The sequence below is a fragment of the Pararge aegeria genome, chromosome 2, assembly GCF_905163445.1.
Source record: "Pararge aegeria chromosome 2, ilParAegt1.1, whole genome shotgun sequence".
NCBI classification, from domain to species: domain Eukaryota; kingdom Metazoa; phylum Arthropoda; class Insecta; order Lepidoptera; family Nymphalidae; genus Pararge; species Pararge aegeria.
In genome coordinates this window covers 17,772,450-17,894,345 of record NC_053181.1, presented here as the reverse complement: position 1 = coordinate 17,894,345, position 121,896 = coordinate 17,772,450, and the positions used below count along the sequence as shown (strand labels likewise).

At 35.0% G+C, this 121,896-nt stretch overlaps 9 protein-coding genes across 12 annotated transcripts; 4 read left to right on the top strand and 5 right to left on the bottom strand.

Annotated features, from left to right (window-relative positions):
• Positions 1-4,051: 4,051 nt before the first annotated feature.
• On the bottom strand, positions 4,052-17,696 carry LOC120635054 (FERM domain-containing protein 5). 2 transcript variants are annotated; one of them, XM_039905967.1, is made up of 13 exons: positions 17,635-17,696; positions 17,429-17,519; positions 16,096-16,200; positions 15,294-15,336; positions 14,981-15,157; positions 13,424-13,524; positions 12,030-12,170; positions 11,009-11,161; positions 9,953-10,041; positions 8,627-8,762; positions 6,890-6,971; positions 5,931-6,101; positions 4,052-4,910 (listed from the first exon to the last, which is right to left on the bottom strand). In XM_039905967.1, the coding sequence occupies exons 2-13, from the start codon at positions 17,516-17,518 to the stop codon at positions 4,567-4,569; spliced, it is 1,632 nt and encodes a 543-aa protein (XP_039761901.1). In that variant the 5' UTR covers position 17,519; positions 17,635-17,696; the 3' UTR covers positions 4,052-4,566. The 2 variants fall into 2 exon arrangements, with proteins under 2 accessions (XP_039761901.1, XP_039761895.1); XM_039905961.1 differs by having other exon boundaries at positions 17,429-17,696.
• A 1,124-nt stretch (positions 17,697-18,820) lies between these two features.
• LOC120632564 (elongation factor 1-alpha) lies at positions 18,821-21,135 on the top strand. 2 transcript variants are annotated; one of them, XM_039902456.1, is made up of 2 exons: positions 18,821-18,923; positions 19,556-21,134. In XM_039902456.1, exon 2 carries the CDS (start codon positions 19,567-19,569, stop codon positions 20,956-20,958), a length of 1,392 nt encoding a protein of 463 aa, XP_039758390.1. In that variant the 5' UTR covers positions 18,821-18,923; positions 19,556-19,566; the 3' UTR covers positions 20,959-21,134. The 2 variants fall into 2 exon arrangements, with proteins under 2 accessions (XP_039758390.1, XP_039758399.1); XM_039902465.1 differs by having other exon boundaries at positions 18,878-19,000; positions 19,556-21,135.
• Positions 21,136-21,763: 628 nt separating this feature from the next.
• Positions 21,764-24,880, top strand: LOC120632581 (uncharacterized serine-rich protein C215.13-like). Its single transcript, XM_039902493.1, has 2 exons — positions 21,764-22,125; positions 23,481-24,880. The coding sequence occupies exons 1-2, from the start codon at positions 21,936-21,938 to the stop codon at positions 24,359-24,361; spliced, it is 1,071 nt and encodes a 356-aa protein (XP_039758427.1). The 5' UTR covers positions 21,764-21,935; the 3' UTR covers positions 24,362-24,880.
• LOC120632576 (protein ALP1-like) lies at positions 22,127-24,761 on the bottom strand. Its single transcript, XM_039902477.1, has 2 exons — positions 24,454-24,761; positions 22,127-23,354 (listed from the first exon to the last, which is right to left on the bottom strand). The coding sequence occupies exons 1-2, from the start codon at positions 24,732-24,734 to the stop codon at positions 22,478-22,480; spliced, it is 1,158 nt and encodes a 385-aa protein (XP_039758411.1). The 5' UTR covers positions 24,735-24,761; the 3' UTR covers positions 22,127-22,477.
• A 3,848-nt stretch (positions 24,881-28,728) lies between the features above and the next one.
• LOC120631243 (adenylate kinase isoenzyme 6 homolog) lies at positions 28,729-30,323 on the top strand. Its single transcript, XM_039900726.1, has 4 exons — positions 28,729-28,771; positions 28,851-29,002; positions 29,118-29,263; positions 30,093-30,323. Exons 1-4 carry the CDS (start codon positions 28,729-28,731, stop codon positions 30,280-30,282), a joined length of 531 nt encoding a protein of 176 aa, XP_039756660.1. The 3' UTR covers positions 30,283-30,323.
• Positions 30,324-31,022: 699 nt separating this feature from the next.
• Positions 31,023-41,685, bottom strand: LOC120632109 (protein disulfide-isomerase A3). Its single transcript, XM_039901906.1, has 9 exons — positions 41,441-41,685; positions 41,153-41,361; positions 40,377-40,605; positions 36,686-36,793; positions 35,378-35,510; positions 34,426-34,586; positions 32,861-33,092; positions 32,121-32,258; positions 31,023-31,601 (listed from the first exon to the last, which is right to left on the bottom strand). The coding sequence occupies exons 1-9, from the start codon at positions 41,587-41,589 to the stop codon at positions 31,497-31,499; spliced, it is 1,464 nt and encodes a 487-aa protein (XP_039757840.1). The 5' UTR covers positions 41,590-41,685; the 3' UTR covers positions 31,023-31,496.
• Positions 41,686-41,999: 314 nt separating this feature from the next.
• On the top strand, positions 42,000-97,704 carry LOC120629958 (glucose-6-phosphate 1-epimerase). Its single transcript, XM_039899057.1, has 8 exons — positions 42,000-42,073; positions 43,864-43,915; positions 86,864-86,922; positions 87,758-87,914; positions 89,625-89,805; positions 90,496-90,652; positions 91,249-91,400; positions 95,749-97,704. Exons 1-8 carry the CDS (start codon positions 42,007-42,009, stop codon positions 95,755-95,757), a joined length of 834 nt encoding a protein of 277 aa, XP_039754991.1. The 5' UTR covers positions 42,000-42,006; the 3' UTR covers positions 95,758-97,704.
• Positions 97,705-100,913: 3,209 nt separating this feature from the next.
• Positions 100,914-105,216, bottom strand: LOC120631283 (28S ribosomal protein S31, mitochondrial). Of its 2 annotated transcripts, none has more exons than XM_039900773.1 (6): positions 105,139-105,216; positions 104,605-104,885; positions 103,516-103,639; positions 102,498-102,677; positions 101,591-101,811; positions 100,914-101,211 (listed from the first exon to the last, which is right to left on the bottom strand). In XM_039900773.1, coding segments are annotated over exons 1-6 (1,080 nt in total). In that variant the 5' UTR covers positions 105,141-105,216; the 3' UTR covers positions 100,914-100,939. The 2 variants fall into 2 exon arrangements, with proteins under 2 accessions (XP_039756707.1, XP_039756703.1); XM_039900769.1 differs by lacking the exon at positions 105,139-105,216 and adding an exon at positions 104,960-105,092.
• A 5,605-nt stretch (positions 105,217-110,821) lies between these two features.
• LOC120635044 lies at positions 110,822-120,175 on the bottom strand. Its single transcript, XM_039905952.1, has 6 exons — positions 119,878-120,175; positions 119,574-119,782; positions 118,865-119,308; positions 118,722-118,778; positions 113,037-113,158; positions 110,822-111,689 (listed from the first exon to the last, which is right to left on the bottom strand). The coding sequence occupies exons 2-6, from the start codon at positions 119,698-119,700 to the stop codon at positions 111,426-111,428; spliced, it is 1,014 nt and encodes a 337-aa protein (XP_039761886.1). The 5' UTR covers positions 119,701-119,782; positions 119,878-120,175; the 3' UTR covers positions 110,822-111,425.
• Positions 120,176-121,896: the final 1,721 nt, after the last annotated feature.

Genomic DNA, 121,896 nt, shown 5'->3' with positions numbered 1-121,896 from the left:
GTCGAATCGTCAAATAAAAAGTTTCACTTTCAACAACTCTGTAGCATTATGCTCGTGGTATAAGAATACCTAAGTAAAGATACGATTTGGCGGGATAATGCAGCTGAATATGATGATGATGTTAATATGAGAATGATTTTATTACAAACGTTCTTTAAACATTCAAACATAACAAAAAAAAATATTGTACGTGTTTTTTACCTAAGTTCTAAGTAATCTCGGAAATAACTCGCGATTCACAACATACGTTCCCTTAAAACTCTAATTTTGTTTAGATTAACAATAAATGCTCCGAATTGAGGTATATTATCTTACGATTATAAAACCAAGTTTTTTTTTTTTTTTTTATACATATAACTCATATATATGTTAGCCAGAAATGCGAAATGCGTTCAAATTGTTACAAGACTGTACATTATAAAGTATTTTTTTCTTACCTGTCTTCTCCCTTTGCTAATATTTAGCGTAAAGCATTTTTTAAATTAAAATACAATGAGACAGAAATACAAAACTTCTTACTGGTCCTTACTCGTCGTATTCCATTTAAAAAAAAAATTGCCTTACACTAAAAAGTAATGGATTTACATTATAAAGCAAGTCGGTAAAAATTGAGTATGGATTTTATATTTCTTTCGTGAAGTGCCAAAGTCACCACGAAAAGCAGTCACCCCGATTCGGGATATAAACTTTCAAATATAGAGGATTTAAAAAGGACAAAACTATATTTCCTGGCAAAAAACTGGAACACAAACTATATGTAGCTGGAAGGGTATTTTGCGCATTTTGGAAGATTTTGGATGATGGTCTTAAGAATAACGAACTTTTTTTGAGACTTATTCTTAAAAAAAGTTCTGTTACTGTTAGATCATGGTTCAGTATTTGTTAACTTAAAACTGAAGGTTTAGTATCCTGTACTAAACGTGCTTTGGTCTGAAATAAGGCTTAGACCAAAGCCCGTTTAGTACCCTGTAACCTTCAGTTTTAAGTTAACAAATACTGAACCATGATCTAAATTTAACAGAACTTATTTAAGTTCGCATCAACAATGCTCAAAATAGGTTAATAAAGAAAGCTAAGGGACTAAACTTTCTTTCAAACTTTACAGCTCAGCCGTTGAATGAAAGTGTTCCTTGTCAACTGTTAAATCGTGTATTAAATGCCTAACTGACAGACTTCAGAAGGTTTCTTGCTAGTGAATGGTTACACTCTTTCCACCACAGACTGTGTTGAAAATTGAAAACCTTGGTATGAAAAAAATGGCAAAATGTATTTAATATGAATATGCCGCAGAAAGCCCAAATCTTTATTGTAAACTATATTTAAACAAATACCCATTTTTTTTAGTATGTACTCCGTTTAGCTAGGTGTTCCAGTTATTTGTTATTTGCCTCCAAAAATACTAGTGATTACAGAATAAAAGTCAAAATTACACTCTATATTAATAATTAGAAGAACTAGATTTATGTACAAACTGACTAGGTAGAAAGCGTCTTAGGCTAACATGTTAGTAACCACATCTTATTAAGGCGTTTGTGCTCATTCGGTTTTACAATTGAAAATATGAATGAGAGAGACAAAACGGGAAGCCTTGTTTTGGAATTTAGTACATTCTTCGAGGTACTAGAAGAATAAGGAGAATATACTAAACTGATAAATTAAAATTCGATCGAATTTCAATCTTTATTTTTGACAAATGGTTATTATTTTTCAATATTATTTGATGTACTGAATCTATAAAATAAAGTAATCGCATTTATTTATTCTAATTCATTGTTTGATTGTATTTAAGATACTGTTATTTAAAAATCTGAAAAGATAGATAAGGATGGCAACACTCTTAGGAGTCAGTTTTGATTTATGTAAAACCGAATTAGCACATATAACTAGTAGTGCTTAGAATTTATTTAACATTTTATTAAAATTTCAAAACCAAGGAAAACAAATATCATATTTATAACAATAATAAATAATTCTCAGTTCAATTCCTTTTTCGAATAAACATATTCTCACGAAATACAAAAGCCCATGAAATCTTATCGCGATTCAGATATCGATTTTTGTGACAAATATCAAAGATTATTTTGTTTTTACTAGCGATAGTCTAACTTTTTTCTTTTAAATTTACACGGAGAGTTATAAACGCAGAAAACTAACTGTTTTGTAATATTTTTTCTAATTATTGCAAATTAGTACTTATTTTATTTAAAGAAAAAACAATATATACGCCCTTTTAAAGAGAATAAGCACAACTGACTACAAATAAAATATTAAAAATGTCACAAAATAAAATATTAAAAATATCAAAAAATAAAATATTGAAATGTCAAAGCGTAACCAATTAAAATTGAGATTCATTGAAAACAATAAACACATACAATACTACGAGTTTTAAAACATACATCGACAATATTCGTTAGCACAGAGTACGATTGTAGCCACAAAGTACAACACAAGACAATCCTTGTTGCTTTACGTTAAGATTTAAATTACAATAACAAGAGACTCATTCTATCTCACTTATTACAGTGGACGCCACCACGCTTATGTAACGACCAATGAAAATGTTTCACGCATGAATTTGAGTCCTTTATTATTGGCTAAAATATTGTCGTCATGTATTGGATAAAAATGGTAGTATAGTACTTACACATAGTTTTTCTACTCTACTTTAAGTATATTTAAGTTATTGTACTAAGATTATTTTGTACATTTTTTCAAGGACAATATTTTAAGTACATATATGTATAACATTTCAGTTTAACAAACGACTGCAAATGGTGTGCATACCTGTACACTAATAAAAAAAAAGTATTAATTACAGTTAACTCAGCGAATACAGGTATAAAATAAATGCACCTGCCTTTAAACCGTTCATCCCACCTGTATTTCTTTATCTAATAACGACCATTGTCATTTGTATGGAATTGTGCGAAATATAAGACCTTATAAAAAATTAATGGTATCACTACCCTATCTGTGCTCGCCTTAAGAAAATTGAATAAGAAAAAATATAATCAGAAAAATATGTGCGTTATAGAGAATTGGGTACATGTTTTTTATGCACAAAATACAATGTGAAAAAAATTACTAAACGAGAATATTTAAATAAATTACAAGTATTAGAGTTTTTTTTACAAAAGGATTAAACCTGTATGTGGATTTCATAAATGAATAAATTATAGAACACCCTATATTACACTTTAAACTTGTACCCAATTACTTTGCAAGCTTAAAAACTAATTGTACGTAAAAAGCGCGGACATAAAATATATCTTTACAATAAATAAAGATATGTTACTATTTAATAAATATAAATATCAATAAATGCTATTATACTAAATGCAAATTGGAGAAAATCCTTAAAACGTGTCCAAAAGTTTGACACTTCAGAATTGACGCTATATATTTTACGTTACACAATATTGTTATGTAAAAGCTTTACTACATTCAATCGCTTAGTTAACAATAACTTTCTGGTAAAAAATATTAATTGTTTCTTAAACAGATCTCAATACTATTCAAGTAAGAATAAATGGTCACTGGTAATTTAGTACTGGATGAGTTGAGTAATAAATGTCATATGGTAATAACACTTAAGCAAAATAATAGTATAAATAAAAAAAATTTAATATCACAATACTGTACATTAACCCAAATTACATTATGGGCAAAACCATGGCTTAGCGTGGTCGCTTACTATGGAATGACCGATAAAGTCGCTCAGAAAGCGTTGGAGAGAGCTATGCTCAGAGTACGGGCGGAGCACACGTCTCGGAGAACCAATAGACGTTGAGCCCCAAGGTGCTAGATCGGCGACCCAGTATCGCAGTACCCTAAGGTCGCTGGACGCCGTTGGTCACAGCACGTAGACTGTACAAGAACCATCTCCAGCGTTGATATCCATCGGTTGTGACGACCACAATGATTGTATAAATAAAGTATAGCTAATAAAAAAATATATATTTTTCATAACTTTTTTACCACACCATCTATATACATACATGGTGTTTAAAAAAAAATTCAATTAACACATTTAGGTACAGTTGGCAACTAAAAATATAATAAATTAACACATGGCACATACCAAACTATTCTTATTTGAATAGCATTGCATACATCATAACAGTTCCAACGAGATTCAACAATACAAGTCAGAGGACTCGTTCGGTTTCGTGAATAAAACTTGTTACGAAAAAACTACAACGCTAGTTGTATTGCTTACCAGTTTTATATTACACATATTTAAGTGTCATCGAGACTTTTTTAAAGGACGTAGTTTAGTAGAAAGGACACAACCCACTCAAAGCAGCGTTTGAGCTGACATTTTGATAATTTTATCTAGTAAAAAGATACCGGATTGAAAAACACTTGCCTTGCCCACAGGACCATTTTTGATACAAACAATTCATTTAATTAGGGTTTAAGTCGTTTCTGCTGAAAAAAGTCCAATTAGTCTTAAAGCTCACTCTACGAAGAAACATTTTTTATTCACAAAACCGATACACAGTAACAATATAGGCCCAATAACGCACCTATTTATCACGAATCAACTTTGCGTCGGTCCAATCAGAAAAGTTCGATGACCTTCCTCTTGATGTACTCCTTCAGGGGCGTGTAGTAATGATGACGTAGGGAGACCAACTCCGGTTTGCGTTTCAGTTGCCGCAGTACCGGCCAGTCGGTTTCGAAGAGGAGTAACGCGGCTAGAGCGAGAGAGAGCCATACGAACAAGAAGGAGGGCACGAACGCTCTAAGCAGGCTAAAGGGGCGCGGAGGGGGTTGCAAGGCGGGCGGGCGCCAGTCGTCCGCGACGTGCGACGTCTGCGAAACGTATGTCACGTGTGTGGTCGCCGCGGACTCTGTCGACGAATGCTCGAAGGGGTCCCGCGCACTGTACTCCGGACACGCGGCTGAGGAAAAGACGAATTTTAATCTACGACACGCGTCAGACACGATCTTCAGTTAGTGTTGTTCTTTCGTAAACCCTTAGCCCTCCCTATTTGAATGCCCGCAAACGTGGAGTCGCTTGCGGGCATTTAAATAGGGAGGGCTAAGGGTTAATTATAACGTCATACAAAAATTGGTATTATGCCACTAGTTATAGAGTCGCAAATTCTGCAAACGAAAAGACAAAAAGACTTCAAAAATTCTCGGTTTTTGAACTTTTTTTTTTTATCATCGCGTATCTAGCAGATTTGTTCTAAAAATTTCCTGACCATTAGTGGGGTCCGGCGAAACCAGTGAGTTTTTTATATGTTGTCTATGAGAAAGAAATGTTTGGAAACCTCCAGCACTACCAGAATGGGCAGGAGACAATTATCTCCCCGGGGAAAGGATAAAAAAAATTGATCTTCTGAGACAGCTTTATCAACTTTCAAAGCACTGGCGCATAAGTGGAAATTGTATCCAAATAATATATGTGTAATGATAACTTCCGATCGTCATTTCAGTCAATCTCGTCTTCAAGTCTCGCGAAAAGCTTCGAGCAACATCTTAAGATTAAGAAGCTTTCGCTTGGTTGTTGGATCAAGGGTCGGACACAGAAGGCAGTAGTCCTTGAAACGGCGCGTAATGTGAGGAGGTTCCTCACTCTGGAGCCCTGACCGCCGGTTGCTTGGGCATTCAAAAGCCCCGAAAGCGGAGGGTGGATGTTTTTTCTTATAATTTTTAATCGTGTTTTATATTTTTTTAAGCATTGTTTTTATTAGAAAAAAAAAATGATAATCAATAAATGATAGAGAAATCAAAAACGGGGGTACACTTCTCCTATTCCATGTTCCAGTGCTTTAACAGGTGGACATGTTAATTATATCCCTTGACAGGGGATAACCGGGGATATAGGGGATATAACCGCGGGATATAAATTTTGACTTCCGCCTGTGCTAGCCCAGTGTGACATTGGCAGCCTGAGGTTTGTGATGATAACACACCTGAGGGTTTTGGCTCCTCGGTGACAGCTCTGAGATGGTCGCAGCAGGCCAGAGCTATGTCCACGGTCGGGCCACTGAGTAGACAACCGCCATCGCAGACCTCGTGGTCCGGAACTGTGCCACTTTCCTCCAGCGGTGCACTGTGAGTTGATCTAGGAAGACTACTGTAACCTGAAATAGCCAAACAATTAGAAAAAAAAAACTTGTGTATTTACGCACGCAAGTTTCATAACTTTTCACGTGCGTAAATACGCGTACTGCGTACGTGCGAGCAAGATAGTTGTCGTTAATCACATTTTTTTACGCACCGCGCATAATTATTTTTTCAAACATTTTCCATAGGACCACAAATTGTGAATCTAAGCCATCCTCGAATCCCCTTGAACTCATACAAAAAAATTCATCAAAATCGGTCTAGCCGTCTAGGAGTCCAACACAACGTCTAGGAGAGCAAATCCTTTTGTAAAGAAATCCTCTGTAATCCTACAAATTAAAAACCTGTATATATCTTATCTTATCTTTATATATATATTTCTTGTGTGCGTGTGCATGTCACTGAACTCCTCCTAGACGGCTGGACAGATTTGAATGAACTTTTTGGTATACGTTTGGGTGGCACCCTAGATGGTTTAGATTCACAAATTAGCACGACAGATGGCGCTGGGGACCGCTAGTATAATATATATTTCTTGTGTGCGTGTGTATGTCACTGAACTCCTCCTAAACGGCTGGACCGATTTAAATGAATTTTTTGGTATGCGTTTGGGTGGCACTGTGGATGGTTTAGATTCACAAATCAGCCCGACACATGGCGTTGGGGTCCGCTAGTTATGTATTTTAACGAAGATTGACAAAATAAATATTCAATTATATCCGACATGTCGGATTACAGTGGGCATCGAATTCGACAGGGGCCGGTTTCCCGGGGTCCACCTTACTTAACCAAAATGTAAATTTACCAAAATCTCCAGTCATCGGCGTTGATGGTGTAGCGGGAACACTTGACGCCTTTCTCTTACCGCCTGTACTGGATCCCTCTTCCTGCAAAAATAAATTATAAAAGCTTAGCCCTTAGACCCGAGCGGCAACTCTTTGAAGCTATTAATTGTAAAAATAAAAAACGATTAATTGTAATTAATTGTAAACGACGGCTTATTGGCGCAGTGGGCAGCAACCCTGCTTTCTGTGTCCAAGGCCGTGGGTTCGATTCCCACGACTGGAAAATGTTTGTACGATAAACATAAATGTTTTGAACCCTCATAGCTTTAGTTTTAAGTTGACGAATTTAGTTATCTCCATAAACTTACTTCTATTTTATATTTTACATGTAATGTACGCATCAAAAGTGCCATATATGTGCATATTTGAATAAAGAAATATTTGACTTTGGCTTTGACTTTGGTTTTCAATGTTTTTCATTGTCTTGGTGTTTATATGTATATTTTAAGTATTTATGTATATTATTCATAAAACTATTCATCAGTCATCTGAGCACTCATAATACACTACTTTGCTGCTAGATGGCGATGTGTGTATTGGCGGAGTTTATTTATTTATTTATTACAACGCGATTGTATCGCACCAAAAAATATATAACTATAATAATATACTCACAGATATTGTAGAAAAAGAATAATGTAATATAAATTGTATGCTCTGTTAATTAAAGGGAAGCACAAAAAAAATGGTACAAAAAAGTCGTCCTGTATTTGTTGCAATTTGACGGCCGAGTGGCAGCGACCCTGCTTTCTGAGTCCAAGGTCGTGGGTTCGATTCCCACAACTGGAAAATGTTTGTGTGATGTACATGTATGTTTTTCAGTGTCTGGGTGTTTATCTGTATATTAAAAGTATTTATGTGTTTTATATTCATAAAAAAAATATTCATCAGCTATCTCAGTACCCATAACATAAGCTACGCTTACTTTGGGGCTAGATGGCGATGTGTGTATTGTCGTAGTATATGTCTTTATTTAATGAAAGGTATAACTTAATTCCACTGCGCATATTGTTATAGTTATGTCAAACTTAAAATGTCTTTTTTTTTAATCGACAGGCCAAGCAGATGGCCCACCTGATAGTAGGTGGAAACCATCGCATATAAAAATACCAACACTTCGCAGGGCATGCGAGTGGCACTTCCTGCAACGTGTCCTGTGTCCATGACCTGAGGCGAAGCTATTAAGCCTCCGACCGATTTAGCTTAAGGGCTATGTCTCGCAATTCAATATTCATTTATACTTTTTGAAACGTCAAGTTCATTATAAAAGCTTATATCTTTTGTAAATATTATTTTTAGTAGCAGGATTTTTTTTTGTAAATATTTAGCGCATTTATATTTATTTACCTTTTGTTTTGTTCATTTTGTTTTTTCCTGTATGTGCAATAATGACTTCTCATATATCTATCTATCTATTTTGATTAAATATTATAACTATTCATACATCATATATAAACTAGCACCAAAAAACATATTTTGCGCATATATATTTATTTACCTTTTGTTTTGTTATTTTTTTTTTCCTGTATGTGCAATAAAGACCTCCCATCTATCTATCTATTTTGATTAAATATTATTACTATTCATACTAAACTAGCACCAAAAAAAATTAGCTACTTCAAAAACATTACTGAAAGTATGTTACCTAAGCTTACTTAAAAAAAAAACATGTGTCAGTTCATTAAATATGGTCAAACCTGTGAATCCCTAGGCTTCAAAAGTCCATCTCTCTCCAATATCTCCCGCTCCGTCCTGCCGACGTACTTGAACTTAGTACCCCAAGAGAACAACCCGCCGCCCGAGTACACGCACGCGTCCGACGATGAGGGTAACCTGAAAAACACCACTAGTTTATATCCCGGCTCCACTTGATGCCACCGTAGGTACCAGCGTTGGTCAGCCATAGGCATGATGACTAATTTTGAAAACAGTTTTTCTGTATCCAAAAAGATCTTATTTTTAGAGAAATTATAGGTTTAATGGATATAAATTATATATTTTTTGTTATATGTCCCACAAAACGCTCGCCGAGTGTCATGGTCGCACTCGTGACGTCATAGGCAAATGAGAACTTTAGTAATTCCTTGTTCAATGGCTAAAGATTATTGATCTTGGTATCATACACAAAAAAAAGTAGCAACTGATAGTTTAAACTGACAAAATATTTGATTTACGCACTACGCAGAAGTTTTCGAAGTTATAGCTGTACATTATTGTAAATACCAATCTCACTTCAAATATAAATCATTAGATACACAGAATTAAGAAAATACAAAATCCTCATTCGGACGTTATTAAATGCATTATGTCCAAATAAAATGAAAACGCCCCGCGCACATCTCAGTTCAAACCCGCGAAATGTTGCTAAATCACAAACTTTTTCCCATATTTTTTAATTTGATGGTAAACGTTTAGAACATTAGAGGTAAAATATTTACTAGACTAACCGCCTCTTCGGGAAACACTAGTAGGGTGGAGTGGTTTTTGATGCTTCAATATTAGTCGTGTACGTGGTTTCTGTACATTCTTAATTCTGTGAAAATGATGCCCATTGGCATAAGCCTTCACGTGCGAGATAACTTTAAGATTTTCGTGGCTAATCAACATTTCTTAAATATAGTTCAACGGGTAGATACCACGATAATATTAACGTTTATATATGAATATTACCGTGGTATGTACCTCGTTGAAATATATATAAGAGATAACTTTATGAATGAATGAATGAATACACTTTGATTGTAAACCAAAGAAAAAAGTAGTTACAGAGATATATAAATACATATCAAGAGAGTACAATTTGGTGGCCTTATCGCTACATAGCGATTTCTTCCAGGCAACCAATGGCGTAAAAGGAAAAAACAAAGAAAAGAGGTAGGTGGTGCAATAAATAAGATTATGTTTACTAGTTTTAACTAGTAAAAACAGTTAAAACTAGTAAACATAATCTTATTTATTACATAAACAGACTTAAGAAGTCTGATTAGGAAGATGCTACGAGCCTTAGAGACAGTTGTACGTACGTGTAAAAAAGCATCTGCTCTATCGCGCAACACCACACGTGCCGGCACGCAGCTCCGCTCGGACATTTGAAGCCAACTGTGTGCTTTTTCTGTAAAGCAAAATAGAATAACATTAATATTTATTATTAATGAGGAGATCCATAGATAAACGAGTCGCGAAGCTAAAGAGGTAGCTCGGAGAACAGTTCAACGTTGTGTTAAAAAAAAGTGTGTGTATAGGCAATGGTTTTCCACTTGCTCCACTTACCATCAAGTGGTCCATCTGGTACGTACGTCAAAAATAAAGATTTCATTGCCATGGGAAAAACATTATACCCGCTGGAAAATGATAATTATAAATGTTTTTGTGAACAGGGTTGGGGTATCTACAATAACTTCATCAATATCCTATTACAGTCCAATGCTGAACTAAAAAGTCTCCCAAATCGAAGTTTTGCCCGTAATCACCATGCTGGAAGACAGATTGGTGATCACAGTAGACAGTTGTAGTAGCACAGAGGATCTTGCTGCCCGTTCTATATACATATATATTAGGATAATCCAAAAAAATTTTTTTTATAGTTCAATTTTTTTCGTTCGTGTTCTACAAAGATTTAAACAGCGATTTATAAGTCAATCAGTCGTTTGAAAGGTACAAAAATCAGAAGAAGCAAAAAAAATATTTTCCCACGTTATTCTTACGGGAAAAAAAAATGCGATGAGGACAATCTTAATATTAATATTAAGGGCTCATCTTTTCACAGAATTATTTTTACACCCAAAAGTTACTTTTGAGCCTGTTTGGAAAAAAAACGAAAGAAAAATTTTTGGATCACCCTAATATATATATACTCGTATACAGTGGCGTGCACTTCATAGACGCATAAAAGCACTGCCTACCCTGAAATTGATATATAACTCGTAAAGTAGGAGAAATTTTGCCGTTTCATGCAATTTTCCTGCTGTATGCATACCCTGGTTAGAAACCCAGTGCACGCCACTGCTCGTATATACACTCTTTCAGTCGCCTCGTATGACACCAGCGGAAAGAGCAGAGGTGGTGGTTCAATAACTTACTTCAGGGTAATTTAAATGGACTATAAACATGCGTCCCTCGAAATTGATCTTATGCACTTCGGACCATTTGAAGTGATGAGTCTTGCGGCTGCCTTGAAACGTCAGTATGCCACTGTGGTTGATACCGAGGTATAGTTGGTTACTTCTGTGATCCTAGAACGATAAATATATAAAATAGAAAATAGAATCTTTGGAATCCTGTCATATCAATATAAACATTACTATTAACCCTTTAGCTGCAAACTAACGGGCATGGGTCATGTCTCAAAATGAAAAGTGTTTAGACCGTAGTCCATCTAGCTGGACAAGTGCTAACTTGTATACTTTTCACTGTAATAATATATAATATAATAATTATTGTTTACTGTTTAATAAAACATAGGTACAAGTTACATTACAGCTGCACAATAGGTAACTTATATTATTGTTATAATTTACACGGATATACAGAAATCACCTGTCCCTAAGCTAAACCTGTGTTATAGGCGACAGTGCTCTTCTTATAAATATGAAAGATATGAATTCGCATTTAATAATAGAATTACGAAATACTGTTCTATACTGTTATACTTCTCAGGCTTTAGACGTACATTATGTACTGTCTCTGAGACTTATATGTGAAACCGAAAACCTATTAGTTTTTGAGTAAACCACTGGCATAGTTTTTACTGAAAGAAATCAGATACAACCCTGACATAACATGCAAAATTAAAATCATTCGACTCCTATCTATACCTAATAGATAGGAGTCTCACCTCGCGTAGCGTAGGTATTATGCGCGTGCCGATCTTTTACCTTCAATAGGGTTGTCATAAGTAAACACCTAGAATGTTTTGAATTCGTTTGTATGCAAAAATAAATATGCTTCTTTTGATTTAATATTTCTACAGGTTGATTCCTTATGAAATATACTTATGCATCCTTCAACATTATTTCGTCATTCGGTTACACGTTGTATAAGCAAAATCATCTATCAACCGATCCCTTACAATAAACTTATAATTCATAAATGAGAACTCACTTTAACAGGATGCGGGTCCACACCATAGGTATCAAGCTGGCAGGCGATTTTGAGAAATGTCTGCTCAGCCTCCTGTGTGGTCATACCCTTAACACCTCCCGTACCCCCCGGCGTCCCTTCCACGGGCTCTCTGTGCAACTCCTGTGAAATAAAATCAAGGGAAGATGGTTTCTAAAAAGTTTTAAAATGTTAATATCATCGTCATATCAACCTATTACCGGCCTTCTACAGGTTACGGCTCCCACAATGAGAAAGGGTTAAAGCCGTAGTTAACACAACGCTAGCCTAGTGCGGATTGGACTCCACACGCCTTTGAAAACATTATGGAGAACTCTTAGACATGCTGGTTTCGTTACGATGTTTTCCTTCCCTGCTGAAGCAAGTGATATTTGAATTGCTTAGAACGCACATAACTTAGAAAAGTTAAGAGATGTATGCTGGGATTCGAACTCGGCTCCCCGAAAGTGAAGTACTACCCACTGGGCTATCACCGCAAACATTAATATAATGTGAATAAAATGCAAGAAAGTTCAATTATTTATATTAGTTTATTTTTCTTCTACAAATTAGCCACACCGTAACGGTACACTAAATAGCTTAGCGGCACGTTTTTGACAGTACGGTGTTAACTAGCCACGGCCGAAGCCTCCTACCAAACAAAAAAAGTTTCCTATATTTTCTGCATTTAGATGAAGGGATTTCAAGTTATATTTGTTACAGAAAATCTCCCTGAAACACTGTTATTTTGTAATGGAAGGACTTTATCGTCCTGGTACGATGCCGCGTCGAGCACACGAATTGATATTTGACATAAGAAAAATATTTGTAACAGTTAACAGTTTTGTAACGGTTTTATTGTAATTTTTAAAATACATTGCCTCTTACTCTCTAAAGCAAATAGTATATGCAGTTGTGAAAAATATAATGCAAAACAGTTTATATGTGTTTCCTATATAAACTATTTTGCATTATATTTTTATTTGTACTTTGATTAAGGTATTTATAGTTTATATTATAAAAAAATAAATCGAAAAGAAAATCTTCCTGAGACAGTGGTGTGAACTTTGATCTTGTTATTTCGAGGTCGCAGGTTAAACCCCAGGCAGGGTTAATTTAGAAGTTTATGATTTCTGAATTTTACCTCTCCACTTATAAGAAGTTGAGGGTACGAAGCCGTGAAGAAAGCGATCAGAGACATTGGATTTAATTTAATTGCCATAACAAATAACAATAACAGGTTAGCCCGCTACCACCTTAAGACTGAATAACTGCCAATGCTTTTTATATTGGTGTCTATCAAATAAAAAAATATTTTTTTTTATATTTAATTTATATCCCTCCAAGTGTAGGTGAAAAAAACGAATTAAAATTAATTAATATATTAACAATATTACCTGTATTCTCGATTCGATTGCATCGGTTTGTCTCAATAAAAGCCTCATCTCTGTCACATAGTTCCCCACATGTATGCTCGGGTCATAGTCACCAAGCTCAACTAAGAAAATAAAGAAAGAAATAAATAAATATAGTACGACAATACACACATCGCCATCTAGTCCCAAAGTAAGCGTAGCTTGTGTTATGGGTACTAAAATGACTGATTAATAATTTTATGAACAATTTACATAAATACTTAAAAAATACAGATAAACACCCAGACACTGAAAAAAAATCATGTTCATCACAAAATTTTCCAGTTGTGGGAATCGAACCCACGGTCTTGGTCTCAGAAAGCAGGGTCGCTGCCCACTGCGCCAATTGGCCATCAAGTAATAACCATAGAAGAGATAAGAAAATATTTTGCAAAATTTCCATGCAAAACTGGTTTAATGTACCAATACACATTATTCATATCCATACTTATAGTATAAATGCGAAAGTGTGTTTGTGCATTTGTTTGTTTGACCTTCCTTTACGTCCAAACTAAGCAACCACTTGATTTTTGGCATAGAGTTAATTGAAGGATGGAGTAACATACAACAATATTTGATGTATTTGAACACCAAATATCGTTAATCCTCTATGTAGTCCCAGTGACGCAATAAATTTAAATTGCACAATATCTTTTTTGTGTAATTGTAATTTAGAACAATGGATCTTTAAAATCTTATGTATATATATTTCTGGTGTGCATGTTTATGTGACCGAACTCCTCCTAAACGGCTGGACCGATTTGAAAGAATTTTTTGGTATGGGTGGCACCCTGGGTGATTTAGATTCACAAATCAGCCCGAAAGATGGCGATCCGCTAGTACATCTATATAATTAAGTATCAAAAATACAGTGGTATTATTAATTTATCGATGTTCTCATCCAATGCAACTATATAAAAGTTGCACAACATTTCTTATGAGTGACTCACAAGTTCAATGAGTTATAATTAATCTATTGCATAATATTATTATGGAAATCAAATAGTCGTATGATTATTTACTTAAATTTACATATTTTTAATTACAAAACACCCAAGTTCTGTCCCACCAGGGCGCTTACTACCATAGCTTAAAGCAGTATTATTTTGATATGATTGGCATTTAGTTTTGTAAATTTATTTTTTAATCGTCAATGTATGTCTAATTAAATGCAATGGTAGAAAGCCCAAGCATAAGCACTTTTAGTAGCAGTAGAGCTTTTTGTCTGGGTCAGTACTACCACAATGTTTATTTCTGCCGCAAAGATTATAAAGAAATAAATATGGGTGCTTGACACCTATGCTACTTGAATAAAGATATTTTTGACTATGCCTCAGGGCGGCACAAAGCAGGTTTCCTTGCATCCTCTGCAAAGTTTTGCTCTGTTTATAAGCATTGCATGTTTTGAAGTAAAATATTTGAATAAACTAGTGGTGAGAATTTTGAATACAGGAGAAAAGGGGGACATTGGGTTTTTCTCAAAACCGAACATAAACGCAGATGAAGTCAGCAGCATTAGCTAGTGTGTAAGATACTTACTTTGTATAATAAGTGCACCAAGCATAGCAGCTTCATTGGACGTGCAATATAATCTCCCATGTAGAAGATCTCTTTTCAACTGCAGGTATATCTGGAATCTTGTCACATCCTCCTTTAGCAACAGGGGATTTGGTGGATAAAACTTGACTCGGAAGCTAAACAGTATTGGTGATGCATCTGTAATAACAGAACAAACATAATTCAAACATTTATTTATTAATACAAATCATCATATCAACATGTGTGTAACCACTCCTATCACAGCTTCACCAATCAATATAAATAAGTATAGTAAAATAAAAATAATATTTACCTTTTACTTGTTTCAATATTAACTTGGCTAAATGTAACCAATGCTGAAAATGTAAAAAGGTTGTGTTAAATATTTATTTTATTAAGCATTATTTAATGAATGTATAATTGAATGCATGAATACTTTTATTGTACACAAGAAGAAAAAAAAACAAATACAATAAAAGAGAAGGTACAATATGGAGGCCTCATCACTATGTAGTGTTGTCATCTCTAATTTAAGATATTGCTTGTATGTATGCTTCACCTCACATCACTGCACTTCATACATACATACATAAATACACTGCCTACCATTTAAACATATTCTCATATTTTTTATTTTGGATATTGGAGTATTTTAGTACCTAGGTACCAAGTACCAAGTATAATTGTTTTTATTATAAGTACACCTAAGTATACCTACTTTTGTACTGATACCCCTATTATTTGTTTTGTCAGTCCAGGCATATAGGGCCTTAAGAGGCAAGACTTTAAAATATGTCATTTTTCAAAGCTATATCTTTACTACCTTACTAATGTGTGTGAGAACTCAAAAATATTATTTTGCCATCGATTGAAATTATTACATGTACAATTTATTAATATGTATTTGTTTGTATGTATGTATTTAATATAAATACACCTACCATTCTTTTTTACTAATCCTGAGGTTGCTTGGCAGGAATAGCTACTAAGCAATAAAGCCTTTCGTATTCTACTTCTTAAAATTACTTATTTTCATGTTAATGCCCTAAGTTTTGATGATATACAAATAAATCATACAAAAGAAATATGAAGAGAATATCTGAGCAAGTACTTACCCTCTGACCTCCTGCATCAACATAGCGCAGCCCAAAATAATCTGTCTCAGTGAGATTCAATTGTTGACATACATGTTCCAAAAGAAATTTACCTTTATAGCTGGGCTGGAAAAAATAGAAAAGTAAAAATCAGTAATGTAACATTATTAAAAGCACTTTAATGCCAGGCTTGAACTATCTTGAACAGTTACTGGTTTGGCCAATTGGTTAGCTGACCCATTGAACACACTCCACATACAAACCTATGCAATTAATATAGGTGAAACTGTAACTGATATGGTCTAGTGGTTCAACATATTCCACTACTGATTGTGAGTTCCAGGTTAAGATTTCCTTATTGGATCAAGAACTGTCAGGTTTTTTCTGGCAATGTGTCGCTGTCCCCCCCTCACTAGGCAATGTGTCGCTGTCAACGACAGTAGCTGGATACGAGCAGCACAAAATCGTAGATTGTGAGATCCCCAAAAAGAGATCTATGTCTAGTGTCTACAGGTAAACACCCCTCTCATTACATCCTCCAGCTCTAGTTAGGTAATTGTCAGCGTCAAATTGTCATAGACCTTAGAAACCATGGTAAGCCAATTATCCTGATTATTACTAACATGTAAGAATACTTAAATCCCACTAGCCAACATTGGAGCAGTGTAGTCTGCTCTAGACTTCTCTCGTAAGCATAAGGTTAATATACTGTTAATGATAATTATGATAGAACTGTTCCTGTCAAGTTATGTGAACATGAAAATGTTAAGAATCAGGTTCTGTAGTGATGTTGCTTTTTATTTTAGTTTTTTTCCACCTCAGTACAGTTTGTACATGGGTAGTTTGTATTGTTGTTGTGTGACTTTATTACTCATTAATATTTTATTGTGTAGATAAACACTTGTTACTATAACAAAATTGAATTAACTTGATAGTGAATTTCGAGGATGTCACACATTTAAGCATATACATGAGGAAGAATTAATATATAACAAGGAGAAAAGAAAGAAAAAGAGCTATATATTTGTATATCTTATACAAAGTGTCCATGCATATAAAGCACTGTATATTGTCAATATATGTCCGGTGTACACACAGGTTGTGTTATGAAATCATTAAGTATTTCTTGACTGAAAAAGTATCCATAAATGCTTCATAAATAATAAACATAGCACAGAACAAAACCTTATAAGCAAAAGTTGTAAGACTTAATAATGACAAACCAAGCAATCTGTAGCGAAAATTATATTTAAACTGTGAGATCATGTTGAAGTAGAAATTTAAAAAATCATACTGAGTATTAAAATCAATTTCTGTTGATAGGGCTCATATGGTGTAAATTATATATACTCACATGGAATTCACATTCTAATATTTCTGTATCTTCTAGTAACCGTACAGTGCATTTATAAACGATATTGCTATCGCCTCTACTTTTAAACATGCTGAAAACACTGAATAATGTATTTCGGTCTTCGATTGCTTACTAACTTTCTGAGACTATGTTAGCTAAACATTTTAAAAGGACTCAAATTGGATTTGAAATGAATCATTCATTACGATTTCTCCCTTTTTTGCTATATTATAGCAGAACGAAAGCCGACGTTTTAATTTTTTCCTTATTTTCGTCGAAATTTGACAATTTGAAAACACAAATTAAAGAGTTAGGTCAGAGACAACAGAACAGAATGGTTTTTGAAAATCCATTCGTGAATTTATCACTCATTCTTCCTTTGGAGTAATCAAATACTCTATGTTAGAATGGTAAAGTAATAAATCCAAAGATGATACATACCACCACACCATACCAAAATCATTCGGTCTCAATTTATAGATCGATTTGAGTCATGCGCAATAGTCTTTTGATAGATAAAGTTCACTTTTAATACGTAATGCAGGTAACTCTTGCGGTTTTTTCAACTTTAGATTGATAAGTTAAATTTATAAATAATTCAATAAATTAATTAATTATAATAAAATACTCATTTAATTAGTAGCAACATAAGGTTTTCGAACGCAAATCAGGTTATGACGTTAGACAACTGCAGGTGTTGTCAACGTTAAAAATAAAACGTTTGTGTAAGGAAATTTGCTTTCCTCGTCTTTCCTTAAATGATTTTTGATACTTTCTGTACCTTTGATTTTATAAATACTACAAAATACAGATGAGGCCCATCTTTAAAATGTAGAAAGTTTTATATATAGCCACCTTACGTGGACTAAGCTAGTAATATTAAAAAAAGGACAAAGCCACAATGCCCGTATAGAAGCTGGCTCAGGTTAGCCAGCTTCTATACGGGCATCAATCTTCTATTAGGGACTATGGTTATATTTAACCCATAACCCTTATCGGTTTCTACATGACATCGTACTGGAACGCTAAATTGTGTAGCGGCAAGTCTTTGACGGTAGTATGGTAGTTAGCCACAGCCAAAGAAAGACTTTGGCTGTGGCTAACTACCAGACCAGACCAGATCAGAGTAAATTCCGAATTATTGATTCTCAAATATATATCTACCATACCAAATACCTCCGACAAAAACCATGGCACTCACCGCTGCGCTAAGAATGTCGTCAAAACCTGACTACTTATAAACCAATCGCTTTATCGTTTGCTTTTAAGAGTGAAATTTAGTAACAAGCTATTATTTTGGTATTACAAACCAACTCCAACTTTATTTATTTGTATAGATTGACGTCTATTAAGATAGAAATACAGGGTAATTTAAAATAGAATATCGCCACACTATTTACCGGAAGTGACTATGAACCTTTTCTTCCAGGCGAAAGAAAAACCATTTCTCGTCCATTCTGTTGGAGTCTTTCTCGGATAATACACGCTATCCGTGGTGAGTGTCAAGAGGAATTAAGTGAAGTGCCAAATCCCCAAGTGAATTAGATTTCCTTTCTAAACTAAGAAAATAGTGTTAGTATTAAGAATTGTTTTCACCATTTTTAAATATTTCCATCGCCTAGGATTCTTTGCCGGAAATATGGTGTAAATTTGACCATAAGTCTTTGTTTCATCTTAGTTTTTGCTAATTGAAGTTTTATAAAAGTGCAATCAATTAGTATTCATTTGTTAGCATTACAACCGGCGTGTGATTCTGCTTCGATCTTTGATTTTCTACTTGCTTACGCGTCATACATTACCGGCACATGTCACCACGTGGTAGTGATTCCCCATATTGATGAACCTAAATGTTCTTTACGTGTACATTTTTTGCTATGAATATCAGTAATCTAATAATATCTCTTATATATTTCTTGTGTATCAATGATTTATTTTACCGTGCTCGTAATGGCCGACATCCATTGTGAAATGTCATTATAGGGCGAGGCGGCCATGCGGCAGCCATATTGCCGGTAACATAAATTCGCGCATGAGACAACGACCTTGTGGAAGTGCAACAGAAATCCTGCTGTTTTGTTCGGTCATAACAATCATTATTCTAATCGGTTGTTTTTTTTTCTTTTCTAGACTAACCAAAAATGGGCAAGGAAAAGATTCACATTAACATTGTCGTCATCGGACACGTTGACTCCGGCAAGTCCACCACCACAGGACATTTGATTTACAAATGTGGTGGTATCGACAAACGTACCATCGAGAAGTTCGAGAAGGAGGCCCAGGAAATGGGTAAGGGTTCCTTCAAATATGCCTGGGTGTTGGACAAACTGAAGGCTGAGCGCGAACGTGGTATCACCATCGACATCGCTCTGTGGAAGTTCGAGACTGCCAAGTACTACGTCACCATCATCGACGCTCCCGGACACAGAGATTTCATCAAGAACATGATCACAGGAACCTCTCAGGCCGATTGTGCCGTGCTTATCGTCGCCGCCGGTACTGGTGAGTTCGAAGCCGGTATTTCAAAGAACGGCCAGACCCGCGAGCACGCTCTGCTCGCTTTCACCCTTGGGGTCAAGCAGCTTATTGTGGGCGTCAACAAAATGGACTCCACCGAGCCCCCATACTGTGAACCCCGTTTCGAGGAAATCAAGAAGGAAGTGTCCTCCTACATCAAGAAAATCGGCTATAACCCAGCTGCCGTCGCTTTCGTACCCATTTCTGGTTGGCACGGAGACAACATGTTGGAGCCGTCCACCAAGATGCCCTGGTTCAAGGGATGGCAAGTTGAGCGTAAGGAGGGTAAGGCTGAAGGCAAATGCCTCATTGAAGCATTGGACGCTATCTTGCCCCCAGCACGTCCCACTGACAAGGCCCTGCGACTTCCCCTTCAGGACGTCTACAAAATCGGTGGTATTGGTACAGTGCCAGTAGGCAGAGTAGAAACTGGTGTCCTTAAGCCTGGTACCATTGTTGTGTTCGCTCCCGCTAACATCACCACTGAAGTTAAGTCTGTAGAGATGCACCACGAAGCCCTCTCCGAGGCTGTGCCCGGAGACAATGTTGGTTTCAACGTCAAGAACGTTTCAGTCAAGGAATTGCGTCGTGGTTATGTTGCTGGTGACTCCAAGAACAACCCACCTAAGGGAGCTGCTGATTTCACAGCACAAGTCATTGTTCTCAACCATCCTGGTCAAATCTCAAACGGTTACACACCTGTATTGGATTGCCACACAGCCCACATTGCCTGCAAATTCGCTGAAATCAAAGAGAAAGTAGACCGTCGTTCTGGTAAATCCACTGAAGACAATCCCAAATCAATCAAATCTGGTGACGCCGCCATTGTCAACCTTGTCCCCTCCAAACCTCTGTGTGTCGAAGCCTTCCAGGAGTTCCCACCTCTTGGTCGTTTTGCCGTGCGTGACATGAGGCAGACAGTTGCTGTAGGTGTCATCAAGGGTGTCAACTTCAAGGAAGCTGGTGGTGGCAAGGTCACTAAAGCTGCCGAGAAGGCCACTAAGGGCAAAAAGTAGCTAGTGCTGTTAACAGCTAAATTCTTTATTCAACTGCGATACTTCATTCACCGAAAGGTGTTCAGAAGGAAAAAAGGGCTACAAACTCATTCCTTTTCTATATTTTTTACATGGCTTATACTGTAACATTATTTTATAATTTATAAGGTTATACATATATCTAAATATTTTGTTATGACTACAACTAAAATGTAAATTCATAGAATAAAAGGTAGCCTCCAGTAATAATAAACATGGTTTTATTTATGTTTGTTATTTTTTATTTAATGCACAACCTTATCTGTAGTAATTAAATTCTTAAAAACTTGAATATTTAGAAATAATAACTGGCTTTTATTAAAGTCAAACATTCAGAAAAATTTCATTAAAATTGGTAGATGAAAAATGTGTTTAATTGCATTATCAAACTAAAATGTCCTACTTTGAGAATTTACTTCGTACTTACTCAATGTTGGGGTTAGGCTCTATTTAATTAATTAAACTGTATGCCTGCAAATATAGACAAATCTTTCATCATATTTTATAGCAAGAAGTGATTTGTGATCTGAGGGTGGAATAGCGGTGGGTGTCTACTAAGTTCCATAGGTAAACAAACTAATTTCCTGTAAGTCATTGTACTGTACTGTTTGCCAGTTATAGATAGGTTAACCCTCTATTCTTACTTTTTAGGCAGGTGCTCTCAAAAACAACGTTATGATTATTTTAGTACCTATGTAGTACATAGTAAAACTGCCTACATTATTTAATTGCTGCTAAACAAGAGTACTTCAGTAATGCTTAGTGTGGTTTTACAGTGACGCTTTCGCCAGCGCAGTTGGTAAGCGTCGCGGGCCACGAGCTTTGCGTCTCATGGATCATTACATAGTCACGCGGATGGCCCGCGTTGACGGCAATTCAGCCGCGCTTTTCAACCGCGTGCGGGCGAGGAGTCATTGTGTTCAGTGTGCGTTGCACAGTCTCGCCGGTCGGACGCGCGCATGCGTACCGTCGTCGCCAAAATGAATGCGAATTATATCGATACGGGTCGATTGATTGAAGAAGTTCGCTTTCGACCGTTGCTGTGGGATCCATCGAACGAATTATACAAAAACAAAGACGCAAAAAATAAGGCTTGGGAAGAAGTTGGAGAAGCAATCTTTGGAGAAAATTACATAAAGAAAGACAAAGGTATGTTTATAAAATTTGTATTTTTATCAATTACATTTATAATATAAAATTTATATTATGTTGGTATAAAAGTCGTCGTTAAACATATGTAGGGTAAGATTTCAATCGATATGTAGGGTAAGATAAGGTAAATTGATCAATTTTACTTGTTGGAGCACTATCTTTATGGATTTAAAAATAAGATTGTGGATTTTTGATGATTTGAACACTCTTCAACGGTTTACTTGCAGAAAAAACACATTAGATTAGTCATAAATGACTATGAATCATCACTATAGTCTATACTTGAAAGGACGACAATGAATTCAATTCCACTAATAAGTTCTTTCAAATAGGTACTAGGTAGGTACCTCTAGAATATTTGTCTGTCTTGCCACGAAACACTGCCAGCAGGCGATATAAAGTAATCGGCAAACACTTCGCGTAGTGTGTTTCCTGTTCTAGAAACTGGCTGAAGATTCATGTCAATCAAACCACTAATGCTTAATAAGTCATTTCCATTGTAGCCGTCTCGCACTCTGATAAAATTGTGTAATACGCAACAAGCTTTAACTATAGTTTTTGCGTTGGAGAAGCTCACGTTCATTGGAGTGTGAAACACTCTAAACTTGTTTGATAATATTCCAAATGTACATTCTATGTACCTTCTGGCACGGCTTAGACGGTAATTGAATATCTTCTGTTTGTGGCTCATATCATTTCGAAGATAAGGTTTCATCACATAGTTCGATATGCCAAATGCACCATCACCAATTATTATATGAGGTGCCACAATATTAGATCCTTGCAGGTACTTTGGAGCCGGTAACCTTAAATTATTTCTTTCTAACTGTTGAAATAGTACACTGTTTTGGAATATGGTGGAATCAGAGTTTTTCCCACAAGAACCAATGTTGACATAAGTAAAGCAATAGTTGGCATCGCACATTGCCAGAAGGACAATAGAATAAAAATGTTTGTAATTGTAAAACATTGACCCTCCACCTGCGGGATTAACTATGCGTATATGTTTACCATCTATTGCCCCACAACAGTTAGGAAAGTTTGCATACATCTCAAACTCTGCACTAATACGTTGCCACATTTGCGTTGTCGGTTGAGGAATGCATTCTTCGCGTAGTTTTTCCCATATCTCACAGCAAACTTCCTTGACGATTTTGCTTATAGTAGTAACGCCCATTCTGTATGTGACATGTAGATCGGAGTAAGTGTTCCCAGTAGCTAAGAATCTGAAAAAAATATATATAATTATTAGAACTAGTAGAAAGTTCCAAGTAGGAAAGGATTCATAAAAAGTACAAGTGAGAAGGCGTGATACACAAAATATTATTTTTGCCAATTTTTTTTTGTTTCAGATAAGCTTTTACGTCAAAGATGGAAATCTGCAAGAGATGGATATTTCAAAACCAAAGCTAATATGAAAAAAGCACCATCTGGTAGCGGGGCAAAAACCGTTACAAAATACATTTATTTCAAAGAATTAAACTTTCTTGATCGTATCACTGAAAACGAAGTTTCAGAATCTATGTACAACATTAATGAACAATCAAGTTCATCTGAAACAATAGCTCACGTAGTAAATAACGACGAAATTTCTGGCTCTTCTCAAAACAGTTCTACTCCGGTGGCTGACCAAGATAAACCAACATGGACTCGGAAGAGGAAACATGAACGGGTACAAGAGAACTCCGCGTTTGAGAAAAAGTTGGTAGATTTGTTAGACAAAAATATGCCAGACATAAGCTCTGACGATTTGTCATTTTTTAATTCTCTAGGTCCAATACTAAAATCTTTTAACAGTTATAAAAAACTATTATTTCGTTCCAAAGTATTGCAAATCGCCATGGATCTCTCCGCGCCAACTTCAAGTGGCACTACGTCGACGTCCAACATCTTGTCACCAGAACATAACTCAAATTCTACTACAACATCAACAACCAATCATTCTAATGATACTACTACGCAACGAGGTTATCAATCAGCAAGTCAATATTACACCGTCATGTCACCAGAAAATGATTCTAATTCTTCTGTAATGTGTGCAACCAATTCATCATATTTTTCAAACCAAACGCTACCAGTCAACGAATCAATGTCTAGTACCACCACTCAGCAAGGCTATCAAACAGCAAATCAATATGATCCTCATTCAACAGTCAATAATTCTGTTCAGCAAAGCTGTGAAGAAATACAGCACTTTCCAAATATTGCATCAGAAAACGACAATTTCTATTAATTACATTTCAACGAGTTTTGTTTTTTTGATTGTTTAAATTTTCTAAATAAAGTAATTACTAAAAATTAAATAGTATTTTTCATGCCACTTACCTTAAGGTAATCGCCAACTTTTCAACTGGTTCTATAGGTGCTCGACGTAAACTTGATCTTTTTAAATTATGTTCTATCTTGCAGAGTAATTCATTAAATGTTGTTATAGACAGACGAAAATGTTTAAAGAACTTGTCACTATGTTCTCTTAAATCCGCAAACGATGTAGAGAACGCGCCTCTCAGCAATCTAGTGGCATTGTAAGGATGTACTTGTATACGTCGTCGTCGTTGCCTTTTTTTCCATAAGTAATATAGTATAATAAATACGAGAAGTCTCATCACGACTGTATGAGCCGGCAAACCGATCACGACTGTACGAGGCGGCTAACCGCGCGACTAGCTTTAAACTAGTTTTATAGTTTCGAGCGGGTCATCCGCGCGCTTACCACCCGCGCGGACAGTAAGCGTCACTGTAAAACCACACTTATATTTTATAGTAAAGCTAATTCTTTGAAAAGGGCTCTTGCCTCTGGACCCCACGTTCCCAAAGTCTCTACTCCAAAAGGTACAATAATTAAGCTGCTATCCAGGTTTTCATATTTACGCCTCTTGGCCTGCTCGGCACTGGTAGCAGCCGCACCTACCATTGACAAGGTGGCCTGGTACCAATTTAAATTTGTTTTTATTTGAGTTTAAAGGAAAGTAAGACAAACTGGTATGGAATATGAAATGAAACTAAGATATTATCAGTGATATCGGCAGAGCTTCTTCACTACAGAATCTGCCTTCCTAACACTACCTACTGAGAGGGATCAAAAGTGCATTTAAAACTAATTAAAAGTAAAGCCTACATTTCCTGACTACTGACCTATTCTGAGTCCAAGGTTGTGGGTTCAATTTCCACAACTGGAAAATGTTTGTGTGATGAACATGAATGTTTTTCAGTGTCTGGGTGTTTATCTGTATATTATAAGTATTTATGTGTATTATATTAATAAAAAAATATTCATCAGCTATCTCAGTACCCATAACACAAGCTACGCTTACTTTGGGGCTAGATGGCAATGTGTGTATTGTCATAGTATATTTATTCATTAAATGTCTTTAAATAAATTAATTATGGTTTTGTCTGAAATGCCACACATATCTTGATTACTAATACTGGAAATGAACATAACATTTAATTTAAAATGAAAATCAAAGTCATGCTTTCTTTCATTGTCAAAAGACAGCTTTTGTAATCAATAAAAGTGGATGATTGCTAAGGGAACTACCCTTAACAATCATCCACTTTTATTTATATTTTTTCACTAGGAAGGTAACTATGTAGTAGAATGAAATTCTAATAAATAACAATAAATATCACTTTTATTAATGAGATAAAAGCAGTCATTAAATCAACAAAACTAACTGGATAAGTATAACATAAGTAACTAATTACATAATTGTATTCATACAATTTTTCTTATATACTACTAAGTTCCCATAGATTCTTTCATGGCCTCTTCTTGGTCCAGGATCATGTTGGCCCATTCTTCAGATTTCAGGTGTCGCTGTCTTCTAGCATATGGGGCATAATATAACTTATTGATAACAACAACACCAGACGTGACTGAAATAGCCATTAGCACTTTGACCATGGGACTGGACGTTTTAAACCAGTTTTTTAGGATCCCCATTTTTATTACGAAACGGGTTTTTCTGTGTTATCAACTGCTAGTTCTTTTTTCTTTCTTGGGAAATGCTGGTCAAATAGTGGCCGCCAAACGTAGACTCCACCAAAGACACCTAGTATAGTCACGAAAATAACTTGACCTCTTGTTATTCCATGGGGTTTACGTATTTTCATATTCTTCGACAGTATTTATATAGATATCCTACTGTTTTCAACATACGCTAAAAAAATATTTTTTATTTATAACCTAAAAAACGGAACCGTTTACCGTTCATTATGTCATTAACTTTTAGTGATGTGTGTCAGAAACCCAGATTTCCGATTTCAAACAGAAAGATCGTAATTTTAAAGAATTTAACAACCGATTAAATATTTTATATTTATAATATTTTTGACGACTTTAGTGAATGCCTTGGTCTTTTAAACACAGATTCTCGCCAGGGGCAATTTGGTGATTTGTAATTTCTGAATTTGTATACAATCGCATCGAAATCGCGCGGGTCTTATTTATACGAGTTATAAGTAATCGTTCAGACATTACCGTGCGGTTAATAAAGCCATGCGGTTACTGCAACCCAACCGCCAGAAAATAGAATCGCGCTGCTCCCGCTCGTTACTATTGCTATAGAGTCCTTACTTCGCGTTCAGGTGCGTTGCGGACATCATGCAGTTAGCACGTCACAGCTCGTGAGTTTGCCATGGATCGTTTAAACTATTTGTTGATGAAGTGGAGAAGAGACCTGCAATATGGAATCTTCAGTGTGAAGATTACTCAAATAAAGTAATCAAGAACCGAGCTTTTTAATTTTTTGCGTACATTCTTACATTGGGATACAACGTTAAAAACTAACCATGTACTAATAGGTCACTTGATATTGGATGCACCCAACACCGCCTTTTTCTTTTCTTTTTTTACGGAGCAACCACAGTAAAAACACTTTTTCGACGTCCTCCACTTTCAAAATGACATTATCCCCGCATAATAACCGCCGGTGTCTGAATAGCATCACAATTTTGCTGGTTCAAACCGCGCGATTCGCAAACGCATGGTGCGCATGTCTGTACTAGCGCTAAGAGTTTCAGTATGACGCCGCTTGGAAACTGAAAAAGAAAAAGAAACACTTTATTGCACGCAAAACGAAATAATAAGAATAAGAAATAAATTAAAAATGTAGGCATACAAAGCAGCTTTATTGCTGCAACCATTCTCTTACAGGCAATCTTTGAAGGACAGAACCTGTGGGAAGAGAGCAAGTGCTTTAAGCGTACCTACTAAAAATATATATAGTCAAAAGTAAATACATAAAAATACCAAAATTTATATATTATTTATACATACATAAAAACATAAATACCCAAGTTCAAATTACATCGATGACACTTAAATATATACTGATTAGAGTTATCGGTTTAATTTAACTACCATACTCATAATAAGTCAGCCCGCTCCAATAAGACTGCATTATCACTTACCATCAAGTGAAAATGCCGTCAACGCTAACCTGTAATGAATGCAATAAAAGTTTGCATTTCTATCGTGTTATTAAGTCTCACGGTCCTGCTGCGTTGCGTTTAGGATTCATAATAACCTCCAATGATATTCACTAGATCTTTGCCAAATTATGGCAGAACTAAATAACCGATCATAATAAAGAATTATTAATGTAAATATTCAACAAGCTTAAAATATATTCTTGTAATATATATGTGTGCAGCTTAATATGTTTTACTCATTGAAAAAATAATTTACATGTTTTGCCAGGCATCAGTGAACTTACAAATACTATAGTAACTTAAATCAATGCCTGGCACTTTTTTCTTAGTTAGCTTTGACGTGTCAAAATAGTTTTTAATCTTACTTGACAATCTATTGTCAAGTGTATGGAGGGTAGAGGTAAGGAGGATCATCTGTGTATATGAAAAAGTGTCGTCAAAATGTATTAAATTAGGATGGCGCCACATTTGCATCAAGGTAACTCTTAAAAGAAGCGCCAAACCAAATATTGTTAGAGTAGGCTTGAAAAATAAACAAGGAAGTAAGGTTATATTTACCACAATATATCAGCCAGGTATTTAATAGTCTACAGATTCTTGTTTTTTGTACAACGTAAGTTGTTGAAATTCTCAATAATTAACTACTTTAGTCGATAATGACATTAAATTTTTTAACTCGGCATACTTCAATTCATCTACGATTGCTACATTCATACCATACCCTGTGCATCCACCAGCGCCATTGTGGAGGATTTTTGAACTGTTATTTAGCGCATACATCTGGACACTTTTTCAACTTTTCTCCCATATAAGATGACTCTCCTTACCTCTACCCTCCATAGTCAAGTCTTAAAAGCTATTAAATCCAATCTATAATCCTTCGAAATATATATTAGACTCTAGTCTATAATAACCTCTAGGATAATATACATAAGACTCTAGTCTAATATATATTTCGAAGGATTATAGGAATTTTAAGATCCGTATTTTAAAAGTCCGTGGTGACGTCTAGATTAAAATTTTTATCTGTGATTTTTATTGTCTATATTCTGAGAATTAAAAATCTGTCATCTAGAAAGAAAACAAGTCCAGTGTGCCAGTGTGGATTGAAATCAAAGTTTAAAATAACCTAGAATACAACTAATTTTTGTAAAGTAGTAAAAAATGACAGCAAAACATAGAAATTTGCCAAATATACTAATAACGGGTAAAATTTATACTATTTCCTGCACATATTGTAGGTTTCATTTCAATCTTTCATAAAATAAAACTGATTTGTCACCTAGGCACTCCGGGCGTAGGTAAATCAACTATTTCCAAATTGCTATCTGAAAGAATTAAATATCCATGGAGAGAAGTTTCAAAACTTGCTGAAGAGTACAGTTGCTTAGATGAGTATGATCCAGAATATCAGTGCCCTTTTCTAAATGAAGATAAGGTAATCCTGACTAACATGATAAATTAGAAAGTTCTTATTATTTTGAAATAAATACATTGTTTGAAAACATGTTAATTCTTTTGGATGTACAACCATTTTTTTATATTAATTTCAGTTATTGGATATCATGGAAGGCATGATGGCAAAGGGCGGCAACATTGTTGACTATCATGGCTGCGAGTTTTTCCCTGAGAGGTGGTTTGACGGTGTGTTTGTTATAAGAGCAAATAATACTACATTATATGACAGATTGTCAGCCAGGTATTTAATAGTCTACAGATTCTTGTTTTTTTTGCATCAAAAATGAGTAGAAACACCAAAAAACACCCAGTTGCATCAAAAAGTGGGTGATTAAATTATTCGAGAGATATCATAAAACTGGTAAAAAAGACAGTGCTATGATTTTCTCTGTTATTTTTTAAATTCAAGGCAAAATTACCTGGATGGTTAGGTGATGAATTTTTACTACTATTTATATTATATGTTATTATTTTTGTAGTAATACAACTACTTAATGTTATTACTCGGTAAAAAAATCTGAGATATTAAAATTTATTTACAAATTAATTTAATTTATGTTATTTTCAATTGACTTTCCGTGGCTATAATTATTCCTTCTTTTCCTTCCAGCAATTTGCTGTAACTTCCTTCTTCCCCTACCTTTGCCCGTCAATTATTTTCTGTTGTTATAAGTCTGGTTAGGTAAGGTTGCATGTGGCAGATTGCTTGCAGCCTTTGCAAGCCTGTAATTTTTTTAACCAACTTATGTATTATCTGTATTCCTTAATGTTTTGATAGTAAAGTATTTCTACTACATTAATTTTCCTGTAAAAACATCAGTTGCATAGAAAAATTGTAAGTTCACAATTTAGTATTAAACCCCTCATAGCTCTAATACGTTAGCCCACTACAATCTTAGTTTGTATGATCACTGACTATTATGTGAGAGTGTTGTCAAGGGCTAAACTCTAGTGTAATAAAAAAATCTGTAATAAAAAAGTGGCTAACCTAATGGCAGAATTTGGTTACAATTTCGAATGTAATACAATCCTGGTGAAAGTAACTAATGTTAACTAATGTAATCTTTCAGAGGATACACTGGAAAAAAATTAGAGGACAACATACAGTGTGAAATATTTGAGACATTGTTGGAGGAGGCCCAATCTTCATACAAACCAGAAATAGTCCAAGAGCTGCAGAACAACACTGAGGAGCAATTGCACAGTAATGTGGAAGGAATTGTACAGTGGATAGAGAGGTGGAAGGAAGACAATATATAAATTTTACTGTACAAATTAAATTCGTATTTATTTATCGTGATATTTCCATTATTAAGTTTATTTTTGATAATAAAGGTTGATTAATTTCTATACTAGATTTTATACCCAGCTTCCTCTAAATTTGGGGTTTATAAATTCTGAAGATTCTCGGGTCTGGTCTTTCGGGAGGCTTCAGCTGTTGCTAGTTACAACTCTACCGGCAAAGACTAAGCCGTTCAATGTTCCAGAGCGATGCATACAAATAGATCAGGAGTAATAGAACGCTGTATACATATACCCGTAACAGGTTAGCCTGCTGCAACATGCAGATAGTTTTACAAAAATCTCTCAACTGATGTTGCAAGTCTTAGAGTAGAGCCATCTTTTTCATACTGTATACTGTGGAAAAAGGATGTCAGTTTTATGACTTTAATGAACCTATTATATAGATAACAAATGCTGGACCTCTTTTTTGCCGTTCACCGAAAGTGAGATAAGTAGGCATTTGACTCTAAGATGTATTAAGACTGCTAGCTACCGGTTTAAGACCACAAGGGGAATTCGTGTTCACCTCCTAAACCCTTGTATCATCACTAGCTTATAAGTCTACTGCTGAAAAAAGGGTTCAATTTCAATGAATATAAGATCCATTTTACTCCGATGTTCAAGTATTGCCATACTCGAAAACGACAGCTTGATCGCGAGCGAACAAATCTTGTGCTTCTGGTTATACAAAGAATGGATAGAAAAATCAAACGCACTTTTATTATAAATAATTCCTAATTTATTAAGTGTTACACTGACAAAATAAGAAATGCAAATAAGAATTACTGTATTTAATTCACTGTTAGAATCGGTTTTCTGATTCCGCTTCATTATTTAGGGTCTATGAAAAACCTTGGTTGGTGAATATTAATTAATATAATGTTAATACACAAATTATACATACAATATCATCTCACTCTCATACAACAATGACTACCACCCAAATTTAAATGATAAATCTCAGTAACTCACTCATAAACAAATGGAATGACACCAAGAAAAGCTTTTTTATCAGCATCGTTTGAAATACATTGATGATAGGTATTCCAAAACGTTACTAAAATGTTCCTTACGCTCTTAGACTACATTGTAGTATTATAACAAAATAGATTTTAATATGTGCGAGTGAACTCTTGCACACCACATACATTCATCTCATGCACACACAGATCTTTCATGGATAGTATTGTCTACAATTCATCCTTCAGTGCATTGCCTTTCTTGTCAAAGCCTTTGAGGTCGCTGGAGGCGTTTTCGGATACATATTTGATGAAGTCTTCAACAGCACGGCCGCCCTGTAAAGAACGAAATTATTGCAATTATAAGACGTGTTGCTATGAGTTCCGGTACGATGTCACGTTGAATATAACTGCTATTAGCTCGCTACCATCTTAGACTGCATCATCACTTACCACCAGGTGAGATTGCAGTCAAGGGTCAACTCTAGTGATACAAAAAAAAATGAGCCGTTTTTTGAGTTTTTAACTTAGGGGGATGGGACCTGTCCAGTAACGCCACTGACTAAATGCTTAGACAAACACTTTAGGCTGCGTTCAGATTAGGTATCGTGTGTTATTTACGCAATAAGATTTAAATTCCTCGCGATCGGTAAACAACGCAGCGACGGCCGCACAAAAATTTTCGAGTAACCTTACCGCCGCCTCATTAAAATCCTACGAGTTCTTCCGTTGAAACGATGGTAATGTAAACATATGAACGTCTAAAAACCTACAACTTACAAAAAAACCGTTAACTCTTTTGTATTCGAGTTAAAAATACATAACCGTTACATTGTAATTGCTCAAGTTACTTACATTGTATCTGACAGGTTTCTTATTTGTGTCCTTGGGTTTCCAGTAGATGGTGGGGAAGCCAGACACTTCGTAGAGGGATTTGGGCCAGTCGTTTGTGGTGGCATCCATCTTAATGATATCAACCTCCTCGTCCTTCAGCTGTAATCCAAAGAGATGTATATATTTTAGATATATGTACATATAAGAACAGGAATGGACTATTATTTTTAAGTTTACCTTCTTATGCATTGAGATTGAAATGTTGAGGTCGCAACATTAAAAACAATATATATTACCAAGCCGGACCCGCGTTTATCATAGGTATGTAGCTGTACCGCTATTAATATATTTTAATTAAAATTTCTGGGATTTAAAACTATTCTTTATAAGTTCAGGCTGCAATCTATCTCTGTACTAAATTACGTTAAGATTGACTCAACAGTTGAGCCAAACATAGGTAATATGTACTAAAAAACAAATTCTATTCTGAATCCCATTCATTTTGCAAGCTGAAATACTATGCAGGCAAGAAATATATTAAATTTTGCATAAAAAATCACCCTCAATCCTTGTAGGATTGTGTGCAATAAATTTGCGGTAATTTGCAGTACCTATTTAGTAGCTTTCGTTAGAAATCTACTGAAAAAAATACAGAATGCATTGATAAAACTTGAAATGTTTCGGGTTTTGACTTTAACTGTCCATTTTTTGCACTTGTGTCATAATGAACTATAGAAATATAACGGCGAACTGTTACACACCTTCTCACCAAGCTCCTCCCACACCGGAGTAAGTTTCTGGCAATGTCCACACCAAGGTGCATAGAACTCGACGAGAGCATCTCTGCCGCTGTCAGTCACCAGTTCCTTGAAGTTCTTGCCCACAGCAACCTTAACTGGTCCATCGTTCTTCTCTGGTAGAGGTTCAGACTTAATGAACGGCTCTAGTTTCCCATCTAGAAGGTCCTTGGCGAAAGCAATCACGTTTTCTATGCTGTAATAAAAAAAAAAAGTAAAACTATTATTAGAAGAATATCAAGGGATATATAAACGATGATAATGTTTTATCAATTTGCAGCCAGTTTGCTATCCGGGGGATTTCAAATGAGAGATGTCACAGAACAGTCTGCATAGTGCCCATACAGCTGGTTCAGTGATTTACCTCATTCACTTAAAAATATGTAGGGTACATATAAAAGGTTGCCTCTGATATATACTTATATATATGTATTATATAAATTATTGAGAGAATAGAGAATTAAAAAAAAAGTTATGTAGTCTTATGCCCTGTCTTATTATGGCGTGCACAGGGTTCGAGCAGGTTATGCATAAAAAGGAATATGGCACAGAATTGAAAAATCCCTCCCCTTTATAAGTTATACAAAAATTTTAGGGTGCAGGGCTTTTGTGCATATATTAAGTGCACGCTACTGCTTTTGCCCTAAGTTAAAAAAATATAAAATAATAAATTTAGGAGAGGCCATATGTACAGTGTTATTGTACTACTTTTAAATTAGATTTAAGAAATTTTGGGGGAAGCCAATCTATACATGTATTGATCTATATTAGAACTTTCAGGTTAAGTATGGATGTTTTTTTTCAAGTATGTTCTTTTCTAATTTGTGTGTTTTATATTTGTATTTGTATTTGTATTTGTATGACCTTTCACTACTAGCCCAACGTCTTTAAACATCTTTAAAGCAAGTAATATTTTAATAACTTAAATTAAAACCACAGCCCATTGACAGATAACATTGAATCTATAATGTATTGATGTATAGTTCTTTAATAATCTGTTTTTAATAAAAACTGGATTCAAGAATGTGTTTCAAGCAATAAAAATAACTGAAGCATGAATACCTATATTGTTTGGTTGATAAGGAAAAAAACAATTGTGTTGCGTTTCCACAGCAATGATAAGCTGGTAACAAATGATAGTAAGACTGTGCTTATTAGACATAAAATAAGGCATAAGCCGATCTAATGTTATTTAGAACAAAGTTTATAATATATACTAATATTCAAATTCAAATTCAAAATGTTTTATTCATGTAGACCTTATCACAGGCACTTATGAAGAGTTCATACTTTTAACATGTTACACTAATGTTAGTGATGGTGATAACTGGATTCGTTAACTTAAAACTAAAGCTAGGAGGGTTTCAAACGCGGTCTGGTCTAAGAAGAGATTAGAAATTTATGACATGGGAACCTTTATTAAAACCTTATATAGAAGATACTTCCGAATGTCATTACTGGTTATTACTATACAAACAAAAAAAGCTTTAGTTTTACGTTCACGTCTAAAATATATTCTGATATATTACCTGAATTCTTTGCTCATGACGAATTTGTTTCCATCGATATCCTTGCCGGCAACTACGGGTTTGTCGCCCTTCGCAAAGTCGATGCCGTAGTCGTTGAGCTCATGGACGAAGTCGTCTTTGTCGCTGATAGCGAACGTCACTTCGGACATCTCTTTGGCAACCTGTTAAATAATATAACTTTGTAGTTAATCTGTGTCCGAACTGAAGATAGTGACAAGTGGTTGCGCAGGTGTCGTTCGAATAGCGAATATCAGCCTGGTTTTGTAACATGACATCAATTTTACGATTGGAATAAATATATATAGAATATAATACAGAAACCACGTACACTGCTAATATTAAAGCATAAAATTATATTTTGTATTATTTCCCGAACAGGCGGTAACGTCACATCAATCCATTTAACAGCCGTCAGTATTTATTTTATCTGTAATGTTCTAAACCTTTCTCATAAAGTGTGAAAATGAGAAGGAAGGAAACAGCGATATGAGAAGCATTTTCATTGTTTTTGGACACAATGCAGTTCATTCTATAATGGTTGAATGAAGGTTCTGTATGTTTTTAATTCTATGCCCTGAGCATACAATGCAATCATAAGATTGTTTGTAGATTCAAACACCCTTAATTTAAAGTAAAATGTATTTGCAATTTGACTTTGCGTTTAAGGTACGATTCGCCGAAACATGAGTTTAAAAATAAGAATTTGCGAGTAGTACAAAATCAGAACTTGCAACTTTAAAACCACATAAGGCATAAGGTACACTTTACTCTACGATTGCTAGCGAATAAATGTTATAACTTGCGTTTAAAACTTATTTTTTTATTTTATTTTGCTCCTTCTTTATATTTAATACGATTGTACGTAATGCTTGATTTCTTTTATCGGTTAATTAGAAACAGTTATAATAGAGATGTGTCTAAAAAGTTAAAAAGAAAAAGAAAAATTAAATACCTTCAACATACGGTTCCTCCAGTAGTTGGTGCCCTTGGGATTCTTCACGTAGTCCACATCGTAGTATGCGACGACCAGCGGGTTGCTGAAGTCGTTGATGTTCTCCTTCTGACGCAGACCGACCAGGCCGTGGCTAAAAAGGTTACAGTAATTTAGGCACATATTATAAAATAATCATTTATTCAGGCTAAAACTAATCGATACAATAATTACATGAATGCCCTAACCTCTGTTGAAGGAAAACGTGTGTTACAGAGTGAAGGTCCTTCCAGTTGTAACAAGGGGTGCTTATTTACAATACAACCTTAATAATGTAAAAACTTATAACTCAAATTAATTATGATCGAATATCCACCAGTACGTGACCAGTAAAAATACTTATAATATACAAGTAAACACCCAGAAACTGAAAAACATTCATGTTCATCACACAAACATTTTCCAGCTGTGGGAATCGAACCCACAAACATGGACTCAGAAAGCATGGTCGCTGCACACTGCGTCAATCGGCCGTCTATAGGCTGGTTGGGTTTGGTAGCGCGCTCTTAGAAAGGTGTATGGAAAGGACGCTTTCTGGCCGATGACACTATAGACATACATAGGTTAAGTATTTCTAATTCCGGAAAAAGAGCAGAGTACCGAGAGAGATAAACGAACTTTTGTAACCCACGTACCGGCTTAAGATCTTGACGAAACCAGTAATAAAAAATATAAAAATGTCTGTTTCGCTGAAGTGTTCTCTTAAGAGTAGAATTACTACCTCTGTGTCAGAAGACTCCGCTCTTCAATAACAATTAAAATAAACTTAACAAATTAATAGTAACATACAGTAGTATCCCAGTGGTTAGGATTTCGGCTTCACTTTCGCGAGGTCGAGTTCGAATCCCAGGACGAACCTCTAAGTGGCTTAAACAGTGAAGAAAAACATCGTGTGGAAACCTGCATACCTGAGAGTTCTCCATAATGTTCTCAAAGGTGTGTGGAGTCCACCAATCTACACTGGGCCAGCGTGGTGGACAACGGCCTTAACCCTTCCCAATGTTGTATGAGACCCGTGCCCTGTAGTAGGCCGGTAAAATGATAATGACGAAAATATTGTATAAAATAAAATATCTTCCGTTGCGAGGCTATGACTGTGACTAATTACGACCCTTCCGACAAAGACGTGCCACTGCTAAGCGATTTAGCGTTCAGGTATGATGCCACGTAGAAATCGTTAGGGTTTAATATAAATTCCATAATCCTAATAGCTTAGCCCGCTACCATTTTAGGGCCACCTTGTAGTGGAGTAATAAACAGATCACTCACTAGTTATCCTTGATGAAGGCCTTGAGCGAACCCTCGCCGTTGTAAACGATGGACGAATCTTCAAATTTGTTGTGCGTACGCTTGGGGCGGTAGAGAACGACGTTATTTCTGTTGACAAAGATCAATAGAAAATTTATTATGCGCACTCAAAATAAACATCACAAATACGCAATCGGACAGTAATTAAAAAAAAAACTAAAATGTATTTATATAGAATGTCCCTTACGTTAAACGATTGTCCAATATTTTTTTAATGATAATAAAATTTGAAATCAACAAATTAAACTTAAACATAATTCTATTTTTAAATTACAATACATAATTAAAATAAAAAAAAATTATTGTATATTTGCGGATCATTCCCAAGGAAACAACACAAAGAAAACATTTCTGACAATATTCTTTCCATTCCTTTTATCTAAATAAAACTGTTGGAGAGAATAGAAAGATGATACATAGTACCTATTAAAAACTAAATGATCCACACCAAAGTGAATCGGAGAAGTTAGAGATCCGCTATGTAAGACGATTCGCTTCGCTATTTCGTCTTGCCAAGTTTAACCGTTTTTCTTATTTCGTTGAACATTAATTAATATTTTATTTGGAGTACATACGTATTTGTAAAATGCGGTATGTAGTCACCACCAATCATTTTCGATTCATTTCCATTATTTAGAAGATTTAGACTCTATTCACTCGATCACTTTATTTGAACATATGTATATAATTATGACGGTCACGCAGTTTGACGTGACCTATTACGCGGCATTTAAAAAAAATCATGAAGTTTAATCTATCAATTTACATTACACATCAGAACTCATAATATTTTATAACAAATCCAACATAATTCTAAATCTATGTTTTGTTAACTTGGGACATAATGGCATCAAACTATTTGAATTCGTGGCTAGAATTGGGCAGAATAGTAAACATAATAGATGTAATCTTAATAACATCATCATCCAATCAACAATATTATAATTTTTTACTTATAAATTGTGATAGGATTTAAATTGAACTACCGTTATAATTTCCACTTGTTTGTTATTTTTTTAATTTAATCTTATTTTTGAACGAGACGATCGGTTGTCATTCTCCGATTGGTTAACGCCGCTAGACGCATAACGGCGGCAACCAATCAAATTAATTGGATCCTACCTGGACGGCTGTGAGTTTTGGCGGGGGATTGGGTTTTTTCTTCTTGGCGGGTTGGTTGGATCGTTCTCTGGGGGGTCAGGGAGTGAAATGCGAGATTGTCAACAATAAGTTCATCTTGTCCTAGTTTATAAAGTAATTTAATAAAGTGATATTTGTATGGTTATGTATATTTGGATCTTTTCGAGGCCTCATCGCTATCCTACTACAGTTCTAATACTTGTAACTAATAATTCCTTACACGAGTATAAATTAGTTATAGGTACTTACAGTTAATTTCTATACACAGCTTTCATGTATGAAAGGAAAATGACGTTTATATTACAATTACACATAAATTACATACATATTTTGTAGAATATTCGTGATTCTCCATAATTATTGTCCTGCACATCACATATCGCAATAACAAATATTAAAATAGATATAACAATTTCCTTTGTACATAAAACAAGCTATATTGTTTAATTTACAAAGGAAATTGTTATATCTTGTTTGACGTGTTTTCCATCTGTAATATTATTCAACTGAAGTTTTTTAATTCAAAGTGTTTATTATTTGTACACTTATAGAAATTACTGAACTGATAAGTAATATTGTGTTATTGTGAATAAAAGTTGAAGGCGCGTTCAGTAACTTTTTCTACTGGATTTTTTTTTAGGTTCGATGCGCTGACACGCGACATGCTAATGTCGAAAAACGGGCTTATATACATTTATATTATTATATATACTATGGACTTTTGTCGGCCGTCCCTATTCATTTATTTATCAGACAGCAAAGATCCATTAATTAAAATTACATTAGTGTTTCTAAATTATGTGCTATTAGGGATTGCGTGATCAGGAGTTTCCTATTATCGGAACCTTTTTATTAAATATGGCAAGAAGAATCACTTCAAAATAGTACACTTTAGATAACAGAGCGCGAATGTGAATATGCCTAAAAACATATTGATAACATAAAACTATATTTTCTTTATAGCGATAATGTCTGACTATCGTTTAATAATATTTAATAGCAGTAAATTGCTGCAATACTAAACAATTTCAAGCCAAACGAGGCCTATCCGCATCCGTGAATGGCGTAACTAATGTTTTTATATACAAAACATTTATGTGTTTAACTTAAATATTCATTGATTGACTGATATTTATGAAAATACTAGTTACTATTGCGAGGTTAAATTAATGAACCTTCTATAATCTCGCTACCGCTCGTAAGGTGCGTCAAAGCTAAGACAAGACCAAACCAAGCCCCGTTGCGTAAGATTTTTTTACCAATCACATGTCCGGTTTTTGCAACCATCTTGCTATTGGTCGAAAGTGGGATGCATTGGACGCGTTAGTAAGGGCAACGCTTTACACAAATCAAATTTATATAATGTGACATTACACTTAAGAATGTTACGTACACACTAATAATATTTTTAAAGTAATGTTTGTTCATATAAATACGAGGGTATTTATGCAGTCGCTATAGTCGTTCTGTGAATGAAACTGCAAGATTATATTGATATATCGTAATTTTAGATGTTGTTGTAAATTTATCTATAATTGTTTGTTTTTAAAATGATTGTGGACAGCACATTTGGACAGGGGTACCCAGAACTCCGAATATAAATATTGAAAGCCATATTTATAAAAAAAATGTTGAGATTACTATTACTGATATATGCAAGAAATGTATTTTATGTTTTTGTGTATGCAAATATCGTGCATATATGTATAATTCATATATAAATTATTTGAGGATTTCATATATAAATGGATATCTTTAAAATGGTATAATATTTCCAAGTCTTCCAATGTTAGACAAAACAATAACTAATTACAATTGTGCAAACATTAAAAATGTTACTTAACTCTGTAACTGGGCATTTCACATGTTATACCAGCTGTATTTATTTAACAAATATGTAAGTAACCAGTACCAATTGAACACATTTGCTGCTAGGTATAACATTTTACAGGAAGTTACAACACTTCAGTAATCAGCAAATCATGCCAATTCAGTTACATTAATATAGGCTGCATTATCCTTACAAATGTATTCCCCTTTTGACTCCCTGGATAATGGTTCATTTGTTATTTTTCTTAAAAACAATGTCTAATTCTAACTAGACTTTGATTTTTATGAAAACCTTATATACATATATATATGTATAATTTGTTTTTCTTGTAAAGGATTCATCGTATTCACAGCCATTTTCAGACAAAAAAACACAAATTCAGTAGTACCAAAATGTATTGTCTAGTCTTTATAAAAATTTTTGAGCCAAAAAGAATTGAACAGAGAAGTTTTTGGTCTCGTCAATATTTTTTAGGTAAAAACAGAGCTGCCCCTATCACACAACTTAGTCAATAGTCTTTTATGTATGCTTACTTGACTAAGCTGTGGTGTTTAGTTAGGGCTTTAGTCTAGCTTTCGTAGAGATCAATCCCTGAGACACATCTTTAACTAGTGCCCTGTAGTGTCCCAGTAAACAGTAAAAATGATGATGATGATGACAATTTTGATGATGAATACTTACTTGTATCCAGCCTTCTTCAACACTTCCTCAGTAGACGAGTGCCCAAAGGTGATTTCTTCCCTCATCTTGTCCGCAGTCTTTAGGAATTCACCCTTGAGGTCTGTCTCTTTCTCAAAGAAGCCGATGACTACAACTTCATCCTTTGCAAGCATCGCCTCATAACTGGCCAGAGTGAGAAGTTCCCTGGAGCTCGGACCAACTTGGGCGCGCATGAATTTTACAATGCCATCTGGAGAAAGTTATTTTTATTGAGAATTAAGGACTGTGTAAGAGAGCTTTTTATTATAATACAGTCTATACAAATAGATTAAAGTGTCTTTTAGTGATAATGAAATAATAATAATGTTTGTGAGTAACAGGCAGATGTTATACAGAATGTTTATTTAATATTAAATAATTGTTTTAAAATATGTTCTGCATATCCAAAGATTGCACAGGGCAGAAACACACACACACTATAAAATAAATTTAAACATAAATTTGTTCTGCAAATCCAAAGATTATAAGTTTGTCAACAAATCAACAAGTACATATGTTTGATAAAAAAAGTTTTCAAAAATCAAAGTATCAATTTTACTATTAATGGCACATATTATTATCAGAATACCATGATAGAAGTTTTAGGGAAGCATATATATCTTTTAATAAGATCTACTGATCAAAATAAATCACTAATGTGTAATCCAAATGTTGATGTCCTGGATAAAGGTTAAGCTTTTAAGGACTTTATTAGCAGCACATGGCTAGCATTGATGTTTAATTATTAAGTTACTTACTTGATTCTCTAGGACCATTGTATTCTTGTGAAAGTTCTCCTTTCCGGAATATTTTAAGTGTTGGGTATCCAGACACTGAGTACTTCTCACAGGTGCCTTTACCCCCCTCAGTACAGTCCACTTTGGCCAACGCCACGGGTGGGTCATCATCTTTTAAAACACCGGCAGCAACCGCGTATTCCGGTTTTATTCTCTTGCAATGGCCACACCTTGCGAGAAGACATTGATATGCATTACACTTTTAATTTAAAGTACATAAAAAGGTTGTTCACCTCAAATTTAACTCACCATGGAGCGTAAAACATGACAAGAGCCGTATCATGTTGGGCTATGGCACTACTGAAGTCTGAATCTGTAAGCTCTAGGACATCTTCCTCTGTGGCTTTACATACATAAATAACAGCTAAATATAAAAATAATTTAAGTGATCCTAGCATTTTGAAACTATCACTGGGATATTACTTTAACCGTGCGCTATTCTTCGCCGACTTCGTGAAGCTATAGAACGGGACAAGGACCGGAAAAATACACGTATCAACCGCAATTGACGTTAACCGAGAACAGCGTTGGCTGTTTCTGATTGGTTGTGTACGGATACGTTCATTTTAAATTTCCCATCTAGCGTTACGCTTCACAGAACAGGTATATTATTTGATTATTCTGCAAAATTCTTCGCAATTGTATTTTAAATATTTTTGTAGCACTTTTTGTATAGTTAAAAAATATGAACCGGTAACTTTGGAAATATATTCGCCAGTTACCGATTAATTGGCACAACACTATAGATGTCAAACACTCCAAGCTTTGTTTCGTTTGTCAATGGTTTGTCAGTTGGTTTCGCTGTCAATTGGAAAATGGCAGCGACGAGTGTTGTCGTTCTCGACAGAGGCAACAATACAACTTGTACCGTAAATCTTTTCGGTAAGTTTAATTTCAAAATAATTTACGTAAACTACTATCATTTCAAAAGATGCAACCCTTAGCTTTGCGTAAAGTTTATGATATATTCGAAAAAAGCCGCATAACCTGTAAAAGTTTTTTTGTTATTATTTTTGTATAGATGCGCGGAACTTTTAAAATAGTTAAATATTGCGAAAATCACGCTGTTTCAACTTTAAATGCAATTATGATGGCATGATTTGTGAGATTTAATTCGTTATCTAAATTTTGGTGATCGTGTCGAATATAATAGGAGGTATTATAAGTACAAGTTTTTTTTTTCAATGAATAGACTAAGAAGTTGTCTGACTATGCGGCGACCTTGGCTATTGGATTGTAGGAAGTAAACTGTATACTTGCTTCTAAATTGTAAGTGGTTATTTGATGTACTCACAAAAAATGTTCATAAGCTGTCTAGCAACATTAATAAATAATTAGGAGGCGATTTGTATTAACATTGCAAAGAATGAACTTCATTACCCAGAGTCTGCTTCCAACCTTTACAAATTTATACAAAATATATTTTTTATTCTACGAAAACTTATCCCTGGACTGCAGACCCACCTGGTATTAATTAATGATACAGTGGAAGATTTTAGGTGGGCTAACCTGTCAGGGATATAGCAATTAAATTAAACCTTAACCCCTCTTCATTGTTATGCTACATCATACTGAGCTAAATTGCTTGAACCACATTGTGGGTCGGTAACTAGTCAAGGCTAAAGCCTTCCACCAGACCAGATCAGAGAACATCTAGAAATCATTAATTTCCAAAGTGACCCTTCCTTATTATAATCAAACCAAGGATCTACCACTTGTTAGACCACAGCTACAGCATTGTGGTCTTCAAAGATAAGTTTGTATGTATTTGTACTCTTATTTTTACTATTGGTTCAGATTTCTTGGTGTTACAAATAGTAGAAAAAATAATATTATTATATCATGTTTGATACCACAAAAATACTAATTAGTCAGTTTTTTATTTATTAAAGAGGTACACTGATTATACTGGCATCCATTGCTAGGTTCTACTTTGAGGTATACATTGTCCTCTTCAAGTACTTATTCAAAGTAATTAAGTACTATTTTAAATAAGTACTTGAACCACCTAAATTCTGGCTATTGGTTTTAATGAAGAAGTACAAAGTTAATCATCAAAAAGTGTATTTGTTTGTAAATTTCTGCTTAAAGTCTTTCTTCTATAATAACCGTATTTTCTATTAATGTTAAAATTTAACACTAATATTATTAAATTAATATGCTCACCAAATATTGATAATTTATTTGCACATAAAGTGCATAAAATCATAGCATAGCATCTGAGTCAGGTCAGAAGGCTGCAAGAATGTTATTCCTGTATAAGCTGTATTAAAATATAGCTTCTTGCCAGCTTCTTCTCAGTAGAATTTGCCTTTTGAACCTGTGGTAGAGTCACTATAAACAGACTTGATGATTCAAAAGTGCTTATAATGTAACCCTACTTAAAATAAATGAATTATGAATTCTAAGTTTAAAATAAAATATAATATGTATAAGAAATATTTAACAGACACCAAAGAAGTATAAAAAAAAATCCAAAAATAATGTATGTGCTAAAATAAAAGGAAATAAAATGAGAAATTGTAGTTATTTTGTATATATAATATATTTTATTGTGATACTTTTTCATACATCATTTCATAATTTTTATGAGTTAAGGTAGAGATTTGGATATTCCGGTAGTACAATAATACATTTCTTTCATTATTTATTAACAACCTTTTTCTTTGCAGGTGCTACAGTGGTATCATGGCGGGTTAACAATCAAGAACAATTATTTGTAAGGTAAGTAACTTTTCTCTATTAAATTGTATAACTTGAATGATAATTATTAAAATTCATTTGCAAAACTGGATCTTTAAATGAATGAGTTTATTATTAAGTAGTATCCATCCACATACATTTTAAATATGGAATTGTGCCTGTTTATTTGTTTTATGTACTGCACTGCACCAAACTAATAAAATTCTGCATATAGGTAGCTTGCATCCCACTGACAGATTTAGGATTCTCTTTATACAGGAAAAACTAATGGTTTCTGTGCGGACTTAAAAAACAATAAAAAACCTGAGAATACGCCGTCACAATACATAATAACATGGAATAAACAACTGTACTGAAGTATAATATTCCATAACTACAAAACTACCCTACTTTATATAACATCATGTAACACTATTCTGCTGATAAAGCTAAAGGTCACGGATAGTTTACATTCATAATCAATTATATGATTTAAACTTCATCTCATCCCAGCTAGTAACTTAACATAACATTTAATCCGGCGGACTAATACCTATGTAGGTCTTTCTTGCTATTTCGATTAGTCTATTCAGAAATTTCGCACGATTTAGTCTGGTTTGGTACTTTATCTAAATCGCGCGAATAAAAGACAAGCAAGAGAATTTACTACGTTCACATCCACTGTATCTTCTTTAAGCGCGATATTAAACAACAAATATCTCTATCCTAGGAGTTCTAAAAGGACTGTAAGACTTTTAAATTTGTACAACGATAGTTTCTGTTTATGGAACTCAAAGTTTTTGATAAATTCATCGAAATAGAATTTTGTTCCATAACTATGTCATTTTTATAACCATACTAATATTATAAATGTGAAAGTGCGTCGGTCGGTCTGTTTGTTTGTTTGTTTGTTTGTTTATTTGTTTGGGAACGGACAAAGGATACTTTTTATCCCAGGAACATAAAGGTTCCTAGGGGATTAATAACAACATTTGTATACAGCTATAAGTTACCTATGTTTAACTGAACCGCTGAAATTATTTTAGCGTAACTTAATACGGGGATAGATTTCATAAAAAAACTATTTTACATGCTGTATTTTTGGCTACAAACGATTCATTTTGAACATCGAAAGAAGTATGTGCTACGTCATTGCGACTTTTATGATAAGAACCTCGAAGTGAAATAGACCAGAAAACCATAGATAAATGATGCTTTTCTAAAAACCTTATACCATGCGATCGATGTCGCGGCCAAAAGCCAGCTATTTATAAAGCTAAACCCAAAACCGGTACGAAACACTACGTGGTTGCTGGACGTGTAGCTAAAGGTTGTTTAAAATGGTTAACAATGACTAGGCATCTTCCAGAAGCTCCATTTCGGACTACATTATCGTTTTTCTTTAAGGCAGCAGTCAAATGTAATATCATTATGTTACACACAGCAGCTAGGTAGATACATTTATCTAGCTAGCTGTGCATCGTAATTTAAAAACGGTAACTATGGATAGAAGAGTGATATTATTTAACGCTCATGCCTCGTTGGTCTAGTGATTAGCATGTTTAACTACGGATCACGAGGTACTTGGTTCGCATCCCGGCCAGGACCAAAATTGTAAGGTATTGTGTTAAAGAATTAAAATTTTCTTTACTCATGTAGGTCTCCAACCACTTATAATGCGTTCATGCAAATGCGAGACATTGAAAGTCAACATTTCGTGAGGATGCTCTGGTGTCGGAGCGAAACGTGCGTAGAGAGTAGAATGCCGAATATTTGATTGGCGTTGAGTATAAAGATTGAAGAAATTATAAATCACACCATACAGATTCTACTGCTTTTCGGGGAATACGGCTAATTAGGTTTAATTTTCATAATAGACTTTTAATCTGTATTATCTGTTTCCCGGAACTTCACGTTGTCAAACAAGACAAAGCAAGATGATAGACTGTGATTACCGGCACGTCTCGTTTCCTCGCATTAGAATATTGATGGGATGTTAATTTTATACATTAGCGGGTACAGACCAAAACGTCACGCGATGAACTAACAACTCCGACGAATGCTTCACTTTTGTCTTCCCATGATGATTACGTTTCAAGTCAGACAATACAACATTTTATGACGATTGTTATTTCTAAGTCGTTCAGCAGCTACTAAATTCAAATTCAAAATTTCTTTATTCATGTAGGCCTATCACAGGCACTTATGAAACGTTCATACATATGTTTACATAATATGCTGCATTGTCGTATTAGGATAACTTTTTCCTGTAATGACAAAAATGTAAGATGGGAATAAATAAATAAATAATTGTAAGGGGATGGTGATAACTTCGTTCGCCAACTTAAACCTAAAGCTACGAGGGTTGCAAACGCGCCCTGGTCTAAGAAGAGCCCACAACAAACTTAGCCGGGTATTTATTTTTTGTTATCACCATCTCCAGCATTGAAGTTTAAAGCTACCTAACGCTCATCTAATCAACCCATTACCGACCACTACAGGCGGTCTCCTCCCACAATAAGAAGGCCTTAAGCCTTAAGGCCGTAGTCAACCAAGCTGGCTCAGTGCGGATTGGTGGACATCTAACTCTCAAAGCTAGTAATTAATCTTATCTAAAATCTTCAGATGGCAAATTGAATTTTGAAGTGTTATCTTTATCAACAAAGGAGTATTAAGAATTGAAAAGGATGGCACTGCTTACTTAATTTAATACATCTGAAGTTTTTAGATTTGGCGTTTTTGTCTTGTAATAATTATGTTGGGATTGTTTCAAATGTTTCTATTAGCTAAGTTCTCTTAAATTGCGTATTTTAATCAATCTAAATTAATATGAACGTATTACAGGCTCACGAATGGGCAGCGATATCTTCTGAGAACATGTAGGGTTTAGGTCGCGCCGTAGTCCATCACGCTGGCCAAGTGCGGTTTGTTAGAGTACTCTCTAGAATAAAGGCTGTCTTTCGATGTTTTCCTTCACCCTTAAAGCACTTAAAGTCACCCTTAAATTGATATTGAATAGCATAAAACGCCGGGGATCGAACTCAGCCTCATCGAAAGGGAGGCTGAATCTTTAACACTAGGCCATCAGAGCTATGTATTTTTTAATTTTAATCAATAGTGGAAATATATCAGCCATACGAAAAGCATTGCTATTATCGTACTTGCCGTCGCGCGGTGTAAAAATCCGCACTCTTCTTGGTGGCTAGTTGAGCAAACTATTAAGTAATCGAAATTGTACATAGATTGTTACACAAATTTTAATAAAAAACTAACCGAGAAACAACTTTTATTGCAAAGTTGTTGATATAATTTTGAGTTAGTAAATGAGATTATAAAAAATCCGACCGTGAATACATCCGTGTAGAAACGAGCGGTTTCCGCTAATGAGTCTGCGGCGCTTATCGAGGGGCTTGGGGCTCCTGGACTTTAGCGCGTGAATCTGTTAAATCCAGCTATATCTATAGTTACTAACTGAGGGTCGATATTCGACCATAATTAATTTAAATTTGAAGTTGGAACATTAGTGTGGCTCCATTATCAGAGAGTATACTTACTTCTTTAATCACATAGTTGGCCAAGGCTACAATGTCAATTCGCCTGTTGTTTTATAGTAGTGTATTAAATCAATGTTTGTTTTCAAACAAAATTAAAAAAGAGTAGGCATGGTAGTGTGTGTGATATGTTTTTTATTGATTTGAATCAATGAATGTTTTAAACATAATTTAAAAAAAAAAATTGAGCATTCTGCTCTCGTTCTCTTTATCCGCGCAGTTTTCGTAACAACGGGTAAAAGTTTTTGCTGCACGTATTTTTAAATAGATAGGCTCTGAAACTACTGGACTGATCTTTATTTATCAATAGAAAATTCAACTATTAAGAAGTAACGTAGGTTATAATTTATTTAAAAAAAATAGGGATCTTCAAATAGGGAATCTTTAAAATTAATTAATTCATTAATAACAATTGTGTAGTACATGATTAAATTACTCATTATTAATACCTACAAAAAAATCCGTAAGGAAATATATCTAACTATCATAGCAATGGCAGCTTTAAGTGGTGGCCAATATAACATTGCGTTACGACCTTTTAGTACATGCGGGTAAAACCGCGGAAGTATTATATATAGCTGGTTAAATCTTGCTGTACATAGACCATTCTTGATTTCATCTTATGCCCCTGCTTCAAACGCCATCTTAATTTATTTATAATATACGTGGATGGTTCCTTTGAAAACAATATTCGATTCTTACACTGTAACTTACATATAAGAATCAAACACTTTATCAAATAACATCATTAATGCAAACATGATTGCAATTAAGTACCTTAAGTCCTCAATTAATGCCGTGCACAGTTTCGGTTGGCACTGATTCGCAATTTCCAACATCAAAAGAACGCATACGAAACGAAGACTCCGGATTTCAAATTTGAATAATGAACTCCTCTGTTATTCCGATGGACTTTGACTCCGTAAAATTGCAATTTTAAACCAAGTATATATACTTCTTAAAGCACTAGATGAATAAACAACGCGCATAAATTAAGGTTTGTTAGTTTCCAAATCGCAACCCTTTGAAAATCTAGGTACGTCGGTTTCAAATTTAACAGTCGGCAGTTTTTCCTATGACGACATTGTATATTTTTTATTTGCCATATTTTATTACGCGACTGTTGTTTTACTTACATCGTTAAGTTAGTAAATATAAATGTATAAATTAATAAGTATTTTACATTACTCTCGGTCGGGTTAATCGGCCTTTGTTTCTAGCATGTTAAGGTCATGTTTATAACACTTATGACCGTTTTGCACTAACAAGGCAATGCGTAAGTAGGTAACACCTAATCAAAGAAGATTCCTAGGCATACATTTACCTTTCACCAATCGATTTTCACTGAGCAACTATAACCTACCTTGTCTATGGTTCTTGCTACACGGTGTGGTATTTTGTCTTTGTATTATCATATTTTTTATTTTTCGTATTGGATATTAAAAAAAATAAAAAATTGTCAGGTGTCAGTTTACGAGTTCCCTAAACCTTACGATCCTCCCAATGTGTGTCGTAACTTTAGACGGCGCTTTACGTCATTAGACATGACAAAAGGTTGTCAAATGTTTTTTTCTCTAGGAATCCCCTAAATCACTAGGCATCCGGTTAAGGTATAGAAGAAAGGAATATATCTAAATTGTAGAATGGGTAGAACGACATGAACGAGCATGTAATTGTAATTGTTCGTGATTTCTAGAACTATAGACTAATACTAATATACTATAGACTATATATAGACTAATACTATAACTAGATATTACCGACGACGACGCGGCGAAGGGTACGGGTTAAGGGAAGCTTGTGTGAAATTGTGCTAAGAGAATTTGGATATTAAAAAATAAATTTTAATTTAAATGGATACAAATATTAAACCGCAGCGAATCATCATCATCATCATGTCCACCCATTATCACCACGCCTGGCTCTGCGGATTGGTGAACTTCACACGCCTTTGAGAACATTGTGGAGAACTGGTTACTGGTTTCCTCAAGATGTTTTCCTTCACCGTTAACAAGCGATACTTTAGTTGCTTAAAACACACATAACTTAACAAAGTTAGAGGTTCGTGCTGGCATTCGAACTCTGGCCAAGTGAAGCCACTAGGCTATTTCCGCCCTATCGAACGATTATCCCCTTATCTTAATACGGATAATCACTATTCGTTCTTTGCCATAGTTGACAAAGATACACCTGTCGTTTGAGAAAATAGCTTTTATAAAACAAGGTGCAATTCCCCAAGAAATAACTCAGTCAACAGTAAAAAAAATAATTCCTATAATTCCTTGGGGTTACTTGTAATGATTGTTCTATCAAATGGCGCAATAAATTAACTGAGGTAATGAGTTCTACTATGTATTTTGAAATTAAATTAAAAAGAATAAAATGCCGAACGATAGCGTTTACGTTTTATGTCACATAAAAGTATATCCCTAGTAAGAATTACTATACTTCAACCTAAAATGATTTTTCATTGTTCTTATTCTTAATGCTAAAAACAGTATCGTCTAAAAATTACAGTTTATTTGACATAATTAGGGACGTCACCTAAAAATAAGTAGTATAATTTTGTGACAAAACAATATTATTATGATACTGCTTTAAGCGCTGGTAGTTGCTTCTTGTACCTTATTGGATGATGTTTATGAACGGAGTCCGGAGTAGGTATAATACATGCGAAGTGGATGCCCATTTTATCAAACAACCCCTTGGTCCTTCTCGTTTTTTCCAATCCTGTAAGTTTATTTTCTTAGCATTAAAATATTAACATCGGCTGTATTTTATATAGAAACATGCCATTCTGTAACCGGTGTTACATATTTTTCTCAAAGAATCACTCTGCTGCGAGTTTACTCCAATACTATTGCAGCAATCCTAAGCAAATTGGTAGCTTTCATCTTATCTACATAATCAGACGAAATCAAATTAATGTAATAAATGAAAGCATATTGAAGGCCGCATGTTTCACTAATAGTAATTTAGGTAGGGGCCGATGATAGTGGATAATCGATCTAACGCAAAATCTTTAATTGGTATTCCAAAATTCAATGTCACTAGATCTTTAAGTGTTGATAAGAATTGCGACATCGTCCACTGTCTTCTACTGAATACAATGGTCGCGACTTTGTCTGTGTATAAGTCAACCAAAAAACATAGACATATGCTGTCGCGGACTTTTTTTTAGCAATTTCAAATGGGAACGACTTTGTCATACATGATTATCGAAACTTTTACCGTTTACGCAGCGGAGGCGGTAGGAAAAAAACCCCGATTTTAAACATTCTCCATTGATGCACCCTTACCCTTATACCTTACCCTACACCCTTTTGGTCTTAGCATGATGATATATAGTTTATAAGCCTTCCTCGATAAATGGGCTATCCAAAACTAAAAGAATTTTTCAAATCGTACCAGTAGTTCCTAAGATCACTGTGTTCAAGTAAACAAACGAAACTCTTCAGCTTTATACATTATATATTAGTATTTAGTATAAGATAAACTTGTCTGATTCGCTTTTCATTATTGTACTGATTTATTTAGCTTAGTGAAGTCTATAGGTAACACTTGGTCGGCTATTTCTTATTGATACTTCATTTGCTAGTCTAATCCAAAATCAGAAGGACACACATGTTAATAAGGTTTTAATCAAATACTTTTTGCCTTCACTTTACTATGAAGCTTATCTTGTCTTTCCAGGCTTCGATTGAGAATTTTTGGATATTTTTTTGGATAAGAAGATAAAATTACTTTTTACAATATACACAAGAAAGTTTAGCTAGTCCATTCTAAGTTATCCTATAGATAATCGCAAATGAGATCTTTCTATTCAATCGCAATTAATTCCGAATCAATTTGGAGTCACGTATTGCACGGATGCAATTTGGAGCGGCGACAAAAACGCGTCTCGACCGCGGGTGCCTAACAAACGAGCGCCTGCTAATGATTCTAGTTATATCTCTAGGGTTGGAAGTCGTTGCTTAATGGTACTTTTTATGACTGTGAATAATTCATTTTCTCTTAAAGGTGAGAATTATTATGATGCCATAGTAGCAAGGCTTAGGGCAATAAGAAGAAGAAGAAACTTTTTATTGCACGTAAACACACAGGAAAAGAAACATAACGTTGACATGCAAAGGCGGCCTTATTGCTGTAAGCAATCTCTTACAGGCAACCTTTGTAGAAAGGACTTACAGCAAGAGAACGGGAAAGTGCCGAGAGTGTTTTTATATAGGTATACATAAATACCAAAAATTTATATTGTATAGGAATACATAGATAATTTTAATAAATAAACGTAATATATAAATATAAAATAAACATAATATATAAAAGTAGATTTTAATACATAATTTACAAACAACAACTTCATATGCCATCACACAAAGAGAGGAAGTGAAGTAGGCCTTCAGACGACTCCACGTATTTCAGAAGGTAGATTGTTCCATAGCATAATTGCCTTAAAGGTGAAAGAATTACCGAAGAACTTCGTTTTACAAAATGTTAGTACCAGATGGTTACCAAGGCGGGATCGAAGGTTGGAATAAGAAGTAGAGTCAGAAATAAAGAGAAAACGATCCCTTAAATAAAAGGGGGATATTTGACTTTAATAGTCACTATAATAGAATAGAATAAGTACAGTAGATGAAGTTCACGACGGAAACGGAATACTAGTTATTGCTATCATTTCTGTCATACACTTGCAAACTCCGGAATAATATACCATTTACGGTATTCACTCAAAGACTATGAGATAAGTTAACAGATTATTTAATAGCCAACAAAGTTCACGAGTGGCGGTAATATCATCATCAGATAAGTCTGCTAGTTAAAGCTTATATTTATATAAAAGTGAAAAAGAATGATTTAATATGAAGTCACTCTTATTCAGCGGACCTAAGTTGAATACTGGAAACATAGTAATAACTCAGAATAATAATTGGGAAAGCCCTAAGTCAATAGGAACGAATGAAAGAAACGAAACAGAAATTATTACAAATTAAATTTAAAAGATGTTGGAAAAAAGTCTGCTTTGGCTGGAGTCTTAAATGTAAGAAATTAATGAGTAACTCCCATAAATAGTTAAGTATTAGGAAAATGTCACGGCGAAGGCATAGGAAGTCTGGAGGAGGAATGAAAATCTTAAGTAGATGGCGTTTTCAATTAGTCGGAATGTTACGAAGATTCGTTCAAACAATTTAATTAATTACACCATTAAATATAGTAGGTACATTAAATTATCTGTTCGATAAAGAATTATTTCGAAGAGATTGAAGCCATGTCTGCTTTGCCATAATTTAGAGTAAAGACTTTAATAAAAACGTCTACAATTACTACATGTTATAGTAAATCTTTTAAAGCCAACTATACTCAAGCGCTTATTCTATAAAAAATGTATAAATCATGGATTTCGTCTTACAATTGTATAATTCATTAGTTCTCTTTATATCACGGCAAAAAAGAAATGTTCAGTTATCTACTTTATTATTGTACATCAAAGATATTATTAATAGTCATTTGTGCGTAGTATAAACGAAGGGATCTGAAAGAGGCTTAAATCTTAAAAGGATTAACAACAATAAAAAACGTGGATCGCATTTCTAAAATAGCAGCCGAAAACAATATAGCTTTGTAAGCAACTTTATTATTAGAATAGATGTCCTTGGAATGTATTGAAGTAAGCATACTTTAGTGTTTCACCAGTCATGGATACCAGCTGAGTCCTGTTTATATAAAACATTCTAATCGTAACACACTCGCAAAAATTAGCGATTTTATTGAAGAGTTTGATTGAAATTACGTCACAATAGTACATTTCTGCATCAGCCAGCATAAGAGGCATCGATGAACGAACTTGTAAGTCTTTAAATACGTAAGTCCAACAATGCCTAGTTGCGGCTAAGGCTAATCTAGTACTTTTCTTAAAGATCTATTCACTTGAACTCATTTTGAAAAGCATAATTACTTTTCTAAAAATCAATGACTAACTACGAACAAACATTCCATTGTTTTTTTTGTTAAAAAAATAACTTTCTATTTGCAAGCCACTTTGAAATTTAAAGTAAACCTTTGATAAGTTACATCCTTGGTTGCCGTTATGTTTAGGAGTAAAACATAGTTCGAATATTTTATTGACAGAGTTTACTGTGTTATTTATTTGGCCGCTAAACCAAGACAGATATGGATTTTTATACACTATTTGGTCACTAATTAAAGGTTGTCAAAATAATGCCCAAATTTCCAAGCATGTTTGAGAAAAAAGCATTTCGGTTGCTGTTAATATTTTAATGCCGTAGAGAAACAGACCTAAGTGCTTGATGAACGATGATTGCGTAGATCTCTGATCAAATTTACCATTAAATCGTATTATAAAATTAAATCACCTAGGAGCTAGCGTATCAGGGCTCGTGTCATTGGCAAAAACTAAGCCGCTTTCCGTTTTAATATTAAACATAGTTGGTGAGCTTTTTGTGCGGATGCCGGAGGGACGTGACGCGCCGCTTGACCCTTTTACGCCGGGATTGCGGCGTGAAATGATTCTGAAGAAACTAATGGATGGATTCGATATGCTTCAGAGTTCGTAATTTTCAACGCAGCGCCTAGTTGGGTGCGAAATATTTTTTGCGCTGCTTACTTGGTTTTATTTCGCGAATCGTTGTTGTGAATTTTAACTGCTGGTTTCTGTTTTGATGAAAACGCTCACAAATAAGTATAATTTTACTTCGTGTGTTTAAATTTTCTATAACAATTATTACGATTAAGTAGTTTATTTTTAATCTTTTTGCTTAAGGTATTAAGAAGACCAATAAATTAAACTAATTTTTCTTTTTTATTTGTAGATTCTACCTCGACAATGGTGCCAATTCTGTTGTCAAATCATTATCTAAACTATAGCAATCTTAAATAAAGCTGGCTCTTTCACTACGATCCCTGTGGAAAAAGATAGCTCTATTTAGCCTCATAAATTTAGTTTACAGTAAAGATTGGTGTGTTACCATATATAAATTGTACGAAATACATTTATTTGGATAAATTTAGCATTCTAATGAGCAAGTTTAAATCCGCAACATTGCTAAGCCACTACCAACAGACACACAATTTATTAGCGCAACGTAGCTAGCGGGTAGCTCGCCCCATCTTGTTTTTGTGGTCGCGTCTGCAGCCCCGAGTCGCCACTTTCTTCCCACCCCCTCCCTCCGATGACAAATGGCCCTCCGCCCGCTAATGCCCAGATAATTTTATGCGGCGATGCAGGGTCGGGATGACCGAGTGATTACTAGCGATGCGAGCTATCTAGTTAACACGAATAACGCAATTTATATCTTCTGCATCCTCATGATTTATTATTTTATCCCTATGCCTATCCCTACTAATATTATAAATGTGAATGTAAGTTTGTTTGTTACGCTGTCAATCAAAAATTACTTTACCGATCCTCATGAAACTATGTGCACATGTTCTTGGAAGTGTTAGAAGTAATATAGGATACTTTTTATCCCGATATTAAGCTCGGTTTCTTTGGGAAAGGGGATGAATGTGTTTGAAATTATAACCGATTTAAATAATTATTTTTGTACTATAGAGGTTATAATATGTGTTTAATTTTGCCCGAACTTTGTGTACATGTGATGAATGTGGTTGGAGATAGAGGATAGAACTCCTCAGCGGACAGCATCAAACCCCTCCTTTAAGGCTTAGCGATACTGAATACTTTAATTGTTTAGAACTACACCTAAAAATACAACACCCACATCAGAAAACAAAATCAAACGCAGACGAAGTCGCGGGTAACAGCTAATAATAATATACTTCTTGCAATATCTTTGAAAATCAAATTCGTTGATTTAATGTGTTACTTTCGATCAAATTACATACTATATCACTTAGCAACATCTTTATGAACGTTTACTTTGAGTTTAAATTCACTATATTGGATTAACTAGGTCGAAATCAGCATGCATGAACACCCTCCGCACTTGTTTAGCGTGGTATACTACAAAAACTGCTCAATCTGAGAGGAGACCCGAGCCCGGTAGTGGGCCGGTAGCGATAACATACGTCGAGCTTGACTCAGCGTGTTTTATCTTCTAATTATTATAAAACTAGAAAGCAAAGTATTGCCATTAATTTCTGGTTTACATACGAGTAAATTACTAAACGAAACTCAATTAACAAACCTTAAAATAGTGCTGTCCTTTTCCATGGCAGGCGTTTTGAAAGGGACAGCACCACTTTTCGATCTGTCAATTTTGTTTAGTTTCGAGATTTACGTAGACACCATAATCGATATTCTAACCAAAACGTTGGAGCTTATTCCGAGAAAGTAATTAGATGAAGATGGTATGAAGTCTCTTTCAGAAAAAGCTGTAGAATTTATACCTCATTTCAGTTTTCGTATATATTGATAATATTGTTTTGCTTCATGCTTCTTAAGTAGTATAGGGAAACATTTTAGCAATTTAAATTGCGATGAATGGAACTGCGCATCGCAGCTTGCCCAGTAATAATATTCGTGTTTCTTTGTTCCTTGATGGACGTGCTCGATTAAGATCTCAGTTTTAAAGAATCGATTATGATAACAGCTAGCAAATTAGCAACTTACAGTACTTAAACCAAGCGTGGACATCTGCTCGTCAATCCAGTATTCTTATTGGCGTCAGATAATGATGGACATACATACCCGATTAAGATTAAGATATAAAATATGGTAAATAGGTCCATTCCACTAGATAATATCGCGTTTCTGGTGTGCCGGTTACGAGTTTAGTGGATACGATTGAGTCTCCTTGCCACTAAAATTGCGATTTATTACTAATGTGCCATACATTAGACAGTTGGTTCCTCGAATCAAATACTCCAGATATTAGGAAACTATTAGGTTTGAGGTGAGCGAGTGATCGAAGTGTAGTCTTCGCTCAAGGTTGAGTTAAGTGGTCAAAATCATGAGTTTACAACTTAGAATAAGGGTGTAAGTCAAGGCGAAAATTTTCTTTATGGGGCATGTATTTTTATTCACAGACTTTTATGGTAATCCGCATTTTGATATTGGCGTTAAATAGATAGGTAGATGAACATGGTTTTGCAAACAAATTCGCCAGAAACAACACAAATGAATAATAAATTTACACAATTTAAATATAGATGGTCTGATCGGTGTATCCGATCAAGATGAAAAAATGGTAATAGCTACTAATTCAGGTCGATATCGCATCACTGGTGCTTTCCGGCACATATTATTCAGTCCATTACCTTCTTCTAGTGAAGCAGATAATTTTGCCAGCAAACAAATTTCTGAACCGAAATTAATTGACAGGACTAGAATATTGTTCTATCTTTTTAAAAGGAAATAGAGATGACAGTTGGCACTACTTTTAGACCTGTATTTTAAGTTTAGCGATTTGTGTACTTACTTACTTTTAATTGACGCCATTCTAGTGTTTAGCTTCAAAATTCTGTTAATTACATTTTCAGAATTTAGAATATTTTTGATAAAGTGTGACAGCTGAAGTGTGCCACTCAACCAGGATGATTGCGTTTATTTTGAAATTTTGAGGCGACTGTTTCTCATAGACGTGTTTTATTTAGACCGTTTTATCCTATTAATAGTTTAAAGGATTACGTAAACGATAAAAAAAACGCTTGGGTATAAATAAGAAAATATAATATAAAAAGAATACCCGGCGAAGATTGCTGTGGACTTTTTAGACCAGGACCCGTTGAAATCAAAGTAGATTTAGTAAAACTATCCTATTAAAAGCCAATTTGACGAAAACAAATTATTGCTTTGAAAATAATGTCATTTTATAATGACAGTGGTTCGACATGGCTATCTTGGGATTATTTAATTAAATCAAATATAGGTAGTTGTTGTAGAAATTTGGCATATCTGACACACGATATGCTAAATTATCGAAAGTATTCATCATCAGAACCAACGAACCAAAAAATACAGCTATTTCGGTAAAAAAAGTTTTGATCTTAGGAAGTCAAACTCGATACCTAGTTTTTTTTTTTTTGTAATAATTGACGGACCAAGCTGACGGGCTTGATGTTAAGTGGAAAACATCGCCTGTAATCATGAGAGCAACACTACGCAGGGCATGCAAGGAACACGTCGTACAAAATACCGCGGTGTGTCCAACAACCCAAGTTGTAGCCTCATATGCCTATCAATACATCGGCAAGCACTTCCTTGATGCTGGAACACTGCAATGCTACTTGGCGATTGAAATAAGCATGGCGATAGTTCTTTTCTGGACGATCTGTCATAAGCTCTATTACTATAAATCATTCGATTACTCGATATATCGCACCTTTATCGGTTACCTCATCGATCGACGCAAGTCAACGGTCCCAAGCTTCACATTATTCACCTCTTCACGGATCGGTGGTCGCTGAAACGGGTTTATCGCGTCATTAGATGGGAAATCATTTCTATCATCAGATTCCTTATTTGGCTTTGTTATGGCGTAATCTGCTTTAATTGCACGGTGCTTACCGTTTCTTCTTGATATCGGATGTAAGTGTAATTAGATTAAGCGAAATATGTCATGTGTAACAAATAGCTGGATAATTAATACGTCGGTGTGGTTGATTAAATAGATAAAAGTAAGGTGTCGTGGGATCTTCCACAGAAAAGAAGTACAAAAGTGTATGTTTTAGGCCTTATTGATAAAGGAGAGTTTATATTACTAACTTGTGATCATCCTCAGTTTATATTTGTTCTATTAATATTGGTTATAAACGATTATTATTAGATGCTACATTTTAGATTACTCTTGAGGGATAAGTCCGCCTTTTTGTGCGAACCTATATTTTATATTTGTATGTCACAATTATAAGTTTCCATAGTGTACAACAAAGGATTTACATACATACATACATACATACATACATGCATGCATACATATATACATACATATACACACATACAGAAGCGAGGCATAGACCATAGACTATGTTGTATGCCTATTTAAATAAGGAAAGTTTGCATTTGACTTGGATAACACTAACCTGTGAATGAAAAAATTAAGATCTTTAAGAAAATTGCAATAATGTAACCCAATATAGCAAAAATTTGCGGGTTTTAAAAAATTAAGGACCAGAAAAAGTTATTTTTAAAAACTACATCCGATTTGAGAAAAAAGATCTGAAAAAATATCTGTAGAACTACACCTTAATATTGAATGCCACACATCTCCAAATAAACTGTTCCTACGGGATGTTTTGAGAACCAAAGTCGCGAGCAACAGCTAGTATAAGATAATTTACAAACTGGTACCCATAACGCCAACAGTAGCGCGCAAAGAAACGTCCGTCGCACCGTCCAAACGCCGACCTCGGAGTCACACATCATTGCCCCTGAATAGCCGCCCGTCATATCTCCTTCCACTAGATAATAGATTTTAGCTCTACGGGAGGGTACCGCTGTTGTTGATGTTTAAATTTGTTTTACAATGTCTGCGCAACGTTGAGACACGTTTCTTTTATATCTCTACAGGTTAGCCCTTGACTGCAATCTCACCTGGTCGAAAGGTGATACAGTCTAATACGGTAGCGGGCTAACCTGTTAGGGAGTATGGCATTAAATTAAACTCACGTTTCTACGCGACATCGTACCGAAACGCAAAATCTTTTAGAGACACGTCTTTAGGCTGGTGACTAGGCACCACACAATAACAGACGTGTTCATCAGTCGCTTTTATTAGGGTTCCGTACACAAAGGGTATAACCGTAAATCCGACGGCCGACTGGCGCAGTGGGCAGCGAACCTGCTTTCTGAGTCCTAGAACGTGGGTTCGATTCCCGCAACTGGAAAATGTTTGTGTGATGAACATGATTGTTTTTCAGTGTCTGGGTGTTTATCTGAAAATATCAGAAGTATTTATGTGTATTATATTCATAAAAATATTCAACAGCTATCTTAGTACCCGTAACACAAGCTACGCTTACTTTAGGGCTAGATATTGTTCTAGTATATTTATTTATAACCGGACCCTGTTACTAAGTCTCCGCTGTCCGTACTCCGTGTCTCAACGTCTGTCACCAAGCTTTATCTCACGAACCGTGATAGAGAGACAGTTGAAATTTTCAAAGGTGATGTACCAATTTCTGTTGGCGCAGTGTGTAGTGCTATTTTCTTATAAGTGGGAGGCCCCGGGTAAGACGGCCAATTTGGGAATTGATAATTTCTAAATCGTCTCTGGTCTAGTTAGAGTCAGGGTCCTCCGCTCTTTCGGGTTGGGTTATTCTATGATATTATTGTTATAGACGTCGTCACAAAAATATCGATGGACATTGCTGCTCGTACGCAGTGCATTATAATTAACCTTTAAGTCCATACTTTTGAAAACAATTAAATCTTTGTAAAACTATTACTCTTAATAATTACAAAACGAGTAAGTCGTGCCACGAAAAAAGTGCGCTAAGTATATAACTCGGCAGATATTTTATATCTTACCTATTTTTTCCTGTGCCCAATAGTCGCGACTTAAAGATCGAAAAGAGACCTAAAATGGTAAGTAAGGTTGCCGCTCAGTGCATTTCCATTTTTTTTTTTTTCTTTTTTTTTTTTTTAATTTTCGGTAAATATTTACTAACTCTACAGGTTAGGACTTCGGCTACACTTACAGGGGGCCGAATCCGAATCCCAGCGCGCACCTCTTACTTTCTATGTTATGTTGTATTTCTAAGTTATGTGAGTTCCAAGCAATTAAAATGTCATTTGCTTCAACGGTGAATGAAAACTGTTGTTATGATGCAGTGAAGTTCAAGAATTACATATCACTATCATGATTTTGGTCCACCAACCTGCAATGGGCCAGCGTGGTGAACTACGGCCTTAACCCCTTCTCCAAGGTTGATATGATAATGATGAACATAATTTTATAATAGTTAAAGTTGTTTAAACCTTTTTTGAGAATACCCTGCAATGAAATGGCTGTTTGGATAAGAGGATGGTGCCGTTAATTTTGACACTGCACGTGTTAATACCAAGCGCTCTTTTTACATGATGCAAGCTATAAGTAAGGATCAGAGGAATTGCACGCTCTAATTAGTCTAAAAAGGACATCCCAACTTTTTCTGCGGCCCTAATTGCTCAATTTACAATCTAAAAATGAGGTTCAGTTAATTACGAGGGGAAATACAATATAAAACATTACTCATAGACCGATCACTCTGTAAAATGTTTAAGCCACGTACACCTGTATGTATTAACCTCTGACTCAATAGTTTGGCAAATTCGGTTCGGCGGCCGATTGGCGCAGTGGGCAGCGACCCTGCTTTCTGAGTCCAAGGCCGTGGGTTCGATTCCCACAACTGGAAAATGTTTGTGTGATGAACATGATTGTTTTTCAGTGTCTGGGTATTTATCTGTATATTATAAGTATTTATATGTATTATATTCATAAAGATATTCAACAGCTATCTTAGTACCCATAACACAAGCTACGCTTACTTTGGGGCTAAATGGTGATGTGTGTATTGTCGTAGTATATTTATTTAATTTAAAAGGTTATTTTTAACACAAACACTGTCTTTTACCTCTTCGGTCAAAAATATTAGTATGTATTATATATTCGACTGCAGCTTACGAGGTGTTCGAAAATTCACCGAAATTCACCCCCGCGCCTTGAAGACCATGTTAAATTGTTTTTTGTGTTATTGCTTCTATCTTAAAATTGTTGCTCTCAGCAGGGCTCTAGCACAGGCAGAAGACAACAATATTATCTCCCGAGGAGGGATATAATTAGCGTGTTCACCTGCTAAAGCAAGTAAACATAGAATAGAAGAAGTTTAGTTGAGTTGTGAGAGTTGATAAAGCTGTGAGAAAGGATAAAAATGTATCTACATTTTTATCCTTTCTCCGGGGAGGTAATAATCTCCGGCCCATGCAAGCTCAGCTGGAGATTGACTACCGTTGTCGAAATCGGTCAGGGAAACTGTAGTTCATATAAGTGTAGTGTTAGCTATTAGAACTTAATACCAGCGAGAAACCGAGCATTTTAAAACCAAATTATCGCAAATGAATTCGCAGATAACGTAGGTAACTCTAGTTTTGAATAGAGTTAAAAGTCTCCGTTCCATTATGATTTAGTACCTACACTAGCTAACGGTTGTCAGTGACTTCGTCCGCCTACAATTTGCAGTTAATACATTTCTTTTTAAAAAACTTTTATCACTTTTTAAACCATGGAGCCTCCAGTTGTTTTAAAAATCAAAACCTGTCCCATCTCGGTCCTGCCGTATCGAAGATCAACCGAAACAGACGTACAACAATTGTAAAAATATGTTTTTTACTAAAAATACATACCGTATAGGTACCATATATAATAAATAACTTTTTATCTCGTGCATGCAATACTTTCAAAAGCAAGTATTGCGAGACTAAAATCTTTCACGTCCAATTGCCGCTTTTAAGATAATGATTATGGCACAATAATATGATAGTTTTTAACTTTTGCTTGTTTTCTTCGTTTCCTTCTCATCGAGGTTCTCTTATCACTTTGTAGTGAATATAACTGTTTATATGTAGCTAAGTTGCGGAAACTTTATTAGTTATCGAGAAAAAAAAACTAAATTACTGTTATGTGTTAAATAAATTTTTGTTTCCTTGGAAAAGCTAACTAATAAATAAATTTCAATAACATTTTCATTAACATGTTCTCCTCTCTTTAGTTTTATTTATTTAAATAGATATCTAGGTATAAAATACTACTCTGTATTCGTAGATAACCACAAACATTATTAGAACATAGTAGAATGTTCCACGGAACAAAATTATTTTAATAAAAATAAGATACCACGAAAAAGGAATGCTATCCGAGCATCATCACTGACCTCCGCGTCACACGCCGTTGCTCTTGAATAGCCAGTAGCTAACTCATATCTCCTTCCACTTGACTACGGTTCAACTGAGCAGGCTGAAAGCTAGAGGTGAATTATCGTGAACCAACTCTCCTTTATATTATAGCTATAACGCGAGTTTCCAGTTTTGTTGTGTCACTAAGCTTAGTGATGTATTGCATGCTTGGTGTATTCCCATACATTTGTTTCAGTCCTTAGACGTGTCTTATGGCGACACAAGACGTAAGATGGTAGCGTTCTTGTATTTAGGCCGTAGTCCACTGGCCAGTGGGGATTGGTGGACTCCACACGACTTTGAGAACATTATGTTGAAGCATCAAGCATGCAGGTTTCTTCAAGATATTTAATTGCTTAAAACGCATAAGTTAGAAAAGACAGAGGTGCGTGCTGGGATTCGAACTCGGACCCCGATATTGGAGCCGAAGTCCTAGCCACTAACCGCTTACCGTTTAAATAATTATAAATAAACATTATTATATAATAAAAAAATCTATTTTTTTTTTGTCATTTGCACGTCATACTCCTACGGTATAATATGAACATATTAATAAAAACGGATACAACTATTGTATCATATTTTGCAATAAAAGATAATTTGATTTCATTACTCTAAATCCACATACACATTTTTAATTAGCTCGAACCGGGTCTACAGGGATACCTGTCGAGCTTACTGACAACAAGAATAACGCGGCAGTTATTTATATAGAATAAAAAAAATAGGAAACTAAACATCCAGCTAATCTTAGTTTTAGGTACTACATTCGAGTTGTAAAATTCAACGACGCGACGAGTAGATCGCAACCTTGATCTACGTCAAACTATTCATGCATATGTTCCAAAGTCTAACGAATAAGGTTTCGTCTATTATGTAATGAACTTCTCAATACGCTATATTACCACAATACAGAAAGCGTCTTGTGTCCCTTGCACATGTTGAGGCCGTCAATGTCCAATACAAGTTACAACACATGTTCTGATGTTCCTTTTTTTTTTGCCTTCCCGTGACACCCAAGACACCGATTGTTCCCTGTTCCACGCGCTACATACGTGCCAACTTTCGGGTCCAACCTATTCAACCACGTTGTTCAGCGGCTAGGTCATTAGTTACAGCATTTTATCATGTTTTCAGTTTGATTGTCCATAATATCCGCTTCTTCTTCTTATAATTACTTATAATTTAAGTTTGCGTTTGGCTTATAGTAAAATGTTATCTTATTTGAGTCAATATTATGTTAATTACTTGATAGTTTTAATTTTATCGGGTCACGATTTCGCGGTGATCGAAATGAAGTCGAAATGTTATTATGGATAAGGCGGAATGATGTTACCCGTGGTCCCAAAATAGGTCGACCAACTGTGACCACTGGCCTAAAGAAAATCTTAAAAATTTGAGGATCTGCTCTATATAAAATTAAAGATTTCCGCTTACGTGGATGTGTTTACACGAAAACTAACACTCTCTGATATTGTAACCTTATTGCTACTTTGCAGAATGTGATATACTTAACGCAAAAACATTCTTTTATTGAACTGCACTGGAGTGCAAAAATTACAAGCGCAAACATGAATGCTTTTCGAGTTATGCGAACACAGCTGAATAAACTCTTAATTTAAATACAGATAAACAAGGTTGGGTTTGGGAGTTTGAAGTTGGTAAGTGTGTAGACGCTTACATTACAAGAGAATGACTATGAAATATTAGACGCGCCGATCCTACAGCGACTTAACAGGCCAATTTGTGCTTTAGTAATCCTCCTACTCACAATATTCATTGTTTGATTGCCCACTGACTGATTTACTGCCATTTACTTATATCTCGCTAACTAAGTTGTGATTTATTATTAACTAGTGACCCGCCCCGGCTTCCGACGGCAGCTGTGAAAATACTAATGTGGGGCAGTTTGAAGTGAATAATAAATAATATAATAACGTAGTACATGTGTTCGCTCAAAAATATGCTTGTTTCTTTGCATTTATCTACATATACGTGTTTATAAAATATAAACCTTCCTCTTAAATTGACGGCCGATTGGCGCAGTTTGCAGCGATCCTGCTTTCTGAGCCCAAGGCCGTGGGTTCTATTCCCACTACTGGAAAATGTGTGATGAGCATCAGTCATCTTAGTACCCATAACACAAGCTACGCGTACTTTGGGGATAGATGGCGATGTGTCCATTGTCGTAATATATTTATTTTTATCTATTGCTGGAAAAAGCATCAAATTCCGATGCGGAGTTCCAAAGAGCTAAGCGTACAAACAGCGGGAACTACTTTTTTTTATACTGTGCTAAGTTAAACTCTCAGTTTTGTATTTACCGTCACGAGTTAATTACCGTGCATGAATATGATTTATAGCATAGGACTCACTCAAAAAAACATATTCGAGTTTTGACCTTTGACTACCTAGAAATAAATAACGCTAAAGATTCATGCAACTCTGGGCCTTCCAAATGAACGTTGGTTAAGTCGGAATGAGAGGTGTACACGTAATTTTTGACTATGGATAGCATATAGCAGAAAGACGACATTAAATGGCAAAACTCTTGTTATTAACGAGTTTTACAAAAATTTAAAAGAAGGCAGTGTTTGTGTATATGTCTGAAGTGCACGCTACTGGTCGGAATAGCTATGCAATGTGATTTCATTATCTCACGCTCTTACCTTTGATAGATGCTGACAGATGAAGTATAAGATGAGTAAGTAGTATGTAAAAGACTGCATAACGATTCCGACGTTATGCCATAAAAAAAACTTGTGTAGAGTAGAGGTAGATAGACAAGCGATCTAACATAAGAATTTTGAGACAAGTTAAATTATATTTGTTAATATAGTCTGATTTTTTTTAATTTTATTTTTTAGAGACAGTCGCGCACAATAACAAAAAAGGCAGCTAGAAATAAAATAGCACTAGCACAAGACTCATATCATTGTCCACGAATTACTAAACTTATATTAGAAAATAGGGCTACAGAAATATTAAAGAAAAGAAATTTAATTTATTACAAAGAAATAAAATTTTGAAACTTGTAATGTAATGAACCTTTATCTAACCTCTCAAATCTCTGGATGTGGTAATAATGTACACCATTTTCTTACCTTATTATCTTCCTACGCATAGGTTGCGTGGTTATTATAATTTTCGTCGGTTCGTGATAGCTAGCTCATTTTGTTTGGGCGTGTAATTATGTATGTACGTTCCAGTTATATATAGAAGATGCCATCAGTTGTTATCACGCGATTGTCGACCCTGTGCTTGAGATAATTAAGGTAATCGCAGTATTAGTTTTTTTTTACTTCGTATAGCCTTAGAAGATTTACTCGCTTCCATTCGAGGAGTCGTTTTCAAGTATTTAATTCTAAAGTAAAATGGCCCTTATGTAACTCATTTTAGAGTCGCAAATCTTGTAATCCTTATTTTTGTATTACAAACGTTTTTACAAAAGTCAGATCTAAAGAATTGTAGGCAAATTTAAACTTAAATTCAAAGGAAATAAGATCCATTTTACTCCGATGTTCAAGTATCTCCATACTAGAAAACGACTCCTCGATTGCGAGCGAGCATATTTTGCACTAAGGCTACAGAGTAAGGGACACGCGATTGGTTTCTAAAGCTTTGTATGACATCACCAGAATTTGTCTCGTGTGGCCTTACATGGTTGCATCGTGTATGATCTATTGGTTACTACTTGCGAACAGCTGACATCGATAATGACGTGTGAACGCCGAAACTTTTCCTTAAATGGTCAGTGCAAATGATGTACGCGAGACGCGATCAATCAGAGGAAGTTAAAGTATTATGAAGTGAGGCTTATTTAGGCGCGTGCTTTTGGGTAAAACTTGGAAGATTATTTACATGATTTTATACTTGTTATTAAATCTGAAGAGTTTGTTTGTTTGTTTACTTGAACGCAATGATCTGAGAAACTGGTCGGATTTGATAAATTATGTCAGTGTTGGATAGCCCATTTAGCGTATATTTAAATTTATACGCTAAGACAAAAAGCAGCATAGCAACAATGATGAATGTTTATAAATCGTTTTTTTCCTTTTGAGTGCTTAGTGCGCTGCATAAACGTCTAAAATTTGTTCTCCTTTAAGTTCTAAAAAAAGTCCGCGACAGCATATGTCTAAGGTTGACTTATACGCGGACGAAGTCGCAATAAATGGACTTTTAGATCTAATTTTATCCATAGAAATGCTTTTTATGCAGACCTAAAGTTCCATTCGCTTAGATACATCTACATGTCATGAATACTTTAGCTTCAGAATTTCGGATCTCCGCACCGCATGCCCAAGGTTGTAATCAGCTTATCAAATGGGTGTTAAGTCGAGCTGAGGGAGGGTCTTATTAATCGCCTGTCCGGAGCATCTGCGGTCCAACCGCTGACCCCTGTCGACCGGCTTTGTTGCCTCCTAGATGTTTGTCTCTGTCCTCTCCTATCTTTTGCCTATTTGTTATTGCTGTTTGTACACCGCGCTTACAATTATAGTCTGAGAAACCCGTGATCTAACGGATATCTCCCCGTTCAATACACTTTCAACTAGAAAATGTTCGTGTGACGAGCATTATTGTTTTTCCGTGTCGGGGTGTTAATTTGTATATTATAAGTATTTATGCTTATTATTCATTAAAATATACATCAGTCATCTTAGTACCCATAACACAAGCTACGGTTATGTGGCTAGATGGCAATGTGTGTATTGTCCTAGTGTCATTTTATCATTCTTTATTTATTTTATTTGTTCAAATGTTGTTTTTGTTTTTGCTTTTATTAACCTCCGACGCAAAAAAGACGGGTAGGTTGACGTGTCTGTTTGCCTGTGTTGTGTTTTTAGCACCGCCTAATGAAAATCGAAGATGGCCGCCGCCACGATATGGCGGATCACATTTTTTTTTATAATTTCCGCAAAGTGGTTATCAGATACAAGTGCTTGAATAGTAAAATACTTTTTTGTCAAAGCCAACAACTTGTCTCTTATTAATTGTTCGATTAGTGTTTTAGATTGACCTGTTAAAGACGTGTTAAAATTAACTTTCACAAAGTTTTCGTGCAATTTAATTTCTAAATTTATATACCATTGTTCATTTTGGTAAGTAGTTGTTCAAAATCGTTTTGCTCGAGGAAATCTTTTGTTCCCATAATGGGCGTCCGTGTATCGTTAGTGGATAACCGCAAGAAGTTGTAATTTTATAAAGCCTTGTTTCGTATACTCTCAAGATTGATATTTTCTGTGGGCCAGACCCTGTTTTGAATGTAATTATTGTATTTATATTAACCTTTTGTCTCAGTTACAGCTGTAGTGGGGATAGTTTAGTGGGTTAAGCTTTGGTTTCCCTTGCGGGAGGACCGAGTTCAATTCCGTCCTAAACCCTTCTCAGTCACTCCCTGTAGTGCATTGATGGGTGCCGGAACTTCAATGAAATGCCTACAGTATCTCCATTATACATCCAGCATAAACTGTATACTATCACCAGCTTCAGGATGCAAAATAATCCAGTTTCAAATTCCGTCGAGATTGGTGCAGTGGTTGACCCAAACATAACCAGATATACAATTGAAATTAACCTTAATCTGCTATACTCGGCACAAACCAGGAAAATCTGAACGGTTTAATTTCTAATCTTTATACTGTACACAAAACAGATCTTCGACAAGTACCCTCTGTTATGACCACTTAACAATTATTCATTCTAAAATCAAAATCTCATGATGATGATTCGGTGTCGCAGCGAAACGTGCGTAGAGAGTACATTGTCATTATCTGTTACCGTACAGATTCTGATGCTATTCGCAGAGTATAAGAAATTACCTATGCTGAATGTCATAGTATTATTAGTATTATCATGGAATTCCTCAAAGTAACGCCTACTTCTATCTCGCTTTGTTAATGTTAGCAAGTACGGATAATTGGTATATGGAAAATAAACCAACTTCCTAACACAAAGGTTATAGTGGCAACCTTCGATGTAGCCACGGTCGCGGATCGAAAGTGTTTCGACTCCAGCAACGTAGGCGCCAAAATAACCACACGTGTTCAAGCACACGGACTTTGTAATGCTTGTCTCTAATCAAACATCTACATCGTATTTATGAGCCCAATTACTATGTACATAATTATCCGTACATCTAACTTAATACCACTCGATAAATTAGTTATTTGTTTCGTTGTAAGCTTTAGGCGGAACGGAATTAAGGTTATATTTTAGACAGAATGTTGGTTTACGAAGTAATTGTTTATAGCGTATTAACAAATCTTGTGTCTTAAGTTCTTTAAACTATTGAGAGTCTAATCTTAGATGTTCTTTTTTTAATAACCACCCCTATGCCTATTTAATCCGATAAGAATAAATTTAAGAAAATTAATGAGGAGAGAATTCATGCTCTCCCAATAAAATCAAACTTCGCAACTAATATAATCATTGAAAACAATATTTGGCTCACAGAACATATCAATCTTAACACAAAACGAAACAAGGTCTTCATAGAATTACAACTTATTATCCACTAACGATTCATTGCTAAGCGTTATGGGAACTAAAGATATCCTCGAGCAAAACCTTTTTGAATACCTACTGACTATAATTAATACTATGAACAACCAGAAATAACAAACTTATTTAATTCGGAACAATAGCATAAAGATTTAGAAATCAAAGTGTACAAAAGCCTTGAGAAAGGCAACATTAAAACACGCAAATCTAAAACGCAACGAAAAATAAATAAGAGTGAAGATAGCTGTATAAAATAAAACGTTAGAAACCCCCGAAACAAAATTATAGGGTGAGTACCTAAGGACCGTACATAGTAGTAACAAGACCGATTTTGATAAAACTTGGCATTGAAATAGTTAGAATCCTGGAGACAAATTAGGATACTTTTTAACCTGGGAATAGTAACGGATCCACACTTAGCGACCTGGGTGGCCTGCTAAGCTTCTGGAGTGAGCTCGGATGGCTGGAGTGACCCAGCGGGGAGCCGTACCAGTGGCACTATGTACAACGGAAGGTTCCGTCCGACCAAGTACGGAGACGAGCCCAGCGAAAGAAGAAGAAGTAACGGATGCTGCGGGATTATTAAAAAATCCGTAAAAAAATGCGGACTAAGTCATATAGCAACAGTTAGTTCGTATCAAAAATATATGGGCAATGAATTGAGAGATACCAGAGTAAATTAATATTAACAGATTTCATTGGTTTTTTTTATGCCCATAATTAAATATTCTCAGTATATTAAGAATTGAAATACTTCGATAATTTTCTTTCATTTGAAACTATTTAGCAACCATTATTACTTCTTACAAGAAAACAACTCGATATATTAATATAAAATTGAGATCATTCTACTTGCTCTATTTTAATAAATAATTGTTAACGAGTCGGAATTCATTAAAGAAAAAATGTTTTTATAGCAATTATATTTACATTTTAAAATTACATACACTTTAAAGTTATTTGTCTAGGTAATTGTAAATTTTATCATCATAATTTGTAATGATATCCACGGAGCCTAACCCTAATTGCACCCTCCAGCCTACAATGTCGGGTGTCGCATCATTTTACGAGCACTTTTTGTTTGTATCTGCAGTAGCAACCTTTATTAACTAGTTTTTTTTCTTTCTTAAAACCAGTTTATGGCCTCCTTTTAATATGTCAAAGTAACACGTTTGAAGCTATTAACTCTGGAGAGGTTTACAGTAAGTTTTTAACTGTGTTATTTGTAATAACAGAAACGTAGGGTGCAATAGATCAAACGTTTAATGACATCGATCACTTATCTTTGTAAATATTTGTGAATGGCGACTTCAGAGCACTGCACTCGAAATTGTCGATGAATACGTGTACCTAGGACATATAATCCAGGTAGGTAGGTCTAATTTCGAGAAAACGGGGAACCACTGAAGTCAACCCGGATGGAAGATATCAGGGACATCTTCACGTCCAAAATACCTCAGTGCCTAAAGACCAAAGTTTTCAGTGAGTGTTGCCAGTGATGACCTATGGCTCTGAAATGTGGTCGTTTACAATGGGCCTCATAAGAAGGCTCAGTGTCACTCAGCAAGCGACAGACAGAGCTATTCATCCGAGAGGAGATCCGTAAGAAGTCGATCAAAGAGTCGCAAATGTACAGTGGCAATGGCCGGAGCGGAGAGATGACTTGGAGAACCGATCGACGTCGAGGTCCCAAGGTGCTGGAATGGCAACCTCACATCGTTAAACGCAGCGTTGGTGGACCCCGAAGAGGTGTACAAATGACGTCAAGTAAGTCGCAGGGAGCTGATCCAAGAGGCGTGAGATCCAAGAACGTGGTATTTGGAACTCCATTAGTTGACATGATGATTATGATGATAATGATTATTGCAGATGTTTAAGATCCATTTGGAAAAAGGTTCACGGTGTAGTTCTCTTATCCGCTTTTTTCGATTATGTTATGATGACTTTACTTTTATTTACAGGATTCGTTACACTTAGGAAGAGTTCTCGAAAATTTTACATAAAAAAGTACGATTTGATTCTGATATTCCCGATGCGAAGCGCGTTTATATTTTGAAATTTTTTGAAATCATATTAAGGGTGCCGTATGTAAAGAGTAAAACGGGACCCTATTACTAAGACTCCTCTGTACAGCCAACTGTCTGTGTTTCCGTCTGTTTCTCGCCAGGTTGTATCTCATGAAGCGTGTTAATTAGATTGTAGCAATTTTCACAGATGACGTATATCCGGTATAATAACAAATACTAAAAAATATCATCATCATCATATCAACCCATTACCGGCCCACTACAGGGCACGGGTCTCCTCCCACAATGAGAAGGGGTTAATGCCGTAGTCCACCATTCTGGCCCAGTGCGGATTAGTGGACTTGAAAAAACAGAATAAAATACATATTTAAAGGTTCATACATCAGACATGATTTTTTTTTCTGTCTTTTTTATTGATGGTACGGAACACTTTGTGCGCGAGTCCGACTCGCACTTGGCCGCTTTTTCTTTTGAGTAGAGCTTATTTCCTCCGTACATAACATTATGTTAAACAAATTCTCACGGGTGGGACAGTAGTGGCGTGCACTTGAACGCGTTTTTCTTCAACAAATTAGCCACACTTCATTACGCGGGCAAAGTTGAATTCGAGACTAATTGAAGGCAATGACTCCACTGTTTGAGAAACTCGAAATACTGAGCGAAATTTTGCCGTTTTGTTTACTTTTCATGTGCAGACGTCATCACTCAACATTATCTATTCATAAATAATTAAACACCTATACAATAATTTAAGGAGTTATTTAGTGTGTGTGTGTAGTAATATAATTTAAGCAATTTAGATGTCACTTGGTTTAAATGGTGAAGGAAAACATCATGAGGAAACCTGCATGCCTGAGAGTTCTCCATAAAGTTCTCAACGGGGTGTGAAGTCCGCTGGCCAACGTGGTACGAGTAGGCCCGTTTCATTCTGAGAAGATACCCGTGTCCTGTAGTAGGCCCGGTAATAGGATCAATTAAAATAATGAACTCAATAATGTTTGATTATATTGCATAATCTTTGTTATAATCGGGGGTTTCCTTATTGATTTTTTTCACTACAAGCCCTTGACTGCACCTGATGATATGTGATGATGCTGTCTGAGATAGTAACCGGCTTACCTGTTACGGGGTAGGGGTACGGCAGTTATATTAAACCCTTATCCCCAATCCGTTTCTACATGGCATCGTATCTTAATGCTAAATCGTTTCGCAGCTCGGATTCGCTGGTAGGGTGGTAACTAACCACGGCGAAGGCAAGCCTGATCGTACCAGAGAACATTTAGAAATTATCTTTGATCGAACCTGGAACCTCCCCTCTTATGAAACCATACCTCTATATATATATATATATATATATATATATATAAGTATATAGCATCCATCATTCAGATAAATATACTACGACAATTCATACATCGCCATCTAGCCCCACAGTAAGCGTAGCTTGTGTTACAGGTACTAAGATGACTGATGAATATTTTTATAAATAATATTCATAAAAACTTATAATATAGATATAAACACCCAGACACTGAAAAGCATTCATGTTCATCACACAAACATTTTCCAGTTGTGGGAATTGTGGTGGAAGTTGTGGCCTTGGACCGCAGAAAGCATGGTCGCTGCCCACTGCGCCAATCGGCTGTCAAAAAATATCATCAATTATATATATATATATATATATATATATATATATATACTAGCGGACTGCAGCGCCATCTGTCAGGCTAATTTGTGAATCTAAACCATCCAGGGTGCCACCCAAACGTATACCAAAAAAATGCATTCAAATCAGTCCAGCCGTCTAGGAGGAGTTCAGTGACAGTGTTCAGTGATAAGAAATATATTTCTTGTGTGCGTGTGTATGTTATATATATATATATATATATATATATAAAGATATAAACCATAAATAATAAACCATAGCTCACCACTACGCCCGGGAAGGTCGTCAAAAATTATAATAATAATGTTTGTATTTCCTTACACCCGTCTCGTCTGTGCTAATTGGTAGATTTACTGAGAACTCAACCGTCTTGGTGTGCTGAAATCGTCTTAGCTTTTTTTATAACATACCTTGTTTGCGCCATCTTTGTTACTACTGAAAGTCTCGAAACGAATTTCATTTAGTATACCGTATCTACCTATATCCATTGGCGTGCATAGCTGGGTATGCGCTAAGCTGGTAGATGATATAAAATGGGAGAATATCTCCAGTAGGAGTTATAAAGAACTGAAGCGAAGGTATTGTACCAATTCTGAGTGAATTCACAAGGATCGCAATGTGGGTTATTTGTTACGGGAATAGATAATTAAATAGCATAAGGATGTTAAGACTATTTAAAAAATAGCTACACTATCGCATTAGGTTTAAGTATTCTGTAATGATAGTGTTAGAGCAAGAATAACAATAAATGAAATAATAAATAAATTATTAAAAGCCTACCTTAAGATTTTATAACTCGTACTCAAATTTTCTCCAGTTTATATCGTCTAGTGCGTACACTGTTTTCACGCCAATGTCTATATCTACTTACTAAAGCTTCTTATTTATGCTTAAACATTAACAGCTTATCCTAATGATATACAACGAATTAAGAACATACAGAATCCGTGTACATGACTAATATTGAAGTATAAAAAAACCATTCCACTTAAGTAGTGTACGAACAGACGCGTCGTCACTTCATTAATTTAGCAGTTGACAGTAATTATTTACCTCTAATGTTCTACACGTTTACCATAAAATGAGGAAAATAGGAAAAGTTTGTGAGCTAGCAGCATTCCACGGGTGTGAAGTGACACGTGCTTGGGTCTTCTTTGTTCTTGGACGCTATGCACTGCATGACGATTCTGTATGTTCTTAACCCTGTGGTCAAACATCCACGACGTTTATAATTGCTACGTTAACCTAATTCTGCTTTTTACATCCGAGCGCGTTTAATAAAACTTTAAAGTAATCAGCATTGCAATTTTATTGGGAGTGGACAGTCTGTTTTTTTTTTAATTTTTATAACTTCCCGCCATTGGCACCGACGCGAATGGATACTGGACCGTCGGTATATTAATGAACCGCGCATGTATAACAGGTTATATTCATTACTCTCGGTGTAATTACATTGTGAGCTTATCTCTCAATAGCCAAGCTATTGGATGTAACGGACCAGCTAAAAATACAAATTGGCGCGTCAAAGTGGTTACTTCGGATATGTACCTACGTTTTGTTAATCCGCTAGGTTGTCTATGGATTATTATAGAATTCGCTTAAGACGTATTTATTGTGATTGTTGTTGCTGGTACCTTTTACTTTCGGGAGTTATGTGCTTTTTTTAATTAAAAATAAATAAATATCACTTGCTTTAACAGCCACAGCTTTGGATACAAGCAGGCGTTACTTAGCGGAATTTCATGATATGTATTATGAAAATGAAGCTTAATTTGCTGTACCTACAACATCGCGAGGAAACCTGCATGCCTGAGAATTCTACATAATGTTCTCAAAGGTATGTGGAGTCCACCAATCCGTACTGGGCCAGCGTGGTGGACAACGGTCTTAACCCCTCCTCATTGTGCGAGGAGATCCTTGCCCTGTAATGCGTCGATATGATGCACACCAAAAGGATCGTCCTCGAGACCTTGGTATTCCCAAAAGGAAGGCAATCTTAACCACAAGCCCCCTATGGCTATCACATGGCTGATAGACGAAAGGACAGATGGAAAAATTAAAATTTCACCAACTATCGAACAATCTTTGTATCGGGCAGTCAGCTACGGGGTCTAAGGACCGCCGCTCATTGTGACTTATTATCGCTTACTTACATTCTGTCGCCCACGATGCACTGTTAAATGCCATGGGCGACAAAACGCGCCAATTCCTTAGATAGTTTCCAAAGAAATTGCTGCGATTTGTGGCCGCCCGACCCGCACACCCTAGAGTCATCGGTTGCCGGAACTATTTGTCGCTGCATTGTCACGTATCAACAGTACGCGCACTTTTTATCTTAAAAAAACACAGTGGGCGGCTGCCCTAAACCTAGCTTTATTCCTTTCTTTGTGTGTTAATCTATATCTTGTATCTTTAAACGAGCAATTCTTGTAATATAATTTGAATCTCGGAATCGGCTCCAACGATTTTCATGAAATTTAGTATACAGGGGGTTTCGGGGGTGATAAATCGATCTAGCTAGGATTCATTATTAGAAAATGTCATTTTATTTGTCTTTTCCGGTAACAACCGATTGGTGCAACGAAGTTGCACGGGTCAGCTAGTACCTACTTATAATAAAACTGTAGCTAGAAGATTCTTGTACATTTAATATATTTTGAAATTTTTTATCGGGTGTTGCTTCCTTATCGATACTGAGTCCAAAACAGATTTTTATTTAATTTTTCTCTGTCTGTCTGTCCGGGCATCACGTAAAAACTCCTGAACGGATTTTAATAAAATTTGGTATAGTGGTAGCTGATATTCCGGGTCAACATATGTTATTTATATCCCGATAAACAAAAGTTTTCCTCCGGGAAATGGGATGCAATTTTTTATCAATTTTACTTCATAGCTCCGTTAAATTTGAACCGATTTTAATAATTCTTTTTTTATTTGAAAGTGTATACTATCAAGCATGTATAGTTTTTTTTTTAATAAGGATCTGATAAATATTGTCGGAGATAAAAGACGTAACTCTTCACAAATAACAGCAGGTCGCAAGTTATCGACGACCGAATGCGTGTGTATCATCCTACTAATATTATGAATGCGAAAGTTTGTAAGGATGGATGTGAATGTATTTATGTATCAACTAAAATAATGACAACTTACTAACTCAGTATACCTCGTAAAATAATAGTAGGTACATGACGATGATTCTTCTTCTTCTTCTTCTTCTGGGCAGTTTCCGCACGTAAGCGCTTCGCTTGTTGTACGTGAAATTTCCCAATGTTGCTCGCTACTCCAGCCATCCAAGCTCGTTCCAGAATCCCAGCATGCCGCCCAGGTTGCTGAGGATTTCTGGGATAGTGGCTGGTGATCCCAGGTAGATCTCGCGTTGCTCTGTCACGCCCGTGCACTCCAGCATCACGTGCGTAGGTGTTTCATTCTTCTCCATGCATGCTCTGCAAAGAGGACTGTCGGTGACACCTATAATGGAAAGATGTCTGTTTAAGGAGTTATGTCCTGTTATGAGTCCCACCACCTTCCTAAGTTTGTTTCTATCCAGGCGGAGTAGTTTGTTAGTTAGGTGTTGGTTTAGGTTAGGGAAAGCTATTTTGGTTTGTTTACAATCTTTTGCATTGGCCCAGAGTAGGGAATGCTCCCTATGTGTTTGTTCATGTAGCCATGTTTTGTACTCACTGAACGGAATCGGTACGATCGGTTCTGGTCCTACTACCTTCAGTGTTGTGGCTTGACGAGCTAGTGAGTCCGCCGCTTCGTTGCCTGGGTTCCCGTCATGCCCTTTGACCCACCTTAGGGTGATGTCATTGGAGGCAGCGAGTGTTTCCAGGGCGTTGTGACGATGATTATGATGTTGATCTGTTCTAGCTTCTCGATTGACTCATACGCAGACGAAGTTGCGAGGGTCCGCTAGTAAATTAATAAAAAAATTGAAACCTTAACGGTTAATAGATTATATTATTTTTATTGCATGTTTATTTTTGGCATCGCCTATAGTCTCCATATACGGTGATGCTCGTACTACATTTAGCATTTCACTATGGTGCTCTTTAAAATAAGAATCAGGTTTAGCTGCTACTTGACAATATGTCCGCCAATTCTATTAAGTCAGATTAGGGCCTGCCATCCTCATATTCTTGGAGGTATTAGAAATAACATGTTATACTTATCGTAGAAAAAAAAAATTACGTAAGATAAAAAAAAGTTTGTGAAAAAATTTCATAATCTCATATATGACTATAGGTGTAGACTGTAGACTATGAAGCAGTACGCTCATCCCAAAATTACGTGAGCAAAGCCGCAGGGCACATCTAGTACAAAAATAAAATGTTCTCTTTGACATTTTTAAAATGCATATAAATATTATGGAACCGAAAGGATTTGAACCTGAGCACTTTAGCGCTATGGCTCTCCTACAGCACCTACCTACTTATCTTTGTAACTTTTATAACCAACTACTTTTATATCGATGCTTAAACCAAATCAAACTCAAACTGGCTTCCTGCAGGGCTAGCACGGGCAGAAGACAAAATAATATCCCCCGATTATATCCCCTCGTGTTCTCCTAAAGCACGGGAACAGGGGATAGGAGAAGTTTACCCCCGTTTATTATTACACATATATTTTTTGGATATTATTTCCATTTGTGCGCCAGTGCTCTGAGAGTTGATAAAGCTGTGGGAGAAGATACATTTTTATCCTTTCCCCGGTTATATAATTGTCTCCTGCCCATGCTAGCCGTGCTAAAGTCGAAATCGAAACAACGTCAACGGATTCACTCACGTGACCTTGAGTGGATTAATTAGGATATTTTCCTCTATAATCTATCTTTAATGTATAACTTGTCTTTTAATGTAGACTTCGAATACTTTTTTTTGTAAAGTATATTTAGATACGTAGATTTTGACATAAATAAAATAAAACAAGAAAAAGGCAGTAAGATAAAAAAACAACTTGACATTATTCAAGATTATTGTCAATGATAATGGCGTGTGTGCGGGTGTCTAAGATAGGTAAGAAAAAACTAAGATAAGTAAAAAAAAAAATGAAGAAGAAACCCTTTATTGCACGTAAACACACAGGAAAAGATACATGAAGGAGTATACAGTAAACAATGTAGCCATGCAAAGGCGGCCTTATTGCTGTTAGCGATCTCTTACAGGCAACCTTTGTTTAGATAAACGTAATATATCAATATAAAATATAATTATATAAATATATATGCATAATATATAAAAGTAGATTTTAATACATAATTTACCAACAAAAAGGCCATTACAAAAAGAGAGGTAGTAGTCAAAGTCAAAAATATATTTATTCAAGTAGGCCCAGCCCATAGGTGGCACTTTTCATGCGTACATAAGAATTACACGGTAGTGATATGATGGCGATAACCATATTCGTAAACTTAAAACTAAAGCTACCTACGAGGGTTCCAAACGCGTCCTGGTGTAAGAAGAAGCCCACAACAAACTTAGCCGGGTGTTTTTTTTTGTTATCACCATCTCACATTGTCATTTAAAATAATTAGAAGAGCAACCTGATAAGAGTAATAATTCACACCCAAGCTTTTTTATCGATTACGTCCTTTATACTATAATAGGACTTTTCAATAATTTAAAATAACGTTTAATACAAACTGAACTTTTTAAGAGACATCTCCAAGATGTCAATGGTTAGTTTATTGTAGAATTGTATACAATTTCCTTTAAACGAATTATGAATGTTATGTAACCTAGTATATTACACTGTAAGTTTATTCTTACTTCCAATGTTTAAATTATTGGAGTCACATTTTTCTTAATTTCAGAAATGTTTTTATGAATGTACATTAAATTTTCAAATATGTGAAGTCCTTCAGACTCTTAAATATAGGAATGGAATTACTTCCACGGAAAAGAAATAAAGTAAGTACATGATTCATCTACGAATGCGAACTATACTATATAACACCGAGTACCAAGAATGGCCATTCGCAGTACACATACCACCAGTGGCAGCATCTCACGAGAACGTCGCTGATAACAATGTTGAGAAGCGCATCATCGCTGGCATTATGGGGGCCCATGAAAGCGTAGAACAATAGGCTGAGAGCTGCCGTGACATTGTTTAGAACCGCCATTTTTTGCTACACTCATAACGGATGAACGCCTGCGCCCGGTGATTAACTGCTGGCTCTTAAAATTGACTTGCCTCGTTGGTCTAGTGGTTACCATGCTTGACTACGGTTTCAAGGTCCTGGGTTCGGATCCCGGATCGAGCCTGAACTTATGATATTGTGCACTAGCACTAGTGTTTGACGGCCGATTGGCGCAGTGGGCAGCGTCCCTGCTTTCTGAGTCCAAGGCCGTGGGTTCGATTCCCACAACTGGAAAATGTTTGTGTTATAAACATGATTTCTTTTCAGTGTCTGGGTGCTTATCTGTATATATTATTCATCAGTCATCTTTGGACCCATAACACAAGCTATGCTTACTTTGAGGCTATATGGTGATGTGTGTATTGTCATATAGTAGTATATAAATTATTTATTTATTACTAGCTGTTCTTTAAACACGTTTATTACTGTGGTTTTATACAAATCCCACGAGAACCGCTTGTTTTACTGGGTATCTCTATGCCACAAATCAAGTTGATTGGTTTCTTAGTTGGGGCAAACAAACAGACAAAGACACTTTCGCATTTATTATATTAGTAAGGTTTTCCTGCTAAAGAATTATAAGTTGGGAAATTGGCGAAATTCGTGAGTGAAGTTCGAACTTTTTATTAGGTCGTTTTATGTAGGCACCTACTGTGATCAGCTGATTCCAAATTTCTGAACGCAGAAAGCTGATTTAAAATTTCTGAACGCAGAAAGCTGATTTAAAATTTCTGAACGCAGAAAGCTGATTTAAAATTTGTGAACGCAGTAAATGATGTTTTAGTTTTTGATGGTATAAGGAATTACGTCAACAATAAAAATGCTTTTGTGTAAATTATTGCTCTGACCAGGTTGCTGATTAAATAGAGATGGTGATAATAAAAAAAAACCGGCTAAGTTTGTTGTGGGCTTCTTCTTGGACCAGGGCACGTTTGGAGCCCTTGTAGCTTTAGTTTTAAGTTGACTAGTTTAGTTATCGCCATTAACTCACTGCCTTGTCGTATTTTACATGTTATGTACGTATAAAAAGTGACATCTTTGTGCCTATTTGAAGAAATATTTGACTTACGAGTATGTATGGTACACGTAGTGAACTCCAGTTATTTTAAGTATTGCTTTCAGTTACTGTAGGTAGGTCGATCAAAGGGGTTGTAGATATTCGACGATGAAATAATCATGGCATACGTGTACTAACACATAAATATCTATTTTGCAGTAACTCGAGATAACTAAGTATTAAAAAAACGGACACTTTCTTTTGGATTATGTATGGGACATAATCTAAGACAAATTGTCCAGTTTTGTTAACCAATCGTGTATCTACTCGTAGTACTTTTATTAATGAAATATCCCGTGTGAATACGATTCGCGAGGCCAATAAGGCAATACCGATACGTATTTCGTTTATCGGAATAATTTCAGGAAACAAAGGCTAATTAAAACTTTAAAACACTTTGTCGATAATTGCGGCGAAGGAATCGATCCGCATAGCTACATTTTCTATAGCCATTGTTTCCGATGGAGATGGCCGGGAGGACGGAACGAGTTCGGGCGGTGTGGTAAAAACTCGGCCGCTGCCGAAGCGGGAATGTATCTGTCGACCGCCGCCCCCCTCCCCCATAAAGGAATTCCAGCTGGAATCCCTAATTAAAACTTTATCTAGTCCCGCCTATTTTCTGGAATTCCATCTTTAAAACTTTAACAAAACTACGTTACAACATTTGCTCGTAGGGAATCAAATTCGCTGTCATCTATTCCTGGAGCTCTTCTAATGGCGAGCTCGCTCACCCCCATTCCCCGTGTATGCTGTTACAACCATAAAGGTGGTTATAACGGTCTTTCAATATTGAAGACTCTACCTGATATGTTCTGAAATATTAATTCTTAGCTTGTGATTGGCATTGGCGCGTAAACGAAACTTCAGTGGCGTGCACGTCATACATACACAAAACTGCACTGCCCTAAACTTTTTAGAACATATCTTGTATAGGAGGAAGATTTTGCCAGTTAATGCGATGTTGTAATGTTAATCTTAAGATCAGATTTAATTTAGTATGCTTTCCTTTTCCTACTATTCCTTGCGTAGACAAGGAGCACTAATAGAATCAATCAAAAAGGTAGCTTGATGTTAATAAAATATAATATTTTTTCAAATCCGACTCATAGTTAACTCAGTTTATTCAGAGATTAACGCGTCCAAACAAACAAACAAAACAAAAGCTTTATTATTTGTATAGGTACCTAGATTAAGTTTGTTACTAGTATTTGTAAGCTCACTCCTAGTACAGATTTAAAAATCCATCCGATACTGAGAGCTTGGACAGCTATGCTAGAACTGTACAGTTCATTGGTCATAAGCCTTAAATCTCGCATTGTTAACTTACTATTAGTGGGAGCGCTAATTTGTCACCGAGTTAAAAAAAAAAGATAGTCCACAAGAACACCATCATCGTAGTTACAAAGACAATGAATCATAAATTACAGGTTGCATTATAATATCAAGATGAGAGTACCGATATATATACTTATGTGCATATAATATAATAGCCTCTTGCACTTGACATTACGTTAGGAGTAATCCACTTTGCTAACGACATTGTAGGCTTGTAGCTGTGGCCTGCAGTTAACGAGTAGACACTTACAGCATATTAATCACACTATAGATAATGCGGCCACACGTCTGGCTTTTTTCGGGACTGTCTCGTTTTTTATTCGACTCCAAAAACTATGATTCTAAATTTAGTGGTTTTTATTTTAGTCTAATAATATGTACGAATTATTTCGATGATTACGCTTTGATATGAAATATTGACTGTCGCACCTTGGAAGTAAGACCAACTCGTATGCAGTCACGGAAAGCGGCATGACGTTATTTTATACTGTAATGTGCCTTTAGATATTATACTATTTACTTCTTTTTTATTCTGTTATTATTTTTGCAATAAGAAAAAGTAATGTTTTTTAATAACGAAACTCTATTTTTCTTTTAATCAATAAACATTTCTTTTAATATTTATAAGTTCACTATCAAGTTTTAAGTAATTTTTTTTTGTATTTTAATGGTTTATCTTCCTCGGATTTCAGCTTTATTATTTGATGTTATTCTGCACTGAAACGGGAAAAAAAACTTTCAGATATGCACACGATTCGTTTCTTTATGCGCTATCTTTATTATGTATTTGCAAATTTTTACGTCTTGAACTAGCATTTGGCTATTAAATTAGTAATCTTATCATTATCATCGTTATACTCTGACGCAATCTGTAATTTATAATTATTTTGTCTTCGTTGCCCTGTTGAATGAGTTTTTTTTTTTATTAGAACAAGTAACATGGAAAAAGTAATTAAATTTACGTATTGTACAAAAAATCGCGTTTACGCTAATTTTCATGTCTACCCTAATTGGGACCGCGCCATGTATAAAGTAATTAATTTAATTCACATAATTTATTATTTCTGTTTCTCCTTGTACGCCTAAAAGCGAATGTCCCGCTGTGAAACGGGAGAACATGGTTACGTTAGGTAACTATGGATGCCATTATGGTTAATTAAAAAGTAATACTTACGCTATATTTAGCAGCTGTTAAAATTTATACTTCAAGATGAGAACTTAAACCGTTTGTGACGAGATAATTCTCGATAACGTGGAATTGAAGTTAAAAAAGTAGACCGTAGTTCTTGCTCTACATAACTCTTGCCGTTTTTATCTTTCTCACCTTTATTTTATCAATTGTATAGTTCTATTTATATGTTCATATTTAGTATTATAAATGCGATAGTATGATTTTTTTTTACGCTTATTCGGCTCATCACTGATCTTGACAAAATTTGGTACAGATAATATTTCGCAGCTTGCATTCGGACAGAGGTTGTTTTTATCTCGTAAAAGCACCCCTGGACGGTAGCCGCGGGGTTTTAAAAAATAAACGCTACATTTGCTTTACGACCAAAGCTGATCTTGTCAAAAAACTGCATTAGAACAGACGTAGCGCTCTTTAACTCGGAATAAAAGAGTCTACAGTTAAATCTCCAATGAAAACTTAAAATTTACATTTACTAAACTATTAGTTAATAAATTATTATTAAAATTAATTAAAGTATTAAAACTCAAGATATTCAAAAACCTTGCAGAATTTAAATATATGAAAACGTATGTTTATTTAAAAATCCCAGTCTTACAAACTATCATTTTATACTTCTTTTAGGTCAAATTCCGATCCAAAATAATTTTTCTCCCTGAATACCTAGAAATTCCTGAAGTACAGAGACTTCGATTTACTTCATCATCATCGAATTGGTGTTCTGTGACTCTGGTAACTAATTCTTTCACCTCGGAAATAGATTGAAAAACTTTGGTAAAAATGGAGGATGCTCAAGTATTTCAAAGTCATGCTGGCTCGGATCGCAAGGATCGCAATGCATTCTTAGTTTTTATCATCGCGCGGGCTTCGTAAATAACTAAATTGATCGTCTTAAAATCAATGCAATCTGTTAAGACAAGCGAAATATGGTACTGGGGACTTGACACGATCGCTTAAAGCAGTATTCTTTGAATTAACAATTTATACGGCATACCTTTAAGTCCTAAAACAAGGATTATAATTCTGAAATAAAACATGAATAATAAAAAGATACCGCTTAAAGCGATACTAGAAATCGTCCTGTGTTTAATACTGTTAGTTTAGGATCTGTTACATTATATATTTCAAATTATGCATATTTGCTTTGTTAGTTAGTAGTGTTGCTTAATTCACTCATAAATTAAAGGGTTTGAATTACCTGGGTGCAATGAGATTTATTTATTGCAGCCATAATATTGCAAGTATCGATTTGCATTTAGGTCCATATTTCCCACCAATCCTCAGCCCGAACTCGCATCGACACTCAATATTATCTCGAAAATACTTAACTGGTAATTATCCGAACTTGGCCAGATGAGTCACCGTAAACCACGTAGTTTATATCACGAAGTACCCATAAGTTGTGCCACTGCTGCTTATTTGTTCCTACAAAAATGTAAACAAGTAAAAACTACTACGTTCTCGTAACTGCGAATGCGTTCTGTTAATTAAAAGGTATGCAGCGGGTAATGGTGTAAAAATTGGTCAGATTATCCCGCAATACGAATTTGCGAGTTTCGCTCGGTGACATCTGCCGAGGATCGACGTCGTCTGTCCACTCGTCACAAGCTCCGAAATGCTAAAAATGGCATAAATAATTTATACGCGGCTTGCTCGCCTCCGTTTTTGTCGCATCGCCGACCTGACCACTGATGCATTTATAATATAAGGGTGCTTTTTGCAGCGTCCCTCAGCCGCGTTGGAATGCAACCGCTAAAATTGATCTTGTTCCAAACGTGAGCTGGAAAGTAAATAGTACTTATTGCTGGTGTCTTTGCGAGACAGTTGAACTGTCGAGGCTCACATGTCATTGTCTTTATATTGTGTCTACACATCGTACTTAGTTCTGTATGATTTTTATTATTCATGATAGACTTGGCATAAACAATTCATGATTTCTCGGTGCAACTACAGATGAGCGCCCATTGCTGATAGTAAGGGATGTAGGTACACGCTTTACCAATATTTTACGTACGTAGTATACAGAGAATATTAAGCGAATATGCTATCATTAATAGCTCATTACCGGCTCGGTACGGGATAGGGGTCTGCTCTCAAAATGAGACAGGTTTAGGTCGTAGTATTATACTATTAAGCTGGCCAAGTGCGGATTGGGCAACTTCGCACGCCTTTGTGAAACATTATCGAAAACTCTTACTCTAAATAACTCTAAACTCAACTCCGAATCCCGTACCCCGAAAGGGATACTTAAGTCTTTAACCACTAAACTATCACCGCTTCTTAGCTTTTAAAATAAATAAATTCTATGCGGTAACCCTGGTTATTTGTCCATAACTAGTGAATTGAAAGCTTTCTATTAGCTTATTAAAAATGCTTATATTTTACGACCTTACCGCAATCCTCTCAATAAACTAACAACCTAGCGATCTTCCACTAATTAGTAAAATACAGGATAGTACACTGCATAATGGTTTTTGTTTTCTGAAGCTAGTCATTTATTCGGAACTAAGATCGGCAGAGCTTTTTTTTCAAATGTCGTTACGCATGTACTCGTAAAACCACAATTATATATTAAGGCATATAAATACATTTCGTTTTGATTGCTGAAGTCGTACTGTGGGGTTGGCAGTACTTTTAAATTGGTATCTCTAAGAGGCCTTATTTTACTTTCTTTGAGATTCCCTCTCATATTTTTTACGTTTTAATTACCTACAAGTTTTATTGATTTGATTTATTGAAGTGGCCCTAGTACATTATGTTATTTATTTATTTATATATTCCCATCTTACATTTTTGTCATTACAGGAAAAAGTTATCCTAATACAACAATGCAGCATGTTATGTAAATTTTAATAATATATATGTATAACTATAGTGTATATGATAAATTCCAAATCGCTATATTTGTGAGTTCACTCAGAGTGCACCAAAATAAATCCGTCTTCTCGGCTATCACATTGAGGGTACGGAGTGCGCGCGTCAGTGGCGCCTCCTTCATTTGCTTGGTGCGATAAGCTTATGATAAGCTCATTATATTTTATTCACTATAATATTACTTATTTCTAGTTTACGATTCTATAATATTATAAATATATGATATAATCAACTTCCGATATGTTTTGTGTACAGAGGCCCGGCCAGGGCCACCTCAAGTCTTTGTACTTGACTATTCATTTTATGAACGGAGTATGTCCTAATGGATTTTTTATTTTATAATTTCGCTGTTTATTTCTTTAAATGTTATGATAATTTTCTTTTAATAAAGTAGCCAAGTCACTATTCATTAAACGCACCTAATCTTTATCTTTTCATAAATCAATAAAAAAATAAAAAAGCCTTTTGTTATACCTTGATTGAAGTACAGAAAAAACATAAACAAAAAAAACATAATAAACAGATAGGATGTAAGCTTTTGCAAATTTGTTACGTTAATAATATATTTTTTTTTAATTCATCTTTATCTTATATCTTTAAACGAGCAATTCTTGTATATATAAATATAAATAAATGGAATCTCGGAATCGGCTCCAACGATTTTCATGAAATTTAGTATACAGGGGGTTTCGGGGGCGATAAATTGATCAAGCTAGGATTCGTTTATATTGGAATCTCGGATTTATATTGGACATACGACTATTTTTTTAAGTCGACTCATTCGCGGACAAAGTCGCGCAGGTCCGCTAGTATACTATTAAAAAAGCATCTCCTGCTCTTTGTACGCGATCTTTAAAATTACGCAGCGGATTTCATTACAGATTTCAGTTGTATATACTAACATGCATATTAAAGAAAAGCAAAGAAACTCAAAGATTTTTAATGTGATGTTGTATCAAACAAATTTTTGTGCGCTTACATTGTAAATGGCTTAACTTGTGTTATAGTCACTTCAAAATGCCCCACATTCCACCCGTGCGAAGCCGGGGCGTGTCGCTAATATCATATAAAATTAATAACTAAAATACCTACTAACAACTTATAAAAAATAGTATGTAGTTAAGTTATAACGAAATAACTCTCGGTAAACTTTTACGAAACAGCACTTCTCTCAACTCAGCCCTAATAGAAACTGCTTTGTAAGAAAATTTTGCAAGCTTCAACTTTTTCCTGAATTCGAACTTCTGGTATTCCGGCAATCTTCTTTGAACCCTTTTGCAACGAGAATGAATAATACTCTAAAGTTTTCTTGTTCAAGATTGACGTAGTTAAACATTTTATTCATTTACATTCAGTTTCCATTAGGATTTCGTTGGTTGATATGGATGGGTAATTTTTTTATTACATTCACTTCTAGAAATAGTCTAGACGAATCAGCGAACATACAATTGTTGTGTATGTATACACATATATATTACATATTTATATCTATTCATTGCACGCTATGGAATATAAGATTTTTTTTAGATACAGCAGTATTAATGCAAATTATATTATATATGTTCATACTGAATAAAAAGTCGTTTCGTTTTGTAATCCAAATGGAAGCTCTCTTTTGAAATGTTTTGATGATCATACGTAAATCAATATAGCCCGAATTTGCATGTGCTTAGAAAGCAATACCTTGTATTTCAGGTTGTTAAATGGTATTTGGTTCTAGGCTTTTGAAATCGTTTTTTGTTTTCTTAAAGATGACGTCGCTCAAGATTTTATTTCTTTTTGTTACAGTAAACAGGCTGTGTTCGATGGCAAAAGGGCGATACGAGGCGGGATACCGTTTGTGTTTCGTAAGTATTTTTTTTTAATATTTTACATAACTTTTCAGTTCTGAAGTCTTCAATGTTTCTGATTAATTTATTATAATTATGCCTATTACTTTAAATCAGGATTTAACTCAAAAATAATAAACATGACTTATATTTATGAACGTATGAATAAGTGAGAAAGACCATATTATGGATTGATAAATAATGAATTGATGAATTTATAATTTGATGGAATTATAGAATAAAAAATATTCATAGCATGGTAGAACAAACTCATGTGTGGATATAGTACTCTTAATTTGATGGAGAACTCAGGGTTACTGAATTAATGCACAGCTTAAAGCGGTGATATCCTCGTGGTGAGAACGCAGGCACGCACTGGCGTCTTAAGAAATTAAATCGCACTTGCTTTAACGGTAAAGAAACACATCGTTGAGTAAATTTTGGAGAACTCTTAGGTTTACCATAGCTGAGAATTAATTCTACAAAACGTTTTCAAACGCGTGTGAAGTCTACAGTGATGATAATAATATACCTTATAAGACACAAAGAAACAAGTACAATTATAATGGTATACAAAAAGACACATTAGTTATCAGTGAAATGATCTAAGCAATTGTTACAGCAATCTGTGGTTAGATAAACCTTTATCGATATGTAGGAAGTGAAAAGCTTCTGCCCCTATACTAGCATTTAACCTGTATTATAGGAGGCAGGGATCTCCAAGTGCAACACTTAGGAATAGATACATACTTATAATATCTTTATGATAACAGTGAACAAATGTTTAGGTATAGTTTTAGTATTATAGTTTAGATATAGTTGTATGATCAAGAAGTTATGTTTACCTCCACAGCTCAGTTCGGACAATGGGCCTTCGGTCCGCAGCACGGGTTCGCCCGTGTGGCGCGCTGGCACGTGGAGAAGATGCCAGAGCGACTGCCCAGCGGCGACGTGGAAGCCGTCTTCAGCCTCATGGACGACGAATTCACACACTCCATGTGGCATTTTCAGTTAGTATCTACACTGCCCTCGTAGCATAGAGACATACCTCTAACCACGTTGCTCGTCTGATAATTTTAAATGACAATGTGAGTTGGTGATAACAAAAAGAACACCTGGCTAAGTTTGCTGTGGGCTTCTTCTAGGCCAGAGAGCATTTGGAACCCTCGTAGCTTAAGTTATAAGTTGACGAATATGGCCATTATCTCACTATCCCCATGTACACATTTTTCATGTAATGAATGCATAAAAAGTGCCATCGTTGGACCTACTTGAATAAAGATGTTTTTTTACTTTGACACTGATTGTCATTGTCATTGTTGAAACATCGTGAGGAAGCGTGCATGCCTGAGATATCTCCGTAATGTTCTTAAGGTGTGTGGAGTCCACCAATACGCAATGGGCAAACGTGCCTTAACGCCATCTCATTGTGGGAGCAGACCCGTGCCCTGTTGTAGCCGGTAATGGGTTGATATGATAATGATAATCCATTTAATCAATGGGGGTAAACTTCTCCTTTACCCTGTTGCCGTCAGTGGTGTGCACTTCATAGATCCGCAAAAGCTCTGCATACCCTAAAATTTTTGTATAACTCATTAATGCGAAGGATTGTTCCATTTTATGGCATCTGCCTTCTTTATGCATACCTTGGTCAAAAACCCTGTGCACGCCACTGGTTGCCGTGCTCTGGCAAGTGGTTAAATTGTATCCCTTGTCAGTTTATATAAATATTTAATTTGTGGACGGAATCATAATAATAATAATAATTCTTGATATATAATAAATCTTTTATTTGAGAAATAACCAACATAAAAAAAAGATCTTAAAATTAGGTAACTAAATAGAATTAAATAAACTAATAACAAATAAATATAATGCTATGTTGGCAGTTACATAATGCTATGTAACATTGCAACAAAATGCAGTTAACATATCTGTGGAGTTGTTTCTCCCAAACAGAGTATCGCCTGAGCGTTATATCATCGGTTTGCGATCACTGCTACAGCCCTGATTTTCAGGCGACCTCTCTTGACATCCCGAACCGGCCAAGAACTGCTATAGAAAGTAGAAAATAAAAATGTGTGAGCCGTAACGGGACGCCTGGCAGATGTGAAACATTGAAATTGTTTTATATAAGTTATATGCATAAAAGAACAAATTACGACAGGAATCAGATATAGCATAAAAGACAAAGCATTACAAATTTGTTCCATGAAATAATGTTTATTAAATTTTTTATTGAAAACAAAATATTTAAATTGCGTCGCCACGGCTTGTGTCGACAATCAGGTTTACCCCCGCTTCGCCGGTCGCAAAGTTCGCCGCTTACAGTCCGCTTCGCCGGTCTAGATTTTGCTTTATTTTATTTAAACAATAAACTTACATAATTAAATTTTTAATTTAAGTCTCATAATATATTAAATCATTTATTTCTCTTCGTATTCATTCTCTTCTATTCTCTTCTCGAGCGGGTAAAGAACATTATCTACAACCATGTACACCCAACAATAGAATATCATCATAGTAAATAAAAGCTGTATTTGACAGTTAAAAAATAGGAGTGCTCCGATCGTCACCAAACTTTACAGGATTACTCGCCAGGTCAATCCGAAGATTCCCTGAAAGTTTCATTGAAATCGGTCCAGCCGTTTCGGAGCCTATACGGAACATACCCACACACTTTCTCTTTTATATATATAGATTTAAATGTTTTTTTGCAGGTTCAGATTGACGTACAGACTAATCCTTAGGGAGAAAGAGTTGCACTTCAACATTGGCGTGTACAACCCGAGCAAGGAGCTGACATTCAGTTGCCAACTGCTCCTGCACACGTACTTCAAAGTTCCTGATGTGCGGCGCTGTCAGATCACCGGCATGCACGGCTGCATGTTCATTGACAAGGTAACCGAATCCATTTCGATCTCTTGATTTCAGATGATCTCATCAGTTACGCAGTGGCGTCTCGAAGTTCTTAAATTACTGTGGAAATTTCGATTGATAATTGGTAGCGCTTTTCGGCAAAATGAATAAATTAAATATCAGCACCCCAAATGTTTAAAAAGGGTCATTCTATCGGCTGGTTGCTTTCAAAGAGTCTTCTTGCGAGAGTGACGTAATGCTTGTATACTCTTTGTCCACACATTATTGAGCAAAAGATACCCGTTTCATTTACACAACAAACAGCCTTAGATGTTGCTCTCCGTTCTTTAAACCAACAATTTTCCAAAAATCAATTTAATTTGTTGCTAAGTGGGGCCGCTAAAGAAGCAAAACAAACAAACTTTCGCATTTATAAAATTAGTAAGGATTAACAAAATAATAAGCAGTTTCACTTGTATCCAATAGGTACCAATTTAGTATAGTCATTTCTCTTATTTTCGTAGCTGCAATGCCATTTTTTTTTACATAGATATTAATACATTTAGACCACTTTAGATTTTTTTTTTGACTTCTAACATTAAAATAATGTATGCGCTGTTTTATTATTGCTTTTCTATTTTATTTCCTTTTTGTGGTGTTCAATAAAAGTATATATTCATTCATTCGTTCGTTTGTTCATTCATTCATTCAATTCCAATGTTTGCTGTCCAGACACGGGAAGGTGCGGTTTATCAGGAGACGCGTGAGGTGGTGACCATCAACGAGTGGACGGACCGCATCTACCAGAACACGATGCAGGAACACATCATCACGAATGTAGTCAGCGGTCGCAAGATGAGGATACAGAAGTATAACTTCCCTGATACTGGTGAGCTATGTACCATATTTTATTTTGGTTTTGGAAAAATAAATAACACGTCTTAATGAATAGGATACATTATTTATACATGATTCTACTAAAATTCCACTTGGTGACCTGATCTCTACGCGCTAGAGATCAGGTCACCAAGAGGCTCTCGAGTCTAGAACCACTAACGCATACGTATCTCAAAGACTTTATGGGTAAATGAATAAAGGAAGGAATTATTTAATGGAATGTAAATAGCGATGTCGTTGGAGCGTTCTGCATTATGCCACGATTAATAGCGCGAATTGTTATAGAAATAACTTAGGCCGCCAAATTGTATACGTTGTTTGGTTATACTTTTATTTTATTTTTTCTTTGTAATTTTTGTGGTGTGCAATAAAAGTATATTCATTCATTCAAACGCGAAAGTTCGTGAGGGTGTTTGAATGTATTGGGGACTGCAGTAGTTAGTAGTAGTAGCACAGAGAACGCTGCTGCCCGTTCTTCGTTATATTCCCATAGTCCCACGGGATTTGTTAAAGACTTTTAAAAACCAGAATTACCGATAAAAAAAAGAACTGAAATTCAGTTTGAAATAAATGAAAATAACATTGCAGTGATCTGGAACCCGTGGGCGGAGTTCGCGAAGGAGATCCCCGACTTCGGTGACGATGAGTTCCCTAACATGGTGTGCGTGGAGGCGGGCCGAGTCGCCGCGCCCATAGTACTTCTTCCTGGCACCGCTTTCGAGGCCAGCCAGATACTGCAGGTATGTTCTATTATCGTAATCATAGCCTATATTCTTTTTTTTTTTTCATACCGCTACAAGTGGGCAAACATTTTTGCGTTTGCGGCTTATGTTTGAGCAAGCCCAGTTACCTAAAGGACTAATTTGACTCGTCATGAATTTTAAAAGTTACCGTTCTTGTTGTGCTAAATGACCAACAATATCAACTAATCTTTGAAAAGCACTACGATTAGGGTCAACACACGAATTATGATTTGAAATTTCGATTGCTAATTAATTGTATTAACTCTTCGACTAACTGGTACATCTTCGGTAATTGGAAGAGTTTAATAATATTTTGTCTGCAACTTTTTCTGCGGTTGCTGCGATTAAGAGACAATTCGCTACATCCTTACAAATTAAGAAGCTTATATGCGCTGTTTGCCAAAAAAAAAAAAAGCACAACATCGAAACAGCTGTTTTTTTCTTTATTCAAAATTTTTAAATAAAGAAAAAAACATTTTTCTTTTTTCGACAATTATTATTTGAACGCACCTAAGTTCACCACAAAAACAATTTGGACACAATTTGAGCTCATAATAATATAAGTCAGTGAGTGTGAGCGATACAAAGCAAGAGTTCCGATCGTGTACCAAGGACACGATCTGAGCACGATCGTGATATTTCAGCGCTTGCCCATGGAGCAAAATAAATGTCATCAATAAGTAATTCTATTAGCCGGTTGCTACCACCGAGTCTACTTGCCTACGTAGTGTTTGTATACTCATTGTCCATACATTATTGAGCAACACTTAAAATAAGTATTAATTCTCTTCTTATTGAACTCTTTGATACCCATGCACCTTTTCGACCGATTAAACTAAAGCATCTGCCTGCACCGTGGCTTACTCATGATATAAAGCTTGCCATGTCTAAGCGTAACGCGGCGAAATCAAGGTATAAGATCCAACCCTCTGATGCCAACTTGCTTAAGTATAAGCGGCTGCGGAATCGGTGTAACAAGATGTGCAGAGACGCTCAGCGCAATTATATCCACTCTTCAGTTGATGGAAAGAGTACCCTTAAGGTGTGGAAATTTTTGGAAACTTTGGGCATTGGTCGCCGGCAAAAAAGTGTTCCTGATAGTGTGGATATAGATGCTTTGAATCGTCATTTCAGTAATGTGACAACTAGTATTAGTCGCAAAACTGAAACTCTGGCTTCGATAAGCTCGCGTTCAAAGCCTCATTTTCCATTGTTCCAATTTAGCGTGGTCAGTCCTGGCGAAATAATAAAGCACATAAATGCAGTTAAATCAGATGCTTTGGGAAATGACGGTATCAGCCGTAAGATGATATTGTTAAGTTTAGATTACATCTTACACGTTCTGTGCTACTTATTTAATCTATCTCTCTCATCTAGTTCCTTTCCTAGTGCCTGGCGTATAGCTGAGGTCATACCTATTCCTAAAAATTCTAACCCGTCTATGTTTTCTCATTTCCGACCTATTTCTATTCTTCCGTTCTTATCTAAAGTCCTGGAACGTATTGTTAATCCTCAATTATCTTTATTTCTTTCTAAAAATAATATCCTTAGCACTTTTCAATCTGGCTTTCGTCGTGGGCACAGCACTGTCACGGCTTTAACCAATGTCTGTGACGATATTCGTTTAGGTATTGATAATAAGCAGGTGACCATTTTGGCTTTGCTTGATTTCTCCAATGCATTCAACACTGTGGATTTTGAGATTCTCTTGGCCATACTAGATTCCATTAATATTTCTTCACCTGTAGTTAGATGGTTCCATTCTTATTTACATGATCGTACGCAATGTATCAGAGTCAAAGATAAATTCTCTTCTTACTGCCGCCTCCTTGCTGGTGTTCCACAGGGTGGTGTACTATCTCCTCTTCTATTCTCCATTTTCATTAATACCATGACTGATCTCCTTTCTTTACCTTATCATCTTTATGCGGATGATTTTCAAATATATGTGTCTGCTCTGGTTTCTGATATTCCTGAGGCTGTAAATAGACTCAACGCTGACCTTAGTGCTATCTGTGACTGGAGCAGATCTCATGGGTTATTGGTTAATGCCAGCAAGTCTCAGTCAATTATTTTGGGTAATTCTAGGCAAATTGCGAAAGTGAATTTTTCTGGTATTCCGCAAGTCACTTTTGATGGGTCTCTGCTGCCTTATAGCAAAACTGTGAAAAACCTAGGCATTCTCATGGACAGCAGTTTATCTTGGAGGCCGCAAGTAGCCCATGTAAGCCAGAAAGTTTTTAGTGCCTTTGGGTCCTTAAAAAGATGGAAAAATCTCTTGCCTATCAAGACTAAGATTTTATTAGCCAATACCCTTCTTCTTCCTATTTTAGATTATGCCGATGCCTGTTATTTAGACTTGACTGAGGACCTTCTGGATAAGCTGGAGCGACTACAAAACTTATGCATAAGATTCATATTTGGTCTTAGGAAATATGATCACATCTCTGAGTATCGCAAAAAATTGAAGTGGCTTCCTATTAGGCATCGGCGTAATCTGCATGTCCTTTCAATCCTGTATTCTACTCTTTTTCATCCTTGGACACCACCCTACCTTAAACAACGCTTTCATTTCCTTTGCCCGTGTCCGTCTCAAGGATCTCAGCGTTCTGCTAGGGAGAATATTCTCCGAATGATGAAATGTAAGTCGCAAAGTTACTCGGAATCCTTCACAATAAAAGCTGCAACGCTGTGGAATGCACTCCCTGACGATATTCGTCGCTCTAAATCCCTAGCTATTTTCAAAAGCCGTGTTAGACATCACTATTTGTCATTATAATTTTGTTGTTCGTATATGTGTACTTATGTATCTATAGTAAATGTAAATATTTGTTAATATATATATATATATATATATATTTATTTATAACTTATTTTATTTATCTCTTTTAATTATTTATTATATTAGTTATTAGTAGTATGTACTTAAGTGTGTAAATTTATGTATTGTTTATTTTAATTGCGATTTCCCGTCTCTCATGTTTTGTTGTGTACTATCGGTAAGGTTACCTGGCAGAGATCACTTTTAGTGATAAGGTCGCCTTTTGCTTTTAATTTTTTGTTTAACTATATTTGTAATTTCTCCTTTATTACGCAATAAAGATGTTTAAATAAAAAAATTAAATAAAATAAAATAATTATTTTTTGAATTGCATTTCGGAATAGTCGAACAATATTTAAAAGATATATTTATTGCTACTCAAGCCCGGCTTTTCGGCTTCTATGGAAGTACCGCTACTGTATGGCAGTTGTATTAAACCTATAGCCCGTCGCAAGCTCGTACTGCTTCGCTAAGTTGTTGGCATGAGGTCTTACACCTACGCCTAAAGTCGATAGACAACACGACACTTCGAGTTCCTTTCATGCCCTGCTTCATTTAAAGTTGAGGAATTTAGTTATGGCCATAACTTGTACATGTATGTGTGGCTATTTGAATAAAGAGATTTTTTACTTTGACTTTGACTATAGGCGATTGTTTTACATTTACGGCATTTTAATATTACAATAAAAATAGCGTTCTCTATGCGGCATCGTACTTGGCGTTACGCACAGAATTAAGAAAATACAGAAACCGTGTACACGATTAATATTCTCAAACATCAAGAGCCACTCCACTTTAGTAGTGTTTCTCGAACAGGCGGCTAGACACTTCATTCCATTTAGCAGTTGACCGTAATTATTTTACCTTAAGTTCTTAGCGCTTGCCATGAAATGGTTAAAATGGGAAAAGTTTGTGAGCTAGCAACATTCTGTGGGTGTGAAGGCAAACGTGCGTGGGGCGTTTTTACTGTTTTTGGACACTATGCACTGCATGCAATAATGGGTGAATGGCGAGATTTCTTAAGTTATTAGGTATAATAAAATATAAAAAAAATTTGCTTTATACTTTAACGAATTTAAGGTACTATGTTATGCACCTTTACAACCTGTTATCTGCCCAAGTAACCGCAACCCAAACTCTCTATTCCCTGGTCGTTCTTACCTGTATAGAGGACACGCACAGAAGAACTTTCAGCTTTTATTAAATATCGAAGGTCTGGCCGTCCTCGGCCCGTAATATTAATTTTTTTGTTAAATTGTGGGTCCATAACAAGTACACATTTGATTAAACATACCCTTCACCGATAAATTGAATTACAATTTAAAGAATAAAAATACAATAATAAGAAATAAGTAATAATTTCATTTTATATCATATTATTGTCATAATAGAGCAAGTGTATTATTTGCCTAATTAATTAGGCAAATAATACACTTGCTCTATTAATTCTGTGGCGATACGTCTCTATCGGCCAGTTTGACGGCCATGTCAGTTATAATAATTAAAGTGTATTTTCGTCCGCAGGTGATGTAAGAAGGAGGCGACTCCCTCCGCAGCCGTCCACATCGTGAAGTCAATTCGCGTGAATATTTTAATGTTTATGACAATATTGTATACTCCGCAACTGTAGAGGATACTAAACTGAATCTTTGTAATTCTGTCTATCTCTTCCTTACTAGTTCTTCACGGCAGCAAAAAATAAGCCGATTTAAATGAAACGATTCATACAGTTTTGGTCCAAAAGTGAAAGTATCGGTCAAAAAAAAATGTGCTTTGCAACTGAAGTAGATGCTAAGTCGAATCTTCATATATATGACTGTTACCTCGTTACTGGTAAGTCTTCGCCGATTTTAATGAAAGGACATCATTCACACTTATTTGTTCCAATATTGAAAGTGCAATGGAAGAAAATTTAAAAATGTGTAGTGTATATTACGAATAAATGACACTGGAAATGATACTAAACTGACTCTTTATGTCTTTGTTTGTCTCTTCATTACTCGTATTTTTTCCCGCAATAGAGCCAATACTAATGGAAAGTACGATTCATACATTTTTGGTCCAAAAGTGAAGGAGGTACTAAAAATTAATCTCAATATCTATGCCTGTTTCTTCGTTACTCGTTATTTTTTAGGAAACAAAAAATATGCTGGTTGAATTAAAGGACGATTTATACATTTGTTGCCCAAAGGAGTAAAGTAACTTACAAGAAAAAAGTGTGCTGTAGTGAAAAAGGCGGATATATAGGTACTGTATGTATAATTGACTGTAGAACGCTAATGTCGTTTACAGGTCCAAATTATCTATATGGTGGTCTGGACATTTTTCCAATCCGAAATTGTAGTAAATTAAAAAAAGGAACTAGCGAAACAAGAACCTTGCAAAAACTGTCAGTTACATTTTTTAACATTTAATAGGTTTTTTATCATGTGCGAGGGTTTCGGGAAGAAATCTCTCTCCATATAAGAAGTTCTTGTGCACGTCCTGTCCTTTTTCATGTTTGTTTTAATTTATGCTATATAAATAAAAACCTAAAAAAAAAATATTTTTGAAAAAAAATATTCTAATTGTATTTTTTTTACTCAAATAAAAGTCAAGGTAGGTATACAGCTTCCGCTAAAATGTTTAGACGGACAAGTTTTAACTAACTCCACCAAAAATTTTTTTGGCCGGCACTTTCAGATTTTGGTCAAAATTGATAATATCCATGTCATATTTATACCACAACCGATTACTTAATGGACCCTCGATATGTGTATCAAATTAATGAAGTTAAGAGTTTTTACTCTTAATCATTGCAATAATGGATGATAGATTTATTTGTACGCAAATGTTAGAATCATAGTCCAATCTTAAGTAAAAATGGCGCTAAAAGTAAAAATAAATAGATTATAGAGTAGCATACGTAATGCAAAATTAACAATGATTTCAAACATTCTATTCCGAATATACATTCCAATTATTCTAAAAACGTTAAACATTATTTAGTAGTTTAAATGAAGAATTTCACTTCAACAGAATACTAGAAATACCGAAATCGGTACTCCGTGTCAATTGATCTGAATTTTGCCTGTTCCTTTAAATATATATGAAATAAGTTTTATTTCCATTAATTTAATGCCACTAATTTTTAAATTCATAATCGCTTACCTCTGGATTTATTACCGGCCTGCTACCGGCCGATTGTCTCCTCCCAGTATGAAAAGAGGCCGTAGTCCACCACGCCGTTCCAAGTGCGAGTGCGAATTGGTGGACTACACACGCCTTTGATAGCATTACTCTCAGGCGTGCACAATGTTCCTCACGACTTCGAAAAGTCAGAGGTGCGTGCCGGGTCCCCTATACTAACTATTTGCAATACGAGATTTATTAATAACTAACGACCCGCCCCGGCTTTGCACCTTTTTTGTATGCATTATCAGGATCTAGAAAATACTTTTTTCCGGACTTAGTAAGTAAATTCGACTACCACGAATATCCCCCCCCCCACACAAACTGTTTATAATATTAGTATAGTTTAAACTACTCTTTAACTTTAAAATCTGCCGTAAAGCTGTCGATTTCAGATCCTACATTGGTGATAAGGCGCAGAAAAAATGTTGTTTCCTATTAAAACAATCTATTAGTTTTTGATTTATTTTTTTGTGAAGTTGCGTAGAAGTAGACTATAATGTTCAATTATTTGTTGTAATAAATAAAATTGGTCGTCTCTGAGACTTGCTTCCTTCTCGTCTTCCTGTCTCTTAAACTATGTAGTTATAACGTTTTTCATATATTTAGTAATAATGTTCCTTTTAATTATGTAACGAAACTATTTTTAGAATTACATTCCGGTGTTAAAATTTTACATAATATAGACATATTAATTTTTATTTTGCCAAATGTTTTAGTGGTGATTTTTGTCTATTTTAACCTATATGAAAGTAACAATTTTAGTAAAAAGGGTTGGTATAAAATTAAGTTAGGCACAATTCAATATCAAGTTTAGACAATATTTTTATGCTGATATTACCATCCAAAAAGTAATAAATGTCACATGCAGTATATCAAGTAAACCTCTATTCATCGATTATGTATAATGTATCTATGTTAATTTTTTTTAAAGATTTGTATCAATGCAACATTTCAGTTAAACATTATAAATACTATTATTTTCCGTTCCCGTGGGAACACGATTAAAAGGTAACAATAAATCTTAAATTAAAACACAAAATAAAGAAAGCTTAATATATACATATATACAAGGATTATCATATATGTATCGTTCACTCGCATCACAAAATACTCATGACATTATTTTTGTTTAGTAACTTTTGTTTTATAAATGTTAGCTGTTAATGCAATGCTTTATAATAATAATTTATGAATAGTTATGTAATAGAAGAATGATTTCGATTACAACGATTTTAATAAGCCCATTTTTTTTATAATGTCGAATGTCAATTACATCCTTGCCTCCTTTTTTCAGTATTGCGACTTTAAAAAAGAATCATAATGATAATTTTTAGGCTCATTTGGGACACTGTACGGAAATTAAACAATTCTTGGTTACGTATTTTGTCGGTTTTATTAGAAGCCTGTTTCCGAATTAACTATTTTATATTTTTTTTTAATGCAATGAAAATAAATACGGGATTTTTTGTTGGACTAAAAGGTGTCATAGCCGAAATTTGAACGATTATTTAATGAACACCTGTTTCTAGTTTTTGCCACATTGTTAAAGTAAAGAACACTTAGGTACGATACATTAAGGTAATTTTTAGTTTAAAGATGAATTCTGGAACAGCAAGTGAACATCTAAAAATAGGAACAATTTATTTGTGAAATAACAAACGCTGTGGTTCTATGGGGCATTAATATCTTAACAATGCGCCAATCGTATTTTATAACGAAAAATTTAATAATTTGATTATTGCCATAACTCAAATAGATAAGACCGCTAAAATCATCATCACTTACACCAGTTATGCTTCAACTTAAAAATAACAAAAGATATCTCATTTATAGGTCACAAATTGTGTTCCACCTAAATTTACACTAAAAATGTTGTCTACATTTTAAACATAAGCTGCAATGAGCCTAAAAATATATCTAATTATTGTTTATTATATAAAATGTCATTTGGTCGAAATTTATCATGTACATACAATACATTTATAATTTGTACAAATTGACATAATTTTTTTTTAAATGTACACTATATTTTGTATTTTTCTTTCTATTATTTGGACACTTTTTGGAGGCTTTTAAAGTATACGACAAATAATTTAAGAGTATGTACTTAGATGTAATGAGTTCCTTGTTCTTTTTTAAGAATAAAATGCAATTAAATGGGTACTTTTTATAGATGTAATGTTTTGTAAGGTTTTCCACAAGAGTTGTACAATGTTAAAAATAGTAATAATATGTATTACGATTTTCTTTTTAAACATGTTTTATGATAATCATAAAACTAAAACTATTAAAATATAGTTTCATCGAAGCATGTATAAATAATTAATCAGTGATCAAATTTTTAATCCTCTTGTAACCATATTAATACTGGTGATTTTAAACATCGAAGATTAGCAGAAACTGTATTTCCATAGGTGCAATAAAGTGAAGTAATTAGAAAATAGCTAAGTGTTTTTTTTTTGTATAAAACCCAATTTAACCTGTATTTGAGTGAGTTGAGTATACCTATTGAATAGTGATTTTTTCCCCGGAATCTCATATTAATCTATAACGCCACAGAGTAAGAATCAAGAAAATGTACATAAGTGAGATGGTATTAGTTCTCATGGTTTTTGAGGTTTTATCATTGTAGTTATAACGAAAATCCGTGGAAGTAATTCCCTTCCTATATTTAAGAGTCGTCTGAAGGACTACTACCCCTCTTTGGGTGTTGGCAGTTGAAGTTGTTGCTTTATTACTGTCTGTAAATTACGTATTAAAATCTACTTTTATATATTATGTATATTATATATTTAAATATATTATGTATATTTTATACCTATATATTACGTATAATTATTTAACTTATCTATGTATTAGTATCTATACATTTTGGTATTTATGTATATATTTCAACACTCTTGGCAGTCCAGTTCTCTTGCTCTAAGTCCTTTCTACAAAGGTTGCCTGTAAGAGATTGCTTGCAGCAATAAGGCCGCCTTTAAATGTCTACATAGTTTACTGTTTGTTAACTGTAATGTTTCTTTTCCTATATGTACGTTATATGTGCAATAAAGTGTTTCTTCTTCTTGTTCTTATAATTAACAGATCAAGCCTGTGGAAACCTATCGCCAAATAGAACAACACTACAAAGTGCCGCTCTGTGTCCATTAACCTAAGGCGAAGGTGTAAGCTCTGACACAAAAAGCTCTTGTACTAAAAATGCTTGTATAGGTATATGGAGATGGTAAACACAAACAATGGAGCAAAATTGATAATAGGCTGCGATAATAATTCTCGACAGTAGAATGGCCATGTAGAACTAATAATGGCCCATCATTCGTGAACAGAACCCATTCATTCAGTCGATCCGTCGATCATGCCATAACTGGGGAGGGCCCGCGAACGTCCCATAAAAAGTATTTAAATCACCTCCAATACATCTCCACTATACTTGGCGTAAGGCGAAGTGTAGACGTGACACTATGTGAGAAAAAAACTATTTTTTTTTTTAAATTCATATTTATAATCTATAACCTAATAATAAAATATTTTACAACACTTATACAGGGGTACTAGTTTCGCTTTTTTGTTCACTTTTGTTATCCCAAGCACCGATTTCCGTCAGCATGTCCTGTTTTGATTCAAAGTACTCTTTATACCACATAATGTGATCTATCTTTTCCTTTACTGTATAAAAGGCATTCTTCGAAAGACCGACACATACTAGTTCCATGAAGTGTCGGATCGGCCCTTTAGTTGGACACCATCCTTCTAGGTGTGCGTCTAGAAATATATGTTCAGAAAAGTGGACATTCTTTTCTTCTTCCATTCCTGAAATGTCAAACAAAAGATGGCTACTTACTAATTGAAATTTGAAATAGACTAAACTGAAAAAGATATTGTAAAATTGAGCCAGAAAACACATTTTGTATAGTATATGTACTTTTTATTTCCATGATTTGTTTTGAAAAAGATGTACACATTCTGTTAACATTTAAAGTCTATCTATGAGAAAAACAGACAGATGGACTGTGTGTATCTTGTATCACGCTTAACACCCGAAATTAAAACAATCAGTTCGAACTGAGTAGTGCTATCCTAATATTAATACTCTTCCCTGTAAATAACACTACTAAATTCAATCTGTTATCTGAAGATTCTGGATCAGACTTGACATAAAGAATAAGAACGCAAGGTTTTTGTTACTAACCTTGTTCATTATTAATGGGGAACTTCCACACTTTGCCTTGCTCTGTCCACATTATCATCTTCTGGAAGTAATTAGCTGGGGGTTGAGATGTTGCTAGCATTAACTCCCTTTGATTTAACTTCTCCCATAAATCTAGTCTAGTTCCGTAGTTTGGCTCCTTTGCTTCAAAAATGCCCAGTGGCTCCCCCGTAAATATGTTGATAGTGTTCGCTTGAGACATACTGAAATAAATAAAAGTGTTTCAACTTCCTATCAGACCAACTGCAATAACTGTCACTGTGTTTCTTTTCTGTGTATTCTATGAACATAACTTGGACACCCAGTTAAACCTGTGTGGTTTTTGTGTTGCGCAAAATATAATTTACTAAAAATATAATGTTTTACAACAATAGAAAAAAAACTGTTGTAATGTTTCTTTATTTGAAAAAAATAAAAAATGATGTAATTTCTTTACAATTTTTGAATTTTTTCTTTACTGCCTCTGACAAATATCAATAGTATTTTTTGATGCCCAATCGGAAAAAGGACACAAAATAAATTTTAGAAGATTATCTGAAGGTGGTAGGATATCCTAATCACATATTAAAATAGTTAAAATAGTTCCCGCCCTTTCAAAGGAGTGTGAGACAATGCTATAGATTTTATATCTTTGTGAGTAATAACATGCACTATGAACTGCAGCTGTATCTTTTGATTGTGATGTTTTAAAAGTGAAATTTTTCATAGCTAAAGTTTTTGAAAGCTTAATATTTTCATAACTTAATAAATTTCTCTAAGGGTTCGTTCTTTTGGTTCAGAACCCTGAAAATTGATGTTACAATTAATATCTTTCAAAGAAAACAAAATTTGGAGGAGACTAAAATAAAGGGTTAGTTTGTGCTTCCATGATAAAAATATATGCTAAAACCTTTGTCTTTGCTTTGGTCTGGGTTCTTCCCTATCCTGATGTCTCTTGCTATATCTGGTCCTCTGCACGTCCACTCTAGACTTTTCTGTTAAACGTTTAACTTGTTGCCCTCTTGTTTCTCTGGCCATTGGTTCCTCACTGTCCCTTGATCTGTCCACTTTCATGCCCACTATTAAGTCGCTGAAAAATATTATATTATTAATGGTTTTATTTTTCTTGACAAATTGCGAAAGTGGTGCTGCTTCTGCCCCCATTTTAAAAGGGTTTGACATCAATCCCCAGCCTCTTGGAGTCAGACTAACCTTTTAGATTTTAAAGGTTCTAATTTTCTTAAACAGTGAGCAACCCTGCACGGCCGAGAGCTCTATTTAATGTTCTCAAAGATTTGTGAAGTTTACCAATCAACAGCTGGCCTGTGTGGTGGACTCATTCTAACAGAAGACTTGTGTACTATAGTCTAACGTTTATGGGTTGATAATTATAATGAATATTACATTTGTTTTGATTGGATTACACATAACTACTGGGTCTTAGCAGCTATATGATTCTACCTAATGAAACTCGTGTAATGTTTTGCAACATACAATTTTATTGGGCCTTAGAAGCTATGGGATCCTACCTAATTAAACTCGTGTAATATTTTAACATTGCCGATTGTAAAGGAACAGATTTATTTAAGCTTTATTATAAAATCATGATGTTATGAAATTGTATAAAAACAAATACAGGTTGAGTGTTTCGTAAGATAACAAAAAATTGTGTGACGAGTTTGTTACAAGAAATACTTTAAGACATGAGCAAACCTATTATCATTTGTGTGTAATAATAATAACCCGACCAAGCAAATTGCCTTCCTAATGGTAAGTGGAAAACCACCAGACTGAAACACAGCATTGCTGCTGGGTAAGAGAAATAAGCGTGGCGGTAGTACTTTTCCAGAGAAGCTGTTACATTAACACTACACATAGACACTCTATGACAACACTTAAACTTTCAATATTATAATATTAATGATTACCTGAGAGTAGTGGAGGTTTGGTTAATTTTGCCCAAAACTTTGGATAGCAGGTCTGCTTCAGTTTGTTTGACATTGCCACCAATAACCTGTGCAACTTCTGCTGCAGCTTTGGTGATGTTTTCCTCTGAAACCGTAAATTTCAATACATAAGTAAAAAGCTTGCTTTTTTATCACTATGCTGAAAATCAGTTGATAAAGTAGTGTGCATAGGCTTATCTAGCATATAATGTTGTTTTTTTTTTACTGTATTCTTAAAAAGCTTTCCCTATTAACCTCTTTAGTTTCCATAAGAACAAAGTCCTCTGCCCAGCAGTTTTGCATTAATTGTCTACTGAAATTTTAACCAAGGTAATTTAACAACACAAGCTACCAGGTTCAAGTGAGTTATAGGTATTTTTTGATGCCCAATCGGAAAAAGGACACAAAATAAAATTTAGAATGATTATCTGAAGGTGGTAGGTACACATATTAAAATAGTTAAAATAGTTCCAGCCCTTTCAAAGGAGTGTGACACAAGATTTTTAAATTTATGATGTAATAAGATATAGAAGAAGTTTTAAAAAGCTGCATGCCAATGAAAAGTAAAATCAAAGGATGCATGTTGGTTGCTGTGAATTACTTATGCTTGCCAAACCTGGAAATACACCTATTGCATAAGGCAAAAACCAAATTTTGTCAAAGGAGTATGGAGAGAATCGTCATGAAAATAAAAAGAATTCAAGATAACAGATGCTCTTCATTACTCACAAAGATTAAAATGGTGATAGGCTGACCATATAGTTAGAATGACCAATGACTGTTGGACAACAAGCCTGACTTCATGGCAAGCCATGGAAAGGTAGGCAGACCATTTGCACCACGGTCAGACAATATTGTTGCTAGCAAAAACTGAATGCAAGTAGCCAAAGATAGAGACAGGTGGTTTTCACTGGAGGATGTTTTATGTGCTAACTTTAAATCCTCATGATTATTGCTATGTAACCTATGTATTGTAAGCTTAAATGCTGTATATAGATATTTTCCGGATAAGGGTCTGAAAAAATATATATAAGCAAAGTTATGCAAGATATCTGTATTGAGAATGCATACCGATTTTCTCCATTTTCACCTCAAGTACATCAGGCTTTTGTCTTTTTGGTCTCTCAGGCGCTGTGGTGAACCTTTCACGGTATTCACTATCAGATATTTTGGGGTCCGCAAGCATGAGTTTTAGGAGAGCCTGTATCTTCTCTGTGCTCGATTCTGTGTCGGTATCTTTCTTTTCATCTTTTTTGTCTCTCGATTTAATTTCAGGCATCTTACTGTCATGTTCTGGAGGTTTATCAGACAAACATCTTACAAAGAATTTTATATCACGTTTAATTCTTAACCTGAAATAATTATAAAGTATAAAGTCGACTATAAGTGGTATGATATTACAGTTTGGGAGGAATATTTAGTTTACCGGGAAAGCATTTTTTTCAATAACTTCACAAAACCAAATCTATTTTATGTATGGTCTTTTCGATGTATTTACAAAAGTACCGAACTATGAAAAAACAAGCACAATAAACACAGACCACAGACAATAAAGAACTTGTTATTATCACAGATATAGGTGTAGGATGGTAGAGTATTACGTACATTGAACTTCATTTAAATCTTTTTTTTCTTCTAGCTTTAGACAGATTAGTCAGGTGTTAATCTGTTTATAGATCAATGGAGTAATAACTTCTGAGATGTCAAAAAACACTTCGCACACACTACACAACACACAACAACAGAACAGTTCGTCTTCTATAATAAGTTAATCGTCTATGGTAAATTTTTTTAAACCTTACGAAGGTAAAATTTTATTTTTAACACTTATGGTTGAGCAATTCTATTATTTTATTTGGTTACCTTATATTTATCTCATACTTTGGAAAAACAATGCTCACTTCTAGTACTTTGCTAAAAATAGCGCAAAACTGAAGACCTGTTAATTATAAATCATCATTATACCAACCCGGTGCACTAGAGGGCATGGGTCTAAAGGGCGTGGGCCACGTAAGGCCACCATGCTGGCCCAGTGTGGATTGTTGGACAGTTTTTTTTTATTCCACTACGAATTAGTCCTAGACTGCAATTTTATCTGTTGCTAAGTGATGATGCTGTCACAGAATTAGAAAAATACAGAAACCGTGTGACGATTCCACTTTAGTAGTTTCTCGAACAGGCGCGCGGCGGTTAGTAACTTCATTCCATACAGCAGTTGACAGTAATTATTTTACCTTTAATGTCTAAACGTTAACCATAAAATGAGGAAAATGGAAAAAGTTTGTGAGCTAGCAACTTTCCGCAAACGTGCGTCTATACTGTTTTGGACACAATACAATAATGGCTCAATGAGGGTTCTGTATGTTCTTAATTCTGCGGATGCAGCCTTAGACGGAAGCAGGATAACCTAACCTTGCTAAATCGCTTGGCGGCAAGTTTTTACAGTAGTAACTGCCTAAGCCTTCAGCAGACGATTTTAGCTCACTAATTTCAGTAGATTTATTTTCTCTAACATTATGATTTAAAATTTAGGGGAATAAAAGTAAAACAAAGTTTTTGGACCATTGGCGTTTTATTGATGGACGGGAGTTTAGTATGAAAATTATACAGTATGTATGTACAAAAACGTCTTATATATAACGTCATCAATGGCCTGATTATACGCTACTTTGCGTATTTTTCCAACTTCGTATTAAAAAATCTAGTTAACAAAATTTCAATTCATTTAAGTAGTTTATTGACGGTTACAGCGACTTGATGCTAACATTGAAATTAATAATATATGAGTAAATCTAACTAAACTTGATATCACATTAAGTAATCTTGCGCTAAAATTTAACATAACATACATTGTATACAAACTCATAATTAATGTAAGGTCAGAGAGACATGATACAAGAACAAGAAAGATATAAGAACGTAAACGATCAATGATTTTGATTTGGTACTAGTTTTTGAAATTATACTTCGTTGGGCGCGTTAGGGAAAAATGGTGAGGGTAAATTTTTACGATGCGCGCGCACACTACACTATAGTCAACATTTTAGATTTTCTAAAAAGGTTTGACAATTGACTTTCAATAATTCAAACAATACCTTTTTTCCATTGTTAGTGTCGTTTTTTCTACAAAAGTAGAAAAAGGCGAACGATAAAAATTTTGAAAAGATTTTTATCTTGTTACGCCAAAGAAGTATAACTTCAAACGCGTGTACATAAGTACACACACGTTTTTTTTTTCGTTGTAGCAAGGTGTTGGTGTCGTATTTTCGTCTTAAAATCTCTCATACACTGAGAAAGGAATTGGTAGTTGACACCATTGCTGTTTCATGGGAGCATGAGAGTCGTGCTTACGTCATCAGTATCGCCATGCTACAACGAAAAACTTTAATCAATATTATAGTACGTTACCTTATTAAGAGAAAAACATAAGTACTTATTTCGGTCTGTTTTATCGCAAACGATTACTATGTCAGTTTGCATATCTCCCTCACGCTCGCCTTGCTTTAGTAAACTGAATTCTCTCTAAGTACTACAATTGAAATAGTTCTTTTCTTCAGGGAACTATGTGAATAGTATGGCAACTGATTGTATTTGTTACAAACCGGTCAAAATAATGAGGTAAGTATTCCGCGCTCGGCTAAACAAATACATCTGAATGACCGCGTAAATTATTTATTATCAATATGTTTCCGAAGTTATATTCATTATAAATTAGGAAACTTTTAAACCATTTTTTTGTGGCTTGACATTCAAACTCCTAATATTTTAATGTTTTGAAAGAAGAGCGATACTTTGATTTTTTTTATTAAATTAATTATTAATTATTATTTTTTAAACTATATTATTTCGAATCAAAAACAGTAACTAATTAAAAGATTGTAATTCAAGTAATTGCAATAAATTAAGAATCCATTTAAACATTATTATGTACCTGCTGCTAATCCTAAAACGAAGGAAAATTATATTTTATTTTTCACACTCACGCACGTTTACGCAACGCGTTCCCTGCGGTGAAATAAACTAGATCTAAAACCCACAAAACGTTGTGACTAAACCTTATTGTGGTTTGGAAATTCCACTCAAAAAGATTGTTATACAATTAAAGTACATATTTTACCAATTAAGTAAAAAACAATGTCTATATCATAGTATTCGACGCGTTTACGTAAATATTAAACACACTAAACTTATTGTATTACTAAACAGACTTATAGACCAAGAGTCGACGAATTGGTTCAAATTGGTACCGACCCGAACTTTCTATTAAAACATAGAATATACGTCCTATGTCGACCGTAGAATATATTTTATGTAGAACATCAAAAAAAAAAAATTTTAAATTAATTCCTATCATAGTCTGTATAATCTATATTGCTAGTGCAATATTTAATATCTTCTGTAAAACAGTGATTTAAAGGCCGACTTTTAATCGTTAATATTCTGATTGATTTTGCATAAGAAACAATCGTCAAAATGTCACATTAATTCTTCAGATAAATACCATTACGGCGATTGAAAAATAGGACCTTAAACCAATGATAAAATAAAACATTGCATTTTTACAGGCGATATAAAATATTGAAAAAGTAGCTTGCTGTTATTTTTATCCATATTTTTGCCCCATATGAGCAAGGACCCGTTTCGGACGCTCTAGGTTAAGCAATTCGTTTATCTACTCTTTACGGTTGTTTCGGTTAGATGCTCAGCAACCTAACCTTCAAGGTAATATCCTAATAATACACAGGAAAGAAAGATAGATCGGCCAGACGCCATAGACAAGATGTATTAGCTCTCTTATCTGTGCACAGCAGTGTTAAAAAATCAGCACCATATTCATAAAGAACGTAGACTAACAGACGTAACTAAAACTAATTATGACTCGCTTATTGACTAACTTTAGGTAGAACTAACACTAGCTGTCCTATTCTAACTACATTGGGGTACGTCGCTTTGCTTTATTATCATTTGTTTATTTTGCACTCACACCGCAAGCTAAAATTATTGTGTGTTTACACAAATTGAAAAAAATTTTTGAAACATTGGTTCTGCATTTATTAAATATATATTGCAAAACGCATAACTTGTTTTAGAAAACTTTAGTTAACGTGTATAACATATTCAATTTCTATTTAAGACAAAATTATTACAAAAGATAGCACCGCGCGCTTAAAAAAATACTTAATATACGGTTAAATAAAAAATACTAGAAAGCTCTCGGCCTATTAGTTCCTATAATAAAAAAAAAAACAGTGTTAATTTATCAAAAAAAATAATAGATCATGTTATTTCTGTAATGTGATAGTACACTGTGAAACCAAATACATGTGATTCGACAACGTCGCGTAGACCGGTCATTGGCCGCACGATAGTTGTGGTTCGAGCGCTGTGGCTGATGTTACATTACAGAGTAGTAACAAGTAGAATATCTATGTTAAATATTGAATATTTAATATATCACAAGCTATAGAGTTAAAATGCGTAGAACAAAAGTTGTTAGTTTTGATATAAACAACTACAGGCCGAGAGCGTTCTGCTTTTTTTTTATCACTGTATAGTATAAAAAACTATTTACGCTTGCTTAACTAAGTAAAAAATTAAATCTGCTTCTGCAGTAAGCCAATATAATGTATATTAACTACTAATAATAAAAATAAGATGTCAGAAATGCTGTTTGAGCAAATTTAAGTAGACATAAGAATGTATTTTAACATTAAATAATTATATATATAGACGACACAAAAATGAACATATATTTCACATCTATTGGAATAATAAAAAAGTTTTGTCAAACTTAACACAAAATTTTGGTACAACTTGTGGGATTCTTCGACCAATAAGAGATCATTTCACTGGAAGCTTGAAAAACGATTATCTAATTCAGACATTTTATATTATAACGTTATGGAAGCATTTTTTTATTCTGAGATCGTTATTTCTTAACGATTTATGCTTTCCACGAAATTCAGAATTTAATTATATACAACCAAATTGTACACAGAAAGCATTGACCGTCTCTTGGACTAAAGAAAGGCCACCGAAACAACGTAAATAATGTAAACAATCGTCGGCATTAGTTCACACAATAGTGCCAAAGTTTGTTTACGTTCTTGATCTTGCAAAGTCTACTTTTCTAACTTGTCTTATTTTCAAACAATCATTTTCATTACCTACCTTTAGTGTAATAAATTAAACAAATGTTTTGATATAAATAAAAACATAAAAAAGAGATATTCTTTTTGAATGTTTTTTTGATATTTTCTGAACGATCTTTACTCTAACAAAAGTAAGAAAAAAGTACTTAAATATTGTTTATATAAAAAGACATGTTAGAAAAAGTAGAGTGTAGTTAGCCTTACTTTATATTAATATAAGTACATAATACGACAGTGTGATGTATGTAATCAACCGTTATGTACAATATATGGCACACTTAAATCACTTCCTGTACAATAATAATAGTATTAGTTTAGCACCATTCGTATCAACAGAATGGGAATAAGGCAGCATTTACCAGTATGAGGCCCCCACAACAGTGACTTGCTTGCACATGGTTTTAAACCAGGGTAGGCATAATTCAGAAACTTGGCAGTAAATCGAAAAAGTCCTACTTTAATAGTGATATAATTTTTAGGGTAGGAAGTACTTCTGTGCCTGTATGCAGTGCACGCCACTGCCCAAAAATACTAAGTATAACGAATAACAATGCATTTACAGCCGTTTTTTTGAGTATGTGTTCATCAACAGTCGGTTGTTAAGTACAATCTTTGACAAAAAAAGAAATTGTTCTTATGCTGAGGCCCGCCCGATTTCCGACAGAAATAAATAACACAACAAAGCAATACGATTTTACACGTGTCGTCTTTATGAACGCAAGCCGTTATAAGTCGCATTTTATTGGTCGATTTGCAAATACTAAGTACCTTAGGCACTCTGAGTACCTTCTCAGAGTGCATATTTGCAAATCGAACGCCTATCATATAGCAACTAGTGAATTTCATTGGCCATTACCGTACTGTCGGGGATTCCCCTTATATCTACAGTGACTTGAACCAACCACGCGCAGTGTGGCTTTCTCCACATTACCTAACTAGATGGCGCCACAAAGATCCTGCATCGCGCTATCGATGTTTTCACAAATAATGACCATATAACTTCCGAAGATGAATGTCGGACCTGTCTCCGAAAAATTGTTTACTTTGTATTTATAATTTTAGTATATGTTTATGTGGTGTAAAATAAAAGTATATTCATTCATTTAACACCCGCTCGGAGGAAGATCTTCCTATAATTGCGGTCGAGCGTATCACTTTAGCTCCCGTACACACAATGCTGCTAAGCGGCAGAAATAAGCGATGCGGTAGTACTTTCCTGGACGACCTCTGCAACGTGAAGCTCTCCTACTAATACAATTATCTACCAGCCTAGGAGAAGTCGTCAAACTAAGTTAGTTAATTAATGCCCGTTTTCAACCTAGGAATCGCCTAAATCGGACGCCTAATGTTTCTAGAGAAAACGACGTTTCACCAAACTGTTATATGATGTTAGGCGCAGTCTAAAATTACGACACCGATAGTTAGGGCTCATAAAATGACACTTGACGGATGAAAAAAATAAAAAAATTGTTTCTTTTTAATAGTCTTAAATCTATATGAAAAATATGATAATTCACACAACACAAATTACGACAACTTGCGGCAAGTACCATAGACAAGTTAGGTTATATGAGTGAAAACGGGCATTAGTCTGGTAGCAGGCTTCGGCCGTGCTTATAGTTACCACTGTATACGATTGCGGTAAAGTAAACACAGAAACGTACTGTAATATTGCATCCCCTGAGTGTGTGGGCCTCGTCCCGGCTTTTTTATCAGTTCATTATAACTATCACAGCCGTATTAGGAACTAAGTTTGATAAAGCCGAAGTAACTATAACCCGGTCGGAGCCACAGTGTCCTGTTTTGTTCCCGCTGGGACATGTTCACAGTGTCTCCCTTCAGTAGTCGGGTTATAGTGTGCACCGAGCAGGAGATCTGGGCTTTGCTGTGGGGGCGATTGCTCGAGTCGTCTCCGGTGGCGCACGTGGTCACCAGGCGGGGCTCCTTGCCCGGCTGGCGTGCCCAAATGAAGTAGCAGTTCGGCGCGTGGGTCAGGTAGACTACCTGAAAGTTAATTTTAATTTTTTAATTTTTAAATAAATGTAAAAAATATTTCACGAGTGATAATAGTCTATATCTGTCTAGTCACTTCACGGTCAGCTGATGCGAACTATAGGCGCCGCCATTTTTTCCACGGCTGCTCTGTCGAGCGCGCCTGTCACTTTATCCCTACTCCGCAGCCGACCGTCACGCGACATGCAACACACAGTCACACAATGTAATATTAATTAATTAATTTTAATTTTAATTATTAAAGATTTTTTGCGTTCGAGAGGGTTTCTCGTTACCATAAAAGAAAAAAAAAATCTATAATGTTAAGGGGACTTGTAGAAATGGTTTGGATGTGTCTGCAAGGTGGTTTTTGTTTGAAATAATGAACGCAGAATGGAATCAACACACTCAAAGCTATTGATTGAAATTAGGGTAATTTTTAACCCCCAACGCAAACACGACGGGGTGCTATAAGTTTGGCGTGTCTGTGTGTGTTTGTGTATCTGTAACATCTTAGCTCCTGAACGGATTAACCATTTTAGTACCAATAAATAATAAATAAATAAATATACTACGACAGTACAAAACATCACCATCTAGCCCCAAAGTAAGCGTAGCGTGTGTTATGGGTACTAATATGGCTGATCAATAATTTGATGAATATAATACACATAAGTGTTTACAGTGTTAATCTATACGATATATATCTTTGACGGCCGATTGGCGTAGTTTGCGACTCTGCTTTCTGAGTCGAAAGCCGCGGGTTCGATTCCCACTACTGGAAAATGTTTGTGTGATGAACATGAATGTTTTTAAGTGTCTGGGTGTTTATATGTATATTCTAAGTATTTATGTATATTATTTATAAAAAATGTAGACCTTATTACAGGCACTTATGAAGCGTTCATACATTTAAAATGTTACACTAATGTTTGTGATGGTGATAACTGCATTCGTTAACTTATAACTAAAGCTAGGAGGGTTCCATACGCGCCCTGGTCTAAGAAGAGCCTACAACAAACTTAGCCAGGTTTTTTTTTGTTATCACCAACTCACAGTCTAGTTAATGTTGAGCTATGAAGTAAGAGCAATTCATACCCAAGCTTTTTTATCATATATGTAACCCTTACTATTTTAATAGGATTTTTCTATAAGCTTATGTTTTATATAAACTTTGAACTTATTGAGAGACTTACTTACGAACTTATATAGGATTACGTAAACGATAAGTGAAATATTGCTCTAACCATGAATATATATGAATAACATACATGAATGCTGCCCGTCCTTCGTTATATTTCCTTAGTCGTACGACACCCGCAGAGGGGTGAGGTTAATAATGCCAGCAAAAAAACTTACTTGTGCGTAAATGAAGTACAGTCCACTCTCTTTGATGGTGAAGTAATTAGGGTTCAGCTCTATTTTTGATTCGCTGTCCTTCGACGATACTTCGGTGTCGCGCACCCAAGGACCAATTATGGCTGTAACAAAGAAAATGGCATATAAGTAAAAGAGAAAAAGAAGCTTCTGGAATGGTGATTCCATCCTGAAAAATATTATAGGTAGACCTCAACAAAATATATATAATTATTTAATAATAATTACAAACTAAACTTAATATTTACAATAAATATAAGCCGTCTAAATGTTCACTTATGGGTATGGTACCCAAAATGCTGGCGCTATTAACCCTTTGAATAGCTAGACTTAGCCATTGGGCTAAATAAGCGCCAGCTCTTGGGTCACCAGACGTAAGGACCTCAACTAAATTCAAAAATTCAAAATTCTTTTATTTTAAGTTGGCTTACTCTATAAGCACTTTTGAAACGTCAAGTCTCGTTTGTTTGTAGTGACTACTAACGGTGATCGGAAGAAGCTGGACTGGTGTACAGACCAAATTAAACGAGTCGTAGGATGAATGAAATATAATTCGTCCTAAGTTTAATGAGAAGACCGGAGCGCAACCGTAAGCGCTGTGGCTTTAAATCGGAGGCCCCGGATTCCATCCGGGAATTCATAATTTCTGAATTTTCTCTGCTCTGATTTGGTGGGAGGCCGTGACGAGTTACCGGGTGGTACTATTAAAGACGCGCTAAGCGATATAGCGTTCCGGTACGATATCGCGTAGAAACAGATTAGTGGATATAGATTTAATATAAACCTAACAGGTTAGACCCTCACCATCTTTGACTGCATCGCCATTTTCCTGCAGGTGAGATCGCAGTCAAGGTCTAACTCACTACCGTGTACTTCCATGTAATGTATCCATCAAAAGTTATGGGCCTACTTGTATAAAGATATTTTTGACTTGACTTTAACTTGTAGTGGAATAAAAAAAGTAGTGTTGAAGCTGGGTGGTGGGTCAACGCTCTAACTCCTCTCTCTATGAAATGCAGCAATATAACATTAATAGACTGTGAATGATGGATGTGAACTATATTTACCTACTCTTCAGCTTCCCGACTGTACCATAAAGAATGAACATGCCATACAATGGAAACATCCTTCGCATTTATGAGTCATACAAAAGTTTTAGGGTAGGCAGTGCTTATGTGCATGTATGAAGTGCTCGCCACTGAACCACCTCTGGCACGCACCTCTAACTAACATCGCGTAAAACAGGTAGTACTAGTAGTTTTTTTACTAGTCGTTATATCTAACTAATCATATACTTATACGAGAAATGTGCGTTCTAAGTTTTAAAATATTACTTGCTGCAACGGTTGAAGGAAAACATATTGAGGAAACCTGCATGCCTGAGAGTTCTCCATAATGTTCTCAAAGGCGTGTGAAGTCCACCAATGGCGCACTTGGCCAGCGAAAGCCATTTTGAGAATAGACCCGTGCTCTGTAGAGGGTCGGCAATGAGTTGATAATAATGACTGTTTAACTTCAGGAATCCCCGGCCCTCAGAACGTAGCCAAAGCGTAAACACAATCCTACCAGCGTAAGATATAAATGTTACATAATAAATAATAATATGCAAGCATCAGCTGATATCCGGTCGCATTGAACGGAATGTCATTAGTCAGGATTCCCCATAAGATAAACGGATGCTGTGATAGGTAGGATGCTGCATCGGTAATTGTGAGCCAATTGTACCTACTTATGAATATATTGGTGGTACTTGTGGGCCGAAAATGTTTAAAGTTTAAATGCTCGAATAGAGATACTACAAAGTTGGAAAATCCAAAAGTGCACGCCTCATATTCAAATTCAAATTCATTTATTTCAAGTAGGCCTACTTTATAAGCACTTTTGAAACGTCAAGTATGTATGTTTGTGTGACTCTACCACCGGTTCGGAAAGCAGATTTTACCGAGAAGAGCCGGCAAGAAACTCAGTAGTTGCTCTTTTCCAACATCAACATTTACAATCATTTTGCTATCTTGCGGGAGATGAGAGCGAGGCTGGCTGCTTCCATTCTACCTTGTCATTGAGGAATTCATCAAATGTGTAGTAACCTCGTTGTACTAGATGCCTTTTTTACACATATTTTAATTGTATGCATTGGTAGGTCAAGAATTTCCTTAGGAATTATGTTGTAAAAGCGTAACCTCATAACCTCATTCATTACAATAAAATTGAGATTATTTGTAAATAATAATTAAACTACATTTAATCATACCGTGAAAAGTAATAGGCTTCTAATTCCTCAAAATACTGAAGCCTATAAAAAAAAAACCAACTCGATAAGGGAAGTATTTCGCTCGTTATCGTGACCACAAGATACGGGATCCGCACATACAGACACACGGTCGTCCAAGACAGAACTTTTTAAAAAAAAAATTAATTAGTTTAAATAATAAAAGGAGGTTTAAAAATATCATGAGTGTTAAAAATAGTGTTTTTTCTCAACATTTGTCTATTTATATTCACTTTTAAACGCAATAAAGAATAAAAAAAGTGACATTTTAAGTTGGAGAATCACTCGGTGTGAGTAAACTGACATTAACTGGAGTGGGTAACTCCAACGCTTCGCTTATGAGGCATGCAACACCAGAAAAATGAAGTTATCAGATATCAGACCATTTACCATTATTTTAACATTTTCTGATGATCCACTTGTATGCATAAACTAACCTATTAACTACCACTTATATTATTTAACTGTATCTTTACTTGTTAGCACTATACAGAGTGTTATCGTGGGAGTGTTTGATAACGTAATTAGAAATAGAAAAATTGACCTGAATAACTATTGGCACCATTTTAAATATTGCAACAGAAAAACAGTATTTATTTAATATCTTAATCAAGTATAGAATATGTTACAAAAACCGGTACCGGTTTTAACCGGTAATCTACCCTTAATCTAACCTAACCTAACACACCCTTTCACCTAATTACCTTTTAATGGAAAAGTTAAAATTCTCTGACATATATATTATACTCTTAGCTATCAATACTTTTATTTTTGAAGCAAACTTTTTCCATCTTTTATCTAACTCTTTAAGACATACGACATGAACTACTTGAGAACTTGATTTTTTATAAAAACAATATATTATGATTTCATTAAAATTGTTGACATTTCATACTTTGGTAAATATTATGAAGTTGAAAGTTATGTTTGTTTAAATTAACGGTTTCGGGTTATTTTTGCGGAGCTACAGATTGTTTATCTAGAGATTTAGCTAAGAAGAACAAATAAAGTTTACGGATTTGCTGTGTCCAATAACTTGAAGTTTTCGCTCCTCAAACAACATCCTGTAGTGCCATGATATAAATTGCGCAAGCTATTAATTGCTTTCTTTGGTGAGATATCTGATTACTTTTAAGTGTTGATTAAAACGAAGTTATTAAGGACATGTTGCTTTAGATGCTTTGTTTTCATACTTCAGTTAGTGTTAATCACTACGTTAGACTTACGGTTTTGCACTTCAAATGATATCATAAAGTGCTGTTAGTTTAAGGTCGCGTCACGTAAAGAGTAGCCTGAGTACAAGATTTACTCGCTCACAATCGAGGAGTCTGTTTAGAGCATGGAATTTATCTTATTTGCACTGACTTAAAGCTCAAAATTGGTTACAATTCTTAAGCTCGGTCTATTTGTAAAATAAAAATCAGAAGTACAGGATTTGCGACTCTAACCAAGTTGATATTAGGTCCATTTTACTTTGACGATACAGAGTATAATACTCGAAAACGACTCTTCGATTGTGAGCGAGCAAATCATGTACTAAGGCTTAGTCTAGCGCAATAAAAAAATTATATTGTGATTTGATTAGTTACTGAATATATGTTATGTGTAATCCATATTGTGCAAAATAAAAAATAAGAAGAAGCTCATCACTATTGCTAAGAGAAACCTGTATTGTTAACATTATACCTATAAGACAGGTTTAACATAAGATATGTCAAGTTATCTCATTAAATCATAAGATAGATGTTAATTTTTATCACCTAAAACTGACTATTTTGTATTATTTAAGTACTTGAAGCGACGATATTATAATAAAATTAAACTGGTTTAACAATATCAAATTATACTGACTTTCATCTTCAAACTCGGAACTCGTTATAAGTAACGCGCCGTGTACCTATGGTATTGTTTTGGTGGATTTTTTTTAAAACCGGTAAAAAAAAACATGTCAACTAGTTATGTTTGTAATAAAATATTGTATTGATTACGTTATAAAAAATAATGATATAATTAATATTTTCACCGCAACGATCTAGACTACCCAACTCAGTTGTTATATTTATTTGTCGTATGATAAATTAGTGTACATAGATCGGCTATAGTTAAGAACAATTGATAAAGGACCTGACATACTGGTGTACCCTAACAATGAATGAATGAAAAAGGAATAAAGTAACACTGTCTGAAGTTTAATTGCTCAGTGTGATTAATTACCTATCCCTACAGCCATATTTTATAATTCTAAGGTTTTCTATAAGACTGTAAGTAAGCTATATTAATTGTTATTGGAAATAGCACTCTATGGTTTTCTTAATAAAGTAGTATTTTCTGTAATTTTAAATAGAGTTGATTCATGACATTGAATATTTCATTGTGTTTTCTATGAGACTGTACTCAGTAAACCACCTGAATCTAATATTGCTAATTTAACTTTACGCACTCGATAATAAAGTAGGATATTCTTTAACATTTGTATGTTGATTCATGTGTATGAATATTTTGTTAAACGTTTTCTATGAGACTGTACTAAGTAAGCTATTTGCATTTGTTATTGCAAATTTAACTCTAAGCTGTTGTTTAATAAAGTAGGATATTCTGTTATGTTTGTATGTTGATTCATGTATGTAGAGAATGCAAATATAAAGGCTTCACACACACATCCTGTGGTATGCAGCATAAATTATTATCATACTAACAGCTATACTTGGGTAGTTGTTTTAAATTGTATTTATAATAACATAAGCTCTGAACATTGAAAATATATGAGTACTTATTTTTTTTGATAATTTCCTTTGCTTTGCTGTTCAATATAAATTAAATTATTACAATTCATTGTAGGTACATTTAGAATTTAGGTATATTTAAAATTAGAATGTAGAGCAATCCGTTAACCGAAAAATATTTTTTAAATGTCTACTTTCTTATGCTGTGATTTCATCCTATAGTAAGAGCTTTCTAAGTTTTTATCTTCTGTAATTTTTTGGGTCTAATCAACATGGACTTTTGAGCCCCATCATCCATCATCTCTCAAATAAAGTAATTTATACTTTACTTTAATTAAAACAATACCTTTTATTAGAAATGTAACACTTTTTACTACTGCTTATGCAGTATAAATATCTCACCAAAAGACCTGAAGCTTTTATTTGTTGGGTTATACAGAAGGTTCCTAAGGGTTTCCTAAGTTTATGTTTCTAATATGCCAATTTTGCATAGGTATGGTGATAGGAAGCACAGAACTTTCCTTAAACCAGCTGTGAGACAATTTAGAAAAGCTAAATACCCATTTAATTACCATCCAGCAAGGATGACATTTCCTTGTATTGTCTAGCTAAAAGGCCATAAGAGAACTTCACCATACTCAACAGTTAAAAAAAGTATGCGAGTAAATAACTTACATTGTGTCCCAATGTTCAGTTCTTGTATAGCACCATTAAAGTGAATGACCGCAGGTTCTGCAATAGAATTAGAAAAATTAATTAATATACTACACGAGTGTATGTACAATTTTATAAGTAGTAGAGAATTCTGTGTATTGTACCTTTTTGGAATAACGGTAAGTCGTACGTAGGCACTTTTGCTTGACTAGGATTCTTTTTGCTGGAGTCTACAAGTAACATATCTTCACCAAGGTCTTCAACATAGTATCTTTTTGGAGGTATTTCATTTCTGATAAAGTCCCTGCCTTCTCGTACCTCCACACCCTTAAAGTTGGGTTTAAAATTGGATACTAGGGGGCTTTGTATTGCTTTATCCTGGTTAAGGACTCCTTCTTTTATATTCTGTATGAGAATTTGTTCTCTAATAATATCAAACTGCCTTTTCATAGATGACATCTCATTCCAGTAATAAAATGCTATCGAGCAACTAATAATCATACAAATTACACTCAGTAAAAAGTTCAATATAAATAGAAGTTTAATTTTCTTGGAAGACGCGATGGACAACGTTGTATTTATATGAACTCCGACGTCGGCAGGTTTCTCTAAAATACGAAAAAAATAAATAAATAAAAGTTTTTTAAAAAGCCCGAAATTAATAACGTATCTACAAGCCAATCTCAGATCAGTAACAGATAAATATCATATAGAATTTTAATCTCATAACTAATTAAATTTTGACAGGCTTTTGTTTAAAATAAGTAGGTAGGTATCTGTATATTCTGCAGATATCATTAATAACGGGCGTAGTTAATAGTTTTTACAACTTTATGTGGAGTAATAATATTAAAAAAATAAGCAGAAAATCACCTGTGTTCAGATGAATAACAGTCCCATCACGATCGTTTACTTTATTTTTGCCAGTATTTAAATAAATATTCGCCGCACCTGCCGAGTTTAGTGGAACACCTTCGAGGTTTATTTTTTTGTCTGCCATTGCGAATATTTTGTTTACGCCAGTACTATGCTAGTACGATAAGCTACTGTTCACACAATCATCAGTGTAGGCGTCGCCGTTCCTAAACAAAGGAAGTAAGCTTATTAAAAGTTCGCACAGCGTACGATAGCCGCGGTCCGCGACTTGATAACAAAAAAAAAATCACAACACACATACCAAGGAGATAAAGACATTTGTTTTAATTTTGTTCATTTAATAATAGTTCACTTGTCACTTCAACAGATATAGTTTTTCATTATTCATTTAAAAAAACAAGTCTGTCTGCCGCACCAAAACAAACAAAAAGTAAATAACACGAGCAAAAGTTTAAAGCTGTTTCTTTGACTGCCTGGCGCCTGGCATTGGAGCGCGCGCGCGGGTTGACCGCTACAGTCGACGCGCCAAATTCAAACTGGGCGGAGAACGGAGCGTCGCGAACGGAATGTAGGCCGATGAGACGCGTAATCGCGACCGTTTTGCGCTGGGAACTCGAGAGGTTTTACGACAAAGTTTCGCAGTATCGTACTTATAATCGTTCAAGTTGATGTAAAACACCCAATATCGTTTAGATCAGCAAATATTTTCAGGTTGACTAACTGAAACTACGAAGTAGATTCCTACCTACACTAGGCTACAAATTACAATAATGGCTATGTGACATTATAGGCCTTGAAAATTCAATTAAGTTTTTAAAACTAGTATCGAACCAGATTATTTCTATTTAGGTTTTAGTTTAGACGCTTCATAAAAATCATGATAAAAATATGAATGCATTACAAAAACTTTTTTCCTTCAATATTGAAAAAACTGACTTATATTATAATCGACATACCGACCGTTTTTCAGTAGGAACCTACCTACCTATCTACTACTATGCTTTAAATTTTCATCATACTAATGACAAGCTTAAATAAAAAAAAATTAAAACACCTTTATTTAATCCACAGTTATTTGAATCTTTTTATATTCGCACGGGGACGCAGACCGTAGGAAACCGCGCTGAAAAATCAATGGTTTAGCATTTTACGGAAATAACACAATGCTATTTTAAAATTATGTTTATATCTTTTATAGTATTCTTAAAATTATGTTTCAAAAACTACTATACGAACGATACATGTGCTGAATGAATGATATTAATTAATCTCCCAGATATATTGAGTCTTTTATGCTCTCAGTCAAACTCAACATCATCATCCAGTCATAACTCAACATCATGGTGAAGCGAGTGGAGGTTCTACAATACTACGCTTTCCGGCGTCGTCGCTTTTCGAGGTACAACCTTGAAATCCCAACGTCCATACTTTGGGTTCTGAAGGTCGTTTCTCAGAGATATTGAATGCCCTGCCGATTGTTACAAAGTATTTGGCTTCGCAAGTTGCAACAATAAACTTTGCTCTATTAATTTACAGTGGGTAAGGACGAACTACGTCGGAAATTTTACTTCTTTTACGAATCGTACGAATCATTATATTTTCTCTTCTCGCTTCGATTAAAGCCAAAAATAACCTCGTTTAATTCAAAGTTTAAAGTATGGATTGAGAATCCCAGTCTGCGTGGTATGTGCCAGCTGCTACCATTGCTAGATGGGTTAGGGCGCATTTTCACTGGCATGATCGATGAAATAAGTTTTTAGGTGCCGAATGCTGCTAAATGAGGCCAATCCTGAGGTTATCCTGACCTTGTCGGGATAAATAGGTGGCCGCTTTGCACGATTCAGTAAAACTATTTCGAAAGAATAAAAAAGTTATCAAAGTTACCGCTAGCGAGAATTGGAAGTTCCTGTTCTCATATATTTTTTAAAATTTTGGGATAAAATAAATAATGGATATTATTTAAGAAAACATAAATGAGTAGTAGTTAATTCAGTATTAAGAACTTACAGAATCTTCATTTGGCCATTATTGTATGCAGTGCATTTTGTCCAAAAACAGTGAAAACGCCCCGCGCACTTTTTACTTTACACTCGCAGAATGTTGGTAGCTCACAAACCTCTCTCCCATTTTTCATTTTATGGTAAGCGTATAGAACATTAGAGGTAAATTAATCAACTGCTAAATGGTATGAAGTGACGTTTCTTTGTCTTCTTAATTATTTGATAAGTACCGAATTCATTGGATTTAAAAATTAAAAAAGTCATTTAAATCAAGTTGGCCTAATATTAAGCACTTTTGAAATGTCATCTGTCTGATTACA

What these genes read in the sequence shown, in the direction of transcription:
- LOC120635054 (XM_039905961.1), bottom strand. Translation starts at nt 17,518, where the DNA reads ATGTTTAAAAGTAGAGGCGATAGCAATATCGTTTATAAATGCACTGTA. An exon ending in TTGATGCAGGAGGTCAGAGG is followed by an intron (nt 15,337 to 16,095) that starts GTAAGTACTTGC and finishes TTACATTTTCAG; the next exon opens with CATTGGTTACATTTAGCCAA. An exon ending in TGGACCCGCATCCTGTTAAA is followed by an intron (nt 11,162 to 12,029) that starts GTGAGTTCTCAT and finishes TTATCGTTCTAG; the next exon opens with GATCACAGAAGTAACCAACT.
- LOC120632564 (XM_039902465.1), top strand. Translation starts at nt 19,567, where the DNA reads ATGGGCAAGGAAAAGATTCACATTAACATTGTCGTCATCGGACACGTT.
- LOC120632581 (XM_039902493.1), top strand. Translation starts at nt 21,936, where the DNA reads ATGCGTACCGTCGTCGCCAAAATGAATGCGAATTATATCGATACGGGT. An exon ending in TTACATAAAGAAAGACAAAG is followed by an intron (nt 22,126 to 23,480) that starts GTATGTTTATAA and finishes TTTTTGTTTCAG; the next exon opens with ATAAGCTTTTACGTCAAAGA.
- LOC120632576 (XM_039902477.1), bottom strand. Translation starts at nt 24,734, where the DNA reads ATGAGACTTCTCGTATTTATTATACTATATTACTTATGGAAAAAAAGG. An exon ending in AAGTTGGCGATTACCTTAAG is followed by an intron (nt 23,355 to 24,453) that starts GTAAGTGGCATG and finishes TATTTTTTTCAG; the next exon opens with ATTCTTAGCTACTGGGAACA.
- LOC120631243 (XM_039900726.1), top strand. Translation starts at nt 28,729, where the DNA reads ATGACAGCAAAACATAGAAATTTGCCAAATATACTAATAACGG. An exon ending in CTTTTCTAAATGAAGATAAG is followed by an intron (nt 29,003 to 29,117) that starts GTAATCCTGACT and finishes TATTAATTTCAG; the next exon opens with TTATTGGATATCATGGAAGG. An exon ending in TATGACAGATTGTCAGCCAG is followed by an intron (nt 29,264 to 30,092) that starts GTATTTAATAGT and finishes GTAATCTTTCAG; the next exon opens with AGGATACACTGGAAAAAAAT.
- LOC120632109 (XM_039901906.1), bottom strand. Translation starts at nt 41,589, where the DNA reads ATGCTAGGATCACTTAAATTATTTTTATATTTAGCTGTTATTTATGTA. An exon ending in GGAGGAACCGTATGTTGAAG is followed by an intron (nt 34,587 to 35,377) that starts GTATTTAATTTT and finishes ATTATTTAACAG; the next exon opens with GTTGCCAAAGAGATGTCCGA. An exon ending in AGAAACCTGTCAGATACAAT is followed by an intron (nt 31,602 to 32,120) that starts GTAAGTAACTTG and finishes CGTTCTTTACAG; the next exon opens with GGCGGCCGTGCTGTTGAAGA.
- LOC120629958 (XM_039899057.1), top strand. Translation starts at nt 42,007, where the DNA reads ATGGCAGCGACGAGTGTTGTCGTTCTCGACAGAGGCAACAATACAACT. An exon ending in CGGGATACCGTTTGTGTTTC is followed by an intron (nt 86,923 to 87,757) that starts GTAAGTATTTTT and finishes TTACCTCCACAG; the next exon opens with CTCAGTTCGGACAATGGGCC. An exon ending in GTATAACTTCCCTGATACTG is followed by an intron (nt 90,653 to 91,248) that starts GTGAGCTATGTA and finishes ATAACATTGCAG; the next exon opens with TGATCTGGAACCCGTGGGCG.
- LOC120631283 (XM_039900769.1), bottom strand. An exon ending in GGTGAAAATGGAGAAAATCG is followed by an intron (nt 103,640 to 104,604) that starts GTATGCATTCTC and finishes TTACGGTTTCAG; the next exon opens with AGGAAAACATCACCAAAGCT. An exon ending in CCCCATTAATAATGAACAAG is followed by an intron (nt 101,212 to 101,590) that starts GTTAGTAACAAA and finishes TTGACATTTCAG; the next exon opens with GAATGGAAGAAGAAAAGAAT.
- LOC120635044 (XM_039905952.1), bottom strand. Translation starts at nt 119,700, where the DNA reads ATGGCAGACAAAAAAATAAACCTCGAAGGTGTTCCACTAAACTCGGCA. An exon ending in TGTTATTCATCTGAACACAG is followed by an intron (nt 119,309 to 119,573) that starts GTGATTTTCTGC and finishes TTCGTATTTTAG; the next exon opens with AGAAACCTGCCGACGTCGGA. An exon ending in ACTGAACATTGGGACACAAT is followed by an intron (nt 113,159 to 118,721) that starts GTAAGTTATTTA and finishes TCTTTGTTACAG; the next exon opens with CCATAATTGGTCCTTGGGTG.